We start from the raw sequence: 144,179 nt of genomic DNA, 5'->3' as shown, positions 1-144,179 counted from the left end.
CACTTTGTGGGTCAGCTTGCTGATTACTGCAGATGTATGTATGCTCATCTGTATGTTTACATATGCATAAATATACATTGAAAAAGGAAGGCAAAGATATATGTTGGTGTATACCAAAAAACCCTTCCATCTGTAAGGGACCATCCATAAAACTTACTGTAATTTAAGTGCCTGACTATAATTTGGATTTCTGTTTTTCCTTAGTACTGTATTCATGAGTTTGTGATCTCTGTTGTTTATAAAGACACAGAATAAGTCACAACTCACTAACAATTCAGTATCCTTCCTTTTACAGGGAAGAAGAGAGTTATGTGAGCCCGTTTTGCCAGCAATAAACAAAACCTTCCTTACTGAGAGATTTTGGGCAAAATCTCTTCTGCTCTCAAAATTAAAGGGTTCTCTAAACCTATGATCTGCAGAGTAGACAAGTAGGCCTGCTTTTACAGCAGTACCATATTTTCATGAAACAAATGTCTATTTTCTATAGCAGCTTCAGGGGCTGCATGCAACTGGATTGCAGAAGGAACGATGTTTTTATTCCCAATTCAAGTGGCTTTCTCCATAAATTGTATAATCACATAGTCTAAAAATTTGTATAAAAGCTAGGGTGCAAATAAGGATAAGCGGACCTAAACCCAGCATTGAATAGCGTTAAAAATTATTGTGATAGCATCCATGCTTCATAACTATCAAAAAGAAAATTATGACTCTTTGAAATGATGTAGAGCACAAAAGCAAATGATAGATTATTTTCATGCATAAAATGAAAATGATGCTTTCATTAATTAATTCCCAACATAATTACACTGGGTTACAGAAAACAGTTTGAAGTTCAAAATTGCCTTTTTAAAATAAGTATAGTGGAGAAGTAAAAGGCAGATTACTTTTAATTTAGGTACACTACAATTAGAAATGTGTGAATATAATTTTTATTAGTAGTAAAAACAGTGCAAATATATTAAAATGTGGTACACTTATTATTTATTTTTTATCTGCCATACAAGAAACTATTTACCATAAAATAATATAATAAGCTTCAACTTCAATAAGTATTGTGTATTTATTTTTGATTGAGCAAGAAAAAATCTGGAGAAAAAACTCAATATGGGAACTTTTTATGCCACTTCACTAAGTTTCAAAAAACCCCTCAACTTTCAGGACAAGAATTAATATTCAGAACTTCAATCTGTTTTCTGTGAGCTTAAAAAGATTAAAAACAATTATTCAGTTTTCTGCAGTGGTTCACTTAGCCTTGCCTGAGTTCAGCTGGTAATGAAATATTGTAATGACAGAGAAGTTAAAGGGAGTAGAGCTATGAACAATTTGGTAAACATAAGTGGAAACTCCCCACAACTTCCATCATTACTGATATCTATATATCTATGTATCTATGTGGATATAGATATATCTTTTCTTTTACGATTCTTACTTGAATTTCCAACCACAATATTTGTTGACAGTTCCATTCATTTAAAGAGATGTTTTTAGATAACTATACCATATGGAAATCAAACTGTGAGATACAACTGGAAACTTTACAAATTAGAAGGAGCTTATGATTTTATATCAGCTTATAATTTTCCAAAGCTGAAAGTCTGTTTCCCAGGAAAATTTTAACTTCTCATCTGCCCATCATATGCTGAATTACTTTACCTCTTCTACTCACGTTTTAACTCTTAGTAGCATTATCTGACTGAGATACAGGAAGATCTTCCCAAGTCAGGCTGTAGCTGTACCTTTGATATGACCTGCAGACCACTTTTCTCCAGGAATACCAAGGGAAGGAGAGAAGGCAGGGGTAGGAGGCTCTGCATATCCACTTGTCCAATGCACAGTGGGAATGAGAACCACAGCTCTGTGGAGGTTACTTTACTTTTGTTGTAGACAGAAAGCAAATGCAGCTTTACTCCATTGCACAAAAAAACCCAAGGCAAGCAGCCATGTCACTAATTAGGAGAAATATATCTGCTGAAAGAAGTTATAAACATTTTTTCTCTGCTTTGCTGTTTGAAATAGGAGGGCACTCTAATGAACAAGGAGTGGAGGTGTGGGACTGAGGCAGTTTATCCTAAATTTCAGCTGCCTTTGAAATCAGAAGTTGGGGATAGGCTACTTGAAGTCTGTGGAGATTTGTATAAATACTGTGATCAATTAAAGTTTAGAAAGCTTCCTGAAGTTACAGAAACATTTCCTTGTATTAAAGGAATATGATACAAGCTCTCACTATGTTAACACCAATGTTCGGTTCCATTTTCTTCACCAGAAAAATACCAACAGAGATCACTAAGTCTTTTCCATGGGTTGAGGAAGGGAAAATCCATTCTCAATACCATCTGTAAAATGTGAAGAGATCACTCAAGACTGTGATATGGATGGACAATATGGACGTTATAAATAACTAAAAAGATCATCCATTGACAAGAGAAGTATTGAAACCATTGAGCCTGGAGCATTTGTAGGGTACCCTAGAACTGTGTGAAAGTCATGCTTTTGTCTTAAATAGAAGAGAAAGTATTAGGAATCTGGGAATACTCGCCATATGTATCAAAGGCCACTGCTGTTAAAAGGTCATCTCATACAAACCTTAAATTCTTCTGAAGCCTTTCCTCTAGACCATAACCTAAGCTAATAACACAGAGTAAGTTTTCCTACAACTCTCAGTCATGTGTTTCTGTCATTAGCTGTGGCACGTTAGGTGTCCTGGGGCTACTCCAAGCAATAATGGTTCTGTCACTTTGTAACATAGCAGACAAAACAGGGGCATACATAGCCTAGGAACAGTCAATGGTGAACATTTGCTCGACTTATTGGACAAATAACAAGATACTTAAACATTGAGTTGTCTGTTAGCCTGTGCAAAGTGCAATTGTACGTGGAGAGAGAAAACATCCTTTGCTTCCATTTGAACGTCCATTAAGGTTGCTGTCAACTTCAGGGCTCATAGGTGAAATTACTGTTCAGAAAATTGAATGGTCGGAAAAGAAAAAAGTGATTTTTTAAAGTATTTATTATATTGGACCTGCTTCTGAGTTGAGAAAAGGAAAATAATAGGTTCTTTTGGTACTTAGAAACAATTAATATTCAGGTCTCACCTGATCTGGCACTGAATTTGTCTTGGATTATTTGGAAAATTTGCTTCTTCATAATCTTTTTGTTATGGATCTGTAAAGCAATCCTAATGATCTGGACAAGCCCTGAAGCATCTCTAGGGCTTTATGGAAAAATTAATTGAGGATTCACTGCCCTTGGAATTTACTACAAGTGGAAGTTAATAGCTCAGGCAAATTTTCTCCCATATGCTAATAAACTACCGTGGCACTGTGGTGCTTCTGTCTTGGCTTCTCCTTAGTTATTATTTCTGTATCATCTCAATTACCTTCTACAGGTTCTTACTAATGTAATTCCCACCTAATCCCCTTTCTCTTTTTCCCTTTCCTATGTCAGCAGCATTTCAATACCTAATCTTCACTGGGTACACTTGTTTATTCCATGTATTTCAGCATATTTTCGAATAGCCACTTCCCATTCTATTCTGCTCAAACACTAAATCCGTAATTTGCTAGAGAGCCTTCCCAGGACTGCTACAGCTGGCTTGCTTGCTCTTGCTTGCTGCTTGCTCTCTCTCTCTCCCTCTCTATCGATCTCATACAGAAAAGATATTCTACTATTTCCAGTTTTAAAGAATCTAGAAATATCTATTAGGAGTTAGGAAGCTCTGGTATTATATCACATTTGCCACTGTCTTCCTGTGTGATCTCTTTATTTGCCTTGTTGGCCAGGTTTGCAGCTTGGAACAAGACAGGATGGAGCCTTGTGTGCTATTAAGACACCAGCAGCTGAGTTCTGCTGAGCCACCACATACTTGCTTCTAATTCACGACAGGAGGAAAGCTATAAAAGCATGGAAACTCATGCAAGCATGAGCTGTCTTCGTGGTCCTGTGCAAGAACCAAAATACAAATATACTCAGACTTTTTAAATATAGACACTATTTCTCATCCACCTACTTGTAACGGTAGCAAAAGGTAATTTGCTTCTCCTATTAGAGCTTAATCAGTAGTTTAGAAATAATATGAGCATATATATTGTCCCATATTGCTCTCACTGCACTTCCAGCCTACCTAATTCTTGAGTGCAGGCAGTTACAGCATTGCTCAGGTTGGGACATATGCAGAAGATCAGGAGGCACACACTACTGAAGTTCTGTAGAACAAAGAAATAATACTGTAAAGAGGAATTGGGTATTCTATCCTCTCTCCTCTCCTTTCCCCCACATATGCCATCTAATTTAGGTAAACCTCAAATCAGTGTAAACAGAAAATTCCATTTTATTGTCAGAAGCAGTGGTAAATTATGGTTAACATGTTTGTTAAATTAGACAAGCCTTTGTGGCACTACTGAAGTCTAAAATGCCTGAAGGCCGGTTCAAATACTGTTAGTATAGTCTAAATGAAACATGTTTTCTATAGAAAGAATCCACTTCTCTTAAAGAGAAAAGCGTCTACATTTTCCTAAAAGAAACAAGCTTATTTTTCTGTCTTGTGCAGCATGTCTTTAGGAAACTTCTCAGTATTGAGGCTACAACATTTTATTTCCACAGGGAAGTTAAAGTGCTTTAAAGTAAGTATTTTGAGAGAAAGAGAAACAAGAGCAATATTTTTCTACTTGATCCTGCATTTTCTACCAAATAAAATATTTACTCCTGTGAATAGTCCTAGGAATTTTAGATTTCACATCCATATGAATTTTTTGTTTACTTCAATAATTTTTCTTTTTTTCTTTTTTAATAAAAAAATCATTTCAGTCTGACTACTGGCACCACTGACCAGTACATTTACTGCCAGGTCTTTGCAAAATACTCAATAAACAAAAGTTTGATACCGGGTACAACTGAAATAGCTAATAAAAGGTATTAAAAATTATAAAAATAAGTTGCCTAATAAATTTGGGTTAGATTTTGGCTATAGCACAATAATACTGTGCTTGACTTTCCCATACTACTAATAATATTTACCACAGGGAATGGATTCTGATATTTAAATTCCTACTGGTCACCCTAGAATTTGGTTCAGCATGCCTATTCATCAATAACAGTTTTATATTTCCTGATGCTGTCATGACATGTTGGACTCAGCCTGTTCTCTCAAGTACTCTGTTTTGCTCTGACCTTTGCACATATCTTCTCTTTTTTTTTCTTTTTTTTTTTTTAACTTACATTTTACTTCACATAAAAGCAAAAAAGGCAATAACAATTACTGTCTGAAATGAGTGCCTAAAAAGGCAATAGGAATACAAAAAAGGCAGAGTTTTGAAAAACAACAACTGTAAATGCTTAAATTTTGGCTCAGGTTTTCTGTCTGAATACAGACTGTGTGATTTCTTCCAATTAAGGCTTTATTTTAGTATCTTCTTCTACAACAGGTAATGAAGAAATTACTGCACATTTCTTCATAGACATCTTCTGATACACTTTCACTATGCCCTTCCTTACATTTTCTTACATAGTCAAAAGACAATGATCATAGTCTCATCTTTAAAACAGGCACTGCATCAAATACAAAAAACAATTACCCTTTTCAATTGCAAGGTAAACTTTGGGAAGCTAACACCTAAACATGAGTTCAGTTTGTAGGTCCAGGAGGCCAATAATTTCAAGATGCAGTTCAGATTTTGACATAATTCAGTGCTTCCTTCCTTCTTCCTAAAATCAATCTAGGATTCCACTTTCAATGTGATTCCAAATAACCTTTAAATATTTCTTTTAAAATATCCTAAATTATCAAAATATGTTGAATGTTGAGAAAAAAATCTTAAAAATTTCAAATATCTTATTAAATTTAACTCAGATACAGTGACACAATTAACAAACATTAGCAAATTCAAAAGCTTTGTTAACACTGAGAGATAAAATAGGCTAGGAAATATCTTTTAAAAATATTTGATGGGCTAGTCATTTTTGAGAGCAGTGATTATAGAAGCAATCCTTGTATGAAACAGTATGAGAAAGATTTGTGGTTTTCTGTAATTAGAAGAAAAATGGTCCCAGTTCTAGTCTGCTGAGACAGGAAAAAAAAAGGACAGGAAAGATCTAGGTATTAAATAACAGAGAAATAATGGTGACCAATGAGACAGAGAGTGTATCATCATTAAACACAAACTATAGTCATAATAAGATTTCCTTGCAAGGATAATTTTGAAAAAAACTCAAAAAACTGTACAGCATACAGATCTCTCATCTCTATCCCTTCTCTTCCACAAACAAAAAAGAAGCAAAAAACCAAAAAAGCAAACCAAACAAAAAACAAATAAAAAAAGGAGAAATCTTTATTTCTCATTATAAAGGTGAAATACACTGTATTTTGAATGACAACATTTGAAATCCTCAAATGCTTTAAGTACTGTCTACTGTAGGAGTTTAAATGAAATGCCTAAGGCAAATCAATATTCTCCTGCCTTATTCTGTCATACTTAAGTCTTTTGTGATTTGGCAAAGTTTAATATTGCTGTATCTGAGCCAGTGGTGAAATCTGTGAGAATCTATATGGCTATGAGGCTCCTACAAATGTGATTACCTGCACTTAAAACCAAAAATACCAACTGATAAAAATTCAAAAACATTTTGTTGTCAGGCTTTAAGTGAGAAATCCATATTCCCTGATTTATTATGAAGAAGATCTTGGGAAACTTTGAAAGGAAAGCTCTCCAGCTTATAAACATCCATTCCAAATTTAACCACAGGTACGTCCACCTTCGTATTTCTGTCAATACATGCATTATTTATTGCATTCATTACTAAGCAATGTCTCATATCTTCAAAACAGTTTCTTTACAATTTTCACGAAACACAAATATTTCAGCTGCTGCTTTGTAGAAAAATATGACTAGATCATTTTAAACATCTCTGTGTCCAGTTTAGCAACTTGATTTGTAGTTTTGGAGAAAGGAGAAAGATGAAGGCTCTATAATAGGGGCTGTGAAGAGAACCAGCTCTTCTATGCCACTAAGTATGAAAGTTAAATTCCTTTCTGCCCTTCAGTTTGCTTCTGTGCACTTGGAGAAGGCTTCTGACATCTCCAGGGCTAGTAAAGGGGTTGCCAGATAGTGATGTTGTTCCTGGAGCAGGTTGTCAGAGACCAACAGACTGAGGCAATTATGGTGAGTAGAAGTAAAAGCAGTGAGTTAACAGAGGCAGGCTGTTGCTCTATTTGCCTGGGGGATTTTCCCAGTGATGTCAGCTTTGACCATTAGATGACCAGTTACAGTAGCTAACAGAGAAATGAAGTGTCTCTGTCTTCAGTGGAGATAATTGAGACTGTAAAGAAAAATAGAACAGCATCTGCTTCACGGCACATAAAGATGCTGAAATTCTGGTTACAAGGCCCATCAGAGAGGGAAGAGGCTTGAAGATGGGCCATATATCAGGGAAGGGTTGATCTGCAGAGATATGAAAGGAGGCTCAACCAAAACTCCTGTAACTCTCAGCCAGTAGGGCTTGAAGCAAGAAAGTAACAAAGATGGATTTTGCCTTCTCATTAACAATTGAACTCATATATGGAAGTTGGCTATTTTCATTCACAACAGGGCTCAGTAGAACAATGAGCTGCTAAAAATTGATTCCTCCTTACAGCCAGACCAAATTAGCATAAATACAGAGAAAAAACTGTCGGTCCTGTCACAGGAACCATGATTTGTTTAGGGAGTGCCCTGATTTCAGCTGGGATAGAGTTAATTGTCTTCCAAGTAGCTGGTACAGTGCTGTGCTTTGGATTTAAGATGAGAATAATGTTGACAACACAGTGCTGTTTTAGTTGGTGCTGAGCACTAAGTCAAGGACTTTTCATCTCCTGCTTCATGGTTCCATGCCAGCCAGAGAGCTGGAGGTGCACAAGAACCTGGAGGGGACACAGTCAGGGCAGCAGACCCTAACTGGCCAAAGGGCTATTCCATACTATATGGCATCATGATCAGCATGTAAAGTAGGGGGAAAGCTGGCTGGACACTGCTGCTCAGGAAGAGGCTGAGCATTGGTTGGTTGGTGATGAGCAATTGTTTTTCATTTGCATTGCTTGTTCTTCTTGGTTTCAATTTCTCTTTCATTTTTTTATTTTCATTTCCTCTATGATATTTTATTATCATTCTCATTAGTTTAGTTAAGTTTAATTTAGTTTAGTTTCATTATTAAACTGTTCTTGTCTCAACCCCCAGGTTTTATCACTTTTACCTTTCATATTCTCTTCCCCATCACACTGGGAAGGGTTGGGGATGGGCAGTGAGCAAACAGCTGGGTAGCTCTTAGTTGCAGGCAGAGGTTAAACCATATCAGGGGTATCAATTTCCTGCAGCAACCAAGGTGAGAACTGCTCTATCCTATGAACAAATTTCTGTACTATACCTATCAAGAACTCCAGCCAACTGATGTGACAGCTCTTTACAGGCAACATTATACCACTTTTTACATCATTCCATTATGTCTTCCAAATTTCAAAAAGCTGAAGACTTCAGGGCTTTTTTCCCCAGAGGCTCTATTGAATGGGAAAAACTGAACAGAAAACATTCAGGAAAAGATATATTCTAGATAAAAAGGAGACGGAGAGGGCCAAAATCGCTAAGACACCTTTTGGTTTCCGTAGGTTTATGCAGGAGTTCAGTATATAGAAAGAGAGATTAAAAATCATAAAATAATTACTGCCTTTATCAGTCAATTCTTCAGTGCCACACAGACATGAATGATCCCATGAGATCTTGTTGGGACTGGTAGTGATTAATTTTTTAAAGATCTCTTAAACATTGATAAACAAAGTCCAAATGACACTTCCCCTCCAAAGCAAGAATTTGGGTAAACAAAGATATTTGTTTTCAATGTAGCTGTCATTGTGTTGACCAGAAGTTTTTATGGTTTATTATAGACCTTTGAACAGCTGGTTTAATTGCCTGTTTCTACCTATTCCTCTCACAAAACCTTAGTATTAATCATGTATTGTTTCAAAGAACACACAAACATGGAATAAGATCTGCCTGCATTTTCTCCAATTGCATATCAGGTTCCTCTTTGAGGTATACTTGTCAACAAGGTTTTTTTAACAAAAATAAATTTATAAAGCTGTATTAACAATGAGAAAAGAGCCTGAGAGGCTCCAAAGCTCTGGAGTTTTGTAGACATCATAGGTAGGAACACAGATACTTTTGTTTTTTCGAAAAGCTGATGCAAGTTGAAGCCAATCCTTAAAATTTTTTAAAAGCATTGTACAGTTTGCACTTTCTTCTGATTTCACTTCTCACTCACACTGTTTCATGATTTTTTTCATGTTTTTCTTGTCATTCATTTAAAAAATTAAAAAGAAAAAGAGAAATAATTAAAAAAAAATTTAAATACCAAAACAGGATCAAACTGAGGAACATACACTTCATATTGAGAAAAAAAATAAGATTCTTGAATCGTGTGTTGTTGTGGTTCAAGCTGCAGCTGCTTGCCCCATTCCTGCCTCATATGTGTTTGTTCCTCACTAAAGCAAGCTGTAGGCACTTAACCTCAGGGGTCTACAGCCTGGCAGAGAAAGAAAAGATTAATTTGTTGCCAGGTTTGCCTTCATAAATGTGATTATAAATGTCTGGTCTGCAAGTACTCCTGCACAAACCTGAGCCATGCCTGCCCGGGGAAGGGGAAACTTGCAAAGGCTGAGTGAGCCCCATAGAGAGGGGCAGGAGCCACTGCTGCTGCAACAAGGTTGGCCATGTCCTCTTACGATCCAGACTCCTGCCTTGTACCAGCCATTGCACCAAACACAGCTTAGAAGTATCCATCACAAACCACCTGGATATTCAGGGACAGATGAGGAAAAGAGCTACACACCCACAGTACTTTATTGTGGTATATTTTCTGAGCCTTCACAAATATAAACAATTACAAATGCAAATATCTAGAATAATGATCTTCCCGATGTCAAAATGCAAACAACCCTGAAGGTTCACCTTATGATATTACTTTCTTCTAAAAAAGGAAATATCTTGAATCATTAAGACATGGACACTTACATTCAGAATTCAACTTTACTATGTGAAATTTTTTCTCAGATCCATATATCAGATTTCTGATACTTCATTCTTTAAGTAAATCTTCAGGATTTTCATATATTTAAAAAATCTAAAGGAAGGAACAAGCATGTTAAATATTCTTGCTCAAATAAGATCTTTGACTGGATAGCATCTTTTTTAGCCACTGTATGAGTAGTAAAAGTACACAAGATGTAAAAGAAAAGTAGTTGCTCTGAAAAAATAAAGCATTGAAAGGAAAGAATGTGAAGAAGCTCAGCTGTGGAGATAGCTCCGTACAAGAATAAGAATATATTTTCCAGAATTTTTTTCAAAAAATACCTAGATTATGGATATTAAAGTCTTACATTTTTAGAGCTTTTTATAAATGGAGTTTCTACTTTCCAATATAAGAGCCAGTCAGCTTGTGTGCTCCCAGCTGTAACTTCCCAGGCTACATTTGAAAACATTTCCCTTTGTAGACACAGGATTAAATCCTGTGTACTTTGCAGATCAATAAAATAATCCCATCTATTTCTATGAGTTGCAGATATGGCTATAATGCTAATTTTTTTTCCACATTTGTTAGCTCTTATTGCGCATGGCATTTTGGTAGGCATTACACTTTCTCTCACAGACTGTACCCAACATTATGTGAAGGAATCCCAGACTTGTCAATATAGAAGAGATTCATACTGCACTAGTCTTTTAATTCCTCCTTTTTCCAAGCTCAGAGTTTGAGATTCTTACATCATTTTTATTCATGCCTGAAACTAAATGTCCTTCTGCTATTGAATTATGGTTCTTCACTGAAATGTTTTTTTTCCACTGAAGCCTAAGAGCTTCCATGGGGCTATGCTTCGGATTTGTGCTGAAAACAGTTTTGATAACAGATATTTTAATTACTGCTGAGAAGTGTTTTCACAGCATTGTGTCCTTTTTTGCTCTCACTGTCCCACCAGTGAGGAGGCTGGGGGTGCACAAGGAGTTGGGAGGGCACACAGCTGGGACAGCTGATCCCAATAGACTGAAGAGTTATCCCAGACCATATGGCATCATCCTCAGCATGTGAAGCTAGGGGAAGAAGAAGAAAGAGAAGACATTCAGAGTTATGACATTTATCTTCCCATGTAATTGTTAAGCATGATAAGGCCCTGGTTTCCTGAAGATGGCTGAAAATCTGCCTGCCCATGGAGAGTGGTGAATTAATTCCTTGTTTTGCTTTCCTTAAACAAGCATCTTTTCCTTTATCTATTAAACTGTCTTTATCTAAACCCATGATTTTTTTCACTTTCACCCTTCAGAGTCTCTCCCACATCCCACCGAATGTGAGTGAGCAGCTGGGTGAGGTTTAAATTCCTACCAGAGTTAAACCATGACAGAGGCACTGTCCAAAGTTGAATTCAGCCACATTATGGGGCCACCTCTGAAGCCACATTTTTCACAATAATATATAATCCCACTTTACATCTAACAAAACAGATGTTCTTTGGACTGAGTACTGTGCAGGTATGTTGAAACACATCAAGCCACAGAAAACTAATCTGATGTTCATTTTTGAAATCTGAAAAGAGAATGGAAGAAAATCATTTTAAATATTTTAGAATAATAACAGTAAATCAATATTCATCAGTAAAACAGATTTATTTCCAATCAATGTTTTTCCTAGCACAGTGCTATTTCCTAAATACATTATTTTATTGGGAAAATTCTTTCTTATGTTCTTCTTTGAATAGGCTTCCTGTTGCTCATATATAAAAGATATTGTTCTTATAGGATGATCTCTGCATTCTCTACAGGCTTTGTTTCTTTTCTCTCTTAATTCTTTACATCTTTCCTAATCTGTACCTAAATCTGGAACATTGCTCTACATCTGACATGTACTGCTATTTCTTCTCTTGGCTTCTACCTTTAAACAAAAACTCCTCCCTTTTCTGAAAGTGTTTAAAAGGTTGATCCACCACAGTAAATACACAGTCTCCAGCCAGCTGTGCTTTTTATTAAAATGTTTATATTTTAACTAAAACCATTCTTGTTTGCTATCTGTAAGTCTTAATCCTGCCTACTACATCTTGAAATCATGAAGAGTCTATGTCCCCTTGTCTTTTATACTGCTAAGTCACTATACTATGAAAATAAAATAAGTCAATGAGTTTAAATTAAATAAATTCAAATAGGTGTATGCAGTTCTGGGAAAGGATAGACTTAGCAGGAAACGTGTAAATCCAAAGGATAGATAACAGAGGAGAAATGTATATTTAATCAGATTTTGGGTCAAATAATAGGTGTAGAAGGACTCACAACCTCTAGTAGCCCTTTCCCTCTAGCACAAATGGAGCTACACTGGCAGCTTCATTCTGCCAAGAAACACAGCAACTTCTTCAGCCAAGCTCCCCAGCACAAACTCAGCTCTGGTTTACAAATAATCCTAGAGGGCAGCCAAAAGCTACATCATCCTCCTGGACTTTCCTGGGTCAGAATTAGAATATCCAGCATCTTCAAGAACTCTTGAAACATTTAGTCTACAAAGGAAAATGTTTGATAGATATCTAAGAAAGCTGGGTGGGTTAGTAAAGAAGTAAATCCTTGCATGTTTAGTTAAATTTCTTGGTAGAGGAACTCAAGCGTGAACTTGAGATCACTTACACCTCTATTTAAGCTATCTCTATCTGGAGCTGCATACTGATATCCTCTTCCCTGGTACTTGTCCATGCTAAAACCTGTCTGGAGGAAAACAGAAGAACATAAACAGAAGAATACAACTGGAAAAAAAAATGCAATTAAACTTCTGCAAACTATATTGCATGCTTTACTCCAGTTTAAAGCAAAGGTGTCAGTTCTCAGTTTTTTATAAATCAGTTCACCAGTTCCTTCTTGGAAGGTAACTACTTAGAATTCTCACATGGTTGCTCTCCTAGGGGAATCTAATTTCTCAGTTTCAACATGCCCAAGGCATCTGCTTTTCTTACTGACAAGACACAATCTTTCTGTCACTGACATCAGAGGAATTATCAGTACATTTGACAACAGTGATGTTCAGCACTGAATATAGCTATTATATCCACAAAAATAACATGGCAGCTTACTAAAAGAGTTGTGAAAATAAGTACTTGGAAAGCTTTCATTTAGGTTAAAAAAAAATTAAAGTTAAGATTATTTTAGTTTTACTGTTAACATTTTAAGAACTGGCTTTTTAGGATAGGAAGACCACTTAGTCACAGCAAAGTCTGCCTGGACATACCAATATGACACTGAATAAATGGTTGGCAGTATTTTACATCAATTATAGATAAACTAGTAAATAATTTGAAATTGTTGCTCAAAGAAAAGTTAATCTTCAGGGCAAGAAATGACATTTGGACTTTTTTTCTATTCAGAGAAAACTTTCATATACTTTTGTATTTGGCTTTTTTAAAATGATATTTCAATCTTTGAATGCTGTGTTGCAAGCTTCAACAAGCCTTAAGAACTAGACTGTAGACCATTATAAGCTATGTAAAAAGTGACATAATCAAGTTTGAGCACTACCAAATATCTGCCTGTAAGGATTTTGTGGTTAGAACCCTTGATTGTTTACTGGAAACACAAATACCCTGACAACACTATAGAACACAGACCACATGTTTTCCATACGTGTGTGTTTACTAATTTAAAAAAAAATTGTTAGGAAAATGGAGGCCAGTTTATGTTAAAGAATAAAAGTAAAAAAGTAAAAGATCTCTAATTCCATTTATTGTCTCTGCAATAGACTTCCAGGTTCCTTTTGTACAACAAAACACTTAATTTCTTCTTTGGAGTGTATCTAGTAGGTTCAATACTCTAAGAACTAGGAGTAATGTTTGCAATTTTTTTTTTTACAAGCTAAAATTCCATTTTGAAATGTCTAAAAAGGGTATGCAAACTTTAGCAAAATTTATCCAGAGGTTTTTCGTTGTTTTAGTGAACCTTGTTCAGCTCTGAGCTGCCTTCATGCTCGGGAAACAGTGCTTGCCTGATTAGAGTCTACTGACATCAACATATGTCTTCTCATTTTTCATAATGAGTACCAGTGCTTCGTTCTTCTAAAGGAGGCTTTGGACCTTTCTTGATAAGCCAACTTTTATTTCATTTCTTATTGACACTCATAAAACCAGATAACCTTAACAACTCATGTCATAATTCTTCTCAGCATGAGGAAATCAGATTGATATCTTTGGTAAATTGTCAAGAGTTCTTTAAAAGTGTACAAACATCTAGCTTGGAAATTTTGGAGGGACCACACATCCATTTAAATTTTAGTGGGGTAAAATTTCGTAATACAGAAACAATTACAATAACAATGAGAGTTTTTTATCTTCTTTAAAAACAGAAAATGCTGACAGTGGCAGCATAAGATACTATGGCTGTTTACATTGCCATAGCACATTGAAAAATCACCAAAAAAAGCTGATAGATACCTCAGTCTTAGGTGCTGCTTCAGAGTCTGAGTTTACAGTTTAAATAAACACAGCAGAATGAGTCTGGATTGAAGTACCTCTTTGACTCAGAAGAAGGAAGTCCAGATCCTTGGGTATGGTTAAATGCTTGCCTTTCTCTGACATTTCTTTATTCTACAGGCTAATACCAAACTTGAAACTGGTCATTAAATTTCAACAGAAATACCCTTTCCCTTGAATTTTTGGGTATAATATCAATAACTTCAGCTCAGCAAGACAGGGGACGAGATATCACATGCAAAGCAGATTGAAAAATACAGTCTGTTTTACATCAGACATATTACAAAGACAGAGAATAACTTAACATTTCTCTTCTGACCTTTTAACATTTTATAGTATCTATTTAAAAAACAACAACAAAAGAAAACAAAATTTTAAAAAACGGTGTACGATCTTGGTTGCATCAATACACACATAAGCTCACTGTCTCTTAAAGTACTGTGCTTTGGAAACAACTTCACTAGAAAATAAGATTTTAAAATATAGCCTTTTGGATTTTTGTCAGGTTTTTTTCCTCCAACAGAAGGAAGTGTATAGTCCATCTGTTTTATAAGAATGTTTTATGGTTTATTTACTGTATAAGATTTGTGCAGAAGGTCAATACAATGCAGACTAGCAGTAGGAAAGAGGCAAGTACGTATTCATACTTGAAAGAACAGCATCATGCACCAATTGGCTCCAGAATCATTAAACTATGGTCCTGAAGAAATGCAAGATTAAATTCACTATCTAATAATTCTGTTGCAATTATTTCATAAAAGGCGCGGGGAGCATTTTTTTCTCTGGTATAGACATTTGAAACATGAACATGAAATAATATTTTTACAAGCAAATAAAAATGTGCAGTGGTCATTAGCAACTGTCTTCTCTGGCCACTGGAAGTACAACAGTTAGAATTCTACTGTCTAAAATATTACTTTAAGTTTTCAAGGATTCCAGCAAATAACATAATCTAATGTAAACATATGTCAGAGGAATAAGGTAAAGTTCTCTAGGTTCCATTTCATGCCTATGATTTTCCCTTAATTTTGTATATTTTTATCTGATAAGACTTACATACAGTTACAGAATTGAAGATTAGAATGCCAACGGTTTGTCTGTAATGCCTTGTTTGTCTGTAATGCCTTTATAATCTGCCTAAAAATTTAGATATCACAGCATGGAGACTTCAGAGGCAGCTGAAGATCAAACGAGTTCTAAAAGCACCTGTAAAATATTTTCTTCTTCACTTTATTTTTGAAGTTAAAACATTTACTAGCAATTGGAGAATGCAATTTACCTTATTGGCTGGCCAAGAGAAAAGCCCACTGTCCTCCTAACATTCCTGCAAAAGGAAAAAAAAAGTCTGTCTAAGGGATAAATGACCTATCACTCCTCACAAGGATTAAAGTTTTTAAACACTTTGATAAAAAGAAAGTGAGCACAAAGGAATGAAATCAATTCAAACTTTACCTTTGGGCTACATGGAAATTCCCAAATTACACACCTGCCATATTTTAACACAGATGGTTGAAAACTTTCCAGCATGCACTTTTTTTCCCCGCATTCCTCCAAACTTCCATTTCCCCCAGAGACTCTTTCTCCCTGTCACACACACACACAAAGGAATCAGAAATTCCATCTCATGTCTTGCTTCGACAAACCAGAGTCCCCCAAACTTTTGATTCTACTTAGATGCACTCCCATGAATAGTAGGGATGCTTTGATAGAATAGCCAGCTTAAGGCACAGTTTAATTTACTCAGCTGATTAACAACAGCAGAGAAGGAACTTACTAGTTAGTGGCACTAAGTTGTATTCTACAAGTAGTTCAGTTGAAGTCCACAGAATTTTGAAGGAATTAAATATTCCTCAGTTGGTCAAAGCAAGTAAAATATTTTTTGAAAGTAATTATTAACCTACATGATGTCATATTGCAATGAATATCAAGTGAAATTTCTGTATAGAGTCCACCCTTCACTATACAATATTTGGATCGGCCCCTATGTGGGAAGTGGCAGAACACACACTAAACCAATTTTTAATTTGAATCTGGAAGACAATAAGTTCTTGGAAGGTACATAAATAAACATCTTCATAGGTTGTTGCTAGTATTAATAAAATCTTAATTACTTGATGACTAAAATGAACAAAAAATCCTCTCCAACAGAGGCAATAAGTAACTTAAAAGTAAAGGTGAAAGATTAACAATGTGTTCAAATACAGAAGGGAAGGAGAGTAATGAGACAGATGCAACAGAAGGACAGGAGTTGTGCTGGGTGACAAAGTACTTAGGAGTCAAACATACAGCACTTTCACAACCAAAAAAATAGGGAATGGGAAGCAAATGCTATAGGGTATTAATTTGTATTAAGAGTAATAAATTTATACCCAAATGAGTTAATTACCCTGTTCTACTTGGGGTTTATTAAGCATCAGTTGGAGTCCTACATTCAATTTTAAGCATCACGTTTGAAAAATGACAGGCAAATTAGGGAGTTCAGAGAGAAATAAAATATGATTAAACATTTAGAAAACAGGTCCCCCAAGACACCATCTAGGAAAAAAAATGCTGAGGGGAGACATGATAACTGACAAAATATGCAAGGGGATGTAACAAAAGGGATAGTAAGCAATAAGTCTTGCATAGTCTTCTTTGACTGACAAACAGTAGGTGCACTGGAAAGCTGCAACAAGAAAACTATGCTTTAGATAAACATAAAATCTTTATAAGAAAGGTCTAGGCTTTAGGGAATATGTCACAGGGAGGATGCTCGATCACCTTCACTGGAGAGCTTCAAGGTTAAATAGATAACATCGGTCCGCAAGGTTTCAGGGCAGTGTAGCCTTGCTGCATTGTAGGGAATGAACTTGCTGGCTTAAGTCATCCATTGTGAGCCAAGTCTTTCATGTGTCTTTATATGGATGTGGATATGCAAATACACACCTGAATACTGCACAGCTGTATATGGAGGAGTATATGTGATGGATAATCCTTCTGTTATGACACATATGCATTATCCAATATCTCATAAGTGAATACACAATAAATTTCATAACAGGGGCTGGTCATTTTTTATACAGAATGAATTTTCTCCTTTCATTGTTCTTCAGACTGAAATGCTTTTTACTTGACAACTGTGCAGTGCAGAAACTGTTTGAAGAGTGGAGATCAGGGAAATAGAAAAGATGGTTTAAGTTTCACTAACTTCCAAGCTCCACTAACAAATGGCACATCTAGACACAGGCTCTGAACTAGAATTTTGCATTTGAACAACCTTTGTAATCTGTCTTCCCTTTTTTTTTTTTTTTAAAGACTGCATCTGTATCAGAACTACACTTAAAAGGCTGTTAACTCTTCGAGGGTTGAGGATGAGGCTTCCAGAAAGGCTTATGCACGACTCTAATGATAGAAATGTCACAGCCACCTCCTCTATGCCTGCTTTTGTCTAGTTGCTTTTTTATTTTTCTATAGAGAGGGAAAGGCCCACTTACACTTAAGAATATTCTTTATTTTGAGTCTACTGCTGGCAAATGGGTTGGTTATCTACCTTATTCTCAGTCTAGGCAAGTGATATCTCAATGTATGCAATTGTGCTGCTAATGAGGACTCTCACTGGCAGGAATAAAGATAAGATTGAGTGGTATCTGCTAAAAACAACTTTACTCCAAAAACTCCACCTTAAAACCACTGGTTACTGCATTTTTGGAAAGCACAAAATGTGAAGGCTCATTCTACGAATACCAGATATCCAACTCTTTTCCATAAATGTCTGCTATTAGCTGAAATACAGACAGACAGGATAATTGAGGTGACCCACTATGATAGTGGTCTATACCACTTACATATGCACAAGCCTATTGGGCCATATGGGATCCACCCAAAAGCACTGATGGAGTTGGCAAAAGTGCTCGCCAAGCCACTCTACCATTTGCCATAGTCCTGGCTCACCATGGAGGTCCCAGGTGACTGCCTTTAAGTTAGCAAGTGTGATATCATCTACAAGAAGGGCCAGAAGGAGGATTTAGAGAGCTACTAGACCCAGGCAGGGACTTGACTTGCCCAATATCCTTCTATGACAAGGTTACCTGCCTAGTGGATGAGGGAAAGGCTTTGGATGATAGATGATACCTTTGGATGATACCTAGCGTTTAGTATCCTGAGTGGTATCAGAATTACTGTGGGCGATGGAACTAAGGCAGTGATTGCTCTCCTGTACTTAGCCCTGGTCAGGCTGCACCTTGAATCCTGCATTCAGTTTTGGGCCCCTCACTATAAGAAAGACATTGAGGTGCTGGAGTGTGTACCAAGAGCAGCAGAGCAGGTGGAGTTTGGAGCACACAAGTCTCCCTCATCAGTTTATACAGCTCCCTGAAAGAAGGGTGTAGCTTGAGGTGGGTTGGCCTCTTCTTGCATTTAACAAGTGATAGGACAAGTGGAAACAGCTTCACGTTGCACCAGGGGAGGTTTAGATTGGATATTAGGACAAATTTCTTCACAGAAAGGGTTGTCAGGGACCAGAACAGGCTGTCCAGGGAAGTGGTGAAATCACCACCCCTGAAGGTATTTAAAAGATGTGTGAATGTAGCACTTAGAGGCCTAATTTAGTGGTGGACTTCGTAGTGCTAGATTTATGGTTGGACTCTATTATCTTGAACGATTCCTAAATTGGATCTGTTGATCAGATGAACAATATTTGGTTTGTTCTAGCTATTTATACTGCTTGATAAGTAGATACTACAAAAAGGATATTCCTAAACCCATAAATAGGTGTTGAAACACTGAAGAAAAACTGAGATATGAGCAGTGTAATCTTTATTAATGAAAATAAACTCAGAAGAAGAAATGGGCCAGAAATAGAGTGAACAAAATTTTAAAATATTTTCATTTTCATTTTTATTTCCTTTTGCAGGTGTGGCTTTTTTTCCATTCCATAAGAATCTCATTTTCATAAGAGGAAGGAAAGAAAAATGTTAACCAGATATACTGCATGTCTAAATTAAGATACTGAGTTGTCTTTTGATCCTTTGATAGCAACAAAACTGTCTCTCTCTTCCTCTAGTGCTGAAGTCTGCATATGGTTTCTGGTCTGAATAATTTCATCACCTTCATACTGTAGCCACTGTGGCAAATCTAATTAGGTATTTCCTCATTTTATGTAGGACAGAGCAACAGAAAGCTACTGCCTTCCTAAGTATAGTGGTGCGAACAGCTGTAACATACACTGTAAAACACTGCCTTCAGAAATTTTCATTTTACTGGAAATTCTCACTATTGTTTCATGTATGAAACATCCCTTTAGTTCAATAAGATCGCAAAACGTTATCATTTGATAAAAATCCTAAATTAAAACTGTCAGCAGAACACTGAAAAAGAGCTAGAAAAGTTATTCTAATATGCAATACTTGCTGGTGTCATCTAACTAAGGGGGAATGGAGGCAAGTCATAAGTAAATTTTCCCCTTGCAACTGAAATCATGTTAGGTCTTCTGTTGCCAGAAGACCCCGAGCATCTCTAGTAGGGCTATGATCCCTCTTCTCCATGTGTTATAAAGACTAGTGCATAGGCCAGAGAGTGTAGAAATTAAACAGTATGATGGCCCAATAGATGGGCTAATAAAGTGATTGGAGTTTTTCTTCAGTTTACTGGTTTCTAAATAAACTGCTTAATTCTTAGATTTCCCCCTTTTCAAATAATTCAGTATGAATCCAAAAGTCTGTTTACTTTTTTTTTGTCTGCAGTTATGTTGGCTGCAGCAAGCTCTGCTAACTTTAACTCTCACTAGATATCAAGGATAGCCTTTGCAACTAGTCTTACCTACAAGAAAACTCCAGTTCTACCCCATTCCTGTCAACAACAACAGTCCCGGTACCTCACCTTCACATTCAAAAATAGCAAACAGATCCCTGTAGCGATGTCAGTGCTGTCTCGACAGCTGAAAGACAGGAGGACCTTTTGCCTAGTGATGCAGTCAGCTTCCATCTCCTCCTTCCTTCTGGTTACTGTGTGATCTCGAATTACAGCCATGCCTTCCATCAGTCCTTGGAAGGGTCCTACATCTATATGAAACAGCAGTCTGACAGGACTTAATCCAGCAAGTTGCCTTTGACTCCTTACCACACAGTTAAATTTTGCTGTATGCAGATGTTTATAAGATGCTCTGCTAATTGAGACATCTAATGGCTACAAACAAAAAATAGCCCCTCCTTCTATGCCCCTGTCACTACTGAGAAAGATGACTTTGAATTTTTCCTTTCCCTGCAGAAATCTTTGCATGGATTTGAAGATAATAAAGGTGCAGCCTTTAAATGAAGTGTGCAAAGTCTAAATACATTGTTGTGAATTAAGTCACAGTAAATTAATCACTGATTATACAAATGAAGATAAAAAGTGGAGCTCGTGCATGGCATTCACAATGCAGTGAAAACCGTACAGGGCAGGGACTGCTTCTTGCCATGGCAACCTCATCCCAGGATTTCTCCTCAGCCTCCTACATGAAAAAGCTGCACCACTGCTGTCATGCATTGTGTCACTGATCTAAGGAAAGGGACAGCTCCCACCCATCTGGAGAGGAAACCAGCACTAGGGACTACAAGAAGGAAAACAATAATTATCCCAGAAACAGGGAAACTGTCCAGATTTGCATGCCTTGTCCAACTCCATAAACTTTATGCAAAGCTTGTGAAGAACTTCTTGTTTTTTCACATAATCCTTTCAGGGAGCTGTGCTAGTGATCTGTGGGGAAGGGAGGATACAGAATTTTAATTTCAAATGTCTCAAGTTTCCAATGTCTCTCTTAATGCTAGAAATTAACAAAATGCTTAACAATTTGTTGAAGTGCACTATGATATATTGACAACTAGAAATGAATGTCATAAAAAATATTAAAAATATGTAATTGAATGAAAAGCAAGCATATTTATACAAATATGCACTAAATATAAAAATGTATAAATGTGTATATATATTTTAATACGTGCTTATGTAGTGTGTGTATGATGTGTATATGTATTTAATATATACATAAATCTATATAGGCAGTTTACATTTAAAATCCAAAAATATCCTGACCATGCAGAAAAGCAAACATATTGAGCTCATATGAGACTTACATTTCCAAAGATATTATTCTGTTGATGCCATGTGTTATAGCTACAATACAAACCATTCATGCTCATTCTTTCTAGCTGAGCTTCTATTAAAACATATAGAATGGGAGAGAGTGTGCTGCAAAATTCAGAACTGGGGCACAAAAGCCTTTATTCTTCAGTTACATTAGATAAATTAGAACATTGTATTATGGATGCCACAGTGTTCCAACTCCAAAATCTATGAGTAATTTCATTATGCCTACAGAGAAATAAAATTTGGTGACACTGGATGAGTTGGAGAGAATGAAAAGATTACATATTGGGATGGTTATGAAGTCCTACCACATGTAATGGAATATTTAGCTCCTGAGATGACAAAGGGAGTCTTTGGGGCAATAAAGTAATAGAGACCCTGAATGAACAAATCAGTAGAATGAAACTACCCTGGAGATTAAACCAAGCATGTACTTATTATTTTGCGTACATGAGATGATAGAAAAAAATTATTTACTACTACATAACCTAGACAGTAACAATTTCTTCCATTGTAGAGTTGTACTATTGCAAAAAGTGCTGATGTATAAGTTGACAAATTTAAATTTTTGAAATAGTTTTCTTTAATTTAAAATTGGAGTATTAAATTTATTTGTCCATATACCAGCTGCAGATAATACTTGTTTTTCTGTTTGCTTTAGAAGGATAGGATTACAGAAGCAGGTCTATGGTCAGTTAAAAAAACACAAATAAAGCATCATCACCTTATTTATATGTAAATGACAGCTTGGTTTTCACAAACACTCTAATATATATGGCTTACAAATAAGATATAAGAGATTTTGCCCTGATTTGAAAACTTATTGTTCTGAGTGCTTTTTCTGAGACATTAATTCCAGCAGGAACCATATCCCCGAAATTCTTCCTGGTCTGTAGACAGCCAAAGATAACACAATAATGTTTTTTTGGGTTGTTTTTAGAAAACATAATTTCTCCTTGAAAACGAAATTTCCTTTAGTTGCTTCTTAATCAATATGAATTCTTTCCAGTCACTGGGAAACTGTCTTTACAAAATTAAATTTCATTTTTTTGAACTAGCCAAACATGTTAACCCATCTGAAAAGCACACACAAGCGTGATTGAAGCTTCATGCAATATAGTGTGAAATTTAAAAACCAAGTTCCGGCAGGAGATAGCTATTTTAGAAAAAGTAGAGAATGTACACTGCAAAGAGATTCTTTCAGGATATTTGCACTATTCATGTAAAAGCATTATTTAGGTTTCTTTCCCTCACTTCAATTTATTCAAATACACGGTATTTATAACAGAAAAAAAAGACTAGCAGTGAGGAATTTATTTATGGTGTAAATGCATATGATGACCAGACAGTGGACCACATCTTTTACCAAAGAGTTCCATCTGGAAGGGAAATAAACAACAGAAAATTGATTCTAAAAATTAGCCAAATATTAAGTAACCTGTGTCTTAATCTGCTTCATTGTTTGGTAAATAATCTGATATAACTGGAAAAGAAAGACACGGAGAAGTGTTTGTTTATGTTGCTATGGCTAGTAATCTCCTACTTCAGGATGTAAGATTTTTTCTCTTGTCTATTAGTGTCTGAATTAATTCTTTCACTGTATAGCTCCATTTCATCTTGGATTGACTGCTCTGGTTACATCAGTGGCTCATATGGTAGGCTTAATGCATGCATTTTCCATGTAAAGATAGCTAATTAGTGTTATGTGCCAGCTACCAAAAGATGAGAATAAATATTTTAAAAAGTTCTTTAACACTATATATTATGGTTCTTTTCCTATTGTTGTTTTTCTCCTACTATTCACTAACACTAGATATAATTGTATTGTACAATCTATTATATAAAAGCTGTTATTTCATTACAGGCTGTCTGATTAGTATATCTTCTTTACAATTATCTAATTTCTATAATTTTACAACACTTTAGGTTATTCAGTCTGAAGAAAAATAAGTAGCACTTCAAGTACTACACAGTAGGGTGTGTACAAATCTGAGTCCAGTTGATTTGAAAAGTCAAAAGAAGTGGAAAACTGTTCATAATGAGTGATTTGCTTGCTTAGGAACACAATAAATTAGTATACAGATAAAAGAGCACAGAAATGCCTCTGTCTCTACTGCTTTATTTTGGCCAAACTTTCTTCTTTGAGTGGTCTCAAGCTAATCAGTGCCTAAATTATGATCTAAGTAGTCAAATTTTTATTCAATAAACTCTCTTTGCAGTTAATAACTGTATGAAATAATTATTTAATTGACAAAAGTAATGAAAGCAAGCAATATGGGGTAACTGATAAAATCTCCTATTATTATACAAGAAAAGGAATACCTGACCTTTTCTCAGATCTGAAATTTTCAACCTCACAATATAAGATACTACACTTAAACAGGAATAATCAGCTCCAAATACTGTGTATATAACAGCTGGCTGGATAAAAGTCGTGTAGAAGATTCTGGGCCTTAGGGTTGATTACAAGCTGAATGAGTAAATAATGTCATCCCAAGCAATCACACCAAGAATACACATAGGAGGAGATAGGAAGCAAGATTGTACATGAAGTAATCATATTGCTTTGGCTTGTATAAAATCTCTACCAAAATTTCATCTTCCATTTCAGATAATTCACTTCTAAGAAAAATGCTGAGCTACTGAATAGGCTGCAAGAGAGAGCGGTCAGAATGATTACAGATCATCAGAAGATGGTCCACAAGGTAAAATTGAAGAAACAAGGGCTGGATAGCCTAGAAAAAGGCTAAAAAAAAGAGGAAGAAACACGAAAAAGCTCTCGTTTATTGCAGCAATGAATGAACATATACTAAGAATAAGAGTCTACTGGTAAGGCTACATAACCATTTTAGTGGATGTGCTAGAGAGATTGCATCATCTCCTTCAAAAAGGTGGCAAGTATTTGCACTGGACATGGAAAAGGCAGATTGTCTCATCACCTGGAGAGGTAAGATAGGTAACTTTCTGGCACCCAGCTCTATTTTTTCTGCCATGAATAAATCATTTCAAGGAGGGAGAAACTGAACTTATGAATGTCAGCTGTTGACTGATAAAAAACACCACCGGGTACTTGCATGCCTGTTTAATTAAATAATGTCACTGATTTTTAGAAATATTAATAAAAAGAGCATCACAATATTACGTGGCAGATAGAAATCTACCCATTGTACAGATGAATGAACTTAATGCAAAGTGATTACATGATGTTTCTCTAGGGATCCTTTCCTCATTTTCATTTGTGTTTGCCCTAATCATATGTCAATTCAAGGTTTATTTTGTTGATTTTATTTAAATTGAAAGGCCTATTAGTGTATCTGTTATGTAAATACACATGATTCTGTATATCCTGTATACCATACATCCAGTTTCTATGTACAGTGTCAGTGATGACATCATACCCAGACTAAACAAAAGGTTCTTTAGACAGTCTCTCCTAAGGAGGAAAAAAACCAAAAAAAAAATTAATGAGATTTCTTGATCATCCTCTAAATTTATTTTTGTAATCCACAAAAGAGTTTAAATTCTTGTGAATGGATTAAGCTAAAGAGATTTCCTCTGTATATTTTGATCTACCTCTCCAAATTCTCTGTCTCACTTAAATCACAACTGTGTGGTTGATTTACACTTAGAATCTAAGTTGGATACTAAGATAAACCTTTACTGGCACTTTCTATGGTTGCTGCAATAGGCTTTCATGGCCCATAAGAGATTTCTGGCTGTGAAGGGTTTTCATTGACTTTATTTTAGCTAACATACTTTTTACTTAGCAAAAATAAAACTGCACAAGGTATCATTTTTAGCCCCACATGAGTATATTTCCCAAAAACCCAAAACTGTTAACTCTGCAACATCAACAAAAATCTTTCAACATGTATCTTCAAGATTTATGGTAGAGTTCCATGTGTTACATCTCAATTGGAAAGATTTTATATGTGACCTTTTTTCACTAGAAATTTTATAGCATTTGATATTCACTACTGCAGATTAAATCTCAGTTGCTCTCTTGCAGTAATAATAAAGTCCTCTTAAAACTATTTTCTTATTATTAAAATGTCCTTTGTTTACAAATAAACAACATGATTACATCTTACTGTGGCTTCTGATAGGTAAAAAAATATTGTAACTTTGTTATAAAATTTCTCTTTTATTAGAACAATTCCCAGGAGAGAAATACTTTATCTACATAGCAAAGTAACTCAACAATTTACAGTAAAACTCTGGGGGGAATAAAAGAGTACTTTCCCCTCTACATAACATACGTATCAAGAAAAATTGTACAATTATCAGTTTATTACTGTGATATGACTCTAAGAAGCATTCCGAGTTCCAATTACATCTGTACAGTGCCATGCTTGAAAAAAACAAACATCTGCACTCTGCTAACCTGTCACTTTAAACTCTTCACCTTCAAACGACCTGAAAGCAGAAATCAGGGCCCAGCCTCAGGTTTTCTAACGAACTCGATTTCACAAAACTTCTCCACTTTTTAATGAGGCATCTCGGAATTCTGCCAGGTTTTAGCACTCTGCTATTTTCCGTGCTGCATTGGGAAGGCATGCCTTCCAAAATACAGCAGACTGTCGGGAAGCAATTGCCTCTCACAGCAGCAAGATGCAGCCCCCCAGCACTGTTTTCTTTCTCTGGAAGGCCTGGCTCCAAGGTCTAAGTACCTACTAAATTCTGAGCTGGGAAAACTGAAACACAGGTGATAAAATCTTTACTTTGCTGAGGAAGAGGGTCCTTGATAAATGTCATATTCCTGTGACTGCTGAGCTCGGGGTAGACCCACCGTGGGGCATTCCCTGGCACAGGATGTCCCGTGAGATGCTCAGGGAGTAGGACAAGCTGCCAGCCTCTGCAGGGAGATGCTGCCCCTTGGAGGGTTCCTGCCTCCAGCTCCTTCTGATCTCAGCAGATCCTTGGCACCTGATCCCGATGTCTTTGGGGAGAGGACGGCAGCTTCCACGGCTGCCTGCTGTGGGCATTTGCATGTGTGTGCCGTGGCAGGGCGTGTGAGGATGGGGATCAGAAACTGCAGCTGACCTACACAGTTAGCTGGCAGTAATCCCAGCTGGGACAAAGCAGACGTGCTCCCCAGTCCCTCTGCTCCCTGATTTTGTGCTCAACAATGTCTGATCATTCTCCAGATACTTCCCTTCGAGCTACTTTATCCTCCTTTTTATTGGTTAATTCCAATGGCAAAAGTTAAGTTGTTCTACCAGCAAGCAGAACAGTTCTTCCTGTTTGCCACACGTCTCCCTTTAACGTGACAAGGCATTTCACTCTCGTTTGTAGGACAATAGCACTGATTCTATTTCCACTGAATTAGTTGCAAAACAATCTATCCACTTTTCATGTTTCACAGACTAATTCCACGAAGGAAAAGGTCCGTGCCTCTTATAGTATGATTTATTTTCAAAGGCATTGCAAACTGCTAATGATCTCCGGTCCGTATAGAGTTTGCTGGGCATACAAAGAAAGGTTGCAAAGAAAATAGTTTTAATCTGTGCAATGCATATGAGATCATCATACTCAGTTAAAAAAACAAAACAAAACAAAACAAACAAACAAAAAAACAAAAACAAATATAAACCCTCAAAACAACAACGATATCAAACATTGCCCTCCCTCAAACCCAAAACAAAACAAACAAAAATCCCCACTTGCTGAGATTAGCTGGCAATGAAAAGTGTTGAGAAACCCAAATACATGGATCTAAAATATTTATTTTTTCAGTAAATCAGAAGTGCTTTTGTGTAAGAAATATGCAGCCATAGAGGTTTTTTTCAGAAATAGTGTATTTAAGATGTGCTAAGCTTTCTATACACCGATTTAACAGTTCAAGAGAAAAAGGAGATAACACATTACTCTAAATTTCAGGGTCACAGGAGAAAGACAGGTCTTAATTTGCAGGAGCTTTGGTATGCAAGTAGCAGAAAGCTTCTCATACTGCCTTCAAATATATTAAGTGTTTTCAGTAGCTTGGGGAAGAAGGGGTTATCAGAAATTTTTAAAATAAATTCTCTCACAGGATAATACTGTGGTAGCACAGGAGATGAAGAACTATGACTGCAGCCTCAAGAACAATCTGCAGTCAGCATTAATTGCAAAAATGATCATAATGTTGCCATCTGTTTCAGTGGAACCCATTAACAGTTTGTGGTACTTTGAATATGTAAGCCTCTTTGTGCTCTTGGAAAGTTATTGCAGCAAAACTCAGTTGTTTCACAAAAATGAGTTCAACTTTAGCAGCTACAGCTCAACGAATATTTCTCCTACTCCCACGTCCTCCCCTGTCCCTCTTTTTTAAAGCCTTTTAAAATTCATCTCAGTTTTATAATGTATTAGGACATTAAGTCTTCCAATTGCTTCTCACTATTAAGAGACTCATTTACAGTCTCCATTATGACATAACAGACTTTTTTATTCCTTCCATATGAAGTCACTGGTAATGTTTACCTCTAAGACATCTGACTTAAGTGCTCTGAAATACTCCATGGAAGAATGACTCTCATGCTTGCTGTCACTAAGAGGGAATAATTTGGAGAGAACAACTTTCCTACTTAGATGCCTCATGTAAGTGCTTAAAGTTAGGCCAAGTCACAAGCTGTATACCAGTGTAAGATTGAAAGGTAACACAGAGAAAAGATTTAAATAGTAGTGCTGCCCTGCCAATACAGGGAAATTTAGAAATCCTGTTATATACTTTACAATTCTAACAAGTGGCAATGCAGAAAATATTCTATTGTCTGAATCTCCAGAGTTAATAGTCTCTTGTCAAATTTGCATTAGGATATTATCATGCACTGAACTACAGGTATACTTATCCCAACTGTTTATCTAGAAGATGACCATGTATCTTCAGAATGCAAAAGAAATACAAATTAGGATGCTGGAACAATTAACTTTTTTACCTTTTTTTTTCTCTGAAGTGTAAGGTGTCCTATCTTATTCCTCAACATTCTGTCTGAAGACACAGCAAAAAGATCTACAATTAGATGCTTAGCATCACTCCTTTCGTGGTATTTTGATGCTGAGACATATATTTCAACTGGATACAGGATGTATTTTTACCAGTTTCGTTCTGTGAAATTCGAAATTTAGGACCTGAGCATCAGCTTTTTTGGGTTTCATTTGGTTTGTGCTTTGGCTCAGTAGAAATGTTATTTATACCTTTCCAAATCAGTCTCTTCCTACTCATTCCTCCTAAACTGATGTATGAACCACAGAGCTATGAGCTCTTCATCTACAAATTCTGCTTTGAGAAAATTTGTTGGAAAGGAGAGCAGTGGGAATTGAGGAAAGAAGAAAATGGTATTTAAGAACTCAGGCTAGCACAGATTTCTTCTTCTCTTAAGCTGTGAATTTAAATATGCTTGCTTCTATTTAGAAACAAAACCCTTTTGTTCTGCCACTTCCTTGGAACCTTCCAGAATAGACACGAATTAGCTAACCATCTCCAAAAGAATTTGAAATTCAAAGATGTGAAATAATTATGCTTGGGAGAAAATAAACAAACAAGCAAACAAATAAAACACACACACAAAACCCTAGAAACCCAGCTATAACAACAAAAAAATCCAAACACAAAACACGGCATCAAACTCTAAGAATGATAATTAAGAGCCTGAAGTACAAAAGGGTAATGCACTGTCCTCTTCCCCAGCAGGGAAGTTCATTAGCAGTGGAATTGTGTCATTTGCCCATCTGTTCATAATTGCATTCACGGCGGGAATTAAGCGACGGAAGTGACGTTACCTGGGCTCGGCACGCGCAGCCCGTGCATCGCGCGCACCTTCGGCTCCACGTGGGCTCCTGGCCCAGCTCCAGCTCCAGATCCAGCTCCAGCTCCAGCTCCAGCTCAGCCTCCTCTCTGGCCTTCTCCATGGCCCAGGGAGCCCAGATGATTTTTGTGTTCCTGAGCAGAGCTGGCCTGGATCATATCTCTGAGACGGGGGACAGAAATTAAATTTTAAAAAGGTGACACATGTTCTGAATAGGACTAAAGCCATATCGAGGAGGAAATTGTCCTTCCACTGGTTGGAGGCACACATACCTCGTGTGTGTACATCCCAAACACTGGGTGCTTAGCAGCTGCTGTCATATCAATGAGCGATTGAAACAGGCCCTCATTAGATTTGCGCTGAGCTTATTGCTTGTGCCAGTCTCATTATTATTGGTGACTAAACTGGCAGATTGTCAGGATGCCTCATGGCGAGATGAGCTTTTGCAGCTCTTTGTTTGTAGTTATTATAAACAATGAAGTGAAAGCAATCCCCTGGGCATAGTCATGTCTCAGATGTTTTTTGCAAGCAGCAATCAGCTTGCAGAAGCAGCAATGGTAAACAACTTCTTATTTTAAGAAGCGATATTAATTAAAGCATGAGGCATGGTTCTGAAAGCGAACTTGTTAATTATTTAATGTCACCTGCACTATCAAGCCCACCAGTTGGAAATTGTTTCGTTTTGCCTCAGATGGGCTCTGCCTGTCATCTGAACCAGTGGAAAATAATGTGTGGTACCAAGTGCCAAAAAAATAGTGAGGGTACATCTGGGAGTCATATCACATTTTAATGTACAATCCAGGTTTATTACTTCTAAAGAATTCTGAAAGTGAATAGTATGCCACATTACACAGTCTGTCTAAATGCTAAACTTAATTGTGAACATTACATTCCTCATAAGAATAAGGAGAATATTAAGCAAGCTTAAACTGTAGATATTCATAGTTATTGAAATTCCTGGCCATCTACTGATACCACTGCATACAAGTAGATGATTTGGAAACTCTGCCCAGCTGTTAAATCAAATAGTGTGAATCAAGGGTTTGACATCTGCTAAAAAACACACACATTAAAGAGAATTTTTTTTTTTTTTTTTTACTTTTAGCAAAGCTTCTGCTTCCATTCCTGTAGCACAAGAAAAGGCTTTCTGCTTCTCTTGAAAGACCTATAGGTGAGACCAGAGAAAGCAGGATATGAGCTGGAATCACTGGGTCTGCAACTGCTCAGAGGTGGGCATGAACCTTCTGACTTTGCTTCTGGAGAAATGGTAGGTGCACTGAGAACCACCAGGACCCATTTGGGTGCTCAGTTCAGCGCAGGCAGAAGGTCGTTGGTACAGCTCAAAGGTATTTCTAGATTTAATTGAGAAAGGGATTTCCAAAAAATGATTTTTTTATCATGAAAACATTTTTTATTAAGTGAAAAAGTGAACACATTTTTCAAATAACATGGAAAAAGTTAAAAAGTACCATCATTTTTATGTCAATAAAAATTTAGACTTCTTTCAATTAAACACCAGTCAGTGACTTATTTTTTTTCAAATTGGCATAGGCTATGTTGATGCATCTCAGAGAACAGTATCTGATATTTATGTCTATTCTCAGCACTATGTAGGAATATTGTTTATATTGTGAATACCAGAATATGTAAGTAGAAATTCATGTGAGAAAGGACCTGGCAGAACAGGCTTGCACGACTAAGAATCATCCCTAAGCTGACTTTAAACTGCAATGGAAAAGCTAGTGCTTTAAGGGTCATTAATCTCTGCTGGAAAATTTGACCGAATTGCCACCTCAGTCTTCTTGGTACAATAACTAAATTCTGGCCTGCAACAAACATCAATATAATAGAAGACAAATTTCAGGTTTACAACTCCTGTGGAGAGGATATGAAACTCTGATAAAAAGTTTAAAAATTTATATTAAAACAACCAGTGTTCTGAGGACATTCTTTGACAGCACACTCAAAATAATAGGAGAAAAACAGACAAGCATAACAAAGTTAAAGGCATCAACAGCTGCAGTAAAAAGGAATGGAAGTTAGGGTGCAAGCGTGCAAGAAAGGACAAGAACATTGATTCACTGCTTGCTGATTTGGAAAGCAGGATTGTGTTTCTTTGCCTGCATACACTGTGCGAGGAAAACCTTGGAGCCCTGAGGACACAGTCTTAACCAAAGGATCTACAGTATTAATGAAATGCAATTCTGATAAACTGTAAGATCCATCAAAGACTGAGAAGAATACAAAGCTTACCAGAGAGGTTAATTAATTATCTGATGGGTAGAGATAAGACAACAGGAGATCTATATCCCAAGCTGATCTAACCTAAAAGTTGACAGAGCATGGCAGGGAGGATGTTAGCCCCAGGAAGGAGTATATACCAAAGACAAGCAATCAACGTAGTTAGATCTGGCACTCCCTCAGAGCTAGTAGTGAAGTAAACATTCTTAAAATGGAGCACAAAGGAATTAAAAAGTATTATTTCAAATGAACCTGATTGTGGGCTGTTTGTTCCTTTAAGAAACAGTTACGATTTGTGAGAACAAAATGCTGCAGTAAGTTACAATTCTATTATCACCTTGCAACACACTAAATTGATTGCACAATAACGTTTCTATTTTTTCCCCACTCTCCCAACCACACTCAAAGGTGTCTTAACAGTCAATAAAGCAACAACAGCAGCAGCCACTGCTAGACAACATTTTTGAATGGGATTAATTTCACTTTCCGTGGAAAACAAGAGCATATTTCTGCCAGGATTAAGGGTCTGGAAAACAAGAAACTTTAATTCAGGCACATTTTCTTTTTCCCAGAGGAAAAGAGCTGGGGTCAGGAGAAAGTGGATTGTAGAAGGTGTTTTTTTCAATTGCCCGTTTCAATAGTAGCATGAATTTCATTCTGATCAATGTCCAGCCTGAGCTAAAAAAAAGTAGAATAAATAAAACAATAAAAACTCCCCAAACTATCAAATTTATCTTCTACAAGACAGCCAAATTTAGAGCTCCTTATGTTTGTAATCATTCATGAACCAACCCATATTCTGTCACACAACACGGATTTGCTCAAAGACAGTCAGACTAGGTCATGAAACCAATTTTTTACTTCAGACATGGAAGTTATTTTTCCTACAGTTTAAAAGCAAAGGAGAGTCAACTATCTAGAAATCTGTCAAAAGGGAAGTTCATTCTTTATTTCCCAAAGACTCCACATCTCAAACTCCATTTGGGAAAATAATATGTATGAACAGTTTAAGCTTTCATTTAGGAAAACATTTTTACGTCATTCACAAACAGAGGAAATACCTAGAATATTTTTTTAAAAATGTTAAAAGAATTAAATTATTGGAGATATTTGTGAATATGAAATGTTTTCTTTCAGTGAAAGATACCATACTTCTGGTGAAACTCGATTTGAGGGATATGTGAGTTGCACTATGCATCTCAAAGGATGCCTCAAGATGATGGACTTTTATTACCATCTACCCTGTCGACTTCTGCTGGCATCTACCCTCCTTTGCATTTCAAAGATGGGCAGCCAGGATGCACTGCCCGACCGCACACAGAGGTGCCAGCTGCTGAGTGAGGTATTTCTGAGATAAACCAGTGACTCCCTTAGGTGAAAAATAAAGGAAAGGCAGCATTCTAGGCACTGAGCAGTAGGGAAGCTTACATAATATTATGATTACAGCTCCAAATGTCCTTAGCACAGCCCTAAAATGCAGAACATCTCTTTTGCTAACTTGCTGTTTCCACAATATTAAGGACACTAAGCACTTTTACTGTAAGAAAGTACAGACTTTCTTCTTTCATACTACCAGATAATGGCCATAACATTGCAAATGTTTCCCATTTCAAAGGAAGAGAAGTTCTGACAATATTTTCGTTATTGAAATTGGTCAATTAGTCAGCAGCATAGGAATGCATCTGTTGCTTTGCTACTTACACATTTTTAAAGTAGAAAACGATTTAATGAACAAATACTTTGCAACTCAGGCAATAATAATATCAGTTTTCCATTTACACTGAACAAATCTACAAATGCCAATGTATTGAATAGGAAACGAAACCAATAAAACCGTAAATGTTATAAAATTTTCCAAAAATTGCTAAGCGAAGTATGAGATAGCAATAGTGACCATCTACTACCTAAGTGATCACATGCCTTTCCTAAATACTGAATTTGGTACCCCTGTAGTTCCTCCAAAGAACTTTATATTTTCACAAGTGCAATAATTATTGCCTGTATTTAAGACCATTGATTTAAAAAGCAATTTTAAAAATGGTGAAAGTTTCACCGCTGAGATTTCACAAAGGCTTTCTTTTGCAGTGAAAACTATCTGGCAAAACATACAAAAAGGGAAAAGAAACCTAACCAATAAAATTTAGCATTGTGTATCTGCTTTTCTCTGTCAAGTGTCTAACCTGTCAGGTCCTCACAGAGATAGACTTGAAATTGGAAGCAAGATTTAGTAACATTTTAGGGATACAGCTTTGTACTGAGATGCCTTGGTTATCAATAATCAGGATCATGCTTGTGTTCTCAGTTTTGGTTTTGTTTTGTTTTTTTTTTTCATTTTGTCTCCAGCTTTGGCTCCAGGTGGTGTCCTTCCTGCCGACAGTGTAGAGATATCCTGAAGATCCTCCAGTTGTGAGGTTTTTTTCACTTTTACTTCTAATAATTTTTGCTCCTGTTACATATTTTTTGCATTTTTTCAGCTTCAGTGGCACCATGATTACTGCAGAGGAAAAGCTCCTGCCTTTTAAAGGGGATTTGGAGATTTCAGTACATAGCTGAAATAGGAACTAAGATACAGTAACCCAGGCACTGAGTTTTTCAGTTCTTCTTGCTTCCAAGCAAGAATGTAAAGTGAAATTCTCGGGAAATTTAAATGGAATTTCATCGGATGTGAAACAGTTGTTCGGTCAATTAAACACTAATGTAGCAGATTAAAAAATATCTAAACCTGAGCTGCCATTTCTATCATAACTCCTTGGAAGTTCCAATCAGACCAGAATGCCACTTTTTGTCTATGCTGTTGGGAAGGGACTTTCTTCTACTTTTCTGGCATTCTAGCCTTGCATGACAGCTGACCTGTTTTTCATATAGCTCCTGAGTCTCTTATCTTGGACAAGATAACAATACCTGGGGCAACATGTTCATACCCTTTAGGCCATGGGCTGTTTACCTGTTTATAATGGCATACTGTTTTATCTCCAGCTTCTGTATGGCTTTCCAGAACTTTCTTCAATACTGATCTGAGCTCTGATGGCCTATATGGAATTTCTGTTGTCAAAGGTCCCTGTGATATGGAATCTTGTCTTTCGAAATTACTTTTGCTGTTGCTTTTAACTGTGCTGAGGCCTGCTAAATTGTAAAGTCATAGATGTGGATACCTAGGTCTTCTGCAGCATTAGTCACAGTCAGATATCACAGAATATTCTGAGTTGTAAGGGATCCACAAGGATCATGAAGTCCAACTCTTAAGTGAATGGCCCATATGGGGATCAAACCCACAACCTTGGCATTACCAACATCTCCTCAGCTGCTTCTGCTCTTCATTATTTTTTGTGCTGAACAGAAAAAATATGTATGAGACAGCTTTATTAGAGGCATAATTTAATCCTCTATTTCATCAATCCTCACTCTAAATATCCATGTTCTAAAGGAGCATGGAAAGGAGAGTTGCAGTGGTTAAACACTGCCATGTAACATTATCCCCACTTGTTTCACCTTTTACATCAGTCTGTTTCTTCAGTGCTGGCTCTACTTCCCTGTTATTTGGCAGTCAGTTGTCTATATTCTCCCGAAGTGTACTGTGGCTCATTTTCTGAAGACAGCATATCTTCAATTTCCTGATGACAGCCCTTGTCAAATTGTCTTCCCAGAAATAAAAGTAGCAATTAGTTGTGATTATCCTATTATTACAATGAACAGACCTGGTTCAAACACTGCTGTAAGTTCACCATGTCTTTTGCTCACTTAATATTTGTACATAGAGTGCACACAATAATGAAATAGTATTTTCCATATTTGCTTCTTACAACCTGACTTAGCCCAGATCATCAGCTTCTTCTTAGAAGAGAGCTGTCAAGTCATCTGGCCAGACTGTACTGGACTTCTTTTTCTGAATCAGAAAGGGACTGTGACATGCTGATAGACTCTTCTTCCAATTCTTAGATAATCGCAGTGTTGCACTCTGAAAAGTGTGCTGTGCTGTGTGTCTGCTTTCAGCAGCAGCTTCTCAGAAAATTTATTCCCTTTTTAACACCACAGCACTGGAATGTCAGTATACTTTGGAGATAGGAACACAAGAATGGTTTGTGCACCAAGACTTCTTTCAAAGGGTTCTTTGTACCTGTTGAACTTCATATGCACCTTGTAACCAAAGGTGCAGGTTGCATAGTCACACAATTCCACACCATAAAACCCAACACCTTTTCTAAGCTAATTTATACAGTCTTCAGGTAAGGCAGCATATCCAATATGGTTCTGGATGTACTGCATTACACTTTTTGGGTTTCTTTCCAAAGCATTACATCCTACATGTAACTCCTCTGTTGCCTGTATTCCACCTCAGGATCTAGTCTCATACACTCACCATTTTGTTATTACAAAATACCATCTTTGTATTCTTGGTCCTGGACTAACTCTTCTTTGGCTTTAGTCAGATTCTATGAAAGAAGAAATAAAGGTTCCACTCTGTAAAATTAGATTGTTGTCCTCTGTTAAAACTTGCTTCTGCAGCTTGTGTTCAGTACTAGCCTTCTCAAAATTAGCTGTTTGAATAGTAGATTCAAATTTACACAAACTCTCTTGTCAGCTGAAAGCTCTCCTTGTCCCTTCTAATGTGTGCTAATTTAAAAGGTGGGGGTTTGTATGGGTTAAGAGGGAATTTTTCTGCATAAGCTGCTCCAGCACAAATGGGTGGGAGTGATAATTTAACAACAATGTCCCCATCAAAAGTCCTTACATATCCAGAATACAGGTGCCTGCAGTTCATATTCTCCCTCTGTCACACATTATTGCCAAAGGTTTCTATTTTGCTCCTAATTGGTGTGCTTCAAACTCTAAAGAGAATTTATCACTTTTTAGATCTCTTAGCAGTCTATATCCTCACCTCAACATCTAGTCTTAAATTTTCATTGTAAAACATTTTGTTAAATGTTTTTTAAAACCAGAAAGATTATTGGTCTTGCTAGGATTGCATTGCAGTTTTCTCTGCAACTCGGCTCAAATAAAAAATTTCAACTATATATATGAAATTATTGCAGAATTGTAAATATGACCAAGGAAAACTCATCTTCTCAAGTACAAGCTTATTGTCTGTTTGGCTTATGGAAGATCTTTTTCTTCAATGCAGACATAAAAACTTCATGCGCAAATGTAAGGCAGCAACATCGTTTTGACAGAAGATAATACCATTTTCTAGTTCATGTATACTACTGTTAGTAAATCTCATTCTGAGTTTTTAGGGTGGATTTTTGCCCTTGAGTCTGAGAATGTTCTTTGTTCTTGCTAAATAGAAACATTTTCTTATGGTTAAATACATTTTTGTGATTTAAACATCCTTAAGGTTAAATTTTTGAAAATAAAAAGGAATATTTTGTTACATTCCCAAGTTATAGGTTAGTGGTAGATTACTCAGTTCAGTAATGTAAACAACTGTTTTGTCCTTTATTTCTCACGTTAAAATCAGTTTGTTTAATAAAAAAAAAACCTTCTTGCTTTAAATCAAAGTACTTAAAATAGATTTGCCAGTTATTGCAGTGCTTTTAGTGTCATTACCTGTCCCACCTTTTCACTGACCATTTATAAAATAGAATGAAATGTTTGCTTCCATTTTTTCCATCTTACAATTTATGTTGAGGTCTGAAATCCTTATATGAGTCTAGAAACATAAACCTGACCCACATTCAGTAGAGCTACACTTGTTTACCCTCATCCATAAGTATGCTATTGTCTTCTGATGTTTGTATCTTCAGCCTGCCCATTAGCAGCATATTTTATTTAATATGTAAATAATACAGGCAGAGTCCAGGAAGCAGCATAGTGGGAGAGAGTGTAAGCCTACCAACATAAGCAGATATCACTGCCTTTCCATTTTTCAGCATACAGACTTATTCATTTGCTCGTCTTCCAATTCTTCTGAATATTCTGTCTAGAACATTTTTCCCCGAGTTCTTGCAGGTATGAAGATCTTCCTTGATATGTTGGGTTTTTGGTTTTGGTGGCCGTTTTGGTTTTGGTTGTTTGCTTTTGTTTGGTTTTGATTTTTGTGTTTTTGTTGTTTTGGTTTGTTGTTTTTTTTGAAGAGAATAACAGTGGAAAAATGCATGGGATCTCACAAGGTCCAGCATAAACATATGCCAGTTCCCTTAAAAGAAGATGAACAGTACTTGGGAATGAGGAAAAAGTGGAAGAAAAATAAGAGTTCTAGAAATAAATGTTTCATAGTTCCAGGAGACAGTACCAATCTTAAAATGTCTCCATATTTCCAGTATTCCTTGATTCATATTTTGGTTAATGGAGCATTCTGTGAAACATTCCACTGTTTTGGTCACTCAGAGAACAATTAAGGCTATGTTATCATGGAAAGAAGCACTAAGACATGAGACTGATGAATATAATGGTGACATACTTACAGAGAAGTCACAACATACCACGCTGCTATTACATAATAATAACACCTTCATTAGGAATCAACAGTTCTATACAGTGCTTCACAATATTAACATTTCCATCCTGTGAGAGGAGAATAAATAATTTGTATTATATTGCAAATACAAGTTTTTTAACTGCAAATCACTATGTCGTCTTTTCTCCTTCACAATATTATACAAAGTGTCTCCTGTCTCTGGCTGAGGATCATGACTTAGATACAGAAATAGCAAATAAAAAGCTACACCTGCTCTTTCCAGTGCTGACTTTGACACTAGATGTTTATTAAAACAGCCTTTAAGTTGTGCAAATTCAATCCTAATGCCATCTGTAACACTATTTGTAAAAAATAAAAACAAACCCATAGTTTCCCAAGATGAGCTGTGCAGTGTTTCAGCGATGTTTTTAATGTCACTGGATTTGTTTACTTTCTAATAATTAGATGTTGCCAACACAAAAAAAAGTTATTGAGTGTATCTACAGATAATTCCAAGACATAAACTGATCACCAGCTGGAATCATGAAGAAATTTATCCCTATAGTATATTACTACAAAATTGGGTACACAACAAAGGTTTTATTACCCTGTCCAAAGATTTTGGCATTGACCTGTGGTAGAGATAGGGCCAACTGGATGGACCTACTGGCTTCTTCTGCTGTAGCATTTGCTTTGTGCATCTGCTGATGAGTTATGGGATGCAAAATGGCCATCACTCTGCCCTCTAAGGCAAGTTTGCTGATGGTGCAGCACCCATTGACCCAGTCTTCCTGTTACGCATAGCCAAGGTTATTTCCTCCAGTTCAGAAAAAATGCATCAATATTCATCTGTTCTCTTATCGTGCTTCTAGACTTTTGAGTGCTATCAGATAGGATTAGAGGGTGTGGCCTTCCAATTTAGTGCTTTATGTGCTGCCCCTTGGTTTTTTTACATTATACGAAATTAGTAGACTAAATGTAAAACTGAGCGGGGAAGGAAGGGTGGAGTTGATATGACATAGACATCCCACATAAATGCACCAGTTCAGAGAAGAGATTCCAAAACAGAGTATTGGCTTCAGATTAATATCAATATTTGGAATACAGAACTCTTACAAGAAAAAGTCAAAGACATTCTGCAGGTTGCCTGAGTTCACACTCACAAAGGATTTTCTAAGACCTAAGCTGTGGTTCCTTTTTACCTATAAAATGAGTTTATAAAACATAGGATTCAGAGATAGTTTGCAAAGTTTAGCCATTGCTCTATGATGTCAAAATCCAATGTAGTTTGGATCAGTAAGGAACTCCCAGAAGCCTTTTTATGTAAGAAGTAACCAGCATGTCTGTGTAAGGGGTAGTTTGGGTGGGGCAGTTCACTTTTGTGTAAAAATCTCTGAGCCAGTTAGGGTTCTAGGAGAAGCAAAGGACAATTACAGTACATCTCTGCAAGGATAATTAACCTTGACTATGCTATACTGATATCCAAACTAGTGTATTCTTATCTTGCCTATCATCAACACAACAAACAACACTAAGAATATGGCCTAGAACTATAATAAAATTGTGTTTAGACACAATATAAAGTAATAGTCCTTATGTCAGAAGATAGGCTATTTCCACTTGGAGGATAAATTTGTTCTGTATGTGGAATACTTCAATACTTTTTTTTCCCTACAAGTTTAAGCAGGTGTAAAGATTTGTGGAAGAAGTCTTGCTATCACTGCTTTGTTAGTTTTCTTTGTCTTGTGTCTTTTTTATGTGAAGTAAGATATAAAAACAATGTGAAAAGGTTATTGCTCTGTTCTGAGGGTTTTCGAAATTCCATTCTGATGTGCTGTACTTGGGAGAAGTTTTAATTAACTCTGGTCTTGAAGGTCCTCTGTATTGTCTTATTCAGACTTCCCTTGAAACCGTAGCATTGGCTGCCCCCAGGTAGTTTATACTTCAGAATAAGGGATACTTCTGTTTTTTACTGCTGCAGAGGTGTACAATGTGAATTTTTAATGGACCCTACTTGCTGTCTCCCTTTTCTTACTCTGGGTTTCAGGGAGAGAAGAGAAGGTGACAGGAGAAAAAAACATGTTCAGAAGAAAAATAGAGTAGCCATCAATCAGGCAATATCTGCAGTTATCTCCTAAGGGTAAAACTGGTGTGGTTCTGTTATATCTCATTTCAGTAAGGGCTGGCATAAAAAGAGGTTAAAAAGAGACTAGAATACAGGAGAGAGAGAGAGGAAGAGAAAGAGGGGGAGAGAGATTTAATCAGACTGACTGACAAAGTTAATATATATTCTCTATGAAAGAGAAGTCTCCAGGGTCATGGTTTCAGTGTTGAACAAGAACTCCAGAAAGTTTAGAGAGCTGGATTGAGTCAGAATTGATTTTTCTCTGTTTACTACATTCCCCAGGTGAAAAGTTAATGAACCAAGGCTAAAACATAAAAAAGGGATAGGTTACTTGGAAGGGTGTGATAAAAATATCATCCAGGTAAATCAGGGATGAACTTTCATGCTCCAGAGTAGGCACCTCACTAACCACAAATAAAGAGAAAGGAAAACTGTTCTGACAAAGCAGAGCTTGCTCTGTGATAATATGCTATTCCAACCAGAAAATACATGGCAATCTCAAACCGTGTAAGTGCATACAGAAACCTCTTCACCTGTAGAAGAGCAGGTGTTTGACTGTAGCCTTTTGACAGATCCGTGGAGCCCGAGGTAAAGGAGTTATTGTCAAAACTACACATTCTACGGAGAAATGCCAGGAGTCAGAAGTCTGGTATGTTAATTGGGATTGAATGTGAGAAGGCTCTGAGCCTGGCTAGCCCTGTGAGCTCTGTCTCACAAGCATGAGATGAAGTTCACTCCCACCACTGCCTCTTCCCGACCGCCCCCAGCAGAGACGCTGCATGAAAACCCGCACGGCGGGTGGTGGTTGGCAATTCATATTTTCTCCTCTCAGGATTAAACAGGGAGCAAGGCTTGGATGTACCCTGCTTTGAAGTCCAGTTATAAAGCCTTTTCTTGTTCTTTTTCCACTAAAGAAAATAGAACAAGTCTAGCTGGCTGCTTTTACTGTCCCACCCTTTTTTTCACAAAACATCTGGAGCAACTTTTTATCTTAGTCTCTTTGGATCCAGAAAGAGTGAAGAAATCAGTACTGTATGATTAGAACTGAAAGGGGTCATCTGGGACACTGAAGATAAGCATCAAAAAAGTTCCTGACAAGCACATATAAATATTTTTCCAAGTTTCATTTTTTCTTTTACAGAATTCTACTAGGTATTGAAGTAGACATCCCTGTAAAAAAATTTCAGAAGCGGAGTCAAAACGAGAACATGAACAGCTCAGGCTCTGTCCCAGCTCTTTTTGAATTATACTAGTGGATTAAGCGATTCAAAAGAGATGCACACTCCATAGCCTGGTGGTTAAAACATTTATGCATGATAATAGGCTCAGAGTATTGAGATTTTAGTGTGTGTTTTTCTATGGTTTATCTGTCTCTCAAATTTTTCAGAAAATCTTCAGCAGATTCCACACTTGAGCTGGACTGAAGCTATTTCTTCTCCTCAAAATCATTGTGTTGGTTTGAAAGCAAAACCAGTGCGAGACTCCAAGTCAGTAATACAATTTAATAGGAGAAAAGAGAAAAAAAATAAAATACATGCAATAATAGAAAAGAAACAACCACCAACACAGTCAGAAATACAACCTGACACCCTGTCAGTCAGGGTGTTGGTAGCAGTCCGTATAAATGGTGGCTGCAGTCCTCCTGGATGACAGATGTGGTTCAGTTGAAGCAGTGCTCCTGTAGAAGGTGCAGTTTTCCTCCAAAGATCCAGCGATGATGTGGAAAAAGGTCCGACTTTCCTCTGGGATCCAGTAGAAAGGTCTGCCCTCGGGTCCCAAACCCCAGTTTTTTATCTAGGTAGGAAAGGCTTGGCTCCTGCCCCTGGCTGGGGCATCTCCCAATGGGGTGATGCAATCTTATCAGTCACACAATAGGACTGAATGGCCCATTAACAGAATATATCTTCTGGAGGAAGGATGGGTTGTGAATAGATAACGATGATCATCCCCCGATCTTATCAGATGGCACATCAGCAGAGGATATCTCCCACAGAGATAAGGATCACCACCCCTCCCACATTTTCACAGATGGTGATAGAATACACATTTTTGCATTGTACCCCAGGACAATCATAAAATTATTTTTTGGATTAAAAAGATGTTTCCTTTTGAATTTTAGATTCCTTTATAATTTGGACAAAAGTGCAATGCTAAGCTTTTTACCTCAAACCATGACAGAAGAGATATTGAAAGTAAATCTTAGATAATTTTACTGCTACCTCTGGTATTCATATTGCTTTGACTTTTCACTGGCTAGTACATTTCACTTAAAATGGCTTTAGGATACCAGTCAAAACTTCAGGAACTGATTATGGGGAAAATGATGAAGCTTCTCAGAGTAGGATAGAACAAGATGAAACACTGGGGCTCTAATGCTGTTATCTTTGCTCATGTAAAATACAAGTCAGCATTATAGTTTGACCATTAGAAGCCCAGTGTAGGAATTAAGAAGTATATTGGAACATGTAATGAAATATTAAATATGCCAGTTCTCTGAGCACTCAGATTACAGAGCAATGACAAAAGCAGTCACATTGAGCCAGCTGTATGCATCAGGATTTTCTGCCTTTGATGGAAAGCAGGCAAAAGTTAGACCTACAGAAAATAGTCTGCCTTCAAAGAAAACCACAAAGGTCTCTCATCCCTTGATTTTTTTTTTAAATTTCATTTTGTTTTATATTTTGATGTCAGTAAAAGTGATATCTGCAAAATCACCCATGAAGGCTTGCAATGGAAAGCTCATCTGCCAGTAGATATGTCTAACCACGCATGCAACACACATATGTAACACACAAGATACTCAGAGAATACTGGCCTTTTTTAAACTAACCAACCACAATTTTAAAAAATAATTTTAAGTCTGTATTGTGACAGTTTGTTTTATGATGTCATGCCTGGGCAATTGCAAAGCCATAATTGCATAGCTATGAGTCATTGCAAACCAATCAGTGCAGTCAGTTTCCTAATGCTATTTTGTACTATAATATTGTTATTGTAAAGGCAGGAATTCTTTAATCATCAAATTGAATGACTGCCAAGAGCTCATTTTATTGACCATTAAACATGCTTCTGTTTAGAAGAAATGCTACAACATCACTGTTTCCAAGAGCAGATATTTTTTTCTGCAGTGTTTTTTTCATAGGACAATCTGCAACAAAATGATAGGTCAAAACAGTGTTTATAATTTCTAAATGTACAAGACATTAAAAAATGAAGATTCTAATCCAAACTGTATTAAGTTCTCAAGTAGCACTTACTTTTGGGAAAAGTTACTGTATCAGACCCCGAGCAACAAAATAACAATATTCATATTTTCACTGAGAAACACTAGAATTTCTCAAATTTGAATATTTCAAATTTTAAAATCTGCACCTGCAAATTTTATAACTGCACCTGAACACCGCTGAATGTCTTTTGATATTTGGCACCTCTTGACAATTAAAATATAATTTTAAGTAAGGCCCTAGTTTTAGAAAACGAAACTGAAACTGCTAAATCTGATGCTGAATTGTAGGAACAATTTTAATAATGATGTTACAGTTTCCTCTCACTGTAAGAAGATTCCATGGAAGGCACAGCATGATGTTGCTTTATTCAAAGAATAATTTTCCATCCAATTGGAAAGAGGTACCTTTTTGGCAGATGCTTCAATGATCTGAAAAGTGAGATGAAGTAAAAATACAGAGAAACCCATGCTCAGTTTAGTGGCAAAATCGTGGGTTGGTTCCTAATTTTTGGGAAATCTTTACAAAATCTTATGCCAGAACCTAAATATTTCTACAGCTGTAGTTTCTGAGAACATTTGTGGACCCATTCAGCAAAAAATTACCCTATTTAGAAAAATACATTCTCTTTGGACAGTAAGAATTTGAAAAAAAATGCAATTATATTACCTTTTATCTTTAAACACACAGCAAGTCTAGAGTCTACGGGAATAATCTCACCTCATTGACCTGACTAATGATTTCCTTCTGTTTGCTCTTTTCTTTCTTAAGTTCAGCAAGGAAAGGGTGCATAGAGTAAAACTTAAAAAAAGACTTTTCCTAAGATGGTAAAAATATTGAATGCTGCTTTTCAGCTCCATAAACATCTGTAGAATCATTATGATATTTGTCACTAAATAACCAATTCAATCAATGATAAAGAAAGGGGTAACAGTGCAGTCCAGTAATGTACTTTAAAAGGGATGTGCTTATACAACAAAACAGATTTGATTATGTAAGTCTGTAAATAAGCAGAGGTTTTGTCATCTTACCAGTTAGCAAGCTGCTATACCCTTTTTAACCACCATGAAAAGTAAAATAGGTATTATTAGCAGTAAGGAAACATAAGACTTATCAAAAAAAAGAAAACATTTGCCTGCTGGAGAAGAAGGGAAAGGAGAGAGCAAGACACAGCAAAAGAAAGTGTTCCTGTGGCACAGATGTACTGATAAATGCATCTACTGTTCAATGCAAGTGTGTCACACAACAGCAAACCAAGAAAAAGGTTCCAGTGAGTAAATCGGTCTTTTGGAATGAGAGTATCAGCTCATTATCAAGTTGGCTAACAGACTTGGCCAGTTCACCTTGCAGGTTAGGTGCTATCTATATTATGTATTATTAGTATTTATGGACCAGTAATTAGATGATGCTGGAAGTGGCTTTTTGTTTGGTTGCTCTTGAGTGAATGCAGGCACCTCCATGGAAGAGCACCTAGTGCCTCAGACCATTTCTCTTTCTTATTTCCCCAGGAAATAAGGCATAAAGAGAATAATGCTTTAGATCTCTGTGAATATGCCAGTACTTGTTTCTAAATCAACTAGACGCTGTCCTAAAAGCCAGAACCAGTTTCCTTTTATAAATGAACTCAAAAGGATTCATCTCTCCTAGCTGTCTCCCTGTGTCTGGGTATCCCAGCACTTTTCACCCTAGCAGACAACTGTCACTAGACTGCCTGAATGCAGATGAAGAACTTGGTCATCAGATATAAGTTACAGAGCATGCCAGGTTACCTAAAACATTTAAAGAATCCATTCAAGCCTGTTCAATTGTATTGTGATATCTGGCATCCAATTTCCTGTAATTTCACCCATGTGAACTGGGGAAAACACAATTCCAGACAAAGATATATTGAGAAGCAGTTGTGTCACATCAGTGGCTGTACCACAGGGTGCATCACTGAGTTAGGACTAATAAAACTTCCTATCTATCCCTTTAGCATTGCTGATGTGATCATATTCTGTCCTTGTGCCTTGTAAGCCCACAGACAGCTGTCAATTGCAGACAAATGAAGCTGCAGATATTCACTGAAATATCCAGAGGAACATTTTCTCAAATGCAGAAAGAATATTGTCACATTACTGAGTGAAGTAGAAACTGGATGAGCAGTATGGACAATGATTGTATGGCTCTATTTCTTGCAGCACTTGTCACTGCTAACCTTTCAGGAAAGGGACCAATGGGATACTGCCAATATTCTTAGAATAAGGGGTTTTTATTAGCATACAAACAGTCTGACAAGTAAAATATGTCAGTAAGACAAGAATTTGTGAAAGACTTGTCTTAAAGAAGGAAACAATCCTTGCTCTGCTAAAAGAATTGAATAAGGAGGTTGGTTTGTGTTTTGCTGGCTGCTGTTGCAACAGTTTGTCTGAAGATTTTATTGCAAGTAGTGACTGAGCAGAAGGAAAGAGAATGACAGACAAGTCATAGACGTATACAACTGAGTCAAAATTAAATGGATGAGGAACAACTAGTCAGAGATTGTAACGTCCAAGCAACCCCAGGCACAGAAACCAGCAAGCAGCATATTTCAGCAGAAAGGTACTTTTTTCCTCCCTCTTTAAAATATAGTCTTCAGAAAAGAAAACAGCCATTTCTCTGAGGAGCCTGAGCACACCCATGGGCACACTTGCCTTGACCAGCCCAGCCAGCCTCTCCGAGACCTGTGGCCTGAGGGGCTCCATTCAGGCTCAGATCAAAGCACCCACACCTGTCCTGAGATTTGCTCCCTGATGTTCCTAACTTGTTTTGTGGTTTTCTAGTCTTATCTTGGGCCAGGTTTGTGATCTATCATTTGTTTGAATATTACAGGGTGTTAGATCGACCCTGTCCCTGACTAAACTTTGAAAAAGGCTCTGCCTATGTTGGGAGTGACCCCCAGCTCAGGCCTCCTAAGGAGTCTGTCCCACTCTCACTGCTCTTGGTAACTGCTGAGACCGGAGAGGATGCAAGGACAGTGAGTCCCATCTTCCTTTTTGTCCTCCCACAGAAATATCTCTTGCTGCAGCAGCTGTGTGTATGTTTACACTAGAGCAGGTACATGGAGGGACATATTTGTGTATAAAGTACTCTGTGGTAAGAGTTTGTGGTGGACAATGGCCAGAGGAAACAAGAACTACATCTGGAAACAATGATAAGTATGTGTGTGGACCTTAGGACATCGTTAATACAGCACAGAATACTTCAGACCTTGAAGGGTGTTCCTGGCACATAGAGAGGAAGAAACCAGTTTGCAAGTGCTTTTTAAAAAAGGAAGACAGTGGGATATAGGAGAAACTGCCCTAAAATTAGAATAAATTTGATTTTATAAATGAGCACTTTCAAAACAACAAAAACTCCTAATGACTAATGGGGCCAGAAGGAAAGTCTGCAAAGAAACATTTCAGGCTGACTTCAACAGCAAGAAAGTGCTGAGGCATGCAACTGAAAATTCTGTGATTAACACTAACAGGTCCATCCACAGAGCAAATCCAGGAAGGAAAATTATGAAAATTATGTGTGTGCATGCATGCAAACAGGGGTCTGCAAAAATGCAGAAATACACTAGTCAAACATCAAAATGGGTAAACATTGTCACCCTGTTCCTAGCAGGAGTAATTAGAGCTGGCAATGTCCAGGATTATATGCTTCCTGTAACATTCAATTCCCTTAGAAAGACAGCTTCCAGCACTGTTTGTCCTCCCAGAGTGGCTGGTTGTGTTTTTAACCAATGTCATCCAACCATCACATGGCATTTCTAAGTAGATGTGGTGAAGCTGTCTTTATTTACTTCACACAGATCTTTTACCAATGTTTTTATTTTACTTTTGAGTCTTGTATGGACTTAAAATTATGTAGTCTGTTTTGCACATTCAGATAAATATTTTCAGAAATTGCTATGCTCACAATGAATTCATTGAGATCCAAGGAGAAATAGATAACATCAAGGGACCTGTCAACAAAGTTTACAACAAATCAAAATACAAGCCTACAAAAACGCCACCTCCAGCACAGCATCCCAGAGCACCCACAGTGTAGATGGTTTCCTGCTAGAGGAATTACATGATCTAGTTTCAAAAGGTTATGCTGCATAGATAGAGTAAAAGATTCTGTTAACCACTAGTAACAAATAGAAAAAGCTCTATATGATGTGGAAATTAATCTGAAATTTTGAAGGAGTTTGTGACAACACTACCAGAAAATAAGTAGGGCTGTCATATTCCTTATTCATTTTTTTCCAAATTCTATCCTTAGAAGGTTTAAAATTGACAAAAATTTGCATTTTAACAGAGAAGAAGTTCTAAAATTACTAAATTTTTAATTCAGTTTTCCTAATTATAGCAAACCACTTCAAGACATAATCTGGTGATTTTTAATAAAAAACCTGCAGACTGTTTAAAAAAATACTGAAGACCTTCATCTAGTCACAGTTGCATAGTTATGTAAACACAAATGGCTGCATAAAGCTGCACATGAGCTGGAAGAGCCATTATCCAGGCATTCAATTTTAACACAAAAATACTGTTTGAGATGGATTTTAGGATAGGTCAAATTAAAACCAGAAATACAGGCTTTCTGAATACCTGCAAAGCAGCCTTTAGAAGGCCAGTGTGTCCTGCTCTTTCACATCCACCAAATGAAGCTGGACTTTATCTTTGCCAAGTAATATCAGCTGTTGCCATCTCATTCCTCCTCTGTAGCTTCCCCACAGACTGCGTGGCAAGAATCAGGATTTTTTCTTCCGTGGTATTCCATTAGAAAGTTTTAGACTTCACTGATCACCCAGAGGCTGTTTTCTCTTAAACCTGCTGTTATGCAGCCAGGACAGCCTGTCCTGATCCTTTTCAGCAGGGTAAGCAGCATCTCTGCCTGCCAGAAAAGTAACCATTGAAAATGGACCTTACATCTGTGCCTGCTGCTTGTGGCTGGCAGTCAGAAGCCATTAGTAATGGCTCTGCTATGAAGCTGGAGAAAATCAACACTTTCCTACTTGGTGTCTCAAAGGTCTGTTCTGATCTTTGCTCATATTAATTAAAATATGTTTAGTTACATTTAAAACCCTGCATAATAAGCACACTTGACACCAAACACACACAAACAACTAAGATGGTAAACAGTGTTAACAATGCTCTCTGAGCTGTTCTTTGGGAGAAAGGAAGGAATTTTTAGAAGCCTTCCAGCAGTCTTTAAGGTTTATACATACTTTGTAACAGCAACTTGCTTTTAACGTTTTTACTTATACTGGATCTCTGCTCAGTGTGCCACATAATTTCATGGGAATAGAAAAACAGGGCAGAAGGGAATGCTCAAGTATCCCATGTAACCAAAGGCACAATAGATAAGTCAAGAATTAGTAGTGAAGGTAATAACATAGACTTCTATTTTACACGGTTTCTGCACACTACTGAACTTCATCAGCTCCTGCCCCCTTCTTCAGAAGTCCTTTGTAGCTCATCATCAGATTTCAGGACACAGCTCAAACTAAATGTAATGTTTTTTATTGATGTTCAGTATTTATTTACTGAATGTCTTTTCAGTACAGCAAACTTAATTCAGGGAGATTCCTTTTGCCTTCTCCCTCTTGCCCAATACTCTGTTTTTCCAAGCAAACAACCTCAATCTATTTTTCTAAATCTATCCAGGCAGCTGAGAAGCTTGAACCTTCTTTTTCCATCCTGGGAAAGTGTCTAATGACCTCTGGGTTAGACAAATCAGAAGGGGAAAATATGAAAAACTCTGTGTGACAACTAAGATCTGATGCCTAGTCTAAAAAAACAATTACTCAAAGATAATTGTCCTGTCTGTTTGTATATAAACCTCTGTCATTCTAAATGTCTTAAAGTTTTGGGTAACCACACATTTCTCCATTGTATAGATGAAACCATGAAGTTTGATTTAATGATTTCTTTTCTTTATATTTAGACAAGAGAAAAACTAGAGAAAAAAAAAACCCAAAACCTCCTTTGCATTTTAATTACCTGAACCCATTAGGTAAAACTCAGACAATTAGCTTTTAAACCATTTATAGCTACAACAGAATTTTTGACACAGTTTGTATTATATTCATGTTGCTCTACGGAGTAGTTCTATATTTACAGATATCTTTTTCATCACCATTTTCTTTAAAAAAGATCAGTAAACAAATAATCCATTCTCAAAGTTCTAACAAAAATGAATGCAGTTACACACCATATTAAAAACCTTTTAAAAAACCAGAGCATGTAAGCATATAAATTAGGGAAAACCGTAATGAGACATGACAGAAGTACTACCCTGAGAGCAGAGGCCTCCATTATGTTCTTCAGAGAGCAGATCAATGCATTTTTGATGCAAACACAATGCTTACTTACAGAGGTGTAAGTCCTGCAATTGACTTTGCACAACAGATTCAGCATCCCTCTTGAAGTATCATTGGCTTCAGCTGACTCCCACGTGGAGTCAGTGGCAGTCAGAGTCTTTGGCAATGACCACGCTACAAGGGCCTGGGTCCTTGTCCATTAAACACAGCGTGAGATTTTTCAGTTGGTTTTAAATCTGAGTCTAAACGCAGATAGATAAGAAATTATAAGTAGTTTGAATGCATTTCTGAATTAAACTATTTTCTTTCAGCCATTGCAAATAAACATTGAAGGTAGCAGCACATCTCCTTTACAAATTCATTCATCAATGTGATGAGAAAGTAAATAAAAAGGAATGCAAGAAAAACTTACATCCTAATAGCTTAAGTTAACCTAGAAAACAAGGAGAGGTTTATTTATCCTGAACTTTGATGGCATTAAAGCTCTTCTATTATTATGGTTATGTGCACTGCATTACACCTTTAAATGTCCACTCACTTTCATTGATAGTTTTACACATTTACAGTATAACTGAATGTTAATTAAAGTCAGTCATTGCCGCTGAAACAATTATAGGTTCACTTTTGGACTTAAATATTCCACCACTGAACAGTTGCAATTAAATGCAATTAAATTTTCTATTTACACAGGCTATATTTCTTGACACTATCATTTTTATGGCTTTACAGTGGGAAAGGAAAATCCAATATAATACATTTTGTCACATATTTTCATCTTATGTCACTTTCACAGTAAGGAACACTGATGACAATACTTCTTTTAATAGGAATTAAGGGACTTTTTTTGCATTTATCTTATCTTGCAGGCATTGATATCTGCTCTTGGTAAACCTGGGTCTCATGAGAAAACCTATCCATTTCAAAAGCTTATTAACATAAATTCTTTCCTTTGATAACAGATAACTGTTTGAAAGCTAAGAACAATAACAGATGTAAAAAAATATTGTAAATATTTCTGTGTCTTTTATTAATACAAATTAATTTCTCATTTTTGTATTTTTAAATTGCCTAAATTTCAAGATAATTAAGACAAGAATATTACCTTTACCTATGTTTACTCCAAGGAATAAATATGAGATACATTGATAAATAAAAGATAATACAGTAAATGTGGAATATCCATACTATTTTAAGACTACTGTATTCCAGAAATCTTACTTCCTCTTTTACTCTTAGAGTGCTCTTAAAGAGAAGTAGTGACTTTTTCTTTCAGTAGATAGGCCAAAATATAAAATTCATGTATCTATGTACTAGCAGGCACCTTTAACATAGTATTTGAAGATATTGTCTACAATGGACAATTGCCAGAGATGAAGTGCTGTCATTCAGACAAGAATGTAACTGACCCTGCCTGACACAGAAATTTACCAAAGCTTCCAGTTTCCTAATCTTATTTCTCTTCCTTTTGCAAAATACTTGTAGTTAAATTTCTCATGCTATACTTCTATCCAGGCTAATTATTTTGGAAGATGTTCCCAAAAAAAGGTGAGCCATTTTGTTTGGTTATTGAGATGGGTGTTATCTTTCATTAAATTCAGGTATTCTTTTTTCAGCTCTGGATAACGTTGCTAATTTTCCAAAATGTGATTTTGTCCAAATGTACTTTAAGAACTTTTTGTCCTACCTTGGAAAATCCATGCAGATTTGGTCAGTTCTGATGTTTCTGGTAAGTTTCTGTTTTATATGTTCTTACTGGAGGTATTTTCAATTTTAACCACTGTACACCTCAGAAAAAATTATTCTTCTTTAACTTTATCAAGTCCCTGGTGGTATTGAGATAGAGTGTGTCTGATACTAACAGAGAACCAGACAGGTGTCCTCGAGCAATATGCTCCTGGATTTCAAACAAACATTGTCTGCAATAGCTGCTCTCAGCTGCACAGGACTAGTGGAAGACCATCAGCAAGGTGAAAGCTGAGAGCTTTTTCACCTCCAAACTAGAACTATTTCTCTGAGTAGGACCCAAACGAGAAAAAATAGGAGGACTCTGAAAACAGTAAAAGCAAATTGTTCAATAGGCTTTGTAGAAGTTTGCTGAGCTCACACAGATCTCAAAGGTAAAGTGGGTGAGAAGGAGGAAAGGAAGAGATTAAAACAAGAACCCATGTGCACCCACAGGAAAGTTCTATCCCATGCATGGACATAATAACTCTTGTAGAAAACTGTTATGAAATAGGTAAAAACTGACTTTTTATGAACCTGGATCTCGAGCACTAACCTCTGTTGAGCTTGAGTCCTTCTCTCAGTTCACCAAATAAACAGTTTTCATTAAATTTATAAGAACGTAACACCTCTGAGAGCCTTTCCTGGTGAAGTTCATTTGAGATGAGTCCTGCTATAATGAACAGGGCAATAATTTTGTGAACAAATAAACCTCATCTTGTAAGGTGTATGAGTGTTACTAAACCAAACCAGGTAGAGGAGGACAAAATTAATGATGCATTGGGCCCCCGGATTCCAGTAATTCCTACAATTCAAGTTCCTGTCTTTTCAATCTGAATAATGTTTAATGCAGCAGTTGTTTGCACTGCATTTGTAATGCACCATCATTGCATTGCATTGCATTGCATTGAATTTTGAATGCATTAGCCAGATTAAAATGAACACTTATTGTCAGTGGCACAAATCAAACTTCTCCAACTACTAATCTCAGGTGGAACAGACATAGGCCAGCCTTCCTAACCCATCCCTCACGGTTTGCAGTGGAAGGCATTATTTGTTTGCTGCCTTTATTACATGCAATATACTCTTGGAGAGGCAGGTTGCAAATAAATGTTCTATGTCAACCACATGAAAAATATTTGCTGTGTATTTTTAACGTGCAATTGAACTCTCTGGAGGATAAGATCTATGAGATCAAGTAAAATGAAAGAAGTCATAAAAATGGTGCCACACATCAACACTCTGGTAATACACGAAGGTTGTCAAAGCTGGATGCAACTGCAAGATCAGTGAGGAGAAGGGAGGCTGAAGGGTGGCACAGCTGGTGCACACAATTCAGAATATGGTCCACAGAGCCTGGGCTAGTGAAGGTTATTTCTTTATGCCCTGTCATATAAATTTGCCTTGTTCTTGTGCTTCTGTCTCTGAGAATAGGATTGGGGAACTCAGTGAACTCCTTTAGATGAGGATAAAAAGTACTGCTTAAAAAATGCTTTAAGGAAAATTAAAAAGGGATTTGCTCGCAACTCTAAAGCTGCAAGCAGGACTGAGAAAACTAAAAATACATTATTTTGAAAAGGTGAGATATGTTATATTTTACCACAAAATAAACTTTGCCTGGAGTGGTAAAATATGTACATTATGATGATTTTGCTAACCATTTTAAGAGATATATAAAAAGATATAGCTAAAGAGATAACTATATAAATGTAAACTGTTCTAAATGAAGTTCAAGTGGAAGAAAAACTGGAATATGACTTTAAATGATTTATGGAGACAATTTTCATGAAACATCTGTTCTGTATACTAGTGGACAGCTGTAGTCCACCTCCAATACTATTAACTTTGACCATATATCTGCATCTACACTACACAATCAACAAAAACATCCAAAGATTATTGGTGTGAATATCAAGGCATTATTATCAGAATCAGAGCAGATGTTTCCCATTTTGTTAAGGATTCCTCATTCATATTTTAATGGCAATTGTGGGGGTTTTTTTGTTAAATAAACATGAGAAGTTAAAAATATAATTGCAACTTTTAAGAACTCTTTCCACTACTCCAAGACATTGTGCTTCTACTGAAAGAGTAGACATTACTATACAAAAATATTGGAGAAGAATACTTTGGGGATTATATAAATTCCACATTTATCCCCACTTCAAGAACAAGCAAATGTCAAGTGTCAGCTACCCTATTCTCATCCATTAGCTCTCAGGGTTCAGAATTGAATGGACTTCAGAAAAGGACAGTTAGGAAATGGGTATTGACAAAGAGTAATTTTAGCCTAGTATACCTAATCTCTTTAGACTCTGTCTATAGTCAGCAGAGTAAGATAGTCTCCTATAGAGGATGATTCAGAGTAGAAACCTAATTTAGCTTGTCTGACTCACTCTCCTCAGAATGAATCAGCAGGCACTCTTGACCAACATTATGCCTGAAAATTGAAAATGCCTTTCCTCTACCTGAGCACATATGACGCACTATTCCCAAACAGAAAGAAATTTATATCCTCTACAGTACTTACTGTAACTCATTTAAAATCATCTTTTCCTCTGGAAAGCACTAGAAAGAAAAAAACAAATCAAGAAATAAACAGAAAAACAAGACAAACCATAAGACAGTTAAATAGCTAGTCAAAGGAGCCTAGGTCCTTCTGGCCACAGCTGATGTAGGAAAAATGTGATCAAGTATAAACATTTATCTCTGTAAGTTGTAGGGTCTATTGAACATGCACAGGTAACATGGTTAACCAACAATATACTTTTGTGGGGAAAAGCTCTAAAGTCCTTTGTGGACTTGGGCAGTGCTTGATCTGACATAGCTTAGCTAGAAGATAAAGCTAGTTAAGAATGTTAATTTCAACAGGAAAAAAAATCAGTTGTATAAAACAGCTTGTCAGGAGCAAAGGTGAGAGAGGAAAAAATACCCATGGATATATACCCAGACTTTCCTTATCATCATGTTAATACCTTTTTTTTTTTCCAGCGGTAAAGAGATATTCATGAAGTATGTGAAAAGGTAAGAGTTACTAAGGATGATATTACACATTTTAAGGCTTTAATGATTCACAGTTTCATCAACTAACTATGAAAACTGCATGTTAATTAGAACTGGTGACCTTGGGAAAACTCAACTGGGTAGGCAGATTTCTCTGAAAGAAAGAAAATATCCTCCAAGTTGGCTAAAGTTTTAGTAACAGAAAAAAACTTATCTGAGAACTCACATCTGAAGTTTTCAAATATATATCATTATATATTCAAAAGATAAATTACCTTTAAATACTTAATAACATATATAAACATTTTTATTCCCCAGATTTTTATTTTGTTATGTTTAAAAGAAGACGTTAACATTTATACCCAACATTTCCTTCAGAATAATTTTAAGGAGTGTCACAGGTCAGTTCATACAACAGCATTAGAAATACTGATATTGGGACACAGTTACAAAAGTGTCTTACCAAAAAACTATAGTCCTAATTGCCCATATTACTGAAATTATGAAGCATTTTTCACGTGTAAAGTAGTGGGAATATTTTGTTATGCTCACTATATCTGATCCAGCTTTGGTTGCTGCTTTCAGGCAAGCAATAGCCTGAAGATTTGAGGTAGACAACACATAGAACTTAAGTATTTTTGGACTTTGTACTTTGCACTTTAGCAGCATAAGTACAATTCCCTGGCAGCAGGAACAGCAAGCTAGACATACTTGAAATAAGCTCCCCTTGGAAAAGGGGACATTTCCATTTCAACATTTTTTAAAATGCTACTCTCTGTTTTCCAAATAAGTTCTTTAATATCCGTAATATAATAGCATAATATAGCAGTCATTACAAATCATTTCAACACACATTTGTACACACATGAGCCACCTGTTATGGGTCCTCTGCTCCTTTCTCCACTCTGTTCTCTGTCACTGCCACAATATCATCCTCCAGGCAATGTGCTCAGTGAAACACGAGTGATACCTTCTGGATTTATCTCATGGGGAGAGGGGAAGCACTCTAGGTCTGCACTGATGAATCACAACATTTCCAAATATGCCTCAATGCATCTCACGGCATTATTGCATCATGTAGTCACATTCTGATGCACATCACCACACCACGATGTTGCATTCCAGTGCAAATTCACCTCAGGAGGCCTGAAATAAAACAGTGATGTTTCTAGATGTCCTGACACCTAGGAAACTGAAAAACTTAATAAAAAGTGCTTTAAAAATTTGGGCTGCACTGCAAGTATTATCGAGTTCATTGTTCTCACAGACAATATTATTTTATGCAGTGAGCAATTCAGCCAACAGCAAAGTATGGAAGTTCACCATTAGGTAGGGAATGATATTTTGTTTGCTTGCTTACTTTTGGCTCACTAGATTTCATAAACCTAATAAAATAAAACAGACTAATGAGCAAACACCTGTCAGTTTAAATACTTTGAAAGACTTGCATACAACACAGATCTATTATCAAACTAATAGATAATTTAGTTCTACTTCAATGTGAGTTTTTACCACTTCAATGTGAGTTTTGCCATAAAATCATGGTAGAGGCTTATTCCAAGAGTTGTTGAACAGATTCCTAATAAATTTTTGCTTGTTCTTAATGGGTTACCCTTGCAGAGGTGGTATAGACTATTCCCTAGTGCTGATGTCTGTGTTAGAAGACAGACAAGACTCAATGACCCTGGAAATGCACTAATAAGCCCCAACAAAGTATCTAGCCATATGTTATAAGAAGATGAAGGAAAGCTATATCCATGCTCACTGTATAGTATTTCCTTAAATGGCTTTATTAAGCTGGTTTTTACACCAGATTTGCACAGGGAAGTGAGATGGGAAGAAATTCACTGAGACCCTGGACAGTTCATAGAAGGCTTTATGGAACCAAAAGCCTTTGAAACTGCAGAAACATTGTTTTGTTCATAAAAGCAGCCCCATTGTAAGCTATGCACACTGCACCTTCCTCACAAATGCAGAAACTATTCCTGGTTCAGTCATAGACATCCTCTATACAAATGTCACTCACTCTTCTCTGTACCTCATCTCATTGCTGCAACCCAGTGTAAGGGAAAAAGAGGCAGTGAGAGGTGTGTTCTTTTCCTGTCTTAGTGTCTTCTTTGTTCTATAAAAAGAGGGTTATAGCAATTTCTTCCAAATAAAATCACTAGACACTGGGAAAGTAACCACAGCTCTGTGCTAAATGATTCTGTAACCTGGGGTTAATTAAGGGCTATGTGACAGAAGTGACCTGCAAGCATGGATACTGACCAGACCTGGAGATTTTTCACTTTAAATTTCTCTGCTGCTAAGCACATCCAACCACACATTCAACTTTAGCAGATGTTTCATTTTTTCATGCAAACAGAGATTTAAAAGGACTATTTTCCTACAGTTTCAAGGACTGCAGAAGCATGCAGTACTACATACATTTTTTACAGCCAGACACCAAAGGGAGTTGAAAGGTTTGAAAGATTTGTATAAGCAAAGGAATTGAAAAAGGCTATCAGACTTACTTATGAACTTACTCATCATAGGACTTAAAAGAAATTTGTCTCATTCCTTTTTAAAACGAACAAACAAGTAAATAAATACAAAAAATTGACAAACAAACAAACAAACAAAACCCCAAACCTGTTAAGAGGCAGATTGTTCGAAAAGAAATCTGCTTCGAAGTGACCAGTCCTGTTACGCAATCTTACCCATAAGTGAGGCAAAAAACAAGCAGGAAGTAAAGGTATTTTATTTTAAAGTTTTACCCAACCTGTTTACAGGCCTGGAAAAGACAGCTGTATCACTTGGAATGCCTTCACACTCATTCTTTGGATTACACAGTTTTGACATATGTTATGGTCTATTTCTTCTCCATGGGATGTTGTATGAAAGTGTCAGAAACAGGTATTCAGGCACTGAGATTTTCATTAAAAATCTGTTATGCCCATATGTGCTTAAAATTAGAACAGAAATAGAGTGTAAGTTATACAGCTGCGAAAAAGTATGAAAGAAAGGAAAGGCAGAAAACAAATCTTCCCACTGGTTTGTTTGATTTTCCTTTTAAGTGATATGATCACCAAAACAACTAGCTGGTGATGAATATCCTTTGGAGACACTGTCTGTCAGCACAGAGCTGGTCACCATCTACAACCAAATTATATGTACTGAGATGCCACAACACGCTGGCACTTGCTGACATCAGTGCAGAGAGGACATTGCACAACTTAATTAACATTACCTGCTGGAGAAGCCATATATAATCTTTTGGAAAGCCATAATCTTCAATTTTTCTATTTGTTTGCAAACAGGAGTTGAAGATGGGATTTAGCAAGCATATCTTGCTCTTACAACACCATCAATTAAAGAGCAATCATTCTGGAACTCATTCATTTTCCCACTTGTCTCTTCTCAGCAACACCCCATCTTCCAAAGTTCCCACTAGGAGTTTCTCTGGTTTATAAATTGTGTCAGGGATTATTTTTTCCTAAGTACCACAATTTGGCAGCTGCTCTTCTGTTCCTATTTCAGACAAAGATTACACATTTGAAATAAAATCTAACTTACACATTTAAAGGGTGGATTTAGCTTTATTAGCAACTCAAAAAACCAAACCAAACCAACTAAATGGTCTCCTCTGAAATTGCTAGCATCTCCAGGTTGCCCCTAGTTATTGATCTGACCACTGACCAAAAGGTCAGATCTCCTTAACATCCTAGGTCATTAGAACAGCACTACACTTACTTTACTAGCAGCACTTACATGGCATGCTGATCACAGAATCACAGAATAAGCTGAGTTGGAAGGAACCCACCAGGAACATCGAGTCCAGCTCCTGGCCCTGCACAGCACCGTCCCCAAGAGTCGCACCATGTGCCCAAGAGTATTGTCCAAATGCTCTCTCAGGGTCGGTGTTGTAAACATTTGCCTGAGGAACCAGTGCCCAACCACCCTCTGGGGAAAAACCTTTTCCTGATATCCAACCTAAAGCTCTCTGGCTCAGCTTCAGGCCATTCCCGTGGGTCCTGTCACTGTCACCACAGAGCAGAGATCAGTGCCTGCCCTCCCCTCACAAGGAAGCTGTAACTGCAATGAGAGCTCCCCTCAGTCTCCTCCAGGCTGAACAAGCCAAGTGACCTCAGCCACTCCTCACACAGCTTCCCCCTCAAGGCCCTTCACCATCTTCTTGGCCCTCCTTTAGACAGTCCCTAACAGCTTAATGCCTTTTTTGTATTGTGGCACCCAAAGCTGCCCCCAGCACTGGAGGAGAGGCTGCCCCAGCTCAGAGCAGAGCAGGACAATCCCCTCCCTTGCCTGGCTGGCCATGCTGTGCCTGATGCCCCCCAGGACAGGGTTGGCCCTCCTGGCTGCCAGGGCACAATAACTCATGTTCAACTTGCCGTGGACTAAGGCCCCCACGTCCCTTTCTGTGGTGCTTCTCTCCAGCCTCTCATTCCCCATCCTGTCTGTACATCCGGGGTTACCCTGGAAAGAGTCTGGCACTCTCCCTTGTTAACTTCATATGGCTGGTGATTGCCCAGTCCTCTGATTTCTCGAGGTCTCTCTGGCTTTTGCTAAGCAAGTGGGTCAGAAGAAATGACCCTTGTTTGCTTACATGAGGTTTTGGTCACTGCCAGTCTGTTAGGAGCATTTCCCATCACAACTCTGGACCCATTGAAGTCACAGCACTGTCTGGAATTCTGCAATTATTAAAATGCTCTTCCCAGGAGGAATACAGAGAACTGTTGGTAATGTAGGTCATTCAGAGAAGCCACATTCCCATTCCCAATTATTTTTAAATGGGATAAGAATGGGTATAATTAGCTGACATAGTAAAATGACTAATACTTTCTCTTCTCCCTTCACTCCCCTAGACAGCAGCCTCCCCAGAAGTCAAATATGCATTTTTATTTCATGAGATTATTTGCAAGATCACTAGCCTTTCTCCTGAGATGGTTAGTACATGTGGCTTCATTTTAATTGGTTAACATGTGCACATTAGAATTCCCATCACCCTGGAACTCTGCTGCAAATATGCCTCTTCTGTTTTTATGTTCATTTGTATACTGTTCATCATCTGTTATGCTTCTGAAATCCATTCACATGTTGCAAATAATAGAATACCTTTATTACAGCAAAACAGCAGAGAAATATTGGGTCACATGTCCAGTGGTTCCCACTTCTTAGACAATAAATAGAGAATACAGATATGAGTGTCATATTCAGCATTGTTCCTTTATTCACTGCAGCTTTCTTTTTTTAGACTTTACTGCAGTTCCTGTAAGGAGCTGTGTGACTTTCCCACCTCATGTTCATTTGTACATATTGAGAAAAAGTAGTCAGTAACAGTTCTGTAACCAAAACAGTTAGGTTTAATTAAAAAAAAAATAAAGTTTTGTACTGCCATCCACAAAAGAAATGTGGTTTTATTCTACACCAAGCCATATTTTAGGATGACAAGCAATGACTGGACAGTGGCTGAGATTTGAACACTGCAGCAGTATCAATCAATCATGCATCAGATAAACATATTTCAAAATGTGTATTAAATACAGGCTTGAGCTCATGCACACTGATGTACAGTATTTCATTCTCAATATCTTATTTTCCTATCGGTGGAGACTTCTTTGTTCTTCAGCTGTGTTGCTTGAACTGCTTCCTTTCTGCAAAACAATTTTTGAATTTCAGAATAATTTCTTTTAAACTTATTTTTGAAAGTTGAAGTTTAGGTCAAATGCAAATATGAATATAGTTTTATCCTGCATGCATAATTTGTAGTCTGTGTGGAACTGACTCATCTGTCCTCTGTATCTGGCACTCATATGATGAGCTCTCCTGCTAGGAGTGACCTATTCATCCTTCAAATAAACATCCACAGAGGAAGAAAAACAATATGTACAGTTCCAAATAAGGAACAACATATTGTGCTTGATGTGATCCACTCATGTCAGTTCTGTCAGCAGCCTTTTGAATTAAGAGTCTTGTATTCTGAAAACATTCAGAGATACTGGGTAGTATCTTGAGCAAATCAAAATGCTGACATATCTAAATTTAACTGTTTATGACACACGGGCAATTAAAACAATGTCTTGGCTCAGCAAACTTAAGCACAATGCCTTGAATAACTAAGAAAAAGTTTGCAGAAAGTTTTTTGGTTTGAGAAGTTATGGTCTACTGGCAAACCAAAGGGTATTACTGCCTTTACTGACTGAAACATTTATTACTTATGAATATTTTAACTTTACATGTATGATCAATAAAATGTAGCAAAACTTCCAGCTAATACCTTATCTGCAAGAATTTACTATTTGACCAACATATTCCCTGCTGTCCACATTCAAGATTTGTTTTACTTGTTTTGCAGCAGAAATCTTGTTAAATTCAGTGGAAGAGTAACATTATGGATATTCACATACTATATGCACATAGCATAGGACAAGACCTTTGGGTGTTTGAAAGAAGCATCCACACAGCAGGCCTATAGGAATCTGACCATCATCACAAACAAAGGGACGTGGTGTGGCTGAGTGCAATTTTTCAAAATTGATTAAAAGATTGAGCACTTCTAATCAGGAAAAATAGAAAACACTGCAATAGCCTGCATAGATAGTCTATGGATGATTCTGAGAGAACTTTAGGATAACATCTAGGAATTCAAAAATCAGACTTTTGTAGAATAAAAAGGACTACCTGCAGCAAATATTGATCTCAAGAAATATCCTCTTAGCATTCTTACAATCTGTGTTTCTGCCTTACAAATACAAGTGATTAAAAGGGAGATCAGATTTCTTTCTTTTTGGCTGTGATGTGCCACCATTTCAAGTTGAATAGATTTCCATTTCTTTCTCCTTTACAAACAAACTCTGACTCTAGTGGTCAGGGTTAGTTCATTTAATCTCATATTTTACAACACCTGGACACAGCTGCCTGTGTGAAATCACTGGCTACATTCATGTAAACCCACAGTCTTCTGATTTTACCTTCCCTACATGGTGAAACCTTCACAGAGGTGTTACTAAGAGCATAATGAAAATATAAGGGACTGTACAGGTGTCCCGATAGACCTAATCTGGCCAGCAGCACCTGCATTACTAACACTGTAGAATGCAATATCTAAATCAAAACCAAAACACAGTGCTGGCTTAATTCCCAGTTCTAGGGAGTGCTTATAGAACTGGCTACTGGGAGGTGGAGGGTGGAATAACATTTTTTTCTTTCTTCAGTTGGAAAGCAGAGCAAATTTGAGCTGGAAATAAGGAGGAAAAGGAATATAGAGCCCTGTAATGCCATTTTTATTTAATCATTTTATAGGGTACAACTGGCAGGCTCATGTTTTGCCAGGTTGTTTTTTGTCACTTAGCACATTGTGAAAGTCTGTTTTACAGACAGACACTGTCATATAAAATAGATTACTACATTGGAAATTTAGACAAGCAGACTTAACACTGCAATTAATTTGATCTTAAAATTTTTGTGCTTTTCCTGAGTTTCTTCTGCATGCAACCCTCAGCAGTTGTGGCATTGTTGGAGTTTTCATGTGTTTAATTTTGTTTTGGGATCTTCTATATCACATCCCACTTCCCAGTCTCACTGAAACAGTTTCCTCTAAGATTTCTTCTATCTCTTCATCCATTTGATTTTTTTATAAAAGCAGAATACAGTGTGATTTAGATGACTGATGAGAAGAAGGGTCACAGAAAAGGGCTGATGATATCTTTTCTTTTTTTAATAAGGCTGGCAAAGGATAAAGAACAGAATAATAAGTAGTAAAAATTTTATCTCTGTGGTGCGTCTAGAAATGAAATATTTTCTCTTGTCAGAAATCAAAAGTGGCTGTTGATTCAAATATGAAAAGCATTATAGGAAGACCTCTTAAATTGTTATTTTCAGTTCTGTATTTGAAGTGCAATTATGTCAATGCCTGTGTTGTCACTATGGTGGAGAAAACTCTCATGAATCCTGTGAAGAAAGGTTGGATGGAAGCCAAAAAGAGCATTTTCCTATTGTTACTGGTCCACTCTATTAAGGAGGCTGTTTAACAGGGCATTGCCTGCACAGCCCACACCAGAGAATAGCTCAGGCAAGGTAATGTCTGCTGCACTGACCATGTTACAAGCAATTCAAAATGTACTGTTTTGTGAAGGAATCCAAAGTGAGAATATTAAAGGCACAGTCAGAAAGACAACTGGCTTCTTAAGAAAAATACTCAACAATTTATAAAGCTAAACCAGAAATTGGCCTTTCATAAATGCTACATGTAAACTGTTGGTGTCATCTTCAAGATGACTAAAATACGACAGCTGTAGCTAAAATTTTGGCTGAATCTTGCAGCAAGATAGTATCAGGAGTTTTTTGAGCAAGAAGAAGAGAATTTTTTGCCAATGAGCTCCAATGGAGAAACTCCATTACATAGAAGCAAAGTCTAATAAAAATAATTATTCAAACATAGTAGCATCAAATAAAGGGCAAAATAACTGGTTGATGTAGCAGAGGCACAGTCAGCCAGTGTTGGGCTATGGCTTTTGGGGAAAACTGCCTGATTCCTGCACAGTTCTATGGTATCAGTTCAATAGAAGTTCAGATCTTTTCTCTCTTTCCTAGAATTCCCAATGGCTATTCACAAAGTCATGCCTCATTGATTAGGATGAACCATGCTCAAATGGGACATTAGATGTCCCAGCCTCTGATTCTTCTCAGCAGTGCTTGCAGCTGGAGACAACATCTGCAGACCCTATGGGGTTTTTAAGTTCATGCATGATGCATACATCGTCGAGGTATCTGGGGTCTTCAGCTGCCTATCAGACTCTCTCTCTAAGTATGGCAGCACAGGATTTTGAGGATCTAATTTTAGCATCTTTATGAATCAATTTTTAAAAATAGGAAAATGTTTCTTTTCCAAGTTTCTGCCCTACACAGGTCTTCTTGACTGGTCTGATATTCCCTCTGCAGAAGTTTAATGCAGTGGCAGGCTCCAGAAGTGTATGTGTGTGTTTACTAATACAGCCAAGGAAGACTGGATGATTTATGTGCTCAAGGATACTCTATGCCTAGAAATAATCCCCTGGGTTAATTTATTTTTCTCTCTTCCTCTTTAGTAGCTCTTTCTTCTCCCTTCTGATTTTGGATGAGAGGTAACTAAAGTCTGCTCTTCAAGGCAAGATTTTGTGTAGTCCACATGGCAGCAAGGGCAGCTAGGAGGCTTTATCTTTTCAGGGATGTGGGCAAGAGATCATCGTAAATATTGCCGAGAATTTTCTTCATTTTGCCAAATAATCTTTTATATTCTCATCTTTCTGACTCCTTCATTCCTTTCTGCCTTTCTGAAATCCTTGACACATCTGCACTGAGGTGCATTATTACGTGTTTATTGCTACAATATCTTAGTAGCCCCTTCTCCTCATGCAGTTTATGGTCTCAACCTGCATTTTTCAGTCATTTGGTTACAAATAGCATTCACAGTACCTTCAAAGACTGTTTTTCTGCTGTTTACATAAACATTAGAAGCTCGAGTTATTTCAGGTACTGGGGCACTGTGAACCTCTTTCATCTATTGGAAGCAGAATCTTAGTGCCAGCTTTACCTCACTCTGCTGATTTCTCCCTACTTATAGGGTGTGAAGTACAACCTAGAAGAGGCAGATCAGTGCATGACACTGAAGGCTGCAAGAGAGCCTTACTGAATCCTGCAGACAGCAGTCAGAAATGTAGCTCAGGAATCAGTAAGTGTGGGTGACAAGCAGATGCTGGAGAAGGAAGGGAAACAGATGAACCATGTGAATGATAGGAGATGGGGAAAAAAAAAAAGGCCTCTTTTCCACAAACTCAAAATATTCCTGTTAGTCTGGAATAGTCCTGTTAGTTGTTTCTGGTAAAGAAATATTGAATTTAGCTGCAGTAAATATTTACAAACATCACATGGTTGCTATTCTTTTATCTAGCCTACAAAAGACATAATCGGCATCTGCACACCTGCAGTTGTAATGCTATCATTCTCAGAAGTATCTGGAAAAATGATAAATATATTTTTACTTTTGTCTTCTACAAAGAAATGTAAACCAGCTGCAAGGGAATTTAAAAGCTGAATTTAAAGGTGCTTATGCTTTATAGAACAATCTAGTTCCTTCATGTAAGTGACTGTTAACTTTATTCAGTATGCCTGAAAGGGACTCATGCTATACAAGCAAAGGATTAGGTTATGACAGTCTTCAATGTTTAGTAAAGTGCTGACAGCTATTTCAGAGGACTGCCTGCTCTGAACTTTCTTACCCCAGGATTATAGAAAGACACCATGAGCCCAGCAGGGTAAAGGGAGACTCCTATGGTGAAAATATCCACACAGATAGACCTGCTTCCTGAACCTCATTCTGTTTGCTCATTTTTTATTCTAATTAATTCACCAATTAATTCCCAGCAGTGTCTCAGCATCTCATGCATAAGGCTCAGCTACTGCATCAGCAGTCTGCAGCTAAACACCTGCAGATGGCAGCTTGAGAAAAATATTGATTTTCAATTACTGGGATTTGTTTAATTCAGCACTCAATTCATAATCATTCTTTCCTCATCAGCATAGGACCACAAGAAGCTTGTCTGTTCTATATAGTCAGGAACAAGCCAGTGAGGCAATTCATAGGGGCAGCTTGCTCCCTAAATAAGCAGGAGGAGAAAAGATGCAAGGATGCACACACAGCTGTGGGGAATGCTACAGTCCCATTCTGCCACAAACCACTCTCCTGAGGGCAAAGCAAAAAGAAAGAGGTGGATCAGCTGTGTTCTGCACCCCAAACTGGAAATGCTGGAAGGGATAACCTCTGCTGGTAGTTCTTCACAGCACTCTTCCCCAGCATGATGCAGTTCACTTATGCCTAGAATGATGAAAAATATCAGGAACAACATAATAACATTTATTTTTTCAGGTGATTTCATAGTAGCTCTAGGGATATTATATAGGGAGGGGTTTCTGCTTTAAAATTTGAAAAAAAAAATCGGAAAAAATCTCTCATTGGTGAAGAAGCAAAGGAAACCTCAATACATATTACATAAAGGATGGATATGTTTTTATAGAAGAGAAAAGGTACAGTTGAGAACTCTGACTTCTCTAGTGGATGCTTGTACCATCAAATAAAGGAATAATAGCAATCAGTTAATTATGCACACAACCACATATGGTGTATGGTGAAAACTTTGTTGAGAAAAAAAGACAAAAAATGGAAAAGAAAAAGATAAGTTCTTATACTTTTACACTGTCAATTACCGGTCCTTCTAAATTTATTATTGGTGTATGTACTACTCTGTTCCATAACATAAGTCAGATATCTACACTGTTGTTCTCTGAGTAAGCTTTTACAGAGTATGATTAATCTGAGTTCAAATGTGGCTCCTTATCTCCCGTATGTAAAACCTCATCTATACCAACTAAGTGGCATGGAAAATCAGACCCCACAAAAATGGGAAATCTCAGATTTAGCACTGGATCTCCTTACTGATTAGTGCATAGTATTCTTCCCTGATGCCATAGTATATGTAGGCACTGATATTTTTCATGAAGTACTGCAGTGAAAACTGTAAAAAATCAGTGCAAATTATTCAGCTCTAAAAATTAATATAGTCTGGAGTATTGAGTCTGGAGACACAGGATTGCACTTACAATTTTAAGATTCAGTACATATCACTACAAAATCTTGTCAGAAACAATACCAGCAGGAACAAAGACAAAATAAAGAATCCAAATTGAAGTCCTAAAAAGAGCATGCACATTAATTCAATAGCAATACCAGAATTTTCATTACCTTATCACACTGGTAATATATGAAATCCAGTATTTAATCTGTGGTCTTTCAAAGAAACAGGTGAGAAATCAAGAGGAGAATTAATGTGTCTATAAGGACAAATATCTTCACAATGCAAACCAGATTTCCACTTTGAAACTTAGGGAAACTTTTTTCTTTTAAAGAAAAGAGAGTGTGATCATTCTTATGAGAGGTGAAACCACTGAAGTTCTCATTATGTATTTAAATGCATAATTATTCTTTGAATCCCACTGAACTTGGTGGCACCTTGTGGCATTGAATTCTAGATTCATTCTGTGTTAACTTACTCTACACGTTAATAAAATCAGATGATAAATAAGGAAATTGATAGTTCTCATGTAAGAACATTATGAATGTTTGAGGGTTAGCCCTGAAAACTCAGCAACTTGGCTGACATTTGGAAGAGCAAAATTAAGACAAGACAAATGCAAAAATGTTGATAATGATCTTTAGATATTGGCTCCCTTTAAATATTTTAAAATTTTAGCAGATTTCAAAATAGCTAGCCTATTTATCTGTAGATTGAAAGGGATTTCTGCTTCCAGTTTATATCTCTGTTTCCATTAGGTCTTCTCTTTCTAATAAATTTCCATTCACATAATTTTAATGTCTCCAATGAATCATAATCATATGCATTTCCATGTAAATAGGCCTTGGTTTTTCCATTGGATAAGGCCTCTCAGATTTTCTCAGTGGGTATTTTAACAAATTTAAACAACCCTGCCTGTCAAACTCCCTCCACCTCTGCATTTTTTTTCTGCTTGTTCTACTAAATAATCAATATCTGCATGAAGGGTTAGTACCAAACCACTCAGTTCAAAACAGAGTGAACAACAGATCAATAAAACATGAAATTTTCTCCCACTTACAGGTTTAACAAAACATTTATTACAATAAATACATTTACAGCCAATATTATTAGACTGCTGTTTCTAAGGTCAGAAAAGTTTCTAGTTTGAAAAAGATGCAACAGTTCATTTTTAACAATATGTGAGAAGATTTAAGTGCCAAAAGACTGACACTTCTTCTGAGTAACAAACTTCCACAAATTCTGATTTCCTCTCACACTGTACCAAAAAAATATTATGAAAAACACTCCCTAATTTAAACTGCAGGCACAAACGTGATGTGTGAATCAGTTCTTCCACAGCATTAATTTCATACAACAGATACGTATATCTCAGCAGATATTCCTGAATCTTCTCACTTTGAAATTGAGATATTTATCACTGGCAGCAGCGCCTCCAACCTTGGCATACACAAATAAAACTCAGAGAAAACCTGTCCCTCGAGGGATGGTCTCAGGTCCCTCCAAAAGTTCATCAGAAAGAAGGGCATAAATAAAAAACCCAAAAATCTCAAAAAATGTTATGCCTAGGAAACGACGACCTCAGGATACCTTCAGGCAGACAAAGGAGGCTATTCCTAACTCCAAAGTATGTACCTAGAGATGGGCTGGAAGCATGTTAAAACTCTGTTCCTCCAGGGTGTTGCTGACCATAGGGAGAATCAATGCCAACCAGCTCTTGCAAGCAGATGCAGTGGTCAGCAGTGTAAATAGTTGCCTGATTTGATCTTCAGAACAAGCTTATGGCGACATAAGTATGCCCATACATTTATTTCATGTAGTCACTGACCCCACAGAAGTAAGTTTCAACAGCTGTAAGCAGCTCACTAAACCGTCCAGGGGTAGGTTTGAGTAGAAACTGAATACATTCACCAGCAACTGGAAGGCCATGGATTGTAAACATTGCCTTGGTGTCCCCAGTAGTAAAACTCCAATTCCAATAAGAGTTTACCTGTTTCACAGGGGGTCATGAAGATAAGTCTATGAGTATTTGATTGCTGGAAATGGAAATAATAGGATCAGTGCATAGTAACATTACCATATTCCCTCAGTGGTATGGGAAGCATCACTATAAAAATTTGCATTCCAAAGGAAAATCCACCTTTTGAAGATTTATTGCATTCCAGAAGATTAATTCTGCCTAAGAAAAATCAAAGAAAAAACAACAGAGCTGCTGAGCACACCTTTGCATAAGGCTCCATTTCTTCTCTTTAGAGGCTTTAATTTTTCTTCCTTTCTTTTCTTTTTATTATTTTAGGCAGTAGGTAGGGCTGAGTCTGTGGGATAGGTCCTCTTTTCACTCTCATTTATAGAATCTTACCAATAACAAGAGATTTATCAATTCATGAAACTAAAAGTTGAAAACAAGTGATCTCTTCATATCCAGGAGGCACTCTTTTGGCCACCTTTCACTCTCTGTATCACCTGCAAATAGAAACTGAGGGTAGCTTCAAACAGTAGCAGACATACTCTTTTCTTTGCCTCAACCCAGACAAAGCCACTGTTCTCTATTTCAGAATAAAAGCTGTACATGCAAAACCTCTCCATAAGAACACCAATAGCCACTTCCACATTTTTCAGCATCCACTCAAAAAGGTCTCACCTGGTTGTGCTCTTACTTCTCTGCTGGAATCAACAGAATGATTCCAGTCGAAGCTGACAACTGAACAGGGATTTCCCATAAAAAGATAGACCATAGTATCAGAGAATTGGCATGGGGTTAATTTAAGCACTTAGACTGACACACACATCATCTGCATGAAGATGGATAAAGGAGGGTCTCTCTGATTTCTTTCTCTTGTGTATGAGAGATGGGTACAACCTCATGGCCTGAGCAGGAGATTGGGCTCCACTCAAAGAAAAGTAAGAGCTGATGGTAAAAGGTGAAATACATACATACATACATACATGGTTCCAAACACAAGAAGGTTGCTTATGTGACCACCCTTAAAGACTGTGATTTCCCCAGAGCTCCTGCTCATAGTCCTGGAGGACTTTTTCACTCAGCAGAGCTCCTAGGGAGTTACTTCTGCAATAAATTGTGCTTGCACAGGTTTAATCTGTATCTTACAGCTTTTCATTGTGCTACTTTAGTATTTAGTATTTATTAGTATTTTGCTACTTTAATGTTATTTTAAAGATGTGTTTTACAGCTTCTGTATTCCTTCCAGCAGATAAGCCCATCTGCCTCCTAGCTTCCAACCCCGGCCTCCTGTTCTCCAGGATTACCTCCTCCATCACTTTCATTCTACTATTTGCCAGTCTCAGTGTCCCAATGTCAAACCTCATCCAGAAGTCTCACCTGGCACCAGCTGTTCTCCAAGAATCATCACCTTTTATCTCCCCTTATCTAGCATTATTGCCTCCAAATTTAATACTTACCACAGCAATTCTCATTCTCTTGTTAAATTACAACTTCTTCCTTGTGTCATTTCACAGCTTTGGTTTTGAAGCATTCAATCCCTACCACGAAATCAATGCATGTATTAATTACAGCTTAACCTTAAACATACTACATCTACAAAAAGTGAATTATTTTTTCTCCTAGTTAAAAAAATGTATACTGTAGGAGATTGTCAAAATCTCTCAAAAATCTTGGCTAATAATATTTGTTCATTTTCTGGGAGAAACTAGCTTTTAACTGCTGCACTGTGTCTGTTTCTATTTTCCTGTGTAGTGTAGATGCCTATATCATGTTCATCATCAGTGTGTTTACATTTGCTCCTTGCTATGCAACTTTGTAATTATAGATCACCATCTTCCTGCTATAAGATATTTTTCTGCAATGGATTAAAAAAATGTTAAATTTGAGCAATTGCAGCTGCCTTCTAAAAGGCTACATTTTTTTCTCATATTATTATTTCAACCACGATCTGGCAAATAGTTATTTGACAATTCCACCCAGACTATGCAACTTGCCATCTAGATTGTAGGGGTGAAGCAGAGCTTTTCTTCCAATTCTGGTTGGCCAAAACTCATGGGCTGCAACTTCCTTGAGCAGAAGGATTGAGAACATCTCTCTTATGCCAGGAGTCCAACACTGTACCTGGTGCTCCTGGGCAATGGGAAGAAAGTTGGAAGTTCTCTGCTGTAATTTGGAAAAAGAGGGATCTGAATAAGGCAGGAAGGCATGTGAACTGAGGAAATGAGGATGACTATGAAAAGTCTTGAGGCAAAAACCCATCATCATACAAAGCAGGTCTACGTGCCTTTCTCTCCCCACTTCTCCAAAGTATACCCATAATCACTGCTTATCTATATTTTATAAAGCACTTAAAATAAATCTGACAACATCTTTGTATAGTATATGGAGATTATCTATATCCTGACTGGATAGCTATTCAATATTCAGTCCTATCCTCTTCTGCTGATGTGTGACATTGGGTGTCACGTTGTTGCACTCTGAAGTATACTGAAACCCAGCTCTGAGTATCAGTCCCTGAATTTTCCTGATCTGTGAATTTCAGAGCAGTCTGGGATTAAAATGCTTTTTACTCTGTCAAAAAGCCTAAGGCCCCATAGCTCTTATATCACCAAGAAGGGTATTTTAAGAAAGCATGAGCAGGTTTTAGTCTGAAATTCCAATTGCTGACACAGTCAGGATTATATTTAAAAGGTGGTTTTTCACTTCTTTTAAGAGGGACTTTGTTAGCTGAGGAGCAGCTCTGTGTGAGGCCCCACTCCCAGGAATGGTGTCTGTCCCTGCAGCCCAGGCTGCACAGCAGCTGTCTCCTCTGCTGCACAGCTCTCAGGCGTCCCTGAGACACAGCCCATCCTGGGGAAAAAAATAGCATGAGATTACATAATGAAAGATGGACTTGTGGTGTGCATGCACAAGAGGGCAAAATTAAGGTCATGCAGTCAGTTCTGTAATGATTTCTGATTGCTTCATTTCTCCTCGGCACCTACCCTGCTCCCCACTGAAAGGTCCTATTTCCCTCCCATCCTCCACTATTCTGTTTCCTCAGCTTCCTCTTTATTACCCATCCCTGCTCATTTAAAGAATCATGTTTCTGTCTCTGTTTCTGTCTCTTGCTCCTATTTTGATACTTTCTGTATATGTGACTCTCACTCTCTGCTCCTATTTCTCAGTGTTGTTTGAACAAATAGTTCACTGCCTAAGGCTGCTGTCTCCTGACAAATACAAACTCCCCCCTCCCCACCCCGTCCTCACGTCTGACTCTAGCTTCTCTCAAACTCTAACGCAAAATACTTTCAGATGTACAGAAGACTTTTGGATTTAATTTCCTCTCCAGACACAGAGCGAATTATTTAAAAAATCCTGATTAGACATGATCTGAAACAACTGAGGCAACATAATCTACACATAGCACTAATAATATTGAACACTTATGTGGCATCTTTAGCCATGAAAGTGCTTTGCAAATGCTAAGGGAATGATTTTTCAATGATCCTGTGCACTCATTGTTCAGTAACTTTAGGTTTTTTATGTAATTGCTCAGTGCATCTGAAAATGAGAAGTCATCTAATTAGTGCTTGAATATTGTCAAAAAAATATCTCTAGCTATCATTTTATATACAGAAAAGTAGAACTATATAGAGCACCACATGTTTCAAGCCAGGGTATAGGGCTGCCTTTTTATCTTTGTACAGCAAGGCCCTGGGGCTGTATACAGAAAAGGGCTTAGTTCTCAAAATGATACATTAGGTGTCTAAGTCTATAAAGATCCTTGAAATTCAAGTTTCTGCTGATGTTGTTACCTAGATGTCTTCCATTTTTACAGCAAAGTCAGAAGTGGTTGTTGTTCTTAAGGTTTTGAGCCTTACTCAGAGGAGAACTAAGATAATTATGAAACCCACTGTCTGCTCTTAGTAAATAATTCAACGGTTAGTGTATTCATCTGGATTGTGAAAGATTTTGTTTATGCTAGTTTAACCCCTGAGATCTGACATCTAACAGACATTATAAGGAAACTAATAATATGACTATTCAGCCTCACAGTTAAAGAAGTCAGTTTCAAAGAGGTGACTAAACCTGGGTCTTTCAGCAACTTACAAGAACACTCTTAACAGTGCTAAATTTTTCTTATGTTTTCCATGACAAAAAAAACCAAAACAAAACCCTGACTGTTCTAACTTACTTTCCTTAAATCAAGGGAGGTTCCACCACTCATTTATAGTTGGAGGATCCCTTTTCCATCTTCAGTCTGATATAGGACTTATTTCAATGCCCAAGTTATTATTTCCTGCTGACTGACTTCAGTAGCAGGCATCTAATTTTTTTTGGCATTCTGTATTCCCCTTTTAAACATCTTTCTCTACATTGCAGAGAACATGCAGAGTCGGGTGCTATTTTAGGTACTCATCCTTGCAATACCTCCATCCCTCATGGATTTTGCCCTTGATGTCTAAGTAACACTGAAAACCGAATATAGCACTGACTCAGAGTTCCTAACTCCAAAAGTCACTTAGGTGGTGTTAAGTGTCCACTTATCTACAAAGTTCACTTTAGACTTGGTGCAGTTCAGTCCACATCATCTAAATTTCTTTTATCCACTATCCATTTTCTGAGAAAGGACGATATTATCTAAAGATTTTTGAGGAGAGGTTTTTCAGGTAAGTGAATCAGGGATTTATAAAACTTACTAACAGCTGGTAAAACATTCCAGTCTCACCCTGTCCTGTTGATACAGACAGCCCTGAGGTAGCTACCAGTCATTTTATAATTGCAGCTCTTTACTGTGATGATTTGGAAGTCCGATGTAAGAAAACCATAAATGAAGGCATCTCAATCTGTACATTTCACATTATTGATTTCCTACATCAAAACCACTGTGAAAATGGATGGAGATCTTCTCTGGGATGCACTATTGAGGAAGATGCTCCTCTTTTTGGTCATATTTTGCATGAGTCATCTGACATGTCACTACAACTAAATATTTTCTGTCCTTTTAGTCCATTGATGCTGAAACCAAACCTGCTCTCAATGATGATACTAGAATTGGTAATGCTCTTCTAAAAGGACAAAAAAAAAAAAAAAGGATAAGAATATTATCACTGGGTCAGACCTAACCTCAATGATTGTAAAAAGATGAAGAGCTAGACTGCTACTGGGTGAAGAGCTATTTTGGTACAGATACTTGTCAGAGATAATAGGACTCTGGGCTTGCAGGCAATATTTCCTCTAACATTTTCAAGTAGTTGAACTACTGTAGTTTCTGACATTTTAAGCCCAATGTAAAGCTTCATATAACATGAACACATAGTGCTGCAGCTTGTTCTTATAGGAAATGTTAGAAATAGTCTATTCTTGATCCAAGCCTTTAAGTGTATCTACCTGGCTCTGTGATTCAGCCCAGTGGTCCTGCCTTTTTCTCTTCATGGTACATCAAACTTGTTTGGTATCTCTGAGGAACTTTGAATTATTTCCTTGCTACAAATATTTATAACAGTATTCAGTAGCTTAAAAAAAAGGAGTCTTTGCTCCCACCTCCACCATCCTCCCACCATCTCATAGTTCAATTACTTGTTTTTCAGACTTGAAAGAGATCCCACACAATAGCAACTTCCTTTGCAATCCCAGTAACGCCTGTTCAGAGAAGCAGCTCTCACTGGTGAGTCTCAAGTACCTGATAAGAAAGGCAGGAAAGTATCCTAAAACACTAGCTGAAAACTCTGCTGAACAGCAGAAAGGACAGGATATTGCCAGTGCTCAGAAATGAGCCTAGCCTACAAAGAGACTATGTAGTGTGGTGGTTCTTTTATTGCACTGAATGCTGAGTCCTTTGAAAAAAGAAATTGGAAGAAGGCAAAGCTGAGACAATGTATACACATATTTGAAGATTCCCCATTCATTTCTTGACTTTTGTCAAAAAATTAGAACTTAAAAAAAATATATATTTATACATATTTAAGGACAGTTTTCAAAACTGGAAAGTAGTTTTGAAGTTCCTATATAAAATTCCGTCCTTTGAGGATCTTATGGGAAACTTTCACTCCTAGGAAATCCTAGGAAAAAGGTCTTCTTTTCTCTTTTCTTTTTTATTCATATCTAACTTTAAATTATTTTACAAGTACAAAAATAGCTGGCACCAGAATGCAATCCAGTCTAAATTCACCATTCCTAGAATTGGCACCCTACCTACACCAGCATCTAAATAAATGATCTAACTCTATACAGTAATCATGAAAATTTTCAGAATGAATATATGGTACCCATACTGTAAATATAGTTTGCTTTATGTTCATGGCAGTTTTATGGTTTTCTGTCTTATCTGAAATTACCTCACCTCAGATTCACTGTAAAGCTATTTTACTGTAACATCCTGGCAATTTTCACCAACCATTTCAGTTTATCAAGATACTTTTAAATCTCCAGGAAGTTGATTAAAACTCCATCACCCTTTTGCTTTCTGGAGGTAGACTGCACTTCCATCCCCACAATTTCCATGAGTAAAATATCCATTTCAACATAGCAAAGCTTTAGATTAAAATAGACACAATATTATATTCCCCAGCATAACTATTTCAAGCCTCCTGAGTCCATAGATTGTTCTGGTTACAGCAACTCCTGTAGCCTTTAAGAGAAAGGAAGACTCTGAAGAAATTACTTCTAATATTATGTGCAAAGCAGAAGAGTATAGTACAAGATCTCAGATTAAGAAACAATGATGGTATTGATCATTTCAGATGACCCAAAGGCTTTATGTTTGTAGAACACTGGGATGAGTGGGATGACCTGACTTGCCATTTTGAAACATTTTTCTCGTGTCCTTTCTTCTCCTTATCAGTTGACTGAAGAATATAGAGAGGACATTGGTAAAAAGGCTAAAGTTTTGTGTTTCTCTGTGTGTTTATAAAGTAAACACAGAAAATGTCCTTGCATATATGGGCCTATGCATGTATGTGCATGTACACACAGATAAACTCAGTGGATTTGCAATTACACAGAATCTTTCAAATTTACAGTTATGCACAATGTCTAATATATTACACATGTGCATACCATATTTTTTATATTTAATATGAAATACATATAGGATATATACGTATAAAATGTATACTACATATGTATCTAAAGTGCATGGTTTTGTTCCTTTTGGCTAGAAAAAAATTTATTTCCTTGGAACACCACATTTCCAGTTAACATCCTGTGTAAATACTACTGTCTTTAAAAATACATTATTTCTATCATAAACTATGATAATGGGGGGAAATTCCCCAGCAAAACCATTGTTGCCATAATTCACAACCAGTTTGTTAAAGGCTTAACTGCTTTCAGCTTTGCCTTGGGCCATTAACTAACAAACCAACCATTAACTGCTAGTAATGACCATTTTTTCCCTGAGATTATTGCTTAATTGAACTTCTATGCTGTGTTGGTTATTTTTATGCCATCTCACAATGACTATGCATTACTTCATTTTCCTAGTATACCAACCACATACTGAAATAAATAAGATAAGTGTTGGAGAATTGGATCTTTCACTGTATATACTATTTAAAACACATTACTTTAATGAACAGCTTTCATGTAGCGGACGTGCTTTTTCATTTTTCCTGTTCTCCAGAGCATATGCATCAAGGAGCTTAGATGCAGAATTAATGCATGCTGTTGTTCAGTAATGTATACAATGTCAAGGCACTGTATTAGTAAGCTGTGTTATATATTCATTTGGGTAAGACACATTTGATTATTAGCATTCTGTTCTTCAGCAACAAGCCACATGTGCTGTCTGTTGCCATGGCAATAAATTAGGAAGGATAACCTGACTACTTATCAATTTTTATTAGTGCAATCATCCTACCTGCTTAACCCCTCAGTAACAGTAGTGTATTTAAACACCACTGATAAAATCTATTCAATGCTGGGGGTGTGAGTTAAGCTAAGAGGGTGGGGAGGAACCCAAGGTACTGTGGAAATGGGGAAGAGAAATACTGACTTACAACACAACGTTGAGATAATTCATTTACACAACAGCATCAAAAATGTTAATGTCTCTGAGGATCTTAGCACAGTGGGAAAAGATGAAAATAAATGCAAAAACTTAAGATGGATAAAATGAATAGTACTTCCTTCCTGCTGTGTTTAAAGCTGTATGTGTAAATGGATATGTTTAACTATAAACCTGAATAAATGGAACCAAAACATGTACCTGCAAAATGTTAGGGAACATCATATGCTATTAAATATACACTTTAAAGTAGAAGGGAATGAACTCATGGAACATCAGCTTGATTTTCTCAAAGATATTACTTTTGATCTGTGACCTTTAAGACTATGGCTAACACACTTTCAATTATCACCCATAGAAAAATCAATTATTCTTTACTATGCAGAAATAAGAATAAGTTTCCCATTCATCCCAAGATCTTTCTGAGCTCAAAATAAAAGTTACAGGTATCTCATTTTGATCCAAAGATCTAAATGTTCCTGCAGAGCTAAGCATAGTTAATCCATGTTTGATTGTTGCAAAACTGACTATTTCGGTCTCAGTATCAGTACTAATGCTATTGCTGGGTTTATGCACATCTTAAAAAAAAGAAAAAGGGAAATATTTGCAAATCTTGTTGACTTGAATGAAGCATTGTGACTCACTGTTGTTAATGCAGGGTGTGAGTGCACAACACAGCAGCAAAGGCAGGACAGGAATCTCCTTGGACCTGCTCTCTGCATGGATATACTTGCTGGGAGGAGCCTGCTCTGCTTTTATGTTCCAGGATAACCACACCCACTGCCCCACTCTTGCTATCCTCCCTTCACTCTCCACAGGATTTGAGTTGACAAATCAAAGTGTCAATTTGTGGACATAGAATTATTAGGTTAGTAAAAGGCTGTCAATTCAAAACCTTTCCCAAGCCTTTGAAAAAGGGAAATAGTCAACACAAATAACTCCTTATTTTAGCTGGGAAATACTAATATAATATTTTCCAAAACACCTAAATCCTTCACTAAAAGGCTGCCCACTATTAACTTTTTAGGAGCTATGTGAGAATATAAAAAGGGTTTTATGAACCTTATCTCCTGGAGAAATAAGCAGCTCTGATATCCTGGATGAAAACCCCTCCCTCCTGTGACTGAGAGTTGGCTCCAAATGAGGAGCAAACCTCTTTCCTCACCCCTTCACTGGCACCTGCAGCTCTCACTGGGGAGATGAGGAGCCACCACAGGCAGGCTGCACTTCCTTTCCCCACCATGATCTTTCTTCACCTATCCTGCTGGATGAAAAATACACCTCAGGAAAAGGCAGGACAGACTTGTTGTGTAAATCACATTGACAGGAAGGGCCTGGGGCAGGTCTGAAGGGAAGCCAGGACAGGGAGCAAGGGAGACCTCAGGAGTCCTGGGCAGGAGCTGCTGCTAGGAGAGGAGTGAGCAGGTGTGGCATTTGAAGCAACCTGATCTGAGGCAGAATAGGACATCTGGAAGGACAAATACCTTCTTTTACTCATCCCTACATGAATTGCCAAACAAAGTAAAACTAACTCACGGTTATAATCAATGTGCAAGTTCTAAAGCATTGCAACTCTTTAAATCTGTGAATCTGGGGCAAGCTGGACAATCTGGAGGTTAAATTTCTTCCTAAAATGAGGCACAGTCTTCCAGGTCATTTAGGTACTTGCAATTACTGAGTTATATAAGCATAAATTCTGTGCACTTTCAATAACAAAATTCTCAAGGTGTCTTTGATAGGTAGTTTCAGAGTAAGAATATTTTATCCCACAAAATTTTACGTGTTAAAGGAAGACTGCCTTGTGAAGCAATATTTTTCAGAAGGAATAAGTGAAATTAACTTGCAATCTACAGCAAGTTTCTAATCAGATATGCCAGATGTTTTTCTCCCCATTGTCAAACCCCCAGCTAAACACCAGGTCACAGCTAGCTGATAGTCCAGAAGTCTTGATTTATAAAAGCTTCGGGTATCCTCTGCCTACAAGCTCTCTGTACATGTGCATGCACATGTGTGCATATTCAGTAATAACAACAGGATTTGGTAGATCTGAGTGTTCCTGCTTCTTTCAAGGCTCAGCTTTCTGATGGAAAATACTTTCTTCAAACCTCTGACTTTTACTATGCTTTCCACATCTGAGAAGGCGTTAAGATTATTCATTTCTTTCCCATAGCTGAAGATATATTTTCCATGGAGCCTGATAATGGTGCCAACGTCAAAGCTCAAACTGAACTGATGGATTAGTTACTCTGTTCCATTCCAGTCACAGTCTGTAAAGGAAACCAGGCATTTCTATAAATGACTGTGCATTGACAGATTTCCAAATAGGGCTGCTGTTTGTGCAGACCTCTCTGGAATGAATCCTGTGTGCAAACAGACCTTCTCCAGTTGGAAGCTGAACAAATCCCAATATTGTTATCTCTCAAAAAGCTCAACCTTCCTTGTCAACACCTCTTCTGCTAGAAAGGAGTTCTAAACCTCTGTATCTACCACAAATTGTTTCCAATAAACTGTTAATGTAGTGTCCATTTAACTAATGAACCCAGGAATATTTATAAAAATTGAGGTTTGAGAATAAAACTAATGTTGATAGTCAGTACCACTTTAATAACTGGATTTTTCACAATTTGCACATTACTAGGTACTGATTGGACAAATGGAATTGGAACAGCAACAGAAATATATTCAAGTTACTGAGTCTTGGTATCACACTGGTGTCCAATATCATATTCCCACATGGGTTGGACACAGGCTGTGAGAAGGCACAAAGCTCATCACAAGCTCAGATTCACATGGAAATCCAAGATTTCGCAAAAATAGATACCAGAATACCATTAGGGGCTGTAGAAGATTTCTGTCTTTGTGTTCAACTAGGCAACAAACGCTTATCAGAATCTCAGACAAAGGACACAATGGTGTTATCCTGAATATGACAGGGAAGGCTGAGTTTTGAAGACAAGTTCTTCAAAACTGAGAGGGGGAATAACTTTTTAAAAAGCCAAATTTCTTTCATTTTAAACTGAGGTCTGCAGATTTAATTCATAAACCAAAATAATATTATTTCCATTAAAAGAACAGAAACTAATCATGTAAAGGTAAGATTATTAAATAAACAAATATGGGCCATGGACTGGTTCACTGATGCATGAATGCAGGAAGCAAAGCTTTCTTTTGCTTCCTAGTCCTGTCTGTTTTTAGACTTGACACTGCTTTATAGGAATAGATGGCTCTCTTCTTCAGACAAGGACAAGACCATGCAAAATAGGGAATTTCTCTCCCTGCTTCATTCCTGCAACTGGGAGTCCAATTCCTGCTGAAGGTATTTCACTAGCACCATAGCAAATCATTCCTTATTCAACAGCAAAAATAAATCAGGCAAGTGGCTGTGAGTGACACTGTTCCAGTATCCTTTTAACACCAAGAAGCATTCTTGGGAAGATAATAAAAGGACAATTTATCTCTAAATAAATAAATAATTGTATGTCAAAATGTCCATCATGTTCCTTGGTTTTTGTCTTCTGGTTCCAGGATGTTTCTACATTTGATGAAGACTTTAGCAAAATATATATACACCTGGGATAGGCGCCATAGAGAGGTGGAAAAGAGAGATTTTAAGGAAAGGCATGGCATCCCTACAGGATGGGTACATGTAGGAAAAAAAGATAATAAATATTCTTCTAGAAAAGTTTTAATTCTACAGGAAACATTAAAAGCTCAGTTCTCAGTTCATTTTATACAACTCAGCCATAACAGGCAGTTCAACATTCCCAGTGTCTGGGTTCTAGTAAAAAAAAAAATGAGCTTAATAAGAAAAATGAGAAAAGCAGAACCCCATGAGACAGCAAGAGTTAGAACCGGTGAGCAAAACCCAAATCCCTGCCCAATTAACATCAGTGCAAATAAAATTTCATAGATAGAGCTGTTTGTTTATTTGATCTTTCTTTCCTTTCTCTAAGAAAAGCACAAAAAGTGGTGGGAAAAGTCAGAGATACAGAAATTCTCTGACAGAAGAAAGTTTTCAGTAATGACAGTTCAGATATTTGTAAAATATTACTAGCACACAGAGCACCATGTGTGCTTTCCAGCTGATCTAAAAGCTTTCCCTCCCTTGTTCTGTGCCTTGCACTTTACCACAGCCACAATACAATCTTCCACAGTTTTCACAAGTAAAAAGTTTGCTAATGACCAAGCCTGGGGGAATAGATATGGCCATAGCATTCTCCTGAGCTACAAAACCTCATGAGTTTGACTGAGTTTTATTCATTTTTACTTCTCTGTTCATACTGTACAATTGTGATTCTTTTTTTTGCTGTTCCTTTTACGCTATTGTCACCTTTCTTCTGGCTCCTTAAATAAATCCTCAGCTAAACCCCAAGAGTAAAGACCATACATTTTTTTCCTCTGAACTATAAGTATTTAAGTATAATATAAGTATTTATTTGCGATGCCTTTACTTCACAATACCCTTTATTTTCTGCCTTTAATTTATACAGTTTCTCCAGAGAAATTATCAGGTGCAAAGGCAAGCAGCCAGATGTGGAAGTTGTGATTTTGTATAAGCATTAGATATATTGTGATTGATCACTCAGAATAACAAATAGCAAGAGCTTAGAAGAACTCAAGGGAGACATATCTAAATTATGTGAGAGCAGAATACTTAAGTCAACTACTTAAGACATACAGTTTTGCCTAATTCTAACACAGTTTACAAAGTGGATCCCTGAGCTCCAAGACAAAAGAAACTAGTTTTCTTATGAACATCAGAGTCGAAGATATAACCTATTACTGGAACTTTTCCAAAGTTGAGCATTCATAAAGTATTTCTCCAGAGCATGGGGTCTTTGGTGTCTCATAAAGGCTGAATTCACAGTGCAGTTTTCTCCATAGCTGGAAAGGAATTAATACCCACATTTAAGCCCCTTACCTACTTACCCAAAATCCTACAGGAATTTCATAATCTGTAAACTTTACCCTTTGGTCAAATTTGGTTAGAATCGGGAAACTAATGCAGAAGTTGTTCTGTAGCTGTGAAAAACAGGTGGGCACACAGCTTTGATATGTGTGTGTGCCACATACACGTAGCCATACACAGAGCATAACCATGTAAGCCTTGTTTTCCTTTGAAACTACAATAAAAAAATGGATACGTGGCCAACTGGGCTTAATAGTTTCTCTACCTGTCAACACGTGTTTTTCCCTAAGATTACACAGATTAGCAAAACAAACTTTGCAGTGTGCAAAGTTAATAAGTCTAGACTGTGAAGAGTGAAAGACAATCCGGGAAGGGGAAAAATTCCAAGGTTCAAGACCTGTTTGCTGAGAGAAAAGCACCAGTAACATCTCATTTTTTACTGCAACTTCAGTCTGTTTCCCTCAGCTGTGCAAAGCTGTGGGAATGCAAAGCAGACCAAGGTGTTACATCTCAAAACAGTTCCTAACTGCTGAAGGTTTTATAATGCAAAAACAAAACCCGGAGATACTTACTGAAACAAACAACCCTGCATTCTCACTTTCAACAACAGCAATATGAGCACCACATTTACCATTTTCAGTGTACAAGGAAACTGAGAAATTACTGAATGCTGTATGAGAGGTCTTGCAAAGATACCAACTGGAGTAGCATGTTCTGATTTCAGAAGAAAAAGGAAGAGTAATTCTATGAGAATTACACAAATAAGGTTAAAAATCTTGTGCTTTCTATCTGAATGAATACTGAACAGGGCCATGGCTACAGTGCATAACTGCATCAAGATGGACAGCTATTTAAGGTAAAGGACAATGTCAACACAAGGACATTCATCCACGAATACAATTAAGCATGTTGTTTTCCAGCTGTAAGAACACTGGAAGAACACTCAATGGCCTCCCTGTAAGGACAGTGGGTATTAAAAGGTCAGCCTTTATTTGGTAATTGTTCTGTTTATGAGATGTTATTACATCCTTGCCTTGAAAGAAACTGAATATGAAGAGGCAGATGGGGTTCACTATTCTTCCTGTGAAATCTTATGGACTCTTGCATTACTGATGCCTAAGTGCAGCAGACCAAAGGCATAACTGAAAGCCCAAGGGACATTTTCAAAGAGAAATTTTCTGATTCCTACAGTATTGCAAACAAAATATTATTTTCTAGTTTAAGCTTCAAAGAGGAAGAATAAGAGTCCCCTCCTCACTATGCCTATAACTCTGTGTTGCAAACAACTAGCATCTCCCTTCAAGAGCAAACATAGAATCTTAGAATGGTTTGGGCTAGAAGGGACCTTAATGAACATCTACTTCCAACCCCTTGCCATGGGTAGGGACACTTTCCACTAGACCAGGTTGCTCAAAGCCCCATCCAGCCTGACCTGGAACACTCACAAAGATGGGGCATCCACAACTTTCCTAGGCAGCCTGCAGTCTATCACAGTAAAGATATTTTTCCTAATTTTCAAAAACTTAACCTCTTTCCATTTAAAGCTGTAAGCTCTTGTCTTATCACTACTTACTCTTGTAAAAAGTCACTCCAGTTTTTTGTAAGTCCCGTGTAAATATTGACCTCTGTTCAACTCTTCAGACCAGTTCTCAATTCCACCATTATCATTTCCCTTTCACCTGGTTCGATTTCTCAGTAAACATCTACAGATCTGGGATTTTTAATTATTATTCCAAAGAATGCTGTTAACTACCAACACTTCTGTCTGTATGCTCACTTATATCATTTTACCAAGCAAGTTTGCCCCAGTTACTGTCCTAAAAACCTCATAAATTCATAATGCATTCACTGTGAAAATTAAAATCCTTCTGCTTGCAAAAGTGTTAAGGTTTAGCATTTGAGAGTCTGATCTTTGCAGAGCAGTACAAAGAACTTTTTGAAGTCAAGAAGTCTATTTCCCAGCTCAAAGGCAGAATCAATTGCACTCCAGTTTTTCTGACTGATTTATTTCCTCAATTCCCAGATTTTGACCCTACCCAACTACTGAGTTAGCAATCATAAAGTTGACATTAGTGTTTAAGAGTTAAACAAATATTCAAACAAATTATTTCATTTGTAAGCAGTAAAGTTCTTCTGATGATTGCTAAGTCAATATTAAACAAGCTGGAAACATTTAAGTTCTAGCCAACAGAGCTTCAAGTTAAAGTATTGTGCTCTAGTACACCAGTAGCCATATCTAAATTTATCCATTCTAATTAATAATTTTAAGATACAGTACATGATTTAGCTCAAGTATACATTTTTATCATCCTTTGTGACTCCTCAATAGTGCCAAAATACCCAATTGTCTATTTTTAAATAAAAGCTTAAACTCTTGAACTTTTACGTGTGTGTATCTATGGTTATTTGAAGAAGTGTAAACTAAATAGCCGGCTGAAATAGTGCATTTCAAAAGACCAGGAGTGGGCAGAAGTGCTAAGAGCCCTTATTGTACATGAACTAGATGAGCACTCCAGCTGCATTCTGCTTTCAACTACTTTTGAATCACCTCTAATCCCTAGAAATAAAATGTGATTTAGGAAAGAAAACACAGTTTGAATTCTGCATTTAGGTGAGAGAGAGAAAAGCCAACAGATTAAAATAAAAATGTCAAAAAAAGCATTTTTAGACTAAGTATTACTGTTGGGCTGCAGCAGGAGTGTTCTTCATGTCACAGGCTAAGATTATAAGATTTCTGCCTAGCTTTCCCTTAATAACAATGTTGTGAACCCAGACTTTCTTAAAAATAGAAGTTTGTTCTTTTTTCGAGAAAACAATGAACTGTTTTGGAACAGATGTACAGAACTGAGCGAGATGACTCATCAGCTGTGCTCAGTTACAGTGGCTTTATCTGCAAATGCGCATAGAGGAAAAGCCACTGGAGAGCTGCTGAAGGAACAGCCGATCTACCGAGAGCTAATCACACTGGGCTATTCTTGGAGGAGCACAGTGCTTGCACGTAATGACAAGAGTTACCAATTATTGCCTCTGCTTGGAGACATGAACAGATCTGTGCAGTTATTTAATGGTGCTCTCTGCAAAGACTCTATTTAAAATACTGGAACCTGTAATTTTCTAGCACTGACCCGATCTGGCAGCTGAGCATTCTGCAGTGTGAAGGCATATGTGCTTAACTTAAGCTTGTTTTCTCCACTGTAGACATCCAGCGCCCAGCACACTAACGATGCATATTGTAATATGTTATTTGCATAAGGTTACATTAAAGTCAGGAAAATTGATTAAAATCTGCATTTTACTGACAACTGCTTGCGTATCTGTCTTATGAGGAAATGAAAGATATCCCATCAGATTTCTCCTGATTTTAATAAATGACACCAACTTTAAACCTAAGCAATATAGGAGTGAATCATGCCCTAATAACCAAAATAAGCATTGCAATCTCATTCCCTCTAATGTACAAATTAAAAGCCATTTATTGTAAAAACTTTTGTTTCCTAAGTGAGTACTAACAACATAAAAAAAGAAATAACAACATGGAGCACCCCTACTAGTAAATCCATAACTTTCTTTTCAAATCAAACAATTCCATTATTTTTTAAAATTTCTCTTTTGTGACTGTTATTGAAAAGTTTCACTTCACCTTTAAAATTCTTCAAAGTCAACTGTGGTGCCTCTATATTATGTGCCTTTTTTAACAGATATAAAACAAATTATATAGATTTAAAGGAAGACATATGGTAAAAGACAGGCAAAGAAATTTGTATGATTTATTCATATAATTTTGAAGTAGCATATTTAAAATCTCGTCCTATTAACATCCATTGCCCACCTAATTACTATAAGTAATTGACAGATCTCATTAGGAAGAGACAAAACTAAAGGGAATTAAGGTCTTGATCTTGCAATTGGATTTCCATGAGCCAATGCCTTCATTGTCTGGAGCCTCTTTGGCATATGTGGGCTCAGTCTAGATACAGGAGTCCATCTGTGCAAATGTGATTGCAAGATCAGGGCCTAAATGATATCATGGGAATTAAGCAGATTCTCTTATTTGGAACAGATCTGCTCCAAAGTTACATAGCCAGTTAAAAGTTATCAATTGTAAAGAAACAGAAAAAATATATGATAGCTTGTTATTTGAATTTGGAGAATACTGCACATGACCCATGATCTATTAAACCAAATCTGAAAGCAGAGGAAAGGATAATTTTGAAAATTTATTCTTCACACTTTTGAAGCGATTAGTGATTGTGGGTTTTTTAAATTATTATTGCTATTTAAATGCTGTTGGGGAGATAAATACTGAAATCCTGTTCCCAATTATAAAGTTTATTCATTCAACTTTCCCCCCACATCTTTTCAAATGTAGCCCTCGAGCTCTAATCATGCTTTTGGAAATATTCCTCTTTTTAGCTGATTGCCAGTTTTAAGACCAAATGTACGGTATCATACTTGTTCAAAATAACTTCACTCCTAGTTTGTCCACATCCAGCTGGGTCAAATTTATCCATGGACTAAACAGCTGTAAGTCCAATTGTGGTGCTGTGGCTAATGCATGACAAAGCAATAGTGCATGTTATACATGTCAATAAAGTGATAGGAAAATAATGAAAGTGGTGTGCAGAGAGAATATATAAGAAAGTATTATGAGAAATACATGCAAGAAGAAGCTATAAAGTACCTTATCAAAAACAAAAGCATATTTAATTGGATTTCTGGCAGAGTAACTGAGTAACACGTAGAGGCAAGTGCTCCTGCCTTCCTGTATTCACTTTTAGAATCATCCCCTCCTCTTACTTGCTTTCATAGTATGTACGATCTATATACTAATCAATTTTGATACAAATTTTTTTTCATAACTCATGGGGTAATTGTCACTGCATTTAACCACAGATTCTAACACCTGGAATAACAGATTTTTCTGGTTGGATCAGGAAGGCAGCTGAACTCATGGAGTTTGTGGCTTCATACTTTCTGCCCTTACTGCAGCAATACTGGATGAAGAGAGAATTTCCTGTCTCCACAGCTGCACTTGCACCCTTCCACAACTCTTACCTCTTCTTCATGTGCTTTACACCTGATGAAAACTTCCCCTTTTGTTTGCAGCTTCATCTCAAGAATCCCATCTGCTTGAGATATGAAAGAATTGATTGGCAGATGCCAGTTGTCATTATCCACATAAGAACTGGGAAAGCAGTTCCTTTCTCATGGAGCAGTTAGGTGCTGTGCTCAGCTTGCATTTTCCTCTCATCTGAGTTTACTTCAGGCCTGTATCATCTACCCATCCCTTGTAGCACAGATGACACAACTTCACTGGCATCATTTCCTTTCCAAAGAGATCAAAATGTTCCCTGAAGTACTGCAAAACTGTGGAGGAGATATTTTTAAAATGCTTTCCAAAAATCCCTCATGAAGTCATATTTTACTTCTGTATATGTTTCCTGGTTGTGTTTGCAAAGGAGAAAGGAACTCCCAGGAAACAAATAGAGTGGAATTTCTATTGTCTATTCTGTAAGGTACCTGTGGACTGGGTGGCTAGCTTAAAAAATAAAACACCAAAAGGGAAAAAAAATACTTTTCCAACACTTGATGTGTAGGGCATGAAGAGTGATAGAATGAAGCCTGTATATAAGCATCTTCTTTGCAGCTGGGAATGTGGAAGAGGGCTTAATGGCTAAGAAGAATGGAGTTTATTATATTGCAAGAAATATGCAAGAAAATCAGATTTTACAGGAATTTCAGCGAGAATACTCGCTGTTAGAGCTCTATGATCAACTTCTTTTGAGCTTCTGGCAGAACTGAAAAATAAAATGCTGGACTTGAAATTCAGACATCTTGGTTTTCCTCATGAAAAGAGATTTTTTTTTCTTATGAAATTAATGAAAATTTCATAACATTTTTATATAAATCAAGCACTAAAACTCAATCACAGCACTCAGCTTGATTGATACTAGGTCCAAATATACCTCTCTTTCAATCCTGTCTGAGAATTAATTATGTTATAGATAGCAATTGAGATAACTTATCTACACTGTCATACATCAAAAACTCTGCCATAGGCAGATAGTAGTGCTACCAGAAGTATACTAATAAAAATAATAAAAGTATATATTACTCAAAGATTTAGCTTGCTGGGGAGAAGATGGAAATAAACTTTCAATGCCAAAAAGGGGGAAAATCATAAGCAATATTTTTCAAATCTTGGCTAGTAATTACCACTTATTCCTAGACAAATTGCTGGCAGGTTAAAGAAAAGAGGTCTTGATCCTCTACTTAATGGCATTGCTATTGTGAATTTGAGTGAGAAGGTTGCGACTAAATCAGAATCTAAATCTAAATCTAAATCTAAGTCAGAAGCCAGAAATGCAAGACAGGACTTCTGACCTACCTGGCCCCATTTTAGTATTCAATTTAGCAGGTCAAACATAGCAGTCACAACTGTAAAAAAATTATTTTGGTTTGGCATCAGATGTTTTCTCTTGTCTTACTTCCTCATTCACAGCACTTATGGTTTTAAATTCTTGGTAATAGAAGTAGTCCAGCAAACATGCTTGGAATATGAGAAAAATCCACAGCAACAGAGGCACTCATAACTTACAGAAGATGAGTGGTCTTGGCTGAGCCTCTTCAGCTTTCTCAAAGGGAGAAAGTTGCTGCCAAGTAAAAAACTGGGAAGCCTCCTTAGGTAAGGCCTTTGTTTATCCTGTGCCTCAAAGTAAGTGACTCATCTCCCCTGCTACTTAGGCTAAGCTTGCTCCCTTTTTTCATCAGAAGCACCGGGACCAGGCTGGGACCAGCAGGCCTGTAGGGAACAAGGGCAGAACATGGGGTCGGGGAGAGGCAGGAGGAAAAAAAGCCTGCTCCAATGTCTTGGCAGGGATCAGTATGGGAAGCAGGGATGAAGGCAAAGTACAACCACATTGTTGTTCCCATCTTTTGCTTTTTACACCTCTCTCACACCACTTTCAACATGGCCCAGAAAATAACACTTCTGTGGCAGGAGGAAGAACTTTTTTTCATCAATTATAAGCTTTTAAGAACAAACTTCAAAAAACTAAAGCTTGCTTTCTGTGACATACTGATTCCAGAATGTAATCTCTGAGTAAAAATGTTTTTTAAGAATAACATAAATCTGAATGTACAGCAGATGTTCCACTATAAATACCCATATATATGTTTACTGCATGCTCTCTCCCACAATCTCTATGCAGTTCTTACAAAAACTATTATATAATTTAAAAACCTTAACAGTGGGTAGTTCTGACATTGCGTATATATTGCCAATACAAGCAACAGGTTCCAACCCAGGAACCCTGTGCTAACACCCATGTTTCATTTTTCAATGGGCAATATCTTTAATACCCTTGAGTGATTAAGGTACTTTAGAAGGTTACTGCAGGAATGCTAACTATTTCCCAGGCAGAAGCTGGGCCTGTCATGGCATTATAATTTCAAATGGATGATACCAACATAAATTGAGAGTCGTCATGCTGTGAGAGTATAGTTATATACATTGCTACTAATGTAGGATGGATTCAATCTGTAGAGGTAGACACATCTATTAAATAAATGACATGGCAATCCTGTTCTCTGCAAAAATACAAAATGAGGGAAAATCACAAATATGTATAGGAAAACTTACTGGTTAACTGTGTTGTCACTAGTATCTATATAAATCTATCCACATTTTCTAATGAATATGGCATGATATTTACCTTTCACACAGGAATGAGGCAAGACATAATTTTAATAGTGTTTGCAAAGTGCTATGTAAGTGCAAATGATTGATAAAGCCAGCGAATGGCAAAGAGCCAAATATTTAGATTGAGAAGTGCTTAATCCAAGGGCTTTTAGAGAAAGCATTTCTCTTGTAGCTTCTTCATAGTTCACAAATGAAGAATTGGAAGCTTTTTACATATGCTTATATATTGAGAAAATGAAATAATTTAGCAGCAAATAGTTGATCCATTTTCCTATCTCGTGAGATAGAAGAATAAAATAAACACACGATCTGTAACTATTACACAGCAAATTCACTGGATTTTTTCTTCTTGTAACTAAATAATGATCTGTTCTTCTTGACTAGGTTTTGTGGCCTTGTACTATATAACAGCATTTAATATTATTACAGTAGTTTTCTCACCCCTAGAATTTCTCAAAACAAATTTCTGAAAGACATTTGTCCAGCATTATATATATCAAGAGGGTATTTCTTAAAAGAAGATAACACAGAAAAATTGGTACTGACAGAAATAAATAACTCTAAATTACTCTACTTTTTCCAATAACATGCTGAGATTCAAGGATTTAAAAAATTGTTTGATGTACCTTATAGTCACAGCAGCAAATTCTATCAAAATATTTATTTTCAAAAAGGTCTGTGTAAACTTTGTCACCCACATAAAAATCACACTGGTTTTAAGGAAGCTGCAGTTTCAGTGCGAGCTTGCAAATTGTAAGGATGGGGGAAGCCAAGGGAGGAACAGGGAAGAGAGGCTAAGATTTCCTTGACATGGTGGAAAATACATATTAATAGATCCACATTTCCTTCCATCATGGTGGAAACACACTTTTTGCTTCCTGTCATTGTGTTAATTCTTTGCTGCCATTGTTGAAAAGACAATTTTTACCAGTCATTGAGCCAAGACTACTGTTCAGGATTTTGAAGGGAGACAAAGATGCCATGAGAACATTCAGCAGAAGAATCAAAGATTAAATCACTTCCTCATTGGCTTCTCAGAAAATTGAAGCAGGAGATTTCTCTCTCAAGCTCTGACTTATACTGGAGTATGGTGACATCTCTCCTCCTAGAAGAACCTAATGGCCAGTCAGTTCTCAGATAAGATGAGACAGCACCAACTTAATATTTTAGGAGGCTGATTTTACAGTCTGTTTTTCACAGCTCAGGGATATAGGAAATCTGGGTTCAACTTATTCCACCAGCTTTAAAAGATCTGAGATTTCTCCAGTGTGAGACAAAACCTAGCCCAGAAATCTTTATATGATTTGTCAAAACTGAATTCTTGTTTCCTGACCAGCCTTGAATACCACACACAGGAGCATCTGATGTTGTATTTAATTTAACATCCCAATAGGAAAACTCTCTTATGTCTTATACAGAGTTCCACAGTGATAGCTTGATATCTAATCTCCTGCTTATGACAATCACTATGAAAGAATCTCCAAAGCCTAGGAAAATTAAAAGCTTTTTCACTCAGTCTGAGATTCAGATTTTACTTAAAAGGTGAAAATCATAACAAAAGATTAATTCTTTTCAATAACAACAACACGTCACTATTACTAATTTCTATCATCATCCACCACTACTAATTTGCAGATGTTAAGAAGTAAGGAGTGAACCATAAATCCTAATGTTTTAGGGACAGACGAATTCAACATAAAATAAGAGTGTGAAAGAGCTGAAGACATAAATGGCGTCTTCAAATGAAGAGTCCTTACAAGAGGTAACACTATCAAGGTTTTTTTTGAAGATTAGACAAGTCTGGAGATTACAGGGGTTAGGTTGCCAGGATTATTTTATTCAGGCTGTATATGTAAAAGGAGCCTGCAAAGATAATAAAAGAAGGAAAGAAATTTCTACAAAGCTCCTAGTATATGCAGCTATGGCCACTGATCAAATATCTGTAGGAAGTTAATCAAACTTTTCCATGGCCTTCAAGCTGTCAGTTTAGTATAGGCATTCTGCCTGTTCAAACAGAAATTTTAGCATAGGTTAAGCCTATTAGTAGTGATTGTCAATCACATCACCAACTTCTTTCATTTAAACACATTGCAGAGACTTTAAATACACTCATGTTATCCCAAGGGTTATTTTAAACTGGCATGTAAAATAGGACTTTTAGTATTATAGATATGGGTGCCAGCAAAGTATCTTTTTGTTGTGGGTTTGGGAAAGGTCAAGAGCACAGTAGCCTACAGCCACCAAGGCCTTTCTGAAGTGTGCAGTGAAAAAATGCCACTACACAGAAACTGGTGGTTGCCTTCACCACAGAACAGAAACAATTTTAGTAGTAGACAGGGTTGGGTTTTTCCTCTCCCTCCGAATTCTATGCTTGCTGGGAATGTCTCTGTGTGAAGTATTATTCATCAAAGTACACAGCGTGCAGAACAGCTCGGAAGTGATTGCACAACATAAGACGATATTTCCAAAGTGGGCACAGGCACTCCTTATATAAATCACAGTTGCAGCAGTGATAGGAAAAATATACAGAAGCATAAACTGTGTTTTTAAAGGTTTTCGTAAATCATCAGAGCCTTGAGGTTGTTCAGGGATTTTTACTTGGTGCAGTTACTGGCTGCTGGCTCTCCTGTTGTCAGATAGAAAGCACAGGGCAAAATCATTAACTGGATGCTGTGGGCAGGTTCTACTTGGTCCAATTACACGTGTATTAGTGCTCTTGAGGAAATGCTTTGTCTCCAAAGTATCTGGCAAAATCAGTGTGGTTCTCTAGGTGGATCACTGGAAATTCAAGGGCCTCCTTGTGGACTTCAGCATAGGAACTATAATTGTGGGAAAGTAATTTAAAATTCAGCTATAAAATTATTTTTTAAGAGCAAAAATCTATGACTACACTTCGAACTACAAGGGCAATGTGATAAAAATAGAGAAACATCATTCCTCAGCAACAACTCCAGTCTTACTCTATGAAACTCAGACAAATCAATTAAGAATATGAGAAATATGATGTTTCCCAGTTTATGTGCACATGCATACACATACACAAAAACCAATCATTATAAAATAACCTCTAACTAGCAACAACAATAAAAACCCAACAAAACAAAGCCAAAACCAAAACATCAACAAAAAGAAAACCCAAACCACATCAAAACAACAAACCCAGATCTGAAAAAGCGCAGCATAGTTCATAACAGCACTTGCAGAATATGCAAGTTCTTATTGCAACACATATTTTGTGAATTATAAATATAAGTAACTTGATGATTGGTGAAAAGTTTTCGTTTTGAGACCCTTGTTTCATTTGCCTATCAGACATTACAGCAAAAATGGAATTGTTGCCCACTGAAACCTCTACCTCATAGAATATAATTAGTAAAAGTTGGTTTTGGTTGCTTTGGAAATTCTGAGAGTTCTGGAGGAGACTTGAGAATTGCTGATATCTTTGCCTATGACTTGGTTGGGCTTACAGGATACTTCCCACAACTTTGAAAATTGTAATGGACCAGATCACTCCCCATTTTGTCATCAGAGACAGTGTGTGTCCAAAACAATACTTCCCTTGTGCCCTCACTCACTAGCTAGATGCCTTTTCCAACCCAGCAAGGCAGCTTGACATCCTAGAAAGATGTATACAAAGGTCTAAATTCTTCAAACTTTATATACAATATGTACAAATTTATGCAGTGTAATATACTGCTAGAGTTCACCAATGTCACTGTGGGCTGGAGCTTTTATATGAACTCTGTCACACGTCAAGACAGAGCTGTTTTCCATGTAATCATCAGGGAGTCCTGCAGGAAAGTGGAAACAAGGGATCTGAAGATTCATTTCAGTGCCAGCTAGCAGGAATCTTAAAGATTATTCTATGTTACACATATTGCACTGCACAGCTGATTTCAAAGCTAAAAATGTGCTCATGAGTAATGTCTTTCCAGGCAGTTTTCTTTATAACATGTAGAAATGCTTTCCAAGCGGTTTTATCAATAGAACAGAAAGTATGCACTGTCTATAGTGAAATGGGAGAAATGTAACTACTAAAACCAGATAAATAAGTTTTGATTAGGCTATTTGACGAGTTCATTTTCAGTGTTCAGTAACTGTGTGACTGTGGTAAGACATCAAACAGCAAGGGAGTGCACTGATGTTGTTTAAACGTGACAGTACTGTCTGGTCACAACCTTAGGAAAAAGTACTCGATATTTTTTTTTAGGCTAATAAACAGATTTTTATGCCCAAATAGGGACAGAATTCAGTAGAAAACAATTCCTAATATTGGTTAAAAAATTTCTGTAAAAACATGAAAAAGAGTTACAATTCTCAAAGAACTACCAAAAAGAGTACAGAGACCTCGGCTTCTACTTTGCTAGTAAATAGTGAAGTGTTTTCTGCTCAATAAACACTACCACAGTTTCTTTCACACATGCTGGCCTATGGATTGCTCTCCACAAGGCTTTAATCACAGGTCACAGCATTTGCAGATACATCCAGCTATGCATAAAACAACACAGAACAAAACAAAACTGTGGAAAATAAAAAGCCCACCTTCGTGGCCAGTACTAGTTGCAAGTGATTATTTGAATCCATATGGTATCTGTGACCTGCAGATCTGTGACATTTGCAAACTTACTAAGAATCTTTGTCTCCACTCCACCACCACTCCCAATCTCCCTTAAACTATTTCCTAAACATATTCCTCAGGTTTGTCTTTTACAGCTCCCTCTTCTTCCCAGTGTGCACCTGCCTGCCTGCATTGACTCAGGGCCATTATATTTTGGCCTTCTTGCAACCACAGATGGACCTCCTGGATTCCATCCTCGAACTCAAAGCCAAATCAAGAATGACACACAATTCTCTTTGTGTCTTTTTATATGTAAAATAGTATCTTTTTTTCTTGATGAAGAATTAGGACTCAGTCTCAAGTCTGTGTATATTTGTGAAGTCAGGGAAGTCTAGATCACCCTCAAGGTTTAATGATAATTTTGAATTATAGATGCATTTCTATGCAATGTTCCTCCTGTCAGTTTTGCAACTATATAGTTACCTCAGAGAAGAGAAATGATGCTTAACACACAAAGCATATGTTATTTTTTACCAAAAAAAAGCATATAATCATTTTGCTTTTCTTCTTTTACTTATGCCAGACAAAACTGCATTGTATTTCTGGCTCATATTTTAGAATAAAGTTAGATAATGAAGATTTTCTTCAGTGTGCCATCAGCACAGTCTCAGTGCCACCAGCACTGTTATGCAGGGCTGTTTGAAACAGTTTTATGAGGTGAGGGGGAGAATAAATATGCCTTTTCAAAAAATTGCATATAGAGCTACCCTTCTCCTATGGGATCTTACCTATTCTGATGAGCTGGCTAAATTGAACGACTCCTATAAATAGGTAGCTTGCCAAAAACTGTGCTTCTATTAATAGATATTAGATAGATGACAACTAATCAGCATTCACTTTTCTAATTGCACTGCATCTGGCTTCTTCTAAGTCCTCTGTAATTCTGTCTTTTAGGAAGGGAAAAATGGGAAAGGAAAGCTCTGCCAGTTTTATTTGCACATCTTTGCCAAAATTATGATTTAATAGCAATAAAATTTCCAACAGCAAGGCAATTTTTCCCTGTTTTTATCCCAAAGTCATATCAAGTGAACCTGAATCAATGATAAATGTCTACATTAAAACCATCATTGCTAATAGTATTCTATATCATTCGTCTTTTGTTCAATGTGACCAAATTACAATCAGCACATGACTATAGCTACTTGTGATTAATGATGGTTTTACTTAGTAACTGACAGTGAAGCTTCTGGGAGGAAAATGGCAATATATTTCAAAATTCCAAGCTATAAATTTTGGAAAAAAATAGCTCTATTTTCAAAGCTGTTAATATGTCTGCTGCTGCTTTTACCACCGTCAGACTGAAGTGCTTAAAATTACTTAAATTTTGAAGGGATTATTCTTCTCTTCTCAGGGTGGAAGTTTTGGCTTAGGAGGTCTTAAATCCTTTACAGACTATACACAATATTTCAGAAGAACTAGAGAGTATGCAGGGAAGAGTGTTGCAATTACTCAGGAAAAAAAAATTAATGACCTGGAATAAAGTCTCTCTGAGAGCACGGTAAATTAAAAAATTATAGATAACCTTTATGAATGAATGAATTAAAGAATAGACTTTGTGAAACACTGGAAGAAAGCTGTAAAAGCTTTCACTTGGGAGAAGCTGATCTTGATAAGGTCAGAAGTGGATAAAAGCCATTTTTACCATCTGATGGCCACTCAGCAGCTTTAGGCTGGGGTTTCTTAGTCTGGCACAGATGTTCACATCAAAACAAGCACTCCTGCTGATAATCTCAAGAGTCTGATCAAACAGAAAGACTTCCCAAGCCTCTTGCTCACAATTATTCTGATGCTGAACAGCTGGGCAATGTATGAAATACCTGTATTGCCATTGCCAAATCTATTATAAGCCTGAGAAACCTCTGTCTTTGGAGCTATCAGTCTGTAAATTGTGTCAGCATTATGACTATTTCAGGCTGAAAATCAAGTAAAAAGAAAAGAAGGTATGGGTTTTAGGTGGGACTTGCTACTCTATTTATCAAAGAACAATGGCTGCTCTTTACTCTCTACCCCGTGATGAAGGCAGCAAAAAACACCTGTACCTCTCTGGGAGCAAAGTGCTTCTGACTCAGAAAACTTTATAAAAAGCCTGTTTTGAAGGCAAAACCCTGGATATTAGTGAGGTCTTTATCAAAACTTCAATATTGTACCCTAAATCTCCGTATGCAAGAAAAAAGCAACCAGCCAACCTTTTCTTTAAAACATCTTATTAACAGAAAAATTTTGGAATGCATGCAGAGAAAGTGGAACTCCCTCTATTAGCTGTTCCTGTGACCTTTTCCACAAATAATTTTTCCGTCTCTATTTTTTTATAAGTTAATTTGGGATAATGACATTTACCTAGATTCATGTAACTGCATTAACCATCTTATGTTCACAAAATTAGTATGCAACATAAATGTGTGCCTTCATAGTGGATTTTCTTTTTCTATGGATCTTAATATATATATTTTTATATAGATAGATATAGAGATATAATCTAAATATATATAAATGTGTATTCATTCTCTCTCTCTCTGGCTCTCTTTTCTCCACATTTTGAAGTAAAGCAACTGGGAAGCATAAATACTATTTCCACTTTTGAGCAAGAGAAGGAAATGTCATTATCCACTGAAATTTCATAGCATTTCGTCTTTCTAAGTTGTTTTTGAGACCCAATACAAAAATCAATCAGTGAGCTAAAGTATCACTTTCAATTTATGGCACATTTTTTCCCTCTGAACTATATTATATAATTGATGTCAGCTTTTGCATGAATGCTATGAGTAATATGTAACTATAGAAACATAGTTTCTGAAAACAATTAATTAGCTGATATTTTAAAATTAATTTCTACTGTGACTAGAAATGACATCTAGGAGACTGTTGAAGGCTACATAAAATAAAAACTTTTGGTTCTCTTTTCCTTTTAACTAATAAGTAAGTAATTGCTTCAATTTTTTATTTTTTTTTTAATGGCAAGGATCTGTGAGTCAATTCATCATAATTTCGTGTGTGGATGACCACTGTTATTTCCCCCCCCCACCAGGGTTCATTATTAGACATGCTCCAGAGAAGTTGGATTGTCTGTGTTTAATACACTTGAGTCACTACTAATGCTGATGCAGATCACCACACATCTTATTTTTTAAAATCTCAGAGTTTAAAATTGCAGAAGGGCAATGTCTTACAAATTGATAATACATTTGTTGTAAAATGAGTAGGTTTGATCTGCAGACTATTGAAATATTTGTATTACAAAACCTTCCAGAGTAAAAACACTTTGGTTGATTTTGCTTCCTTTAAAAATTAAAGGCATCTTTATCCTGCACTGCTCTTAGTTCCAAAACTATCACAAGGTAACATAACTGTGAAGATGCAGTTAAATATATATGCAGTATTTTGTAGCAGAATTACTTACATAAAGTTCATTTTATTTTTAGCTCATAAATTCATTTATTCTTGCTGTAATTTTGATGAGATAAAAATCAACAATGTAAGCCAGTGAATTAAAAATAAAGATGTTGCCTGCAACTATTTGTATGGCAATAACAAATACTTTGTGACATTCAGACCTCGCTGCATATCCATAGAGAGTGACCTTTGCAATTATTTACAGGAATGTAAATCTGCAAATGAAATAAGGGAAGTCTAATTACTTATTCAGAATGTCCCACTAAAAGGGCTGCATGCCATAGAATAATATTATATGCAAAAGCACACTTTTTCCTTCTTCTGATGCTGCTATTTACATTGATTTTGTTTCATCTTTTGTAGTAATGACTTAGCAAAGCACCTTAAAGTCAAAGCTTTTTCTCCAGGATTAGTTATACTCCATAAAATTTAACACATCAGAAAAACTACCAGCTGCATTATAACACCCTCAGACATTTCATTTCTGTGCTCTTCATTTCTGTGATCATTTTTCTTCTCCCAATTAAACTATTGAAATCTTAATTATGTATTTTGACAAGATTGGTATCACATTCAAAAAATCACTTTTAGTTAACATTCTATAGAATCAGTTGCACAGCCTATCACAATAGAGTGTGCTATCATTTGGTGAGGCTTGACTTTGTTTTAAAGCTGAGAAGTTATCATTGCATAGAAGAGAACAAATTGTATCTGTGAGGTTTTGTGGAGGGAAAAAAAAGCACAACAAATCAAAATCAACAGGTTTCATTTTGATAAGGAAAAAAAAGCAATAAAAATTACTTGTGTCTGCATTGCCTTAATAGTTAAGTTGTGGTGAAGCCTGAAAAATATCATAAGACGCTAGTGGCTATTAAGTGTTTGGGAAGTTTTCTTCCAAAATACCAGCTTCTTTGTGACTTGTTTTATTTTGTGTTTTTCTTACCAAAACTGATGCAGAAAATTACTTTCACTCCTGCATCTGGAGTTGCTCTGCCATTAAAGATTAAACATTAGAGACTGTGACTTGAAATCAATGTCAACAAATTGCTGTCCCTTTACTACGCTATTTTTTTTGTTATAACTGTTACTGTTGTCAGATCTGCCGTCCAGTACTTTCTCCTTTAAAAAATAACTTCTAAACACTCGTTACTTATAACTGTAGTTTGCATATCAAAATTTTTGCTGGGAGGTGGTTATTCATCTAACCTGGCGTCTTATGCTGTATCAGCCCTTCAGCCTCAACTCCCTCAATATCAACCCTGAGGCCAGTGGTTTACTGCTTTCTGCTGGGAGAAAATATATTCTCCTGGCTAACTATCAACACCTTGCACAGAGTCAATAAACTACAAATTGGTGCCACAGGTATGAAGAGAAAGAAAAAAAGACAGCAGATTTCAAATTACTAGTCCTCATTCATGGGAGAAAAGGCAAAAAATACCTGTCTCCGAAGAGCCAGTCTTGTAAAGCATTAAACAAATTTAACTTTAAGCATGTAAATATTCCCACTGATGCCAATGGAGGTCATTTAAGTCAGCAGCACGACTGTCTGCTTAAATAGCAGATAAATGAGGACACCAGTTTGGGGAAAGTGAAAAAATGGCATCTATTTAAGCACTGAACATCTGAGGCCCTACTTAATAGAAATGAGTCACAGAGTAGCTTAACTTTGGATACTTTTTTGTGATTTTTTAGTGTCAAGAATATCCCTGTTTTTATCCCCAAACATCTTTTAATTTCTCAGTATTTCCTGTCATAATGTTCCTATTTTGTTTCAATAATACTAATACTAATAATCATCATTATCATCAACATCCTGATATCTTATGGCTGTGCGCTTTCATTAGGATAAAAGATTTAATTCCAGATAAAAATTTCGGCCTAGGGCTCCTCACTTATCTGACACTGATTTTCCCCTTACTTCATTAAGCTTCCTTTCCTGTTCTAGTTTCCTGCAATCCCAGAAAGCTGCCCGTGGCACTGAAAATTTATAGTTTGGATTTTGTATAGATTTGTAGTTGTTAATATTTTATTCATTGGTTTGAAATGCTTAGGGCAAAAAAAATTGCCTTCTCTTAAAACTTTTGTGTGTAATCTGCTGTGGAGAGTAAGGTTTCAGACCACAATGGGATATGCAGCAAGGTGTCTCCACAAGGTCACAAAAGGCTCCAGAAATTTGCAGAGGCATTCTACCTTGCATCTGGAGCATCCTGTACTCTGGGATAGCTTTATGTCGCATGAGCAGCTTTCAACACCTATTTTTTTTTCCTGGGGATTATAGGGAAAAAGAGCAAATATTGAGCCCCAGAAGTCAACTTATGACATTAGAACTTTTTTTTGATTGCCGAAATTTGAGTGCCATGGAGAATTTGACTTTCCAGAGGTGCCTCTGGGGGAACATTTCCTGCAGAGACGCAGATGCCACCAACCAGAGACTCTTTTTCCCCTGCCAGTGTGCCTCCTAAAAGAGCATTATTGCATAAACTACAAACTAAAAGGAAATTTAAGAAAATGCAAAGGAAATACTAAATTTTCCCTGTTTCTTTATGCTATTTGAATGTCATCTTGGAGAGGAAGAGATATTAAAATGTACTAAAATGAGCACAAAATATTGGTATGTATAAAAAGACTGAATAATCTGAAAATACTGAAAGACACAGGGAAAAATATGAAGAAACTATTCCAAAGCCATACTTTCAAAGCCATGTTCGCTTGCCACATTTATTACATTTACACCTTGTCTTTATATAAGTGCCAATATTTGCATGGAAAATGTCATCTCTTTGTCATATATCTTTGCTAAATGAATGTAAAATCTAAGCAAACCTAAAAGTTCAATGTAGATTTTTACTCATGGATAACTGAAGTGAGAATTAAATCCTAATGGTTCATTAAAAGTGAAACCATTGATCAAACCAAATGAAATTAATAACTCCAATTGTCCAGTTAGCATTATAACTTCCCAATTAATTTCTAAGCCAGCAGGTAATATATCTAAAATCCCAGACAGAAATGTGTACAAGGAAAAGCAACATGATTATTACAATACTTTCTAAATGTCCTAAGTTTTTTTGTTCCATACCTTTTTGTTTTTATCCTCCTTTTTTTTTTTAGTTTTAGTCTATTTCTATGTTAACCTGAACTACACATAAATCCTTACTTGCATGGGCTTGGGATACTTTAGCTTCAGAGTGATGTTGAAAATAAAAGTGCTATCCACAAAAAAAGACCACTCTGACTTTGAATTTCCTTTGGTAGATGGTAGCAACATTTGAGCTTGGGTTTGGAAATTATTCTGGTCAAATTATTTATATGTAGAATTGAATGGATTTTGCACAAATCCTCTCAGGGTGTACCAAACTTTTCCATGGGCTAGTATTCACGTGGGAAGTGAAATCTCTCATAAAGGGTGGCCAGGTGTTGTTGGGATGTTGGCAGAGTATCTGTTGCAAGGTCCTTGCAAGAAGAGATTCTCCAGAGAAATTAGGAGCTGCAGCCCAGCTGGTCCATAGTCCTGCATGGTCACTGCAGTACATACAGAACTCATTTCTATTTATGATCTTTAATATTGCACAAGATATCTCCTGGTTGTCTGAACTATATAGAAAAGATTGTCCTACGTGACCATGACTTCATCTGCAACATCAGTTTAGACTATATCAAATTACCAATGTGCAGTAACCATTTCTATAGCAAGGACCGACCTGCCCTAGCCAGCTCACTCACCCAATACATCTCAAGTATAAAGGCTGTGCCTATCTGTTCGTTTGTGGGTATCAGGAGCTGCCTGAGGTACTCTCCAGAACAGTCTGAGTTCCTGTAACACTCAAATGCTTTACTGTGAAGCTGGCTGCCATAGTAGTTCTCACCTTGTTGCAAGCCAGCCCTCTGTCTCCACCCTCAGAGCTGCAACTGGAGCACCCCTGCAGTAACAGGGGATTGCTAAAGTGCCATGGGTATGCACTCGCACACACACAGCTCAGGTGCTCCTCTACATTGCAGCTGTAACAAGACCAATTTTAATTTCATCCTCACATCACCATTATAACTTAGGTTCCCCGGATCTTTGTGTCACAGGTCAAATGCTGCAAACTACCTTTGCATCATCACCAAGTTTAAAAATTACTAGTATCTGTGGTCACCACTGGAATGCTTCATACAGGTATTCAAGAAACTAATATCTTGCTTTCAAAAGATTTCGAAGATAGTTTAAAAATAGCTGGAAGACATACAGAAGTCTTTACCCAGAAAATATCTGCATAAAAATCTAGTAGGCCTAACCATATATGCAATGTGGACTATCAGATATGACAATGAGAAATATGGAATCATGACAAAAGCAGTGACTAAATAAGTGAATATTCAAAATTCTAAAGAGTTCACAGTCATTTATTTACTGAAATAAGAAGCTATTTACTTAATAGCTTTAACAGCAAGAAGTAAGTGAATATTTAAGCATACCCAGTATAATTTACAAATGGGAAGTGAGACTTTAACTGTTTATACATTGGAATGTAGGTGGCTAATTCTGCATCTGACATGGGAAGATTTTCTCATTCAGATCAGTTGAGGAAGCAAAGAATCAAGTTAAAAATTTCTAGTGAGTTGTGGGTCCGTTTCTAGCAGAAGTCCTCCCTCTGTGCTTCTTCCTCGCCTCAGGAGAAATTTGCCAACCTACTCAGCTACTGCTCTCTAGCTCAGCTCTTAGCTTTCTTCCTTCTCTTAATCATTTGTCCCCAACCAAGCTAAAAATGGCAACGTTCTTTTCACAAGTTCTCCTATTTCAGTTTTCACCCCTAGGCAGATTCCATCTAATGGGATCAATTTAAGGATATTATTTCTAACAATGTTTTCTTGAAGCTACTCCAATGTCTGTCACTTTGCTTCCCACTGATTAACCCCTAGCTAGTTTGTGTTGCACCACACCCAGGCTCTTGCGAGATTATACAGTGCTACTACACCTCCTCAGCCTTCTAAGTGTATTTTCTGAATTATTTCTTTTTTTTTCCTATAAAATCATATAATAATTCCTAAAAGGATATATATATTTTTAATAAAGGTATGTCCTGCCTTTACAAAGTCTTTCAGCCACTAGCTCATAATTTCTGCTCAGCACCAGAGCATAATGAGTTTTTCTGGTGATGCCATCTTAGGATGTGCAGTTCCAGCAGAGTAAGGAAGAGAGAAGAAAATAAATATTCATCCAATTGACTTAGCTAAGCTTGTCTTCTTCTTAGACAGTTCAGTAGCATTATTTAGGCTAAGAAACATCCTTCTTGGTTTAAAATAGTGCCAGACACTGAAAAGAAAACTTAGAGTCTTTCAAATGCACTATCACTACTGCTGTTATGGCAGATTAAATAATATTTTTCCTCTTTCTACTCTCATGGCTTCTCACATGTGCATAAATAAAAATGTATATGCCATGACCTGAAAAACCCAGCCGTGTGTTAGAGTGGATCTTGAAAATATAAAAATAACCCCCACCTTATATAATCTGTCCTTTTTGGAGCAAAGATCCCTAAGAGTCTGTTTAAATATTTGCCTGACCTTATCTAGATGAAAAATACTGAAAAGCCTCTGCAGCAGTGGTGCATAGTTAATGTATGTTAATTTTTTGATCATTCACAGACAGATAATGAAGAGATAATCATAAGATAACCTTGCCAGAATACTTTAGTCCCCTCTGCCTGTCAATGTTTCGTTTTTATCTCACATTTCTCCATCCAGCACTGCATAGTTTGCATCATCAGTCTCTGACTGTTGACTTAACAATGACAAATAAAAAGTTAGTGTTATTTCATACATCCATTAGGGAAATTCCCTGAATCCTTACCGTTCTATATCTAGAACATCCAGTCTTCAAAAAATCTACTTATCTGACAAGGAGGACACAAACTATCAATATGGAAAGAAGAGTTTTCCTTAGGATGTTAAAATCATTCCAATCTGCTTTGCTCTTAGATTGACTTCAAATTATCTAACCTCTATGCTTTGCTTTGCTGTAAAAATAAAAATTGAAATGCTCTTATAACAAACCTGCAGATTTTAAAATTTTAAAATAAAGATAAGTTGATATATGAGACAGCCAGTCTTTCAATTTTGAGATTCCTAGGAGCCTCAGTCTTTATTTTTCTGGATCTGTTCATGACTGAAACCTACCTTTCTCCTACTATGGGTCCAAAGATCATCTGAGCCAAGAGTTAAGTCTTTATCTTTTGACTGATTTACATACCCAAAGAGGAAATTGGAAAAGTCTCAACCATCATGTAGATAAAATTTGCCACCTTGCTGCTTTTGCTGCATATTTTATCTTGATTTTGACAAGGTAGAGTCTGGTGGCTGCAAATGAAGAGCTAGCACACAAGAGATATAGAGAATTGAGACTCATTCCAGCAGGATTCAGAAATCAAACCACTACATAGTAACTACTTATTATTATAATAGGAAAGAAACAAAACAAAACAAACAGTTAATTGAACATTTTCCTTTTGTGACACAAAGTTTTAGAGACTTTGACATTTTCTCCTAGAAACCAAAGGAGTCCAAAGTAAAAGTGGCTAAATTCATGTAGTATTACATAATATCATATAACCTGTGGAACACCTACAGAAGTAATAAAATTACTGTTTGGGAAAATATAGTATATATATTTCTGCCTTCCAGGGGATCAGTATCAGCATGTGATGCTAAGGTTTGATTGTATGGTTCTTACTTGGCATTAATCCTATCTTGTCAAACAACTTGTCACAAACATATACCCCTACAATTAGATTTTATTTTTTTAGCACCATTCAAATGTTTTACCAACTTTAACATGCTTCTACATCTAGCTTCCTTGCATTATATTAATCCCAGGATAATTTCCAACCTTCCAGGATTTTATCTTTAGAAGGCTACTGTTTCTTTTTTTGTTGTTGTTGTTGTTTTTGTGGTTTTGTTTTGGTTTGGTTTTTTGTTCTCCTTCCCTTCTGTTTGTTTGTTTTGCTTTGTTTTGCTTTCCAATTCAGAAAGTGGCCTGGTCTCTCAGCATCTCAACATTAATGGCAGGATGAGAATTCCCAGCTAAGCCATATTTCTCACAGCATTTTCTACATCGTGAAATTCCACAGAGCTTATTCAGTGTAGCATGTATCATGACAGCAGTTTCCTGAATTACACCCATAAGGAAATGAGCAGGTTTGACTCATTACTGTCGGTTTTGGTGTTGATATTTTTGTTTTCCTTTTTTAATTGCTAAATATATTGTGACGATCTTGCCAAAAAAACCCAAGAGATTGTTGCAATTCGGGTATCATTCACAGACTCACCTTTTTTGTTGCCTAAAAAAAAATGTTAAAAGCAAAGAAAATTTAACTTTTTCCATGGAAATTGTGCATAGAAAATTAACTGGAAGGTTTTTTTTATGAAAATATTCAAACCTTTAGAATCTGCACTTTTCTTAAAACCTATTTCTATTAAAAATTGTGGAATCAAAATTTAAATCTCTTTTTTATTTCTGCCATTAGCCTTCAACTTTACTTTGTATTTTCTATGCCTTCAGCTTCCACTTATCACTATTTTCAATACAGAGCACTCAGTCTTCCATTTGGTTATTATTCACCTTTCACATAACTCTTACCTCTTGCCTATTACAAAAATCCTCTTCATAAATCACTTCCTACCTGTGCTCCAATCTTTCCTGCCCATAAAGTTCCAAGTAGCACTTAAGAAAACCAAATTTTTGTGCTAGAACATTTTTTTCACTCCTGGGAAAATCATCGAAATCATCTTTGTGATAATAAGTGCTTAAGAAATTCCCAGAAAAAGACTCAATTGTTATTTCTAAACATTTCTGTGTAAAAAAAAAATCTTCACACAGTCACAGAATAAGCTGATTTGGATAGGACCCACAAGGACCATCTGGTCCAACTCCTGGCCCTGCACAGCACCATTCCCAAGAGTCACACCATGTGCACAAGAGTATTGTTCAAATGCTCCTTGAACGCTCTCAGACTTGGTGCTGTGACCACTTCCCTGGGTAGCCTGTTCCAGTGCCCAACCACACTCTGAGTGAAGAACCTTTTCCTGATATTCAACCTAAACCTCCCCAGACTCAGCTTCAGGCCATTCCCTCTGTCACTGCACTGTCACTCTGTGGTCTGGTCAGCACAGGGATCAGTGCCTGCCCCTCCCCTTCCCTTCCCAAGGAAGTTGTAGATTGCACTAAGGTCTCCCCTCAGTCTCCTTTTCTTGGTGTATCACTGACTTTCATCTTCTTGCAACTCTGAATGAAAAAGCCTTACTTGTTTGTGGGCTTTTTTTATTCAACTTGCTAATGCAAAGTTGAGTTTTTCTTAAAATATCTTTAGCATATCAATTCTGGAATTTTACAGAGAACTTCTATGCCAAGATGCTTTCTATACCCTATGATTTATTACATTTTGTAGAAATACAACCCTGCAAGCAATTACAGGGATATTTCCCTCATATGATTTCTGATCAACTGCTTGTAGTATTTACTCACTGTGACACGTATGCTTTCTGCTAAAACAAAAATATAAAGACAAAAACATTAAACAAATTTATGGGTCATCTACAGGAGGAAAATATTTTATCTGAAATGCTGAGTATACTAACATTGTTAGTATCACATTTCCTGTCTCCTCACATTGCCTTTATGATTCAGCCTTCTGAACCAATACTGTGGGTTATACCAGGTATCTCATTTACTCTCTGCAGGTGAATTTCCCATCTCTCACCAGTTTCCTCACTCTGTGATTTTCATACTTCTTTTTTCCTCTGTCACATGGTCCTCCTATAACTTCCAGAAGTTCCCTGACTTCTCCACTATACATTTCTTTCAATTTCTTTCCACTTAACAGTGGTGTCTCCTCTTCTACATTTCTATCTTTGTACCTGTAACTCTTTTGACTAACAAACTGAAAGATTGTTCCAATAAGCAGTGATGTCTTCCCATTTTTCTAATATAAAATATCCCCTTTTTCACTTGGTTTTATGGAAAGACTCTTCTCTTTTGCCCTTTTCACATTTGTTCAGTTGCATGTCAGCCAAGGCAACTGTTCTGGTTTCATTCAACAAACTCCAGATGTTTTCATTTTCTTCTCTGGATATCTTTGGAGATAAAAACTTTTTAAAAACCCTCATGAATTTTGACATTTGTTTTAACTTCATTCCATTTAATACCTAGAATTGTTCTTAGGCATATCCTTCCAAAGGCATTCAGATGCCTTTCTGCATCATTGTGAATTTCAAGCTGTCATATCAACATATTAAGATGAAAAGAATGTTTGAATGAAAATCTTGTATATAAATGACATATTTTCAACAAAATTGGAACAAAAGAGACCTCTGCAGATATTACAAAAATTGCAAAAGTTAGTATTAAGAATTCTGATTACAAAAAAGCTTTACAGAGTAAAAAAGAAACCTGTGTATACAGTACCTAAAATAACAGTACTAGAGATTGTTTTGAAATGTACGCAAAGTCTCCCTTAAAGGAAAGATCTAGGTTGACCAGTAATTTTTTAATAAAAAAGGGTGACAAATTTTCTTCCACAATGTTCTTAAACCATCCTGAATATTTTTTATGAGTTTGTCAGTACTTTAATAAATTTTCTTCACAGTTTTCTCAACAGAAATTTAGTTAGGGCAGTTAATGTTAACCTAAGCAGAACTAGATTATGTTCCCTTTTCAATCTAAGGGAACTTGTGCCAACAGAAAAACAGAAAATACGTGTATAGCCTTTCAGCTAACTATTGCTGAATACTTGCAGGTATTGTGAAATGCAAGTTCCTCCTCATGAGGATTTTCCATTTCCCATTAAATACCTAAATGTTCCCTTAATCCTTGTTTAATGGATATTTGGATGGATGGTTGTTTTAAAAAGTAGAACAGCATCAACAGTTAAAAATTAGGTCATTTTCACCCACAGAGTACCTGATAATTTTATGATCTAACTTTTTATAGGAAGTATATATTGGATTCAGGTGCAATGCAATTGGTCCTTAGACTGAGAATGTGGAAAAGATCTCTCATCTTTCCATCTCTTTTTAATCACTGTTCATTTCCTCTCAAGGCAAAGGTAACTTTAATGACCAAACCAAATCACTGGTAACTTTGGTGAATGAATCACCAGACTGTGGTGAAATGGCTGAGGAAGTTGGGGCTGATCAGTCTGGAGAACAGAAGGTTGCATGGAGACCTCATAGGAACCTTCCTCTGTCTATTCCCCCATTCTACAGGGAAGCCAGAGAGGGGCACTCCATCAGGAACTATGGTAGGACAAGGAGTAATGGGTACAAACTGGAAGTAGGGACATTTAAGGTAGAAGTTAGGAGGAAATTCTTGACCATGAGGGTGCTAAGATATCAAAACCAGTTGCTCAGGGGGGTTCAGGAAGCTCCAGCCCTGGCAGTGTTCAAGGCCATGTTAAATATGGTCTTGAACAACCTGGTCAAGTGAGAGGTGTCCCTCCCCATGGAAGTGGGGCCTGGGACTAGATGGTCTTTGAGGTGGATTCCAACCCCTTAGCTTTCTATGATTCTATGACTCTAAGAAATACCATGACTTATCTTTGAACATCATTTTCACTGCTTTTCTTACAAATTTCCAGAAAGTAAATACTTTGGTTTTATGTGAAAGGTTTCTTTATACACGAAATAAATTCTTACCTGAAAATATTTCTTATCTTGATTTTTTTTTCATTTTCATAATCAACTATCACTTACTAAAAAATTGGTATTTCTATCTCCCTGTCCCTAAATATAGTAGAGGAAGATTTAAAAAAATATTATAACAGCTAGAAGCTAAAGCCTGACACAGTTAAATGTGTCACAAATTGGTACTGGTGAAAGTGATTGACTCTGAACATGAACTGCCATGGGGTTGTTTATCTGCTGATACTCACCTATAAAAATTGTGTGGCACTCTGCAAGACATATCTGTCAAATGTATCATTGTACTGTGTAGATAAGAAATAAGATAAGAAAACCTGATCTACCTAATAGCCTCTTTGGCTTTATTATATGTTATTATATGTAATTGAGAAGATTTATTAGTCAGAATTGAGACCTTTGTTTCTAAAACAGCCATCTAAATGTTTCCATAGGAATGAGTTGTGAGCTTATCTTAATTGTTTTCGGCTAGGAACAGTGCCACTGAAACTCAGATTGGTCACAGTGTGACTCCTGTCCATTGAAACCAAAGAGCTCAACTGGAAAGTCCTTTGTTTAGCATCTTAAGTCTCATGCCACTTTATGAATTCAGAATACTGAAAGAACAGAAGGACTGGTTCCAATTCAAAGCCTTCTGTGCCAAAGGCTATTTCTTAACAAACAGTCTCAGATTCAGTACAACAGCTTCAGAATATCCAGAAATCTTCTTCACACCAAATTATTATCAAATTATTTCTCTTTTTCTGCTTTGGAATATGCAAATAAACAATATTTAGGTGACAAAAAAGAACTATTTTCTTTTTAATAGTAAAGTATATTTTCACATCATAATCCAATTATAGGGCTATTTATCCAGATGTTTCCTTCAAACAGAACTTGATCTCTTCTGAGGGACTTTAACCACTTGGAAAAAAATGAGAATTTGATTATTTTTAAATTTTACATAGGGAAGAGAAGAGAAGAGAAGAGAAGAGAAGAGAAGAGAAGAGAAGAGAAGAGAAGAGAAGAGAAGAGAAGAGAAGAGAAAAGTTTTTAGGTGTTTCCATCTGTAGTAGTATAGTTTAGTATATACAGGGTAATATCATGCATATAATCCACAAATGCAGTAAGTCTAATACAGGAATATTCATATGCAGAAAAGAGAAGTATCATTGTTTAATGTTTAGATTATTCTGTTTTATTATTTTCATTTTGCATACTTCTAGATATTAGATTTTTCAGCACAAATTATTTATCTATATATTAAGGCATTTGTATTTATTTTATTAATAACCATGTTAACTTTGATTTTCCCAATAATGTCAGGGTTCTACTTTCACTTTAAATTCTTAAATATTTAGTCCTAATCTCAATACTTGTGAGCATCTTCCATATATTCTATAGTCTACATTTGGGACACAACACCAGTACTCACAATAGGTGAGAAATTCACATGCAGTTGCATTTTTTTCTATTTGCACTAGATTTTAATTAGACCATATTGCTATTGCCTCGAAATATACCTATTTCTTCTCAGGTTTTTCTGTACTTTGAAATTAAGGGGATAGGTAAGCCAAATATTTTAAATCTCTGTCTCTTGGCTACAGTAATTACAGTCCTATTCCAATTTATTATGAGAACCTGCAGAATTTTCCAAGGAATATCTTACAATTTAAATTGCATAGAAGTTTTGTTCTATGTAGTTAGTATATGCATGGATGCACAAAACTTCTATTTAGTTTCATCTGAACACCATTCATCTTCCTATGAAAATCAGTCAAGCTCATTTGGTATGATCATAGGAACTATCTCTGAAACAGCACTAAAAAACAAAGGATTAATTTTCCTTTCCATGCCTTTACACTGTACAGCCATGCCTTTGGTTCTTCTGTTCTTTTTCAAAGAGAAGAGCTGAAGTGGATCTGTTTTTAGATATATATACTCTGTCATTTCAGCACAGTGTGATATCTTTTTAAAAATTAAATATATACACGTAAAATTTGAATAGAATTGTTGTGTGGAGATAATTTTCACTGCTATAAACTCAAATGCTTAGTTCAGAAACGTACACTGGGAGTACTTTGTGATCTGCCATACTACTACCACCAAAATGCTGGCATTTTCAAGGTGATTTTCCAGGAGGTCTGTACTTTCAACAAGTTTTTCTGCTCTTTTAAACTAACTTTCATCCTACCAGTTGCCATTTACATGTCTTAATTTTCCCTGGAGACATTGCTCCCTTCTTCAAAGAGCGAGTGGTTCCCAGACCTCTGCCCCTCTGTCTCAGTAGTCTCAAAGATGCCCAGGCACCGTCCTCCTGGACCGAAGCTGAACTCCGATCTCACAGAGCAGCATCTACAGCACTGCCATTTCCTCTGGAGTCATGGCTTAGTGCTGCCTCAGCCTCACTTCTGCTTTCCCCTTCTGCAGGGCTTGGCAGCACCTGCACAGAGCAGGATGGGAGAGGTGGAGGGGATCCTTGGTGGGCTCCTCTCCCCTTTTGCTGTGCCCATCATGATGGCTCTTGCTGCAGCTTGAATGAGTGGATGAGCAAGAAGGGGCAAGCATAATACTATTCAGACAAGGTGACAAACAGGCACGATACCAACAGACAAACTGAGTGTGTGCAACTTCTCAGATCCTACAGCTACACTCAGTCCACAAGACTATCCTTTTATAATTAATTTTTAAATTTTTTTAAAAGGTTAGTTCTCCTAGATGACCAAGGAATATGAACACCGTAAGTTGCAGTATGGTAATTTGTGCAGGACAACCCTCATGAAAATCATTCATATCAGGTCTAAAAAATCACCTGTTTCACAGATTGTTTCAACCTTTCTGCAGTTAATCAACCCTTGGCTTCTTCAGATACCATATTTGCAAGGATCTCTGATATTGCCAGTGGGGCAATGATGTTTGCAGTGATGATACTTGTCCAGAAGGAATGTGGACAGACCCCAGCTGCTAGCCCAACACAGCTTTCTCCACTGCTACCAAATACTAACAACTCATTCCCTGCTGACCTTGGCTGATTTCAAACTACTAATGTAAAAGTACATTTTACATGTGTTTAATATTCTTATGCCTAGTTCAGCCTATAATACAGTGACTTCCTTAAATAAACCAATATCTGATTTGCTGGATTTTAATAAATAACAGGTATAAATTGTTACTATAAATAATAACACTGATTATCCTGTGTAATCAAACTCTTCACCTGCTGTGAGACATACCACATTTATGCAGATTAGCTGTAGGCTTTTCATCCATGAAATTATAGAATGTATAATGTGATGGGCCATGATATATTTAGTGTACTGTAATTGCTTATTTATAAAAGAGCTATCAACAGCCCACTTTAAATAAATTCAGAAATCACCGTAGGGCATTTCAAAATGAATATTTTATATGACATTTCTAAAAGATTATGAGCATTTCTTTGAACAGTAAAATTAATGGCTGTTTTGCTGTTTAACGTCATCCTGTGTAGATTCAGGATAATGGCACATAAACTGTAATTGCTGTATTTGTGTTTTAATTAGGAATATAATAATCCACCTCTCTCATGCTCTAGTTTTCCAAAATTAATATGGGGGATAATTTAAAATGGTCGGTTTGCTAATATAATAGTTATAAGAAAGTGAATAAATTAAGCAGTAAGATATAATACTTGCAGCTCACTTCTAACAAGAGTTATTCTACAGGGTTGTCTTGCCTATTGCATGTTAGATTCACTGGTTGATTTTCATCTTTTGTAAGTAAGATTTAATGACAACTGAAGGTGCCAGCTTTGCCTATTTCCTTCCCAACACCAACAGCCTGCAGTGTGTCTACATAAAGAAAACTAAGTTTTCTCCTGTAGGCAGTGATGCTACTTTTGGAAGAGGAAGGGATGAAAGCAGAGTAAAAAAACCTCTCTGACAGAGAAATCTAAAACTTTCAAAACCCTTACTTAATAGGAAGGCCAGTTAAGCTTCTATTCACTTTGACAGACTGAGAGATTAATAGGTAGATAGAAAAGCAATTTCATACATTTAGTGACTGTCAACACCTATTCCATATCTTCCAGAGCAGCGCTATTAATAAACATGTTGATCCATGGAACAATATATCAAAATCACCCTTCAGGGCCATCATTTTGTTTATACCTGCCCCTGTGTTTATGTAATTTACAAATAAAGCTTGAAGAAAAGAAATGCCCAGAGCCTACAACTGCTGTGCTTTCTTTACCTGCCACAGAAAATTAAACTGATTATGTGTTCAGCTACTGTGTCTTCAGCTGAATCTTTACATAATGTAAAAGTTTGTATTTATGAAACTAGCCTTGAAATTTCTTAACTAAGAATTCAAAAGTTGGAAAACTAATGAAACCTGGTATTATTTTCATGTCTTGATCTTCTAGTAACTAATTAGTGCCCTGTAATAAGATTTTCCACAGATTGGGTATTTATTGAGTCTCTTGCAGTTGTGTATTCTCTGGTAACTAAGAAGGTATTAACCCATGTGGCTGAACTTCCTTTAGAAGGGTCATTGTAGGAGCTCTCCTGCCTACTAAATCACATATTTCAATGGAAGCAAGAGAGATCACTGACAAAAAGATCCTAAAATCCATCTGTCAAATTTGGTTTAAACTGGTAGAGTTGGATGCAACTACAGATTGAGAAGTTTCTAAGAGACCAAAAGTAATAGATAGGAATCATAAAACAAACAAACAAAACAAAACCAAGAAACCTTACAGTTTTTCAGCTAAAATCAGATTTTTCATTAAATACTGGCATTCTGGCTCTCTACCCAGCCTGAAGCAATTTGTACAAAGTGCAGGAATGGTAAATTATCAAAACTTTCCAAACAAACTCCAACTGATTCTTGAATCAAGAGCCAAGCAGGGGCATAAAGTGATTTTTATTTTACCAAAACTGGTTCATGTGTCCAGCTTATTCAAGTTTTTTTCTTCATATGCTTTTCATTCTTGTGTTTACAAGCTGTGTGATTTCATTAATGCATGTAAAATGTATTTGTCTCCTTTCTATCACTAAATTGAATTATACCCGAACAGGCAAGGAACAATGGCTGATATGTACAGGTGCCAGAACGAAAACTATTGGTGTGTCTTGAAGTAATTTCCCCATTGTTTCTGGCTTTGCAGTGCAGGGAAATCTGCAGTTACTAGACCATCATGAGTGATGTATGTTTTCATAGTGAATTGGATCAAAGTTGTTCTGCACAGATGTTTCTGTAACTGTGTTGCATTGGGGAAATTTACTGTTCAGTGTCCCTCAAGTATATATTTCCACCTGTGCAATGGTCTAGTACAGAAGCTGGGCCTGCAGCATAAAACATGTAGTTAAGTTGGCTGGCACAAACCAGCTAGAGATAATTTCTTAGAATTGTCTGTCCATGTATTTCTGTAACCATAGCTCTTTGTTTCAGCAACTGGACTTCAAGCTTTACTTTAAGGAACAAAGGAAAACAATTGGCAGGCTTATGGGAAGTTTCAATTTTGCCATGTAAGTGATAAGACTGAAAACATGCATTTTTAATCAGTTTTGAGGGGGTTATTTATTTCTTGTTTATTTTATGTTGAGAATATGAAGTCAGCAAAAACCTCACTACAGACAGCACTTTCCTTGATTGTGATGCACATGCTAAGTTTCTTAAAAAGTCTCAGGTCAAATATATGCGTGGCATAAGGAGTCTGCATGAATGAGATGAGTTTCCTTTCTAAAAGGTGCCTGAAACACTGGAAAATGCTTCAGTCATGGATGGTATAATTGATTCTCAGACTGATTTCTCACTGAATTATCATCTTCCAGAACTTGTCCTAGTCATGCCAAAAAAAAAAATCCAGTGAGCTTTTTTCTTCAAAGCATTTTTTTAATTCAATATATGTGGACCTTTGGACATTAAAGCAAGGAGAGTTTAGCAACTCCAATACTAAACAAAAGATATTTTTAAGCGGGCTGAAGAAAATAATGTGGGAGATTCAGATTTTATCCCCTCTTTGATCAGAAAGAAACACACTGTTCTTCATGCAGTTCTAATTGCAGACAATTTGAGGGCTTATTTGCAGTGTTAAACATAAAGCAGAAAGACACAAAATAATAAAACTACTCTTCCAGTGTGTACTAAAACACTGTATCATTGCAGTGACAAACTGCAAAAGAAAGTTGGAAGAGAGATAGAATTATTCCGGCAACCTCAGAGCAGCAATGCCCTATGTCTGAAAGTATTTACCCATCTCCTGGCCACTGAGATATAGGAAGCACACACTAAGAGCAGAAAAATGAGAATTTAGCATATGTATGATTGATAAAAGAATTGTCGATTTGATGGTTTTCATGGTCTGCTCAACTCTTTTCTTTTTTAATTAATAATCCTAATGCCACTCTGACAGTCCTGGTGTCTTAATCTTGTTAATCCTATTAGCCTTTCTAAATCAATATTCAAAGGCTAAAGTTTATCATAGATGCATTTTAAATGTTAGAATCTCTGATTCTCCCAATTGTATCTGTTGCACAGTACTGTCACTCCACTAACTCAAAAGGAATGGCTTTTATATTGATGTAGATGCTGGAAAAAAAACAACCCTGCCTTAATGCAGCAGAGAGCTCTACATAAAGGTGAAATGGATACCGTGGCTACAATGGACCAATGGAGAAGTAAAAAGAGGAAAAGTTAATAGATAATCGTGAGAAGAACAGCACAAAGAAGATGGGAGGGAAATGAGAAGGAAAGGAATCAGAAATTAACTTGTAATTGTTTTAAAGGGATGATGAAGTGCCAAAGGTGAGAAGAATTTGGTTTTAGGATCTGTCTCTTCATAACGACCATTTTGGGGATTGCTTTTATTCTGCTTTTATGGTCCTGTAAATCAGTACTAATGTTACTCAGGCACTACTACACTGGCTGCCAAAAAGATATACAATCAACAGCTCCCACATCAGAAGTCTGGAGCAGTAGACAGAAGTATTTTTCTGGAATGGACTACCTGGGCACACTGCCACATCACAACTGCTCCTTGCTCATTGCCCAGCTGACTGGCCATTCTCCTCTGTGGTGAAAAGGATAGTGGCTGCACAACTCCTCTCCATCAATGTCACAGCTGAATCTTCACCTCTTCAACTGCCACTAATCAAGGTAATATCTTCCAGGATGAAGTTTAACCATTTATCTTGGACTTCAGGTAGGCTTTTGACACTGTCTCCCACAAGGTGCTCATAGAGATGCTACACAGTCTGAAAGAATCAAATGAGGTGGATTGAAAACTGTCTGGGTCTAGATGGTAACAATCAGTGGCATGAAGACCAGTGACTAATGTACCCCAGGGATCAGTACTGGGTTAAATCATGTTTAACACATTCATAAATGATCTAATGATTGGGTAGAGAGTTTCCTGATTACACCAAGTTGTGAAGAGTGGCTGATACAGCAGAGGGTTGTGCTGTCATCCAGAGGAATCTTGACAGGCTGGAAAACGAGTTGGCAGGTACCTTGTGAAATCCAACAAGTGGATGTGCAAAGGCTGCACTGAGAAAGAAAAACCTGAGGCTGTGCAGCTGGAAGGCTGCTGAGGTCTGTCCAGCTGGAAAGCAGCTCTGTGGAGAAGGACCTGGAGGTCCTGCTGGACACCAAACTGAATATGAATCAACAGCATGTCACAAAAAAGACGAATGGAATCTGACCTACATTAAAAGCTCTGCCAGATACTTGAGGAAGGTAATCCTTTGCCTCTAGTCAACACTGGTAAGGCCACGCCTGGAGTGCTCTGCTCAGTTCTGGGCTTCTTAGATTAAGGGGCATAGATACATTTAGGAGGATCCAGTAAAGGGCCACAGAAATGATTGTAGGCTCTCACACAAGGAGAGGCTGAAAGCTGTGCCTGTTCAGCCTGGAGAGGAGCAGGTTCAAGGGGCTCTTATCAGTATCTACAAATTTCTGAAGTGAGGGTGAGGGTGTGAAGACAGATCTTTTCAGTGGTGACCACTGACAGGAGCAGAGATGATGGGCTCAATTAGGTAGACAGAAAGTCCTCTCAAAGTACCAGGAAGCACTTTTTTTTTGCTGTGAGGTTGACCAAGCACTGGCACAGGCTGCTCAGAGAGATTGTAGGGACTCCCTCTTTGGCAATATTCAAAAGCCATCTGGACATAGTTCTGAGCAGTCAGTTCTAGATGACCCTACTTGAGCAGGCGGATTAGACCTGATGACTTTCAGAGATCATTTCCATCCTTAATTATTCTGTGATTCTGTGATCCCAGAGACAATCTCAGTAGTTTCTCCATAAAATATTTTTGCAGCTTGGAAGGGTAACATATGCACTAAGTTCACACATTTAAAAAATATTCCTTGAAACACCCAATCTTTTGGCCTTTATTTCCTAGTCACCCATGTAAGAAAGGATTATTGTAACATTTGTTATGCAACATATATTTTGAAAAAAAATATTCATTTGCCAAGTGGTATGGCATTACGAGGTCTGAGAAAACAAATTAATCTATCCCACACTTACTCTCTCCTCCCTAAAATTCTCCTTTCTGCCAAGGAAATTTAACCCTGTGTCAGAGAAAGCACAAAAGCCACATACCATTTTTTTTTCTACTTCTAATATTCAGATTGTAAATTAGTCATAATCGTGAACTGCTTTTTGCATAGTCTCTGCTATACATCACCTTATGTGCATGTCTGTGCTGTCTGGAGCTGATAGACACAGGAAATACAGGCAATATCCTTTTTATTGTATTGACAGAAAATCAGTTTGTTGTTGCCAACTTTAGCAACATCTTTGTAACTCAGAATGCTTAAAAACTTAAGTGCCTCTGCAACAAACATTAATGTACGCAGTCAATTATGTTGCATACATTACAAAGCAGCAATTTTGCTTTCTGGCAGTGGTATAATGATTTGAAAACAAAAAATGGAAATTGAACAAGTGGTTTGTGAAAATGATAATGAATAAAATCAACTGAATACATTGAGCAGCATTTTAAGAGTGCTATAATTATTTTCCCACCCTCTTTTTCTTCATCATGTAACATCCTCTTTTTCTTCATATATATGTAACTTATTTGTAAGAAAAGCAGTCAGTATTCTTAGACTGTTAAAGACACCATCAATCATTGTCTTGCTTGGTAATGCTTCAATTACTCTGGAAAAATACTGTCATTTTCATGGCTACAATCTGATGTATGGAAAATCCCACCCACTCCCTCCCCAAACAGTAATGTTTGCATATGAGAAACGTAGGCAGTGTTGGCAAGATGATGAACCATTAATAAAGCTTTCTCTGCGCCTCCCAAGAATTTGGAAAGCGTACTGCATCTTTGCAAGATTAGCTTAATGCTTTGTCACTTTATAGTTTTCTGCCTTTTCTTTTCTTTTACAGTTTTTGTACATTGAATATTATACTTGACACTACAGTTAGTGCCTTTGCAGCTGTTCCACTAGAAGTTGCATAAGGCATGAGCAGGGGAGCCATTTGGTAAGACACAGGACTGATACTGAACATCAGCCTATGTGCAAATTATTTCCACATATTTTTCCATGGATTGTCAGGACCCACAACACTTCTGAGGGTCTTACATAATGTCAAGTCACAAAAGAGGAGAAAAGAGAGCATTTTGACATAAAGAAAAAAAAAATTTCTTTCTTTCAAAGAGAAATGGAGCCAACAAATCTTCTAGTCTTTTAAAAACTGAACAGATATGTGGAAAGGGAAGGGGAATGGCAGAGGGATAAAGGGAAAGACTGGAACAGGAAATAAGGGGAAGAGAGAGGAGAGGGAAAAGAAAGGATAAAATATTGCAATAGGTAACAACTTTTTGAGATATGCTGGTAGAACCAAACCAGCTGTGTTACAGAATTTTGTTCTGTAGGTTCCATCTTTAAACGTTGTTTTGTACAGGATTTGTAGTTTCATGTTGTTTTTTTCTTCCATCTCTATGTTCCATACTGCCCTCTGTTACATCTTGATTTCAAGCGAGACCTTTGCAGCAATAGCCATTTCATATTAGTGCAGTGTGTAATTGAATAAAGTTTTGTTCCTCAGTGAGAGCCTTGAATGCCCAATTTATAATCCAATATTTTCAGATATTAGTCTGAATCTTTGGTATCTTCCTGTGCCCCAATGCGACACCACAACATACAAATTGTTCTATCTCTTCTTGCCATGAGTAGCAAACACTGTGTTTTCTATCAGCAGGTTTATTCAATTAACTTCTTGCAGCCCCCTATGGTTTCCTGGAACAATAGACTCTCTTCTCCCACTTCTCCATGGCATGTACCACGTAGCTGTCTACAACAGCATAACTCTATTTAGCACAATTACATGAACTAAGCTTCTTTGAAGGTTTTACATGCAGTGAGAAGGGCTGTGCATCACATACAAGCCAAAGTAGTATGTTAAGAATCATACTCTTCAATTATCAGAGAATGAATAATAAGCAGAAAAATCAAAGATTTGGACATTATGATGTAACTACTTCTAATATATTTTAGAAGATCCCCCATTGTAAAGAACTGCTAAAATCAATTACAAAATTTCTTTAATTTTCACCCTTTGCTGTCTGTACATCTTTCTAACATACTTACCTCCATTCTGACACTAATACACACACAGTCTGCTTCTGTTTTATACTTCCCATTTGAATTCAAGAATAATAACCACCCTGACAACATTATGCATGTTGTTCTTCATCTCTCTTGGACTTTAATAAAATTAAAAATAAGACAGGGCATTTTTTTCTATCTGAAAAGCATGAGGCTTCATTCTCATTATTTATTTGCCACCTTAAAGTCACATTGTGAACATCTCAACAAAGGCAATAGAAGAGATTATTACTGTAGATGTAATAGACTACTTCATATAAGATTCCTCAGTTAATTTTACGTAGATATTATGGGTATATTTACATGCAAAATTCAGTACTGCATCTTTTTTATTTAAAGCACTGTATCATATGCAAATATCATCATGAACAACAAAAACCGGAATCCATTTCTTAATAGAAGCAATCCATCAATACATATGGTTTATATGCTTCTGAATGCTGAGCAAGTTGTCTTTGACTCATCTGTATCTAAATCAGCCTAAGTAATTTAGTAAATCTAAACAGCCTAGATAAATCTAAATTCAAATTCAATTTCTAAGTGAGTTTTTTGACTGAGTCATATATTCTTACTTGACCAGATTCGTGGCAGACTGAATTAGCTTATTACTTCCTGAATATTCTCTATTGAAAACAACAAGAATATTTAGAGAGAAGAGTCTTTTCCTTTATTTGCAAGGATGGCCAGTGGTCACCCCCTAGAAGAGCTGCTTTGTGTCCTATGCTGATGTGAATCAAGTTTTAAACAGCCATTTATTCTTGGAAGTAGCTCCAGCCAAATACATGATACCTATTCATTCCCAGGAGTGCTGAATGAGCATCACCATCACTGCTTTACCTTCCCAGTTTTTTCCTCACCAGTAAGACCACTTATCCATACCCATGAAGCTTTTCCAGGTTTCTAGAGCTTTAACTATAACAAGGATATTAAAAACAGCCACACAGGGAGGGAGCACAGCAGTATTTATGGTTTTTTTTCTTCTGAATATGCACACACTGTACAAGACTAAAAAGAGCACAGATAAGGAACTTGACAGATTGCTCATTTCTGCTGTTTTATAGTAAGATGAGGCAGTGATGGTGCCAATATGCTGTCATTTTGTTTAAATGCAAGATGGAAATAGAGGGAATTTGTTTCAGTATTTAAATCATTGCAAATCGAGTTAGCCTAAGTAAAGGCATTTCACAGAAAAGGTTTCATGGTTGTTATTGTCATTTGGGCATGACAAAACAGTGTAATGATTTCACGTTCAAGTTTTTATAGGCTTCCCTTAGGGTGTAGACAATATATTTAAAAGTCACAGCTAGTCTTACTGACAAAACTTGCATGGTTCCTTATCCTTTGCATCTCCCATCTACAAAGGGCGACAGGAGTGGAAACTAAAAGTTTAGTTGCAGATATTCATTGCTCTCTAATAACATTTCAGTTAATTAAGTATTTACTAAACATTCTAGTCTCAAATCTTTTTTATAAACCAGCCCTACCAAGCACTGGAGGCTCCAAGGGGCTGACTAGAGCTCATCAATTCATCATCTTTTAACCTAAGCACACAGTTTCTTAAATCATTATTAAACCTGTGTCATGGGCAGGCTTCTCCCCACCTCTACGTGTGCAGTTCCTAAAATCCACACTGCTCCAAAATGGAGAAGACTGCTCCAATGGCTCTACCATTCCCCCCTCCCTGCCCCGTGCAGTCTTTGCAAGTAAACCTCCAAATATATATCCATATGCCAGTTAGTGCTGTCCAGGCTTAGATGTTGGAGGTACCATGGTGTGCACTGCAGTGTGAAAATAATGGCTGCATTAGTCACACACAGGGAGTCACAAATGAGCTACGCAGGACCTCTAACCCAGCACCAGGCTTATTAACTTGGGCACTGCACCCTGCTTCAGCTGCTCGCCTGCCCCTGGCACTGGGGCTCCCCTGACGTCTCACAGCTCTGCCAGCAGGTCCAGCTCCGTGGCATGGGCATGTGTGGAGTAGAGAAGCTCTCTTGTAAAGAAAACTGCCTTACATCGATTCACACGCAAAAGAAAGATGCACAATTTACACCCAAACACAAACACACTCCCTACAACTCAGCCAGACTCATCGTCTTACAGTGGCACACAACAGCTTTTGGATAGGGGAATGAACTGACAACACCCAGTGCTAAACGTATAAGATACAAGATACTGGAACAAATGGCCTTGAATTTTAGTTGAGTTTTAGCCATATCTCACACAGACTGTTCACAGCAGAAAGTCTCACATGTATTTTCCAGTGAAATACAATGACTTAAAAAGCAATTAAAGGAACAGACAAAATAGCACCTCTTTGATGGTTTGGACTATTAAAGATATGAAGGATACCTAATAAATTACACTTATTGCATAGTCCACAGGTTAGCCAGGCAAAGATAGTAATTACCTCGGAGAACATTTAGCATATAAATGATAGTTGCAAACAATAAATGTAACTGAAAACACATAATTTTCTTAACATTTCTTTCTCTCGCCCTTCTTAAGACATTATTTCAATCTCTGCATAGGTTTGGGTTTTGACACTGCTGCCACAATAAACTGAGGGGGATAAACCCTCTCCCCACTGTAAGTGAAATTTTGATGATAAAAATTTAATGTCAAAACAGATCTCAACAACAATAGATTCTTTTTTTTTATTCTCCCTAAAGAGACCCCTTTCAAAATGTCCGTATTCCTACAATCCTTCTTTGAGTAAAGCTATTAAGAATGAAACTTTTAAAATTCTAGGACCCCCTATGACATTTCCAGGACCAAATTGAATGTTGTGTAGTTTTACATCTCTAGTGGGTAGGCTGTACTAGTGGCTGGGGAGCAGCCAAAAATATGATGGTCAAGTGTGACCTGTGAAATTAAGCGGGACTTAGTCCAATTCCTAGTGGAAAGACATATTCTTGAAAATCTTATCTTATTATTAGCAGAGATGGACACTGTTTCTGGTAATATGGAAAGAGATATCCAAGCCCTAAGTAGCTACAGACAATGAGAAAAGAAAGAAAAAAAGAAAAGCGAGAAAGAAAAGCAAGAAAAGCAAGAAAGAAAAGCAAGAAAGCAAGAAAACAAGCAAGCAAGCAAGAAAGAAAGAAAAGAAATAAAGAGTTTTTGAGGTACCTGTAACTAGGTAAGATAGGACTTTGAAGATAAAGCACCTGTAATACCACCTAAAATGTCCTTCATTTTTTAACAAATCACAAATGCAATCATGACCATATCTGAGGGATTCAGTCCCTCCTAGGCTAGGCAAAAATTATTCTTTTGTCTGTTTAAGATCATAATAACACAATCCAGAGCCTTTTGAAGTAATTCAACCTACAAAAGACTTGGACTTCCACCATATTGAAAGAGAAAGGTCAGCTTTCTTACCAGGAAAAACTTGTCAAAATTATTGAAGAGTACTTCCACCCAGTCCACATTTGGACACTGAATATGATTCCCAGGTTATGAACAAAGTTCATAAATGAAATGTCTTCTCATTTAATTACAGTCGTATACCATTACTATCCAATCTAGGTCTCAGAATGTGCCCTTCTTCATTCAAATACTCTTTGTGTAAGTCTGAGTTGTTCAGAGACAAACAAAAGAAGTCAGACAAGATGGAATACAAGCATGCAAATGCCATGAAATGTTCCAAAAATACAAAGTGTTCCATTGTTATGCATCTCAGCTTCTGACTGATGAGTGTAGTCTCCTGTGTTGGTAGCCAGATGTAGCTGGAACATTGTCTGTCTTCAAGGAGAACAGCAGAACTGGACTCACACCACTTGTTTGTCCACACAGTACAAGCTTCTTGCTTATGCAGAACAGTCTCCTCAAACATATCACAAGCCCTGCTCATGGCAGATGTCATGTAGACCATTCTGAGTTGCAAATCAAGCGAGCAGCAAATCCACCCTTCACCCATCATGGTCAGCACAGGCTACTGTACATCAGCTGGAGGAGTCTTGTCAAACCAAGGGCCTCTGCCTTGCTTACTTTGCACAGCTCGCCCATCTGTCAGTGGAGGCTGTGCCTTTAAACACCTTTAATCCTTTCTGGCTGGCAGCACTAAAGAGAAGCCTCAGCTGTTTTGCTGTGATCTCATCAACCATACTATAGAAATAAGAGTTCTGAGCTGTGTGCCAACTACCGATTAACCAAGCACTTCACTCTCAGCAAGGGTATTATGACAGACACGAAGAGACTTATTCTTCCATGCTCTGGATCAACTACAAGATGCATTTACTGCTTTACCTGACTTCAAATGAAAATGTTATCCTTTGTCTTTGAGTCATCTCCTCTTCTAAATCCTCTGTACATATGGGTGAAAGTGAGGCTAAAGAAACTGGTCCAGGATAAACGTTGTTTACAACACCTTGTAAAATCAATTCTGTTAAGTATTGGTATATTGATATGTCAGTACTTTTCCACATAGCCCAATGTCTCCCAACAGTTTCCATGCATAGCTTTTAAATGCTTGTCTTTTAACATGGCAGCTGTGAATTACTACAGCATACCACAGGGAGACTTTTTACCTGAAATGCATCACCAAATATTTATATGTCAAATAAACAATAGAGAAATCTCTGTACTGCCTGATGATTCATTTTTTAAATGCATTCCTTAGTAAACCACATTTAGAAAAATATGATTTCTTAAAGACAGTTGAGTGGAAAATGCAGCTTATATAATAAGAACATTAAATAGTAAAAAGAAGTCATTTAAAATAATCCATTGTGTTGTGAAATATGATTTGCTTTAGTATAAAGAAGTCATATTCATTGAATGAAGTTTTAAATAGGCTACATTCATTGTATTTTACCTTCAGGGACCCTGGGAGTTTATTCTTTCTAATGAGCTGTGTACTATTCACTTAGAAGCTTCATTTTTGTTATTATGTATAAAGCTTTCTTTTTCTGCTTTAGGAAATGCCAGCTTTAAACAAATTCATTTTTATCCTAGACATTGTGTTAACTGCATGGGATAACATCTGAAATGTTTACAGTGCTTCTAACAGTTTAAAAATATATATAATATTTTCAAGCAGAGTATTTATGTTAGTGATATCCTACACTGGAATAGGATTCTCCCTTCTGGCTCCATTGTTTTTTTGCTATCCAAGTAGATGTTGTTGCTGCTATCTAAGTAGAGTTTGGATAGTAAAATTTAATGACACTAAAGAAAAAGAAAATCCCATTAACAGTAATGAATCCTTGTTTAGGGAGGTTCAAATGGAAAAAAGAAAGGGGGGACTGAATAATTTGGGGGTGAATATCTTTTCAAAAGGTAGAACACTGTAATTTAAGCCTTGCAAGCCATTCATAAAGTAAGATTAAGATACCTTAAACCACTTTTCTATACTAAGCTTATTTAGGATTTCATGGGTGGAAAAGGGTTTGGTAAATTTTCCTAGGCTTTAGCTTACATCTTATCTATATAGGACTCACTGTGGCAATATTTGTCAGGATGCAAGATTAAGGTGTTCTGAAAGACAGGGGTTAGATATATGTGGAACCACCTTCAAGGTTATCTGGTAATGGCACCGTTCAGATATGCACAGTTAAGGTACACATAAGTATCAAATCCTCTTCCACCACACAAAACTCTCAGATCATTATCTTCAGCTTACTCTATCGAGTTCATTCATATTCCCAGACATGACTTCGTGACACTTTTGACTATTCTACCACAAAACTAGGAGGCGTGAATTAAGCCCCTCTCTGCTGTTGTCAGGCTCAGACAAACCGTGGGTACCATTTTGTCCAAAACCAGATACTGACCTGGTGTTCCAAGTGGACCCGCTTGCAGGCTTGTGGACTCAAACACCTCCATGGGTTTGGAAACCATCTGGAGAACATCATGGAAGAATAGTTAGTTTGGGGCTACTTAATACTAAACTATAACCTCTTGCTTAAAACCATTCTGGGCTACAGAAAGCTCAAGATGAGGAGAATATACAACACAATGATCGTTGTCTACTCTAAACTTACATTGAGGTTGTTGTTCTGGATGGGCTTTTATTTAAACCCAGTATTCACTAGGTCTCCATTCTCACATTATAGTTATTAAAATAAAATAAATTTTTAAAGCATGAAATTCTGACTGACACTAATGCTTCAGTGTTTGCAACTAATGAAGAGCAAATGTACAGCATTTGGGACTTCTCAAATGTTATTGTTAAGTCAGAAATCAGGAACAGACTCTAATCTGTGGAAGTGTGAATTCCTCAGCAGCCCTGATAAATGCTCATTGCTTTCTCCTGCTGCGTTCAGTGCCCTAAAATTGGGCATGCACATAGACTGCTTTCAGTCTGGGGCTCATCCTCAGTGGTACAGGAGAGGAGGGAAAAGTGCTTCGTGCCTGAATATCAGGAGATAAGGGAGTCCTTTTCACTGACCTCTTTTCTCATACCTTATGGAAAGAAAGCAGAGAGAGTATTGCCACACAGGAGTCCTGCTTAGCCCAGCAGGCTAGGCAGAAGCTCTACTCTGAAGAGATGAACCAGGGAGGTGAAGGGGAGAGGCTGTTGGCAGGATGCAGCAGTGAGGAAGAGTGACAGCCAGGAAACAAATATAATAAAACTGGGGCAAAGGAGAGCACATTTCTTCTTCACATGTTGTGGGACAGCAGAGAGTGTCTTCCTAGGACAGAATCTTGGACTTGGAAGTGGATACACAGGATCTCATCAGGTCCTATAGGATACTATTCCCATCCATCCCTTGCTGACATGCAAGTACTCGTCTTTTGAAGGGCAGTGTTTAAAGCTGTTGAACGGTGACTATTACCTGCATGAAGACATAATTTTTGAGGCAATCATGGCATAGGGCTAAAAACTACACTTTTCCATGCAAGTTCTTGTTCTTTATGACTGAAGCCAGTTCTCACTGTTGTAGAGGCTTCTTTCTTCCTTTTTTCCTTCAGCACACTACAGTTCCTGCCATTTACAGTTCCCATTGGGACTGTTTGATCTTTTGTTTCTTATTATTTCAAGCTATTTATAAACAATTCTAAATACCCAAACCTTTCTGAACAGTTCTCTATCCTCATTTCACTAATTCATCTAATTTGATCCACCTGAGTTAAAAACAAATTTGCAAATCCAAAAAGGCTCTTCTCTTCTCTTCTCTTCTCTTCTCTTCTCTTCTCTTCTCTTCTCTTCTCTTCTCTTCTCTTCTCTTCTCTTCTCTTCTCTTCTCTTCTCTTCTCTTCTCTTCTCTTCTCTTCTCTTCTCTTCTTCTCTCCTCTTCTCTCTTCTTATCTAGCATTATTTTCCCAATGGAAAGAGAAGCAATGGGATATAAAATGCAAACTCTCATTCCCAAGCCCATAAGGTAACCTGCTGTTGCTGCAGTTCCTGCTGCCAGCACTGTCAGCAGCTCCTATAGCTCCTATGTGCTTCTATAGCAACAACTACTTCCAACAGAGCAATACTTGCAAAAGACAACATCGTTTTAGTGAGGACTGCATGTTATACACTTGAAACACAGCATCTGTCAATAAACCCTAAGCTTACCTCTGATTATAATTCTTCTGTATCTTTCCCAGCACTTTCACCACACTTTCCTGTGTGGGATGAAAGTCCTGGGCAATGAAAGTTTGCAAGGAAATATTAGGAGAAAGAAAACTCCCACCTTTACACCAAATATAAACAAAAAAAGCACAGAAATTTATCAGTCAAAGAAGCATCCAGAACAGTTATTGGCAGGTAAGTATAGATATCAAGGTAAGCATTTTAAGAAAAGCAGCTCGAGCATTTCTCCTTTGTTCACGAATCTGTCCTTCATCTTGCATTATGCAGAGGGTATGCCTCATCTCTACAGAGTCCTAAAGACATTTCTTAAGATAGAAATGTCTTTAGAAGAGACATAATCTAAATCCCAAAACTCTCTTGGCCAATCTGCAATATTTGGTTACAGCCTGTCACCCAGAAAAGGTGCATAGGCAGAGAAAAACATATGCAAACAGAACTTTTCCCAGCGCTAAAATTTACCTAAAATCATGAGATAAACATGAGGCATAATGGGATAATGTTGGTTTACTATACCTTTGGACATGACAATGTTCTTCGTTTATTTACTCGCTGCAGTGCCTAAGCTTTCCGTCAGTATATTGCATGGAAGAAAACGTGCATGCTATAGGAGTGTAAAGCTGAGTCAGACAGTAATATTTACTGGACTTGGAACTCATAATGTACACAAACGCTTCTGCTTGCTTAACAAGGCTCTGTAAACTCCTGTAAATTGTAGCTTCCTCTATAGAGATCAATAAATGTGAAGATTTCACACAGGGCTTCCAGAGGTGCCAGCTGCTGCAGTATGTACTGAAGATGTCACCTAATGCTGTCACCTGAAGTCTAGAATTGCCAGTAGGTTCTGCTAACAAGGAGGCAATTTGAAGCAACAACTATGGCAAACTACAGAAACAAAGTTCAGAAGATGAGAATGTCCCAGTTGCTGATGTCTCTAGATTTCTTTTGTGCTCCTGTTTATCCTCATGTTGTACATAATCACTACCAGCAGAGATCACACACTTGTATATATTTACTGTTCCAGCACAATATTCACTCTCTACATTTTGTTCATGTTCCTGGATTCCTATTCACACTGATAAAATTAATACAAAAATGATGCAACAGAAAATCCTTGTAAATGAAAATTCAAATTTTTTGCGTTTCTTTACAGCTCAAGCAACAAGGCTTAAAAATCAGAAATATTTTAAAGAGTATGAAAGTGGTATTTGCACGTTTGTTTATATTTTTTGAAATTTCGTGCCACTTCTCAGTGTAGCAACCTATAAAAAGACACATACCTGCTTTTTCTGACAAAAAGACTATGTCAGAATCACTTAATGCCTAGTCTACAAAGAGAAAAAAGGGCCAAATTTTGCCTTCTGGTCAATAGAGGGCAGCTTGCTTCCTTCCCCAAACCCACCAGTCATTCCTGGGGGAACCACTTGGCAAAGCAGCCGTGGAAACACCTTTTACCACCAGTTTAAATTTCACCATCCCATCTCATCCTCCTGAATCTGTTCACAAGTGAATAAAACACAATTCAGCTTCTACAGCCTCAACCTGACAAGGAAAAAAGCTGCAGTGCTATGGCTAGAAGATGGTAAAAGCACATACTGGACCAGTAAACAGAAGATAGAGATCCAGCTGTCATCAGTTTGTAAGAGGTCTGTGCTGCAGTGTGGAGCTTCTGGCCGTGAGAATCCAGTGGTCAACCTTGGAAAACAGCAGGTAAGATCATAAACTTCCTTATAAACCAAATCAAGTTTCGAAAGTGAATGAAACATCTTTGCCTCAGTGGTACTACGGGATAAAACTTGAAGAATCTTAAATTCTCATTTACAACCTACAAATCCCATTGATGAGTTGTGCATAGCTTTCAGGCAAGGTAGGGGAAGCAGAACTTATTAATTCAGATATTAAGCAGTGAGGCTCTAACAGAGATTGACATGTGAGAGAAGCTGTAAGTCCTGTAGACAATGGACAACAAACGCAGGAAAATATAAGGAAAACTATCTTTCAACATCAATCTTCTGGGAACTGTTACCTGGACTTTTCTGTCTTGGCATTGTTAACCCTTTTTGGCACAGACTCCTCTGGAGAGTAATTATATACTGTAGATCCCTTGTCACTGTGCATGAAGGTTTTTGGCTGACAGTTCCACTTGCATTGAAGTCTGAGGATTTTGCTCAGCTCTCAATTTCCACCTGTCCCTGGCACAGCTGTGTGTCTACTTAAAACTTGTTTTCCACTGCAGAACCTCCAGGCTTTTTCTCCCACTGCTGCTCACAGCCCTTGCTTTCTCATCCTCTCCTGTTTCTCACTAGAAGCCTCTACTGGCTTAATGCTCAGCTTCATCTTTCTTCCCACCCTAAAACTGAAGGAAAATTTGAAATGCATTTTTTTCCTCTGCGGGACTCACCACTGCATTGTGTCCTGCTAAATCATTCATGTCAGAAACTGTTCATCTGTGTGCCTGAGAAAAGCACTTATCCAGATGAAACAATATGCTGTTTTGGACTGGTACCCTCCAAACAGACATGAAAGCAGACAGAGAGGATCCTCTCAATTTGTTCTGTTAACCTGCTCCCTCACCCCTTTCCAAGTATCAAGTATGCAAGTAAAACATTGTTCTACTCTATCAATAAATTCAGCATCAGAATTTCTAGAATAAAGTTTTAAAATTTCTCACAAAGATTTTTTTTCTTCTCCTTAACCAAATACCTTTTCTTGTCTTCTTGACTTCCAGGGAATATTTTTCTTTAAGGAAAAATTAATCTTGTATATAATGTCTTAGAACTATTCTTAGTATAAGTACACATACACTAAAGCCATCATTTTCAATAGTGGTTTGAAGGCATAAAGATTGCTCACATTATTCCAAACCGCATGCAGAATACCAACATGACAGACAAAAGAACTCTCAAAACATCAAGAAAGCATATTGAATAGAGTATTTGGGGGGGGAAATAAAATATATTTTAGTCTCTCACTGAATTATTTGGCCCTGAAAGTATTCCTCACACTATCAGAGAAACACAGAGGAGATTCAAAAGACTGTAACAAAGAATAGAAACAAAGAGTGTCATGCTTCATAAAAGACTCAACATTTTCTTAAAATAGAAATTATCGTAGCATCAACTAAAGTATTCCCAAATGCTGAGAAACCGTAGAACCAGTTACAAAAGAATAATGATATTTCAACTAGTCAGGGAAATCTCTTTTAATGATAATATATTGTATTTCTTTTTTATTTGTGTGTGGCATTTATATATTTAGTGTGCACTCTGCTCACACAGTTCTCTGCAGACTGAAATGTAATATAGAAACAATTTATTCATGATGTGGTCACATTGTTATGGTTGCATACCTGGAAAAACAGAATAAAAAATCAGAAGAATGAAAGTTTTCTATTTAACCACAGGGGCCCATCAGCTGAGACTTTAATCAAGACACCAGAAAAAAAACCTATAGAAAATAGCAAACACTTATTTACTAGGTTGACCTGGGTGTCTTTTAAAAAGAATACAAAAAAAAATGATACCATGTGTCTGATTGCCCACCAGAGAGTGGGATGGGTGCAGAGCTGGTCCATTGGGAGAGGCTGCAGAGAGCAGCGCCCTCCCATACTGGTGTCAGGTCTGGGTTAACACTGTGGCTTCAGTCGCATCCTACTCGGAGGAATGAAAGCTGTCTTAGCATGGACACCCAAAATCACACACAGTTTCCTATCTAGTCTATTTAATGCACATGATAAAAATAGGACGGCATTTGCATCCTCTCCAAACACACTATTTGAGAATGAATATTAATTATTTACCATTAGTCACCACAGTCTAAAGTTTATTATTGACCCTAATTCTGGTTTGAATTTGATCCTAACAGCAAACTAGAAAGTGTTTCCACCCTCTTACTAGTCCTTCAAAGGGCAGTCAGCCAAAAAGCAAACTGGCATCACTACCAGAGTTTGATACTCTAATCACGCCTGGCATTTTGTTCCATGACATTGTCACACATGCAGGTAGAATTAGGATGTGGGAAGATCTTGTTCTGCAGTGAAGAAGTTCACTCATTCAGAAGTTTCTGCTTTGAATGTGGTTCCAAAACTATTGGCAACCTCGTCAAAAGAAAGCCTGAAATGCCGAGTGTAGTGAGGAACTGACATTGCTAAAAGTGAGAGTGAAGCCATTTTATTTAGACTTTGTTCTGTCCCCTTTTTGCCCTGCTCCAGGTGCTATTAGGTTTGACAATGCTGACAATGGAAGGGTCAGTGCTGACAGGTGACTGCAGTGAACTAGAGTGAAAAGATAAATTTTCCAGATATGAATCTGGTAACATTACATGTTTTGCCTCTGTGAACCCAGCTGATTAGAACAAGAGAATAAATATAGCCTGATCTGAAAGATTGTTCTCATATCACAGGCTCTGCAAGCATATACTCAACACAGAGAACTGAGCAACACACAGGTTCAGAACTGATTCTGTGTTTCCACAAGGCATTTATTAATGCCTAATGACTTTGCTGGATTGACCATACAAGGATTAGTTTCTCTTTTAAGGTAGTCACGAAGCCAAAACTTAGGAAAATAATAATTCAGTCTTGATTTCAGACCACAAGTAAAACTAAATTCTTCTAGGATTCGCTCATGATAAAGGATACCCTAAGAATAGTTTGAAAATTACTGTAGAAATAAAATCAGACACAGCACATTGCTCATGAAACAGTGAAACAAGCATATTTGTTCCTGTGTAAATATGGCTTTGTATGTTTTGCCACCAAAGTTTTATTCCGTTGTGCAGAATCATGAAAAGCTGAACAACCTTTCAATTACAGATATATTCACAGTTAGTCTAGCTTGCAAGAAAACTGAGAGGAGGTGATTTCAAGAACGTGCTCGATACCTACAATTTCTACCTAGTAATTATGTCATCAGTTTTGTCTTATCAGAAAGCAGCATTAAAAAAAATGAAGTAGAAGAGGAAATGCTACGATAGAAACAAGTATTTAAATTTTAAAAGGGAATAATTATACTCTAGGGCTTCTAATTCTAATTCTTTTCTCTAAATACCCTTTCCTTACCTAGACCACTTTAAAATGAAGAAGTGGCATCCACTGTCTTTATGAATATATGCATAATTATGGATAACTCTCTAACAGGTATTTCTGTTGGCATTATTGAACTCATCAGCCAAAAGTTGTTTGTAAGACCCAGACACTCACAAAGAATTGTCCATTTCTAATGACATTAATTACTAATCTTTGACCAGAAAAGGCTTGTATACTTGAGCTAGCAGCAGCACTCTCAACCCTTGCCATAAGTGACTTAGAGAGCTCAATCTGTGTGTCTTATCAAAAGGATTGAGGGGTGGCTTGATTACAGCGTGTAAGTACCTTCACAGGGAGAAAATACAAGGGCTCTCTAATCTAACAGAGGTGTAACAAAAAAACGGCAGCTGAAAATTGAAGTCAAGAAAATTAAGCAGTATATAAAGCACACCATTTCCTAACAATAAGGAAGTAAATATCTGGAACATTCTACAAAGGAATCACAGGATCACAGATAATTTTGGCTGGAAAAAACCTCTATGATCATGGAGTCCAACATTCTTAAGCTCCTGCAGTCTCAAGAACAACATCAGGTGCCTTTCAGGAAGTTGTGCTTTAGCTCAACATGGTGTGCTTCAGCTGAAACACAGGTTATTATGCTCAGCTACAGGATATCTGGGGGAATTCAGTGACCTATGATATGCAGTAGGTCAGATTTCAGCATCTATTACTGTGGAAGAGGTAGTTTGGGTTTTTGGGTTTTTTTTTTAGTTTTGGGAGTTTTTTTTACTATGTAAGACAATGTTGCTGCCAAACAGAAAGACTTTCAAGCACACAAGACTTCCTTTAGGTATAACAAACTGAAGCAGCAACTTACAGTGCTGAAAACAAGTTGAAAAAAAATTGCTCCAACTTTGATTGCTGTTCCACATCCTGGGTTAAAATGGCAGAGGTTAAAAGTGAGGGATACTGACATGGAGCAAGGTGCTATATCCCACAGCTTTTTAATGAGTGCTAGTGATAAAGGAACAGACCAGAACCTGCTTTTTAAGAGCAACACATGAACAGAACAACTGCTGCCTCTTCTGTGCTGATCCCAGGTGCTTTATTAGCTTTGTTAGAACCTGTAACAGAAATAGAGAAGTGTCCCAGCCTATTCTCTCCTTTCTTTTTTATTTTGAGAGTAAGGAAATGGAAAGCTTTCTGATGAGAACCTCAGCCAAGCTCAACAGCTCTTTCCTGCTGTTCAAATACATCTTGTCATGGCAGAAGGAGATCATATATAAAGCAATATCTTTATTAGTCTCCTGAGAAGTTTATTTGTCTTCCTGCACAACACTTCATTGATTATAAACTAGTGGTCAGACAAATCCTCAGCAGGAGGTTCATAAGCATTATTCCATTGTATCAGTAAGACTCTGTTGATATATGACAGCTGAGAAACTCCAGAAGTTTTGCCCTGGTCATTGTCAAACAGGATTTTTCCATGGTCCCATCTGTTGAGCTATGCATGTAGTGTGGCAATAATAAGGAAAAAGTATTTTGATAATTTTTGCTGTGACACTAACAATACAAATTGGCAAAGTAGTCAAGCCACTTACAGGCAAATCAAACTTTCGAACTGTCTTTATTGAAGTGCAGAGATTGAGAATAACTGCTGTGGCAAATGCCAGAGGGTGCTACTTTCCTGTGCAGATTTCCAACAGCAATGTTACTGGCTTCAACACCATAAATATACCATAAATGGTGTACCACAGAGGCCTGTCTCATGATCTTCAGAAGTTTATTCAACCAGTCTTTTATTTAACCTTTTATTTGTTGATTGTTAGGTGAGGTAAAGTTTGCTGGAGCAACATTGGTGAGTTCAATGCATTCATCTAATTAACCAGACCTACTTAAGCTCTGTAACTAAAGTAAGCCTCTCAGTAACAGTGTTCCTAGAGCTCCTTGAGTGGACCTTGTCTTTTCTAAGTCAACATCCTACAGACTTCTACTGATAACTAACAACAATAAACAACAAAATCATTGGACACAGAATGACAGCCCAGAGTGAGGCACTTGCACTGCTGAACGTCATCATGGCAAACTTTTCCCAATCCATTACTCATTTACATTTTTCCCTTTACTGCTGTCTTGTGCCCCAGTCCACAGTAGGAAAATAGAATTTTGCAGACTGTTTCTCCTGTCAAAGCACTATCAGAAGCATAGAAAACTTCAACTCCCCTTGATCCTGACACAGACTGTCTGGTTAATATCAGCAGTGAAATTAAAGCACATTTTATGAATTGGAAAGAGTGCACCAATCCACAGCTGGTTTTCAATAATGAGTCAATAATGAGTACAGATACAGAAAACTTGGGATTGAATGGACTGGGATAACAACACAGTAGTAACTGGGTACCAGTTACTGTACAAGCAACTGTGATTTACTGTAAGAGCAGCTCTTAGCAGTAAGTGCTTGCAGAAGATGACCTTGATTTAGCAAATATGTTTATTAAAACTTAAACCACTTGCTCAACAGAGTACTACAGCATAATGTATCCAGATGGTTTATGAAAAAGACATTACTACATGTAATTCAACCAGTAAAACGAGGTACGACAAAGCTACATCAGTTTGCAAAACTCTTCTGTGATGTCTTAATAAGTTCTTTGTGCTTGGACTGAAGTTTTGTAGCAGGTAATCTGACCCTGATATACAGCAATCAACTGAGCTGTTGAGAGCATATGATTGCACAATACATGCAGTTTTCCCTCTCTTACTACAATGTGTATGGCTACTATTTTCTAACAGGTATGGATACACTTGAAGAGAATGCTAAATCTCGCCCATTTAGTGCCTTAAAATAGCCCAAAGCGTAAGTACACTAAAATCTGTTAGGAATTCCATTTCCCTGATAACCATAGTTCAAGATAAACTAAGGTCTCAAATACAGACTACACATTTTAGTAGCAGCAGTGGCAACTCAGTACAAAAAATGAGTAAGTAAAAGTTATTATCCTCACAGAAGTGGAGAAGAAATCTCAGTGCTCAATTATTTTCAGTAAAAACAGTGATCCTAAAAAAAAAACGTTTACTGGAATTCATATTTTCCTGTGAGAAAGTATACTGGATCTGGCTGGGATGGAGTTCATTTCCTTCACAGCAGCTTTTATGGCAGATTTGTGAGTAAAATTTGTGACTTTGTTGATAACACACAAGGCTACTGTTGAAGTGCTTGGATGGCATCAAGGCTTTCCCTTTCTCCCACTCTGACCCCTTCAGCAAGTGGATGGAGGCACACAAGAAATTGGCAGGGTGAGCCACTGACTCTAGCTGGCCAGAGAGATATCCCACACCAAATGACATCATGGTCAGATATGAAACTCAGGAAAATGAAGAGAAAGAGGTATGCAAGTTAGAACATTTGTGATCTGAATCAACTGTTAGGTGTCCTGAGAGTCTCCTTTATTAGAACTTGTCCAAGGATTGAAAGTAGTGAATTAACTCTTTATTTTGGTTTGCTTGCATATGCAGGGCTTTTCCACATGTTAAACTGTCCTTATCTTGATACATGAGGTTTCCACTCTTGCTTTTCTCACAGGCTCCTCATTCCATGTGAGGAAGATGAGTGAAAACTGGTGGGTAGTTGTGGACAGCTGGAGTCAGCCCACTGCAAGAAGGCGGAAAGTCCAAATACAGAAATAAAGGACATAGAGAAGGAAAATTGTGAGAATGACTGACAGAAGAGTCCAGTTCTTACATGGTTTGAATCCCATGCTACCTGAGGCAGAGGGGGTCTGGGTCTGAGGATCAGACCAAAAACACTCAGTACATTTCTTTTCAGATGACAGAAACAGGAGAGGGAAAACAAACCATTAGGTTGATGCTAAAGACATTTCCTCTAGTGAATGGAGGCTTAAAATCCAAACACAAAATGTCATCAAAAGCAGAATTACTTGACCTGTGGAAAGTGTAGGGAATGTAACAAGAGGAGAAAGAGACTTGGTGAGCTGAATGAAGGGGTCAGATAAGCGTGTACCTTGCAGAGACATTCCCTCCACTTATTTCTGCAAGAAGGGAAAGATAGAAACATACACACCAATTGCATAACTGTAATTTTTTCCAACACTTAAAGCAAATATTACTATACGAAAAATAAGCAGACAAACAAAACAAAACAATTCCTTTTACTTCAAGATCTTTGGAGTTTGCTGCATTCTCAAGTCTTCATCTGCCAGGCTCATGGCATAGAGATGGTTTCCCTTGAACCATTTTGCAGAGTAGAAGTTTGGGGAGGGCTGAGTCACCAGCAGGGACAACTTCTGCAAGATTCTATCATATCTATATGTTGATATAATTCAGCAGCCTCAGTAACTGTGTTGAATATTGTAGGGATTATTATACATACCCAAATCTTTCAGTACTTTGGGATGGACTAGGTATGGCTACAAGAAGTTGGTGTCTCACTACACACAAAGCAGCGTGGTGATTAGAGATGTACAGCAGCATTCCTGATGTCATCCCTTTATTCCTCCTGGAACATAAAGGCTCTAGGGTTCTGCAGTTACAGTGATTTTATAAAGAAAAATGAGCAGATCTTTCTTTGGTTCCACTCAAAACAGAGTTAAGTATAATTTCCACAGCCTAAATCCTATCTTTATTCTGGTACCCACTGTCCTCCAGAGAAAATTAGAAACTAGGTTACATAGAAGAAACTGTTTGCAGTTCTGTCTTCTCCAAAAATAATACACTTGCTTATTTCAACCTTGTATTAATTCCTGCACTTAAAGTACATTCCAGGAGCTACTGGAGAGGATTAAGCTTTGGATCACAAAGATGATTAGATGTTTGTAACATTTCTCTTATGAGGAGAGACTGTGGGAGCTGGACTTGTTTAGTCTGAAGAAAAGAAAGCTGAGAGGGATCTCATCAATACATACAAATGTCTCAAAGGCTGGTGTCAAGGAGGTGGCACCAGATTCTTTTCAGGGGTGCCCAGAGACAGGATGAGGATCAATGGCCATAAGTTAAGCACAGGAACAACGTGAGGAAGAGGTTCTTTACATTTAGGATGGCAGAGCACTGGAGCAGGCTGCCCAGGGAGGTCGTGGATTTTCCATCCCTGGAGGCATTCAGACCCCAACTGGACATATTCTTATGTCGCTTTCTCTAGGTGACCCTGCTTGGCAGAGTTGTGGACTAGATGATCTCCAAGGACCCTTCTAACCTTAAATATTTCGTGGTTCTGTCTCAGGACCACATGTGACAGAAATTAGCAAAGTTTTGCTGAAGGCTTAGTTATCCACTTTATGTCTCTTCACAAAGAGAAAATACTGTCATTTTTTCCCATTAAGTGGAAATAACTGGTTACAGATTTGCCCTGATTTTTTTAATCAGTGCATCACCTCTTTATACTTTTGTCCAGTATAAAAATATACACCTCTTTATACAGTGTCCAGACCGTTTTTTAACTTACTATATGATCACTTGAGAAGATCACCTCTGAGAAGACAGTACCACTAAATAATATCTTCAGGAAAAGAAGGATTGATAAGCAGCGTTCAAGTATGAAAACAGTAGCACAGTTCATCTTTCTTTAAACCTGACATTGAGAAGAATACAGATTCTTACTTTCTTCAATCTATAGTAAAGAAAGCCTTTGGTCACTAGTTCAAAGTGAGTATGTGCTACAGAAAACTAAATGCAGGTGACATCTTTCCACTCTTTAGCTTTTACAGTGTTAGTTAGATCCAGGTGATCTTAAACAGATCATCAGAATTAAAATCTGAGATGAGTCCTGCATGTGGGATTAAATATAAGGGGGGGGGGAGGGGGGGAAGGTGTTGAAAAATAGTAAATCTCAAATTTGTTTAAAATAGGAACAAAGAGAAATACAAGATCTTAATAATTTGGGGAAGGAAAACTTAGCTGTTATATTTTACCCAGCCTTGCTGAAGCTGAGCAGAGCACTAGTGAAATCTGCAGAATTTGAATTTATGTTCATTATGCAGCAGCAGTAGAAATACACAGGTGGCAGAGACAGGATGACTAAAGAGACAAACCAGCAAAGCCTAAAGCATATTCAAGTGGCAAAATCCCTCAAATTCAGGTTTAGCTTCAGGCAGAAAAAATGAGTAACCTGCCCCATTTTTCTCAGCTACAGAGAAGGAAATACAGGTTTTGCAGCCTCATAGATGTGTGTCATCCAGATCCTCAGACAGTCCAGACTACCAGACTGATAATGAATCCAAGCAGAATATTGTCAAACAACATAATAAAAATATTTGAAGTCACTTACTGCAAACTTTTTTTCCAGAAACACAAAAATAGTTCTTATTTTTACCTATATTACGTCTTGGGGAATACGACACAGAACAGACTTAATAATTAATATCTTGACATAAAAATTTCAAAGATTTAGTGCCTCAAATGGTTTAAAACTTGTGTAAGGATATTCTGAACATAAGAACATATTCTGCATTAGGTAATTTTGGCCATGAAGGTGAGGACTTTGTACTGGGCTGGCATGTTGTCTTTACATCACTGATATCATAGAATGCAGTTAGTGTGGAGATGTTTTCCAGAACTCACACATCAGACCCAGCAGACAAGGGTAAGTTTGCAGAGGGTATGTTCTTGTGAACAACCAAGATTTGTACATTTTTACTATTTTGTCAAAGGAAAGAGTAATTTTGACTACAGCTTCTTAAAATCAATTCAGCAGTTGTAAACAAGATTAATAATATATTTCCTGTGTGATTGATTTCTTTTTGTAATACATAACTACAACATTTTTTAAAAAGTCATTTTTTCCGTCTCACACTAACAAATTTTCTGGAACAAGAAGAAATTTTGAAGATGAAAATGCCTTGTTTAACTGTGCTGGGTTTACCCTGGCTGGATATCAGGTGCCCACCAAAGCCATTCTGTCACTCCCATTCTCAGCTGGGCAGGGGAGAGAAAATCCAATGAAAGGCTCAGTTTCATTTACTGCCAACTAAATCAGAGTAGGATAATGAAAATAAAACTAAATCTTAAAACACTTTCCTCCCACTCCTCCCTTCTTCCCAGGCTTAACTTTACTCTCCACTTTCTCTCTCTCCTCCCCTACAGCAGCACAGGGAGACAGGAAATGGGTGCTGTGATCAGTTCATCACATCTCTACCACTTTTTCCACCTCAGGGGGAGGATTCCTCATACTCTGTCCCTGCTCCAGCACAGGTTCCCTCCCAAGGGAGAGAGTCCTCCACAAACTTGTCCAAAGTGAATCTTTCCCATGGACTGCAGTTCTTCACAAACACCCCAGAGTGGGTCCCTTCCACAGGCTGCAGTCCTTCAGGAATTGCTTCAGCAAAAAATTAAATTCTATCACTTTGGCTCAGATTTATTTCTGTGAGAAGACATTTGAACGTGAAAACCACAGAAGTTTGGATCAGGACTAGAATTCTTCCTAGATATATTCAAATTTATCATTAGAAGAAATCTTTTCTAAATAGTGAACTTTTAATATTAGGCTTTCTCCAATTTTCAAGGTTTAATTCATTACCTTATATAAGGAAACTAATACGATCTCAAGTAGATTGATAATTTCCTAGAACTCTTTGACAAAAAGGACTTTAATTTAGAAAAAAAATAAAAATAAACCAAAGTCAATATGGAGGCTGGTGGACTTTAAACTGCAAAAAGTAAATTTGTAACCTTGACATTGCTGTATATCATCAATGTTAGTAGCAAAACAATGTATTATGGCTCTGCAAAGTAATCCGTTATTTTCGGGGCTTAAGAAAGCTTCAGTCAATATTGCACTTTCAAAAATTAGTAGGGCTTGTCCCTCTGGGGCAAGAGTGGATCTACTTTTCTGGCTCTGCAAGGGCTGGAAGATTCAAATGTCATGATTTCAAGTATGTCATCAGCAGAAAGAATCAAACCTGTGATTTCTGTGTGCTTTTGAGCCTTTATAGCTGAGGAGGAAACATCTGTATTGCCTAGCTGCCAATACAAGAGGAAGACACATCACTAGTCCAAGTAGAAGCACAACTTGCACTTATGTTTCAGCTTACACAAAGCTTATAGAATTCTCATTCCTTCTTTTATCCAAATATAGACAAATATTGGGTAAAATAAGATAAGTTTAAAGTGAAAGACAAATAGTCATATGTTAGTAATGATGTATGTTCCAAGACAGTTACAAGGAGTAGTACATCTCTCTAGTAAATAGAAGATAGCTGTGTTCATTCTTCTAGTTTGGAAGAGAGGAAAATTGGGACATCAAGATATGTACATTGCAAGCCACTGCATTTCTATTGTGCTGCACACGGGTGACTGGAGGTGGATTTGCAGCCCTTGAGGAGCAGTGAAGCCATTGGTGGTGAGCTATCATAACGTGGAGAAAACACACATCTACAAAAGTATAGACATCATAAAAAAAAGAAAGCAGAAGTGTAAGGTCTATAAAGACAAACACAGAATCTGGGAAAGAAAATGGGAGAAGATGTAAGAGTGCTTTAATGAGCCTATAGAAACATGCCATGAAAGGAGCAATGTGACACTACTGATGATTCCTGCTGACCTCCATGGAATGGGTTCACACTTTTTGGCCCATGCATCCTGATGAAGAATTGTTTGCTATACTATAAGGTAGAGCATATTGTGTTGGTTCTACACCAGGTGAAATACATTTGTTCTATGCCACAGCTTACTCATATGCTAATTTGAGAGGTCAATGATGTTGACAAAGCAACAGCTTATTTTCAGCTGGCCAGAATTAATATGCTGAGGACTATGCTGAGGAATAGCTAAGAGGAAGAAATGTACTTGTGAATTTTATTAGCTCGTTTTCTAGAAAGAAGGAATCCCCAGGATTCGAGCAAATGCAAGAAAAGATGGACATCATGCAAATATGTCTTACATAATGCATCCTTTCACCAACAGGGACACAGTAAACAGCATCTCTGTTCAGAAATGGCCCCCCCAGAGCCCACTTTCACTAACATGCCGATCAGTCTGATTCCAAGGAATTTAGAGTAACTCAGAACAAAAATTAAGGATACAACTCGCCCTTCACTTCTTTTATGGCATATAGTTTTAAGTGGAGATTTTATTTCTTTGGAGCATATGTGTATATTTTTCCCTAAACAATGTGGGATAGGATATCTTCTTGCTCACTAGTCACATCTGACAGTTTGTCATTTCTTTTTCTTCACTGTATTTTTCTACCTTGTTATCCCTACACCTCACAGATGCAGTCAAGTTGAAATCAAGACAGTTTTCATGCTTATTCCTAAAGGGTTCAGTCTTCTTCCTTTTACCCAAGTTCAGATTAGTACCATCTCTTTTTTCCTCCCCAGTACAATCTCTATATGGCACAGAACTGTTGAAGGGGGATGGAATTTATACAATAGGATCTAAAATCTGTCCCTCTTCCCCACCACAATTAGTTATTTTCCTAGTTTGTAAAAATAGCAATGGGATTTAATGATAAAATTATTATTAAAACAAATTTAAACAATACATACCCTCTTTGAAAGTTAGGAATTTAAGCTAGACAACATTAAATTCAAATTCCTGGCAAAGCTGATTGTGTTATTGTGCTGGCATACTCTGTATTTTCTCCAACTCTTGAAATGAGCAATAGCTTTTTCTCTTGTTGAAGAAAAAGCAGTTTGACGTCAGGTCAACCAGTTAAAAATACACTCCTTTAAATTCAGGAGTAAATAAGAACTGCACTTTTATTTTCTGAGGTTTTATTTTTTTCATATGTTTTTAGTTGAATAAGAGAAGGGAATGTAAACATTGCCTGATGTGTTCTTTCTCCAGATGCAGATATCCACAAGTTCAGATTCTGGAAGAGATGTCATGTGGTTATTACAGCTCATGTCATTACACTATAAATAGATATCAACATGCATAGGAATGAACCTTGTTGTGCTGTTGTTCACAATGATGACTGACTGTAGTAATGTTTTCCCTTTTGGTAATATAATCTTAGTTAATGACTGCTTCCCTCAGTACTCTATTTTTAGAAAGGACATTTAATTATATGCCTGGTTTATCATTTCTTATATTAATTACATCTAGAGGTCATGTGCCAGCACTTTTAATATTTAATGTTTTGAAAATAAATTAAAATACATCATTTCAGGATAACTAATTTCCAGATATTACAAAAGGATTACAGAAACAATTATGCTCTATATTGTAAGTCTAGATGACTCAAATGATAGCTAAATGGAGACTATGTCTCTCCTCTTTAGGATACCAATTCAAATCCATCTGGTTTACTGGAGACAGAAAGATAGATTCAAATATGGGTGGTTGAGTCATTTGCTGGAACAATGAAGCTGATTTAGGCTGGGATTTTCAAGTTATCCCAGAAGCATCTAATCTCCTCAGATACCTTTGGAAATCATAGTCTTAGTTGGCTTTTTTGCTTCATAAAGTTATTCACAAAGTATAAAATCCTCATTCCATTGAAATCAATGGTAATTCTTGACTTTAGCAAGACCAGAATTCAAACTATTCAGGCCAAGTACTATTTTGTTAATTTCTTTTTTACAGCAGCCAGTTTCCAAGAAGGGTATTGACTGTGTTTGAAGTGCTGTTTCCAGACACTTCAGGAATTTTTTATTTCATCTTAACTTATGTATTATTACTTACTTTGTGAAGAGGGGAATTGTGGGAGGCAACATTAGAAAGAAAGGCGGAAAACAAGAAAATGATCCAAGTATGAATAATGCTGTTTGGATACAACCATTTATCAAACACAGTCTCCAAACTAATGGTCATACTGAAAGAGATTTTAGAAATCCCATCACTGTTCAGGATCTTAAATTCTGGTGATGCCTGTAAGGAAAGTCTCAGCCCCATGAGATTTGTAATTAAGCTAGTCATAAATAAAATGGTGAAAGCTGTACATTGTCGCTCCTCGTTATGTATGGAGAGCTAAGGCACAAAAATCTGAAAAGATTGCATTGTATAAGATGTAAGTAACCAACTCAAGAGCTGCATTGAGTCTTCAAAATCCTCATCAAGCATAGTCATTTAATTTGTCTGTCTGTAGTCATATTTTCACGAGTAATATCTTTGAGTATAAGAACACCAAAACAAATAATTCTCAAGTTTAAACAATTTCTTTATTTTACTCTATTGCAACTCATCTTTCCTGAGTGCAAGAAGCTCATCAGGATCCTGGTGATGACAAACTGGGTGGTGAGGTGAACAAACGTGTCAGATGGGAGAACCATCTTACAGACAAAATAGGACAGATTGGAAGTATGAAATTTAACTGAATGCAAAATCCTGTACCTTGGCTGGAATAAACTAAGAGCCCAGTATAGAACAGATCCATGTGGCTGATTGAGCAGCCTCGCTGAAAAGGATTTGAGGAACAACGAGCTGAACACAAGAGACCAGTGTGCTGCTGGAGAAACAAGGGTAAATTGAATCCTGGGGATTACAAGTGACATTACAAGCATAAGCAGAGATAGAGATGTGATCATTCTACTCTACTCAGCACCTGTCAGTCTGTACCTGGAGTAGCATGGCCCTCTCTGACCCCCACAAGGCAAGAAAGACATGGGTATATTGGACAGGGTCCAAAGGAGAGTGGCAATGATGTTCAAAGGGCTGGAAAGCCTGACCTATAAGCAAAGACTGAAGGAGTTAAGCCTCTTCTCCCTAGAGAAGGCTCAGGTGGGATTCCATCACAATATTCCAGTACTTAAAGGGCAGCTTCAAAAAGGACAGAGGCTCTCTCCTCACAAGGAGCAGCACAGAGAAACAAGGCACACGCTGGGAATAATTTCACCTTAAGAAATACCTCCCCCAGGGATGTGGTAGAGTCCCATTGCTGAAGATTTTCAAGATATGTGATTGGACAGGGTGCTAAATAATCTCATTTACACTGTCTTTCCCATGAAAGCTTAGATCAGATAATCTTTTGAGGTTCCTTCTGGACTATTCTGTGATTGTAGGATAAGTGAGTAAATCACAGTTATCAGGAACTGGTAGCACTGAGATAATTTTCAAGGAGTCTAATATTTATATATTTGAATATAATTCAAAATTTAAAGATTATAAACCTAAAAATAACTTTTTTGGTATGTTCCAGTTCTTCTGATTTGCACCAAGATAATTTAAGATTCTTGCTTATCATCTCCCCAGCCTCTTCACACTTACTCACCCTTTTGTAATGCTTTTAGGAAGTGTGCTGGCAAAATGTAACTCTTCTGGGCTTTCAGGAGATGATCATACACTCAAATTCTCATGTTTTGTTCTCTTCTTGGCAATGGCAAACAATTTCGTTCCAGCCACTTGCAACCCACTCACTTCTCTGCAAGACACAATTATATTTTCTGCTCCTCCCTTCTGGAACATGGAAACAAGAAAACAACTGTAAAGGAAAAAAAAAGTGATTTGATACATAAAGAAATCAACCTGGCTAATCTATATTCAAGTGTATATATATATATATAAGTCTATATATCTATATATATAAGTTTATATATAGGAAGTGATTTCCAGTTCTTGAACTTATGTGTTGAGGACTAACTGGATTGGATTGCTTATTTTTAGTCCACATGCAGTGAATACCCAAATGCTGAAGCAACAAAGTAGGTAAATGTTCTGAAGTTTAAAAAGATTGTGTGTGAGAGAAAAGAAGGCAGACACTAAGAGCACAGGTAAAAAGATAATTGCAGCTTCTCCTCTGAGGCCTCTAAGAGGATGAGAAAGATTTTTGCAAAGGCAAATCACGTCTTGAGGGAATTTCCAGATACTTGGTTTTGCTTCTGGGCCAGAAAGTGTCTCAGTTACCAGTGTAGATCTCAGACACTGGGAACCTTTTTGCTGGAACTTTTTTCAACCCAGATCGGTGAACAGAACCAGACTTTTTCATCCATCTCCCATAACAAAACCAAATGAATTAGCACTGTTGAGAGGGAAAACGTAGCGATACAAACTGATACAAACTAGGAGAGCAGTACGTCAGGAGAACCAATTCCTGATAGTCTGACAATCTCACACACTTTCTCAGATTGAAATGCTGTTTCCAAAACACCTGCCTACAAAGAATTGACCACAGCAATGACTTGTCAGAGGTAGTCAATACAGGATAAAGAGAAATACACTCTGACTTTTTGCATCATGGCAATAAGACTTAAATTTCCAGAGAGCAGTGAGTCATTCAGAATCTGGTTGAAATCAGCACTAGTAAATGTAAGTCTTGTCTTTGGCAGGCTGTGAGAAACTTTGACCTCCTTGAAGGGACTGCTTTCAATTTTAGAGTCAAAATTGTTAAGATCTTGTTCTTTAGAGTCACTGGCTTTGTTCTGCATCTCTCTATAGCAAAAACCATTTCTTGGAATACTATTTTCTGCCTTTAGGAGTATCTAATGTAAGGATCCCTTCATGGAAAGAAGGTTCTGAACTCAGAAGGGTTCACTGGGCAGGAGTGAATATCTATTTCATTTACCATGCTGTGTTATCCAAGCCCCTAATATGACAATCCATTGACTGTGATGATTTTGATGCACTATGCCCCACACATTTTTGTGGCTCATGAACTAATTACTTGGCATGTACTGTAGAAATGCAATGGGAGAAACTATTCCAGGAAAGTATTACATGGAAGCAGTAGCAAGATTTGAGCTGAAAACTATAAGATAAAACAGAAATCTGTTTTAATTTTGGATCTCAAGTCAGAGGGAAATACTGCTGACACCATCTGGTCTTCAACCTTCAAATTCCATGAATAAAGCATTGTATTAAATTCCTACCTGATTAAATCAGCTGTTTAGC

General features: G+C 37.1%; 1 long non-coding RNA gene across 1 annotated transcript; it reads right to left on the bottom strand.

Annotated features, from left to right (window-relative positions):
- Window positions 1–29,371: 29,371 nt before the first annotated feature.
- Window positions 29,372–142,739, bottom strand: LOC148224341 (uncharacterized). Its single transcript, XR_015802864.1, has 4 exons — window positions 142,564–142,739; window positions 126,971–127,069; window positions 123,627–123,693; window positions 29,372–29,553 (listed from the first exon to the last, which is right to left on the bottom strand). It is a non-coding gene; the product is annotated as an uncharacterized LOC148224341 (long non-coding RNA).
- Between the last annotated feature and the right edge of the window lie 1,440 nt (window positions 142,740–144,179).

This window comes from Sturnus vulgaris, chromosome 3 (genome assembly GCF_052056855.1).
Source record: "Sturnus vulgaris isolate bStuVul1 chromosome 3, bStuVul1.hap1, whole genome shotgun sequence".
NCBI lineage: Eukaryota > Metazoa > Chordata > Aves > Passeriformes > Sturnidae > Sturnus > Sturnus vulgaris.
This window is presented reverse-complemented; position numbering and strand designations above follow the sequence as displayed.